Genomic DNA, 135,000 nt, shown 5'->3' with positions numbered 1-135,000 from the left:
AGTCAGACATGATTTACAGTAGACCTAGGCTAGACCTACTGTATTCACAGTGGTAATGTGGGGAGAACTCAGTGATGCAACATTGAATCCTCCTTGTTCAGTAGGCCTTGTTTAAATTGTTACTTTCACCATATTGTCCGTTTGCTAGAATTATACATTATAGGCCTACCTAATTTAGGGCCTGCAGTGCAGGTCAAGGCAAGCATAATATTAATAAACCACTTCAGCTTAACGTCATTTTACATCACACTATACTGACCATAGAGCTTGTTTGCACTTTGCAGTTTGTCTCCCTCTCCACTAGATGGTGCTTAGAACCCAGAAAATATTCCTTCACCCCCTTTCCATCCACTGCCATCGTCATCATCATCGCCCACAAAATGGATGACGGCCTTTAGAAATAAGCAGGGTGCGTCACGACTCTGAGGTGCGCATGCTGTGCCATAAATTTATGTTCCACCTGTTTTTTGATGCCTCAGCAGAGACAGAAACCGCCCAAGAGAATCTGTACTTATTACATATCTGCAATATAGGCAGACTTGCATTACAGGCTTAACTGTAATGGGTTTTCTATTTGTATACTACAGGTCAACTGCATGGGCACTAAAACAAAATGGGCTCTGGAGAGAACTGGTATGACTGAATAGAAATTGGTTATAAAATGTAGGGGTGCATGGGACACACACACACACACACAGACGTGAGCTAGAATGGCTATTTTGGAGTGCCATGATTTTTGTATTTGTTACAGTTTTTCATGCGTTTATGAGTACTTCATCAGACCCCTTGGTGTGGTTTGTTATGTTATGTGCAAACCCTTTGTATTTAGGGTTTCTTCCTGGAGGCTGAAACCTTGACAGTCAAATGTGGCAACCAAACTAATCAATTAACTACCCTGGTGAGGCTGACCAGGTGAGGAGACTTACTAATTAGGCTAAGGAACATTGGTCTCTAATACACATGCAAGGCCTAAAGGTGGCTGTAAACTCCTTGCCCCCTCCGCCCAGCTTTGTGTAGTCTCTGTGTACCACGGAAATTATTTTATTGGCTGAGCACTGAATGATAAGAGCGCCTCTCACTTCACACAAGTGATTTTGTGAGGCACTATAGCCCCATATCCTATATTCAGCTATTAGTGGATGTCCTACACAAACATTAAATTCCCATTGACAACGAAGGGAGAATTTTACGTCATAGTGTCTATTTTTACGTCATGATGATGTCTGTCTGTATGTCTGTTGATGTGTCGGTGGAAACCCTTGGCTAATGGGACCACCATTCTTGGTAAGTGATGTTTTACTCATGCAGCTCAGACCTGTCCATGATGCCAACGAGGGTGCAATATAGCATACTGTATATAGCATACTTCAGAGGGAAGTTCCAAGCTGACCATCAGGGATTCCCTCTTGTCGAGCGGCAGAGCTTTGCTTCCCATGCACGTGGGAGAGTTTGAATCCACAGGGTGTTACAGTTCAAATGACCTTTCTCCATTCAAGAGGACTTATCCTAAGCACTCACAAAATTCATTACACATTAACATGGCTGTAGTCTCGCGTAGCCAGACAATTATTCCACAATCTCCTGGTGATATAGTATATATGCTATATAGTCTTCCTCAGCTGCCATTTCAATTCACGAAAATATATTTAATTTTTGAGGGCCCAGCTTTGATTGTTTGTGTGAACACAAACATGATGATTTGATTGGCTGATCACCCCATAGCGATGATTTGATTGGCTGAGCAAAGTACAAATTGAAGATAAAAAGTGAGGGCAGAACAGTGAAGACGCCAAAAGTGATTGGCCGGAATTACATGTGATGATTTGATTCACGTCTCAAGATTTGCCATTGACCACGGTAAGAGAATTATGGTCAAATGTCCGCTAAATTTTGTCCCCGCCCGTCCCGTGTGAATGTTTTTCACATCTTTAGACACGTCACATCACATTCTACTTAAAGTATAATGAAATTTAGAACATTTTGCCAAATATTGGTTGTTGATGGTACCCCAACATTCAGCAGCTGTCAAATTACCCTAGGGTGCGTGGTTGAATGGAAACCAATGTGGGATATGTTAGTATCGGCCTAAACACCTTTACAAACACATTGGTGAAGAAAATTCTTGGTAAGAAATGTATTCCCAGATTTTATTATTATCCCCCGACTAATACAGGGCCAACCTGGTGGTGCTGGGCGGTGTCGGGGAGGTGGTGGGTGAGCCTCAACAGAGAGCACAAGTGAGACAAGGAAGGAGCTGGAGGCGTCATCATAGACATGAGCTACTCCGGTCTGTTTGGAGCAGTGGGAACCGAGATGGATGACTGTTCCTTCCACCTCTCAGTTGAACCGAGATGGATGACTGTTCCTTCCACCTCTCAGTTCAACTTTCGTCTTCAACTAATATTTCCATTTTCGCGAAGCAGCAAGCTATACAGTGTATGCTTATTTGATCTTTTATGATTTTGATTTATATAAGGATACATTTGCACGACTGTAAAGACGAATCGGAAGTGGGGAGGAGGCTTCACTTCCGCTTTATATTCTACTCATTATCAGAGCTTCCGTTCTCAAATTGTGAGAGGCAACAGTCTGGCCATGCAAGACAGGCATTTCACTCGTTTTAGATAAGCAGATATTTGGGGCTTTTTTCTTAGTTTGATTTTGCCTTAATTGACAGTTAGTGGAGAAAGATGGGGAAGGCAATGTCCAGGGTGGCTGCACTAGGAATGAGAACTTGATGGCACGCCTCCATCAGGTGTTATACTGTACAACCACACAATCAATGTTTTGCTGTTTTACAGAAAACATCAGTGATGAGGGTGGGTCAATGGGTCATGGTTTGTTTGTGGTTGTTCATCTGGGACCATCCAGGTCATCATCACCCCTCATCCTCAGGCTCTCCTCATATAGGGTTTGGGCGTGACCTTACCGACAGGTGACCAGTTCCAGGTGATACCAGTCTGTGTTAGCACATATGACCAGACAGACACGAAGAACGTGGCACCTCCAACCATCAGACTGTTTCCGTACTTAGTGTGGAAGTTGGGGCGTGCTGTGGAGCATAGCCTCACCTGGTGGTGCATGGCCTGGCCAGAAAGGTTTCTGGCCGTTTTAATAATAAAACAGTACATCTTGAAACGTTATCCCTGAACAGCGGAAGTGACAATATAACGTCTCGTTTATTTGACGATGTATTAAAGTTCACGTACAGAGCTTCTTTGGAAAGCCTTGAGTATCGGGGGTCTATGATGGCACTATATGTGGAGTTTAGGTTGAACTGACTGAAAAACTGAGAATAAACCTTTTATACCTTTTATCTGTGTTTGCTCTTGCCATCACATCACGACTCACAATGAATCATCCATGCCCAAAAATAGTAGGAGTTCTTGGTCAGCCTTGCCCAAATATGGAGTCTATAACATCAGATGTATTAATCTGAATTATTCCATATTTAAATGGAATGAAAGGGACGCATGAAAGGGACACAGCCAGACAGATCTCCATATTAAGTGTGTTACAATTACCCCCTGTTACTTTTGACCCCAGTCTCCACCAAGGTCCCAATCGTTGATCGGGTCATATGGGAAACTTCACTTCGAGATACGGGCAGCAGACTCCCTCGCCGATATACGTGTACCGAATTAGTTACGCGACAGATACATTGCACGCACACATAGTTATAGAGCCACAGTCTCAACTTTAGCATCTAATATAAAAATCGCTTTTCCGTGACTTGCCGTTTGTGGCCTTCTTAGTTGGCACATTACTCTTTCCCAGGACAGCATGCTAGTCCACTAAACACATTTTATGCTGTATTTCTCTGTTGATGCACTTTTATTGTCCCTTTGAATTAATGCTGCTTATTTCCTGGTCTTGGCCCCAGGGCATGATACACAGATAGTGTCCCTGAATTGTTGGCATCCTGGACATAATTAGATATCTACTGTCTGTTTTTGTGTATAGTATGTGTGTGTGTATGTGGTACTGTACGTACCCCTGGCCAAAGAAGTGTGCGCATTTCTGTGTCTGTTGTTTTTTGGTGCTCAAGCATGGAAGTCATGTGATTTTATGATTCAATAGAAAGTTTTTATTCAAACAGTAGAGAGATAATGTGTGTGATATTGTGTGTGTGTGATATTGTGTGCGTGCGAGTGCACATACATTTTTATGTGAGCGTGGACAGACTGGACACGTGCACATGTGTGCTTGTGTTTGTGAGTGCATGCGCATGGCCGCACCGTACGGCATACGCATAGTTGCATATGCATGTGTGTGTATTGTGTAAACACACGTGCAAAGCCCTATCAACTAGAACAAGGCACTGTCTGTTCGCCCCCAACTAAATATTGATACAGGCAGGAAGGCAGGCATGCAAGGGGACAGATATGCAAACAGAGGTTTTGTTTAGAGTAGAGAGATACAAAATAAGGTTAATGAAATTTTTAAATGAAACAGTACACTACAACAGGCAGACTATCCATTTACACTTGGGCTGACTAATGTGATGGACAAAGGCAACAGAACTCACGGCGATGGGGCAATAATGAAATACATGTACCAAATAGATGTAATGGCTACAAAGAAAAACACAAAACACTAGACTAGAATATCGCTACAAAATAAAGCAACACATCAGCTTTACAGTAAAAAACGTAATGTACTGTCAAGTTAACTTGAATAACAATCATTTTGGTACTATGGTACTATGCAGGCTATTGACAGTGAATATGAGGCTGACATGTGAAGTGCCAACCAACCAGCTTACACAGTGTGTATATAACTAATATGCAGTAGGCCTATAGTAGCCCAATAACAAATGTATAATCAATCAACAGCAACAGTGTGTACAGGCACAGGTAATATCTGTTGGCAGCAGTGAAACATTTACAGCAGTTTACCTCAGCAGGCAACCCGTGTTGATTACGTCGACTAATACTATGACAAAAATGTTCGTCGACTACCTTTTTCACTGACGTAAACTAAATGAAAACTAAGTTATGATGACTAAAACTAAATATATTGACAATTTCGTCCACAAATACATGTCATTTTACACTTGGTTGCATGCTGAAAATAGCAGATCTACAAGCTCACAATGCGTTGCAGCGTGAAGCGGTGCGAGTTTGTAAAATCCGTCATTACGACCGCATCAAGGCCCGCCAAAATACATTTTAGACGACTAAATAAACTGTAGATTTAGTCGACTAAATCTTATGATATTTAGTCGACTAAAACTAGATGACAACTATTCAAGAGACTATGACAAAAACACAAATCAAAATTTGCTGTCAAAAATCAACACTGCTATGGTGTACAGTACATTCCAGGGTGAATTGGGTTGTCTGCAATGGGATCTGGATTAAGCTCTTGACATTTTAGACTTTGCAAAATGCTAAAAAAAAGAAAAAAGGTTGAATTGTTAACCAACACTAAGATGGGATAATGGATGGTATTTTACCATCACCGTCAACACGCATGTAGTATTATATTGAATGTTACCTGCACAGAAACAAAACTGTATACATGACAAAGTTTTCAACATGACCGAGCTGGGCCAGTCTAAGCCACGGTACAGTAATTAAGTACTGTATACAATTTTTAGGTTGTTTTTTTCTTTGGATTCTACTGGATTTCCAATTTTCAGTACTTTTTTTTTTTCTATTCCACTACATCTCAGTCAGAGGCAAATATTATACTTTTACAATTATTTGAAAACTTTAGTTACTAGTTACTTTGTAGCATTTTGACCATTTGAAAATACCCAATCTACAAGCTCAGATATTTATACACTTTAATACAACTTTTGGTACCAATAGAGGGTATGCGCATGCTTAAAGTGAATGGCACATAGAGTGGCAAATCGAGTGGCAAAGCAACCTGCAAAATGAGTTTAACATTGTTTAATGCAATCAAATAGGACTTTTCTGTTCGGATGTATGGGCTGTCAAGGCCAGAAAGTAGTTTTTTGCCACTCAGTAGGCATTCCTGCCTAACTTCCGGGTTTGATGATGTCACGCGCATATATACATTTAGATATACATATATTGAATTCTGGACTCTAACTTGTAGCACAGCTACTTCGATCTACATGTGGCCATTGGTCTTGTAATGGTAGGGCTGGACTGGCAACTATTTAGTTACTTTAAACCTTGTGACACAGCAGTGAACCTTCGAACAGCTGGTGGAGACAAGAGAGAGAAAGAAAAGAGAGCAATAGAGAGAAATTCATTAGTGAATACAACGACAAGGTTGTCGGGAATCATTTTTCTTTGACATGAAGAAGAGAAAACCTGACATTAACCTGCTGCCATGACAGTGAATAGGTGAAAGGTAAAACAATGAGGCGTGCTGTGCCGTGCCCTGCCGTGCCCTGCTGTCTGTGCTGTGCTGTGCACAGTTGCTAATGTATAATATATTTTTTATCTTAAGGCCCGGGGGGAAGGGGGAGAAGCAAACATCCCTGGCAGATATTAGTCATGGAGATACCTTGCCCAGAGCATGCTAGAGTCACATATAGTCATATAGTGGGTCACTGACTATAAGGCACGTGACATGATGATCTTGCTCTTTATACTGTGTTCCAGTTAAGCGTACATTTTCGCCTATAATTTACGATTTAGGCATTTAGCAGACGTCATCAAGAATCATAAGCAATAAGGGATCTCCATATATGAATGTTGATGACATCACGTGATGTCACGAGGCATGGGGTGTGACTGATTGACTGACTGACTGACATGTGGGAAATGCATGATTTCAGAGTTAACTGCGACCTGTGGTCGCAAAAAAACAGCAAAACTAACAGATCATGTTTGTGTGTATGCGTGTGTGCGTGCGTGTGTTCTCTGGGTCAGGGACTCTGGTATGATGGCCTTTCTGTCATTTTCTGTATGTGGCTGCTGTTGAACAGGGGACACATCACCTATGTGACACCAAGGATGATGGATGTTTGAACAGCAGTGGTTTATTTATTCAACTTTAGAAGCATTTAATCTATTGTTGTATTTATGTCCTCATGGTGTCATTATGTCCTCATGTTACATGTATATAAGGTCATTGAGAATAATACTACTACTTACTATACTTTAGTTTACAATATGCTATAGATTTAAAGTTTACCGTGTATCCTAGTTTCCTTGAAATACCTTGTTTATTTTTGCACTCTATTTATGTGACTGTTGTTATGCCATTTATTATGATTTTGCTCCTGTAAGTTGTTCTTGGTAAAACATCGGCAAAATGATTGTTATTTATTTATGTATTTGTTTGTTTGTGTTAACCAGAGCTGTTGATCCTTGCCTCTCATACTGTCTGTCGATCCTTGCCTCTCATACTGTCTGTCGGTCACTCATGTGGCTCACTGTCAGTCAGTCCTTTTTGTCTGTCTGTCAGCAGCATCCACTGACCTTCAGCTCAGCTTTGTGATAATTGGATTGAAAGCTGAAACATGCAGGTGCTTTAATGAATTCAGATTGTTTTGAAAGTTAATAGCTTCCCACTCCAAAGAGCTTTGTAATGTAATAATGGCAAAGTCATCTATTCCCCTGCATCATATGGAGGGATTTGAAGTACAATCAAGATGCTGAAACCACAATTGTCTGCAAGCTCACTAGTCCATCAGGGAAAGCCATTCAAATACGGTAGGTCCTTAGTCCAATCTCCTTCCGTCTGCGACACACAATGGAGGGTAATTGCCTCTTACTGAAATGTTTAAATCAACCTTTTCAGTTTCAGAGGGAGGAATGTGGTCGTGTCGGAGATGGGGCAGCAGTTTGTTTCACTCAATGTCTTGGGTATGTGCAATTTCAAAACAGGTAATAAAAATAAATCTTAAAAAAGAAAAAAGGTTCCAGCCACCATTGCTAGGAAAGGCCAATGGCTATGCATGTGCATGTGCACTTACGTGTATATGTATGTAGATGGTTGTGTATGTATTAGGGATGTGAGAGAGACCTATAGCAAGCAGACACCAATTAACAACGATCCACAATCGTAACATTTATATTTTTAATATTACGTCATAGACGGTTTACCGGCCACCCAAAAAGGTCCAAATGCCCATATACACCTTACATGAATGTACAGTATTTAGATTAACGGTGATTATATGGTATATATAAAAATATGTAATATGAATGCTGAGTTCTCCAGCATTCAGTTATGTTAGCTCCCTTGTTTTCAAAATGTCTGCTGAACTGTTATGTATACAGAGCATGAGAAATTATGCCCCCAAAAGAGACATTAAATGATAAACCAGCAGCTGTGAGCTCACGGTATTATGTAATAATATCAGTTGTGCGCGTGTGTTTTTTCGCGTGCTGCGTGCGTGTGTACATGTGCTGATAGGTGGGCGAATGGGTGGGAGGTGGACAATATTCTTGTTGATATTGTTGGCAGCTTTCGACATTGACTTAAATGTATTATTCATAATATAGTCTCGAGGACTATAAGTGTTCCGTGCAATATTTCAAGTGTGAGAAGGGATTAAGTATATAAAGTTCACCGGCTGGCTTGTACCTCTGTGCTGTATTGTTCAGTATAAAGGGCAGTTATCCAAGTGTGTTATCGAAGCGCAAACACCATATAGAAAATAATGGAGGCTCCACAGTCACACGCACACACACGCACCCCCCCCCCCCCCCCCCCCATCATTTTACACCAAACATGACATTTCCCCAGGTGTTCCCTCAAGTAAAAGAAGACAGAAATAAGAACAGACAGGAAACAATCTGACCATAGGCGATGTGTTCAAAACGTGTGTTTACAGTGTGAAAATAGTAGGCTTTGAAAAGTGCCGTTTTAATTGCTCTCTGCCTAAAGGCTTACATACTCTAATTAATACAGTACATGTCTATCTTATTCTTACTATACTCTAATACAGTTACTCTAATACAGTACATGTCTATCTTGTGGAGAGAGGTTTCATCAATGTCCAATTTCACTGTATAGCTTTCAAATGAATGGTATTGTTGACAATCTGAGAACATTTAACATTACCAAAGGAGTTCATTGCCTCCGTAATATCACATTTTCATCTTAAACCACCTGCCACTGGGAAGCAGAATCAATAATGATTTCTTCACTGCAACAGTGACAGCCAAATCAACTAATAGAATAGTGTTTTCCTCTAAAACCCAGGCTGGCTTGGTTCTTAATAACTTGCTCTGTCACTGTGGCTAAATTCACTGCTACTCTCAGGGGTAATTCTATAGCTAATGTCTCGATAATATCAATGGTCCCTGGTGGTTCTGATTAGGACACCTGGAGCCATCATCCCTGAATAGAGGGACAGAAGAAGAGGCCAGGGTGGTGGCGTGGAAGTGGAGGAGTAAGGGGGGAAATGGAGAAGAAAATTAGCTTTTCCAACGCATCAATTAAACTTGACTCTAATCTACTTGCTTTACTTTTGTTTTCCCACTGTAGATAAAATGTACCATGCAGTGTGTCCTTCATTATGGAGGAGGGAAATTTTGCTTCGGCTAGTAGTAGTAGTATATATAAACACGGTAAAACACCATAGTTAAAAGACACCATGGAAACTGAAAAACAGGAGGTACGTAACTATCACTATCAACTATCAACTAGCTCTGACATTCCACGCTGAGTCGATCAGCAAATTATTTGAATTTGAAGTATCTTGTGTGTTGTGTGTATCTTGTGTGTGTGCATGTTTATGCTGCATATTCAAACTAGCGGTCCTATAGTCCTTTTGCGATGCATTGAAGCATCAGACAATCATATGTCGGAACGGAAGAAAAGCTCATTGTTGCTGTTAACCAGGACCCTGTGCAAATGTACGCCTATAGCCTATTTAAACATTTACGCACTGTGGTTTGAGCAACGTAGCTAGCTAACCATGCAGAACGAGAGGCAAACGCAGTGTGGTTCGGATTGGTTGGATTTATAAGGCCAGAGGTTCTGTGACAATACAGATGCTGACAAACTGAACTCTAGCCTCCTGTGCTAGGTATTTTATCCTCTGCCTTTCATCCAGACATGATAAGTGATGTGATAGACCATTGTGATCAAACTGAAAGCAAACTGTTATACCATAGCATGCCCTGTTACGAGATGAAATATAGTACTGCTGGATTATGGAAATGATAAAGGAAATAAAGGATTATGGGAATAATGAGAGTAACAAAAAGGGGGATTCCATGCTTGAATCAGAACATTATAACTGAAGAGATTTATTTAAACTAAAACCAATGGAAGTAATTTACTAGCATTGAATGCATGGATGTTTGAGTGAGAGGTTTCGTAGGTGTTGAAAAAGTGCACAAACTAAAGAGTAAGCCGAGTTGGCAAACATCCATCCATTTAATTCTATTATAGCTGCTTTTATAGTCCTCTAGTCTACCCACTCATTAGCTCATGAATCTCCTAGCACGGTAGCACCACACACTGGCCTCCTGCTGTGGCACAGGACAACCCAATCGAGTATTTTACGCTGTTGGGTGAAATCAGCCCTTAGTGCCTTCTGTCAGAAATACAGGGAGGCTCAGTGGTCCAGGCACGTTGGCTGGTAATCCAGTCTGGCAGTGTGCCGCGGGTTCGACTCCCGATCCCGACGGCCTTTACTGCATGTCTTCCCCCCATTTCCTGTCAGCCTACTGTCTGTCCCTCCATAAAAAAACAACATAATAATGGTCTAGTGACTTTCAATCCATACCTCCCGTGTTCGAATCCTACTTGTGCCACTATTTTTGTGCCAACCGCAAACAACTTTCTTTTGGCGATAAAGTAAAGTGTCAGACAGTTTCAGACACAGTCTGTGAGGTTAGGGTTAGTTGGTGATGGCAAAGCTGACACCTCAACATCCAATAACCCTCCTCCAATGTCAGAAAGATAGCGAGAGTCTAGCTCAGGGGTATTCAACTAGATTAGGCCGGGGGCCACAACTATAGAATGATTGTGTGTGGGGGGGCCACACACATTTGTGCGTTCTCAAAATGCATTTTGTGTTCAAACACAAAGATTTATGTAATACATTTGTGCACAGGGTGATATATGTCTATAAAAGTATGACTGACACACACACACACACACACACACACACACACACACACACACACACACACACACACACACACACACACACACACACACACACACACACACACACACACACACACACACACACACACACACACACACACACAATTTTGTAACCCTTTTTTCACCCGGTGCCAATGCCTAAGCTGTAATCCTGGGCGCTATACTCTCCCTCTGCCTATATCCTATCACCGATCATCCACTAATTAATTAATAATAATAATTAATAATATTTTCAGATGTTCTTCCGAACAGCTATTAAAGACAAAAGTGGTGTTTAAAAGAACCGCAGACTGTCCATGAAGGTAGTCCAGTCATCAACTACTTGCGGTCACAACAAGAAGCCACAGCTCACACGCACTCAATTGCTTTGTGCCAGATAGTGTGGTCAGTGTCATGATTATTTTATATGTATCTGTATGGTAACATGACACAATTAAGGGGATCGTCATGTCCATATCTTATGGCTGTGTTGGCAATGACCCTAGACATCACAGAGCAACAGTTGTCACTGTCTGTACGTGTATCGTGTTTGTTTACTTTCCTACTGCTGCTGTGTAATAAATCGTATTATAAAATGGGTTGGTCAAATCACTCAGCCTGATTGGTTGTTAGGTGTGGTACAATAACCATATAACATGTGGCTATGAAGTCTACCTGAGTACAGTTCTTTATTACTCCACGGCTACTATAAAAAGGCGTCAAGGTGAAAACAACAACAACAATTTAAGGTGAACCTTGATCTCTGTGGAGGCTGAACTATGGGTCAACTGGATAGAGCAATGTCCCCACTTTAAATAGATGGCAGACGGAGCTGGTGGCGCTATAACAGGCAGATTCGTGTTTTTACCTACAGTATAACTGCACCAATCTGTGTGCAAAACTTTATACGCACACTCCCTAGAAACCAAGGAAAAACCTTTGACCTGCCTTTTATAGCGCCATCAGAACATAGCACATTTTTCATATTTACTCCTTCAGATTTGACCGAAATTTCACGCAAATCGGTACACATGATCTCATGTGATCAATACGGATCTATTTTTCATATTCCATCTAATGTTTGCACGACTGGTCCGTTTTTTAGACCAAAATGCTAGCCTGGCTAATAAGCCAGACCGAATCAGCCGTTGCCAAAAACAAATTGCCTGCCGGCGGATTACGGTCTGGAGAGGCTCAATTGTACGCCCATTTCCACTCTGGTGTGGCCAATCGGGACACGGTATGCAATATGGGCGGGCTTTGGTACAGTGACGTTCAATGACAAGTTATATAACATGATATATTATATATATATATATTATAATAAATCAAAATTCAAGGTATTTTATAATATATATAATTATATAACATGACATATATATATTATAATAGAATACATCAATATTAATTATTAAACCAAAAGTTCAAACATAAATCATAAATCAAATGCTTTCAAAATAAACAAACAGTTAGCCAGTTGATCCAAGTAAATGACAACAAGCCTATATGACTCACCGAAGAGTAACCAAGGATTGTCACAGTGAACAGGAACCTGCTACTGCTGCCAAACATTTCAGCCATCTTGCATAGGTGGAAGTGGGAGTGGGGAGTGTAGGAACTGATGTCACCTTTATACTGCCTTGATTGACAGTTGACATGGGATGCCATTTGCAGGTTGCCATGTTGGCTGGGTTACACTTGAGACCTTTGACTGACAGTAGCTCTGACCAATTGCGTCAAAGAGAAAATGTTTGAAATCGCCCCCCGGGAAACAAGATCCATACACAGCATCTCCAGACTCAAATACCACACGACAGTGTGATTTGATATTAGCCAGGCTACCAAAATGCAGCAAATAACGAGTGCAGTGTACGATTGCGGTGACTGTGCACGCACATTCCCACCAGGCTGAGGAAGAAATGCCACTTGACATTTTCAAATCAGCCTCATGGTTAGCGCTATAAGAGGCCTTTATATAACTGCACCGATCTGCGTAAAAGTGACTATGCACCCTCCCTCTATCCTGACCCTGACCCGACGACCCTATTCTAATGGGGGTCTGGATAATATGTGTCAATTGGGGGGTCCTTGACAAGAACAAGTGTATGAATCACTGGTCTAGGACATGGAAGTAAAGTAAAGAGACAGACAAGAGACTGTCAGCAACCACATAATCATCCTGTGAGCCACAGCTTTAGAGCACATTATCTCACATATTCACTCTGTGATGTAATAGTCCCTCCTCCCTGCTTGCGTCGTGATAGACAGGTTAAAGATGAAAGGAGTTGTGTCCAGTCCTTTTAGTATGCATGTTTGAATGGGACATCTGTGAATGGAGACTAATCTGCATTAAAACAACAATACATGCAGACATACTAAGCCGACATCTACTCATTAATACTGCTATGGTTGCTCCCGCTTATGATGAATGAGAATTCAACAGGTCCCTAAGGTTTGGGCCATAATGCCAGATTATGACAGGATTGTATGAGACATCTGCCATGCAGGGGGCCATGTACTGCAAGTCCAGTAGGACTTCAAAGCTTCCAGAGCCGTCTATCTCAGACACTGGGGTTTTGAGTATTTTGACACGCTATATAGTGATAGAAATAAACCCCTGATATTAATTGCTGTTCAGCACATTGCGTGCTGAACAGTTTAGGAGAATTGGAACACAGGGTGCTGAAGGAGATCAGTGAAAGGAGGACCCTTTTCCAAGGCCCACAGCAAACGTTGTGTTGTAGCGAGAATCACACCGCATACCTCAAAAGAAAGCTTCATTTGTCCACTCCAATTTAAAATGTTGTTTATTTTACCATCTTCCATTCTGGAGATATTGACCTTTATGTAACACCTGCTTTTGTAGGAAAGTGCTGTTTTTGAACAGAAAGCTGAGATATTGACCATTTTATGTCACAGACATTGACAGGCAGATATAAAAAAACACAAAAAATATCCTATACGTACTATACACCGAATGAAAGTCCTGAATGTCTACTTTCAGGAGGAAAAAAGTACACGTTGATCCCATACCCGTAGTCAGTAATAGAGGGTATGCGCATGCTTAAAGTGAATGGGACATCGAGTGGCAAATAGAGTGGCAAAGTGACTTGGCAAAGTGAGTTTAATGTTGTTTAACATCGTCTAATGCAATCAGATTTGTTTTCTGTTTGGATGTATGGGCTGTCAAGGCCAAAAAGTATTTTTTTGCCACTCAGTAGGCGTTCCCGCATAACTTCCGGGTATGATGATGATGTCACACGCATACCCTCCATTGGCTTTTTAATTCAGCTTGCGCCCACCAAACATGGTGAGAGAGAGAAGACATAATGTATAAAACACGAGTTGTTCTGGTCCATAAAGAAATAAGGCCTATTAGCGACATATAAATTCTATATACCGTATGAAAGAACAGACTCTCTGCTTTCATAAGAAAAAATAATTACATTTACCCCATCTACCATTCGTCAGTATTAATTGCTGTATTTACCAATACAGCAGAAAAATCTGTAAAACACACACACTCTGACAGAAAAGTAATTTGACCCTATACTGAAACATAACTCAGACAATAGAATAGATTCTCTAATGTAGCCACCATATACAGCCTGGTTGGTTTGTTTGTCCAAACGTATCCATTAGGATCAGAAACAACTGCAGACATGGCCAAAGCATTTCCGGGGGTCCCCAGCCAAAAATGTTGAGAACCCCTGTAATAAGCAACCTACGGCTGCAATAAGCAAACCACGGCTGCAATAATCAACCCACGGCTGTAATAAACAAACAAACATAGCTTTGATACAGTCCACAAGCGAGAGTGATGATTTTGGTCATTAATTTGGTTATGGAAACCACGACAAAAAGCAAATTCATAGGGGATTTGTGATAATCTGAAGGGATTTAATGATGGCAGGATTATTTATTGTTATGCACGAGGCTTTAGGTGTCACATGTCCACGGCTGGGTAGAATGGGGTCTCACACCATGGGGCCGCCACTGTGATCCGTTTACCAACCAGGCCAGACGACTACTTTGCTTTACCAATGACACTAAATGACAAGCATTAGCAGCCCATTGGAATGTACAGACATGTAGCCTAGCCTACTGTCACTAACCTTGTGTCACCACTCACCACTCACCAGGCTTCCGACAGCACCTGCGGAAAGCCTGGTTTCTATGTGCTGCTCAGTGCTCCATCTAATTTATAGAGCCCGCCTACACACACACACACACGCGCGTGCATGCACGCACACTAACGCAAGCACGCACGCCTGTGCAAAATGCATAAAATAAATTATCCTACTATGCATTTTGCTACAATCATTTGCGTGGTAGGCCTACATAGTCGCAGATACATTCATCCTACTATAAATGGGAGGCATACTATGGTCCGACGGAGCATTGGTCCGAGGTGCGTTGGGGGTCGGGAGAGGGTTGGGCTTAGGTTTAGGTCTGCTGCCCCGGGGGAGGTTAGGGTGAGGGAGAGGGTTGGGCTTAGGTTTAGGTGTGCTGCCCCGGGGGAGGTTAGGGTGAGGGAGAGGGTTGGGCTTAGGTTTAGGTGTGCTGCCCCGTAGGTAGGTTGTCGTTCGGACCAATGCTCCGTCGGAACAAACACATGAACCCACTATAAATGCACCACGTCTCTGTCTGCGTGCGTGTGTGTAATGCACGTAACTCGAGAACCGTTTGACCCACCGACTTCACATTCGACACACGCATTCCACACCCCCACATAGTGCAGTGCCCACTGCCCAGGATAGAGTCGGTCGGACCTACGGTTCTCCAGAACCACCACAAAAGGCTCTGGTCAGGCTCTGCCAGTGGGCCTATAATGAGGCCAACTCCTTTCACCTGGGCCAGGCTCTGCCAGTGGGCCTAATGACGCCAACTCCTTTCACCTGTGCAATTTCCAGCCTCTGCCTCAGCCAATTGAGGCTCAACCAATCAGGCTCTGCCAGTGGGCCGAATTGATTGTCAAGTACACTTTTCAGGTCTATTATTGTTTGTCCGAATCCAGTGGTGAAAATACCCAGTGCGCACTGTTTACGGTCAAGAGCTTGCATACTGTATTAAATGCCATATGGTATTAAAGTTAGGATAGGATGTCCTCATGTGGAACAGACTGAACATATTATATTAGTGCACGGTCTGAGAGAAGGACGATAACACGTTCATTCATGCACTCAAACAACGTGTCCTTCTTTATCTCAGATCAAATATAATCCCACAATATTGTAATGTTGTCGTTTATAGTTTTAAGCCTTTCTATGGAAAGGGATTCATTCACAATAACTGCGTGCTGACAGACTGCCGTCTTCATTTTGTGATGATGTAATCCATACATATGGCATGAGCTGTTTATGCAATGCCATTATGTAATCACGTGTAATCATTCTCTAGACCATGTGAGTCAAAGGCCATTCATTCTTTGTACACTGGTCAGACGTGTCTATGTCAAGGTTTTTAAGTTAAAGGGGTGGCCAAGCCATGTGATCTATACATTTATAAGAAGATGCAGTGTTGAATTGAATAGTAATAGAGTAGTTAATTTCTAGCTGTAAGGCAAATTTCTCCTGTTATCAGAACCTAATTAAATGCAGTCTCATGTCCAGTGGGGTTCATTACATAGCATTGCAGTGATTACACCCAAAGCTAACATGATGCATCCACCCTAGCTCTGGTCCATAGCTCTAATGCGTGCATTAGAGCTATGTTACTATCAACGTCCGCCGCTCGCATGAATGCAGACCAGCCTCTACTCTTTAGTGTAAATAAAAAGAACGTTTTTGCTACTCACCAAAACAAAGGCGGGTTGTGTCAATAGAAAGACTACTTTCCTTAGTGGAAGCACTCTGAGCCCCCCACCACACGTATAAACTGTACTTTTTGGCCAAAAAGGGATTTTGTTTCCACCAGAAAAAAAACATTTTTAGTTACTCCGCTGCGCCCTCTACTGATATTGCCCAGAGAACTGCCTCATAGAGGATATTTTTCCTCCGGTGAAAAAATATGAACTAACTATGGGGAACAGGGGAACTGGTCCCCAAGCGGCCGATCTAGGTTGTTGAACTTGTTACACTTTGCCTAGAAGCAGGCTTTAGGCAGGCTCCAATTCCATGCCCTCCTCGCTCCACAGCAGATTAATGGACACAGCCACGAGCTCATTTATGTTTGGAAGTAGAACAGTGAAATAAACACCAGTTTACACCAGTGTTGAAAGAGAAACACAAGGCAAATCTAACCCCTTTTTGGTGAGGTGAGCAGAGGGTGCCCTGCACTCGTTTCTGAGGCTATACTCGACTACTCTCGTGCCAGTAGAGGGAAAGGTTAACCTGTCGACTCACAGAGCCTCTGAAATAGAAGCCTATAGAGAGAGTATAAATAAGAGGGGCAGAAAAGGTCACTGTACTAATAGGCACTTTATCCACAGATACTGAGATGAGACTAATCATTTTTACAGTCAGACAGCATGAATGAAAAGAAGACACAACACAACAACGGCAACCTGTTAGTGTTGTGGATTCCCAAGGGCTGAATACTAGGCCCCCCTCCTGTTTTTGTTGTATGCTAAATATCTTCGCCACATTAGTGTGGTGAAGTGTTCAAGTGGTTAAGTTACCGTACATTGAAAATGGCCTCCTATGCCGTGTTGAAGGAGATCTCACAGTCAGTCTTGATAGACTCATCATTATGTTGCCACTGACTCCATCATTATGGGGCTCAGAATGGGGCTCAGATCACAGAGCTGCAGTCCTGCAGTGCCCAGGTGAATAGGCGATAGAATGGGAAGGCTCCATCTCCATAGCTAACAAGGCCTACTGCACCTTCAATGGATGGATACATGACCCCAATCCTAATCTGTTCATTTAGCCCCTTAATAGCTGCATCCCATGTTATGATTGTGAGCTTGGTGTCTTAAGGCCACAGCATACACAGACCTTTAAGCGTGAGTTTCCCGTTATGTTAGTGTTGGAAAGCTATATTATTAAATAAATTAAAAGGTAAAACAAGAAGAGCAGAAAGGTAAAGTTCTATTTACACAATTCTGCCATTCAGCAACATAATAGCTTGGAAGGAACCGACTTGAACATGAACAACAAACTGCCAAATGCCCGCATTCAGTACGTGTCACATACACACACACCCAGACAAAATGAGGGAATAGGTCATTCAGCACCAGGCAGTGTGTGTGCGTGAGTGCGTGCGTGCGTGTGTGTGTGTGTGTGTGTGGTGTACTGTAGACAAACAAGGTGTGACAGACAGCAGAGCAGGAACACAGCCATTGCATTCTAAGCAGTGATGAACAGTAACAAAGTACAGCCTACTTAAGTACTGTTATTTACTAATATTTACTTGAGTATATCTACAGTATGCTTTACTTGAGTATTGGTATTTTTGGATACTTATGACTTTCACTCATTTCAGAGACAAATAGTGAACTTTTGGAATCCACTACATTTCTAGGAATAGAAAAAGTATGTACTGAAAATAGCGATGTACAAGCTCACAATCACACAATGTGTTGCATCGCATCATGTTGTGAGCTTGTAGATGCTATTTTCACTATTATTTATTATAATTATTATAACAATATTACACCATCTTGCCTTTATAATTATGTCTCAGTGCTATGGACATTATTCAGACCATGAAATTTGTTATTGGAATATGGATTAATGCAATGTAAATTCTGAATCTTCACAAAACTATTATATCTCTGATTGAATTATTCACTAAGATTATCTATACTTAATGAAGTTTTTGATATATTAATTTCACCCAGTTATGGAATCTTCTGATCAGTTCACATGCACCATCTTGCATATACTGATGAACACACTCATTCACAAATTCACACACATGAATCAGAGGCAGGCAAATAAATAATACATTGTGAATCATTAATTTAGTCTTATATCGTCATGTTTGTATGCATGTACTAATATACATTATGTGACCATATACGGTAGCATATAGCATTATGCTGAATGAACTGAATTGACCGCTAAATTGAATGGTTAATTTAGATATAATGTAATGTAGATCAAATATCAGAATCACCATGCATAAATACATTAATCAGCTTTTGAATGACCACATGGTGACTTTCTCTTCTGAGGTGACTTGACCTTGCATGGCTAACTAGAAAGGAGCCGCTCAGTCAAGCTGAAATTGATCTGTACGTTTAGATTAAATTTGACCACAGCGAAGCTAGAGTGAATGGGTGTGCCGTTTGGCAGAGTATTAGGTATGCTATAATAAGTTTCATTGGGCAAGGATAACGCACGCACACGATTTCCCCTTGCTTTTCACCATGCACAGTAGAGACAGAAAAAAGTAAAATTAAAAATTAAAATCCCTTCCCTCTCCCACTCAAAATTACTCTCACTCCCATTGTTTCTTTGTTAGGAAAGGCCATGGATTTAGGAAAGGCCATGGATTTTGTGTTCTTTTTTTGTTTCATGCAGTTTTAATTCAAAAGATATGGCATCAGGAACATAATTGATGTCAGCCGATTTTTAGGCATGATCGTGCGGGTCAAGAAAGCACCTGCAGACATTTTTTCATACAGGATTTGCATTGATAGCTTATTTTATTCCTTGTTGGTTTGTATATGGTATGACATGTACATCTACTATAGTTCTCATGTACTCTGTCACCCAGATCTGTCACAGCTCTCATATGAATGATATGATTCACCCCGGTATCTGGTCTAGGTAGGAGCCAGTATAGATAACTATTGTCACAGCTCTCATATGATTCACCCCGGTATCTGGTTTACGTAGGAGCCAGTATAGTACCCCGGTATCTGGTTTAGGTAGGAGCCTGTCACAGCTCTCATATGATTCACCCCGGTATCTGGTTTAGGTAGGAGCCTGTCACAGCTCTCATATGATTCACCCCGGTATCTGGTTTAGGTAGGAGCCAGTATAGATAACTATTATTTTTCACTCTTGCCCCAGAAAGTTCCCAGTCTGTGAAAAACATGTTTTCGAATACATCTGACCTTGTGTTGTCTATGCCCAGACATCCAGTCTCCATTCTAAGATACAAATGGTTTCTGATAGAACTACAACTTACTTAGAGAACTATATCACCCAACATTCATGTTTCCTGGATTTTCAGGAAGTAACATGAACCTTTGTCACGGTAGAGTTCGTCACCATGACAACGGTGTTAATCGAGATAAGAATGTAATATATACTGCCTCCATTTTGTCATACTCTGAGTCTCAGAGAGACTTTCCTGCAAATGGCTGTAATGTGAACTTCATCTTTCTCTCTCCGAATACATGGCATATGTTCTAAAAACCCACTCTCTGTCTGGACAATCCTTCATTTCTTGGACTCTACAAATGATTCATTTTGGGTTCTAAAAAGGTATTGAGTATTTTTCTAAAGTGTTTTCATCTTAAGGTTTATTATTATACATTTTTATAAAACATATTCCTGCTAGGCTAACTTCTAAACGGTACAACTAAAAGGTTTATAACTATTTTGGGTAAATGACATGGGTACAAGCTAGGCTTTGAATGCCTGGTTTTATGAGTACTTTTGAGTAATCAGATTACTTCCGAGGGGTATTCTACATTTTTGGCTTACAGCCTGGTCCTTCCTTTTCATTTGAGCTATCGAAGTTACAGTCCTAATTAATATACATTATCATACAAATAATACAAATAATAATGCACCATAAAAGCCATAACAGTAAAATAATATCTTATTTTAAAGGTTGCAACATAGGTTACAATAAAGAAAATACATTTCGCTTACTGTCTCTGCTGTACAGTAAACGCATGTCACAAATTCGAAAGGCAACAAAAGGCAATCTGTGCCAAAGCAGAGCCATGCCCTTTTGTACCAACCAAACAACCATGGGCCTTCATCAAGCTAAGGCAAACAAACTCATAATCAATGATAATCAATGAAACTACACAGCCAATATGCACTCAAATAGGCAGTTCTGTCAGGTAAAAATAAAATAAGCAAAACCAGAAATAAACATGTCTTACCTTATATGTGTCTCTTTCGACTTCCTACCTGCAAAGTCATCCACTAGTTCTTTAAAATCCAGTCGTTTCTATATGTCAGAATTGATAGCCAGCAGTTTAGTTGTTTCTGTGACATCCTCATCCTCATGCAGAAATCTCAGTGGTACGAAATGAAATGATACAGTGCATACCAGGCATGCACTGGCACTGCATCCTTATATTCACAGTAAGAGTCACAGTAGGGTGGAGGTTGGTCCTAAAGATGTGTTAGAATCAAACAAGTATAACTTTGGGTGAAAACTCAATGACGAATGAACACTTTACATTACTCAAAGCATATAGCGGACAGCCGGACACCCCTCTCCTGCCAACCGGTTGGGTTCAAACGTTACTACATAACGTTTGGCTAATGTAGCTTTTAGCGTAGGTTCAATAAGGAAGATCCTAACCATTCCATTCGGCCTTCGTCTTCAGTATCATAATAGTCTACGTCACTTCCGTTCCCACGCTGTCAAAGCTCGTTCATTCACAAAACCAAGCGAGCACTTTTCGCAGCAGCCAACCAGCGATTAGGCTCGTTCTTTAAAATGCCCTGTCTCTAACCTGTCATTCTCCTTTCAGCCAGCGACCAACCCACCTCCATCCCCAGCTCCACCTTGCTAAAATCCAGGAGCCAAAGGGGAAGTGGCCCTTGCATCTGCTCCACCACCATCAGCGTCTAGACTCCATGGGGGGGTTCTTTCCCTTCAATTTCATATACCTGCTAAAATGCTCATGGAGTCTAATCGCCAAAATAATCTTGCAATAAATGTGTTATCCTGCCCGCTCCATGCTGCCAAAAGATTCCTTTTAATAAACATTATTATATCATATTGGTGTGATCTCTCCTTTATTGAAGTTGGGAGACATGCAGTGTTCCAAGTTGGAACTTCCAACTGCACAGCACCCCTTCCTAATCAAGGGAATTGCCACCAGCAGTGCAGGAGAGACAACTAGCAAACCTAGTCCTTGCATGTTATCTATAAAAAGCTATCAGGTGTGTCTGAAGTTCTGAACCTAAGCCAATGTATATAAAGAAATGTTGGGAGAATTAAAACCAGTCAGGATTGAATCGCAAAACAGGGGCCACGTACAGAGCACAGACAACTATAGGTTTTTATACTCCTCCTACAGTAAGTGTCAGATTGTCCTTCACAGAGTAAATGGACAGATCATTAGAGTTGCAACAATGTTATTCTATTGATTATTTATTAGACTAACTAATAATCTTGAAGCGTGTTTTCTTTTGTTATGAACAAATCAACTCGGAAAATATACATAGGAAATACTCTGGAAAAATATAGGCCTAGTTGAGTTTTCATAATTGACTAAATTGATGAAGTAATCAGTATTTCATTAAGTACCACCGTATTTTCATTGTACCAACAGTCAGTGTCGTACAAAATGAGTGAAAATGGCTTATCTACAAGCTGCACGACCGTTGTGAGACAGGACAACAACCAGCTTGCTGGTGGGAAGACTGTGAGATGAGCTCTTCAGCCTAAGTGGACTTGCAGTTAGCATATTCCAAACCGAGAATGTTGCACATTCATTAACCTTCCAGTGAGGTGGTAGAATTGCTGCAACACTATTTAATTGTATTATTAGTAGGCGTAATGAGCCGAATGAATGGACTAATTAACATATTAAAACTCTAGGGGTACAATCAGCAATTCAAAGGCCCTTATCAAAACAATTCAGACTGGTGCGTTGACATTTTGTTGCACTAATGAACTTGGGTAATGGAAAACGAAATGAACATTTTAAATGATAACGCTGCATGTCAGAATATAATCATAGGTGGCTAAAATCCTTTGCTGAATTGACAGACATGTTTTAACTACAGTACATGCAGTCGTGTTTCTGGATTATAGAACACAGACTGGCACTGGACATGCTATGCTGGTGTCCAGTGCTGTGCACATCACTACTTGTTCTTGATACCCTCATACACCTATCATTATCAAGTGCAATGTAGTAGGCCTAGCAGTGGTGGCCAGATATAAAACCTATTCAATATAGGATGTTATATTGTATACAGTCATCTGCCAATATGCAACAATATGTAAAGTATATCTGATGGGTTATATTGATACAGCGGCACAAACATCATGCAAAGCTTAGCCAATCGACAAAGCAAGCTTTGCATGATGTTTGTGCCACTGTATAAATAGAAGTGGCAATGTACAGTACACAACACTGCCATTTTTTCTACAGAACAGATTTGAAGCGTCCTATCTAATCCTAATTTGTGGTAATTAAATGGCCAGCTGGGCAGTCCACTTGAAGGGACCAAAGTTAATCCATCATGCTGGTGTGGCAGTCGAGCACAGGGTGTACTCCTTTGGAGGCTTGTGTAACAATAGGACCCACAAGAACGACATTGAGGTCCATGTCTTCAACGCGGTGTCTTTGCAGTGGTTGAAGTTGCCCCCAGTGAAAGCTCCCAGTGAGGTTCCCTCTGTGCGCAGGGGCCACACAGCTGTGCTGATGGAAAATATCTACATCTGGGGAGGATTAAAGAGTAGGGGGTACTCCAATGTGCTTTATACATTTCATGTCGGGACCCACAGGTGGTTCAAGCCAAAGGTTTCTGGGACTGTTCCAGAACCGAGGCGCAACCACTCAGCTTGTGCCTTGGGGAAGGTCATGTTTATCTTCGGAGGATTCAACAAGCTGACTGCATGCACTAATGACATCTACCAGTTGGACACCACCCCAATGGTCTGGTCTGTAATTTACATCAGAGGCACTTCGCCACCTGCTTTATACCGTCACTCTTCCACCATCATTGGGACAAAGATGTTTGTATTTGGAGGCAGAGTGCCCGTGCCTCTGCCTGCAAATGCGCATGAGGTTAACTATGACAATGATATCAAGGTGTTTGACACAGAGACCAACTGCTGGCTAGTCACACCTGCACAGCTTCTTGAAGGGCAGCTTCTTCCAGAAGGACGCGAGGGTCATTCAGCATTTACCTACAATGGAGAGCTGTATATATTTGGTGGCGACAACATGCAGAGACACGACAATATCCTCAATGACCTGTGGAAATTCAACCCAGAGACCTTCTCCTGGAAGAAGGTTGAGCCCAAGGGGAAAAGCCCGGACTGTTCATGGACATCTAGGATGTGCTGTTGCATAGTGGCAGATTGTGTCATACTTTTTGGAGGATTCATATCCATTGTTCATGCAGATGATCTGTATATCTTAGATTTATGTCCTAGTCTGAAGACATTATGCAAGCTAGCATTTATTAGGCACGGTCTGACGCTTTCGGAACTCCCACATGACATCAGGTGGGAACTGGCAGCCATGACTACCAACTTCAAAAACAAAACATGGAAATTCGGCTGCCCACTTATGTAATGTAGCCAACTATGCCACCTTGGAAATTGTGCCCTAGGACAATTTCTATTCATGTTGAGTAGACAGGAAACAAGTCAGCTGTCCTATCCGCCATGCAGGCGTTCTCTGTGGTTATGACGTCGGTGTTTCTCTTGAAGTACCCACTGTAGTCGTCAGAGTGCACTTTACTGCACTACCCTAGTATTTAGAGATTAGTAGGGATCTAAAGGCATAAAAGGAACACAGACCGGTAGACACTATGACATTGCCACAAGTCGCTTCTGGACAACTGCTGGTCCTATGGAATTCACACCCGGTACCGCATGCTCCCCTGAGTCCACTGCAATATGCGTGGAGAATTCGAAGTTGATCAGCCGTCCGGTTCTCGAAATATGTGGGACGTGGGCGTGCACGCACAGAAAGATTTCTGTGCAGGGATCTCCATCTGTGGTGTTTGTGTATTTATAAAATTACAGAAGGATGGAATTTGAATGGTGGTCAGATAAGGCTGAAAATGTGCCCATAGTAGATTATCATAATTATTATGACTGATGTCATAGACTGGCCACATGAAGTCCGATATCCACATCGGAGGCAGTAGATAGACCCTGTCTTTTTGAGGGGGCATAGCCCCTCCCCCTCCTATGCCTAGTGTGTTTGTGTGTACCGAATAGCGATGACTTGATTGGCTGAGCAATGTGTGTACCCCATAGCGATGATTTATTTGATTGGCTGAGCACGGAATGTGATGTATGATGATGTATGATGATAAGAGCGCCCCTCACTTCACACGAGTTGTTCCTCCACAATATTATTTTTTTGTCATTTTGTCATTGCTTTCATCATGTAATGAAAGTGATTAATGTCACCAGCTGGTACAGAGCACAAGAAATTGAACTTTAGGCATACAATTTATATATAGTGGCATATTCCAAGTGGCATTTCTTCCTCAGCCTAGTGGGAATATGCATGCAGTTTTAACGCAATCTGCGGAAATTGCGGAATTGCGGAAATTGCGGAAATGGAAATTGCGTAAATTGGGTAAATGGAAATTGCGTAAATGGAAATTGCGTAAATTGCGGAAATGGTAATTGCGGAAATTGCGGAATTGCCGAAATTGCCGAAATTGTAATGGCGGAAATTGCGGAATTGCGGAAATGGAAATTGCGGAATTGCGGAAATTGCGGAAATTGCGAAAAAACACTCTCAAATTTTCCGCAACACTCCGCAATTTGCTAATGTTTCTCATCCTCCGCAACACTCAATTTTTCCGGTAAATAAAAAAAGACCAGTGGAAGCACTAAGCAGCTTGTGTCGTAAATCTCGAGGGCACTCGAATGATGATGATGATGATAATGAAGAAGAGTATTACAATGTTCTATAACATTGCAATGCCATGTTGGTCCTACCGTCCTAATAATAACAACATGCTAGATTACATACACAGCCTGTCACTCTGGTTGCAATGTATGTAATGTCCTTTATTATACTCCTAACCCCTAATGCCCTGTGCCTTGTCATACACAACCCTAAAACATTGTCATCACATGATCCAGACAGACAGAGGGATGGAGGGATGGAGGGCATGCCTCCTGGTGGAAAACTGCACATTTCTAATTTATGATTACAACTAGTCTTTGTTTTTCTGTCTGTCCGTCCATCCATCCATCAACACAAAAAAGGACACATACCCAGTGCTAAATGACAATATGTTATTTATTTTCTATATTTTAAAGGTTTATTATTTACAAAAAAAAAAAAATCAAAATAACTTTTTGACAAACACTGTTTGTCTGCATATTGTTGTAAGAAAGTTTACATTTATCTTTCTTTCTTCTGTATCAAGTAACCAACTGATAGTTCGATAGTTATTTTTTTCCCAAGCCATGGACTACATGAATGAGCAAGACAATGACCATGTTAGTGGGTGCCTAATTTACACTTTGTCTTACGACATGTCACTTTTTTGTTGCTGTTGAAGATCTGTCATTTTCGCCAAGCAACACAGTCATACGGCAAAGTATAAATGACGCTTTAAGAGGAGCAAGCAGCTCATCCCAGTGTCTGTCCCTCTCCACTAGACACACCATACAGCCTGATTTATACTTTGTTGTACGATGGTATATCATGTGGCAAAAATAGCAGATCTACAAGCACAGAACATTGCGATGCAATGCGCCGTGAGCTTGTCGAGCTGCACATTTTTGGCGTTGGGGACCGTTGTACGATGAAGCATAAATCAGGCATTAGTAAACATATGAAACCTGCAACTATTGTGGTCATCAAACCAAAATAAACATTTGGTTCTTCTTCTCTGGGCACTCTTCATACTTTTTGCATTTTTATTTTCTTTCCTCAAAACAAGACAACAAAGAGAAAGAAATATACAAATATTATGTGCTGGTTTGTTGAGAGTCTCCAACGTATACTGCTAATCTGTAAGCTCATTTGTTCGTGTTGTACATTACAATAATGCCCGTTACAGAATGCTAGTTGTGGTTGAAATTGTGGGGAAAAAAAGCACATAGTTGGGAAGCTCTCCCCTCGAAGGCAAGTATCAAAAACAGCACAAACCAACAGTGCTGCAATCCATCTCATCTGTGTACTAGTTCCTATACACTATGGCATATTCAAGATTAAGCGCTCTTTGTTGTAATAGAATAGCTCCCTCGTTTTAGAACCTATATAGGACCTATAGGATCAGGAGAACATATATTCTAGGGTATACGGTACCTCTCCAATGCTGACCTATTCCCATATCTATAGTCAAAAAGAATCACTATTACCTTTTATAGTAGATCAGAAAGTGCAATTTAAAACAACAGAAATTAAAACTAGAATGTTTTGCTTTGGCCAGTTTCATTTAACATTAATATTCAACCCAAACATCAGTGGCTAGCTACAAGGAAAGGTATAAAGGTGCTCCAATTGTCTACAATGTCTCATTGAGCGTGATGTTATTGCAGATCTAGAGATTGTACATTTTTGTATACTGTACATGACCTCATTAATTATATATATATATATATATATTCTTAAATGAGGATGTTAAGGGGAAAAACTGTTTCTATAGAAGTTCACATTATATTTAAATATTCCAATTGGATAAAGTGAGACATTTGGCCATCATCATTGCTTACACCTTCCTCTAAAAATATTGAAAAATAGAACACACAGAATATACTAATGAATGACTGTGCCAGTGCACCGGCTCACACTCATAACAGAGGATAGAACATGGCTATAGTTTAGGCACAAATACTTAAGAATGTCCATGTGAAAAATCCAATGCTTCCGTTTACACACAAATAACGTCTAGGCAGACAGACAATGAACGAAACGTAATCTCACAAGACATTTAACGTCAACATTTTGAGACAGTATCTTTAAGTATTTGTGACAGTGCATGCTTTCATGACATTGGTGGTTTTGACTCTGTTGGTACAATATTGACACAATCTGTATTGATGAAGACCTGTATTCTTTTAAAACTGTATCTCCAAGGGCTTAGTCACTGTGAACTGATGGGACATTTGGTACCACTAAAAGGGTCATTTATACTTAGTTGTGCAAGCGGTGTCTCCCTACAAGCTCACCACGTGTTGTGTTGCAACGCGTAGTAAGCTTGTATATCGTCCATTTCCGGTGCAAGACATCGGCATGCAACAAAGTATAAATCAGGTAAAAGATTGTGACTCTAATTAAACTTCAAGGGGGATTGTGGGGAAAATACAATACAGTGTCACTGTCACATGACCATGAAACTTGTTTAAAAATCCTACAAGACAACCTTCAGCACATGTTACAATGTATGTGCTTATACGCATATTGACTTCATTTTTGACCGAGGCATCAAACATTTTGGCAATTGTAGGATCATAATAATTGTGTAAATGCCACTTACTGTAGTTCTTATGTTGAAAAATTGATTGGTTTGATTGACATTTTCAACATAAACATGGTAGTGTCGTTTCCTACGGTAGAGTCACAATATTTTGGGTGGACCATGTGCCCATGCCACAAAATCAAGTCCAGGTCAGTTTAGAGTATCTAAGCCCAAATTATGGAATTACATGAGACAGAAACCTTAATGCAAACCAGCATATCCTTTTTTTTTCTTTTTCTATTTCAGTGGTTCACAATCATTATTTGGTAGAAATGGGCCCTACACACTTGAGTCACTGGATTCCTGACTTCAACAGTAAACCAAAGTAAAGTGTAATTGTGATAAGACAGGCGTCACAGGCCACAATACTGTCTGTAATAACCGAGAAGCATATGGGAGCGTACAACTTTACTGTGATGTCAAATAATGCATGATAAACAAATTGTGAAGCATCATTACTTGCATTTGACAATTGATTGATTTGAAACCTTTTCACAGCATGCTCAGTTTTGTCTGAACTTTAAAGAGTATTGGATCGTCCCAATGGGGGAAATTACTTTTCTGCATTCACCCATCAGACACAGGCATGCAGGGGGACACTTTGACATATACATAGGTGAGCCGAGGGTCGAGCTTGTGACCTTCTGATTACCATATGGCCTCTCTGCCCAGCTATTATCTGCCCCCTTTAACTTATGTTAACACACCAGCTCTGGGAAATGAGGCATTGGAGAGGATGGATAATCCCTTTCAATAAGATAACTTTTAAATCAAGTTATATAATTTAGGTAAATATAGCTTTTATGTTCACTTGATGTGAAATCAAAAGCTAGTCTTAGGACAAATAATATATTCTTTGCTGACTGGGGTCCCACAGGGATCTGTTCTTGGCCCCTTCCTTTTCTCTTCCCATCTTAACCATGTCTTCGCCGAGAATAGCCAATCTGCAAGCTCACAACGTGTCACAACACAGCACGCTGTGAGCTTGCCAACGTGCCAGCTCCAAATGTTCCTCTATTATGACATGCCCAGAATAGGGATGCATGGGTTCATGTGGTTAAATATCCTCTGCCCAGGCATCTCTCAGTATCAAAGTAGTGCTATAGCTATTGCATTAAGGTTTGTTTATCTCTAATGGAACATAATGCATTTTGTCACTTATTTACTTTTTTTTCTCCGCATATAGATGATATCCAGGTTCCTGACAGAAGTAAGACATTTGTTATGATTGAGAATGCACCACACAGTATCTGTAAATACTAGATCTACAAAACTATTTACAACACACATATAGGTAATCTTTATATCACAGTCTATTGCATAATGGTGATAATCTTTAGTTTATAAATATTATAAATGTACACATAGTTTTTAAGCAACGTTACATAACTTCAATCTCTGCCATTTGAAATTAGGAGTAGAAAAAAATAGCATCCATCCATCCATCCATCATCCATCCATCCATCCATCTCTCTCTTCTCTCTCTCGCTCTGTCTTTCTCTCCACACTTCGTCCTTCTTGACAAGAATCAAAGAAAGCAGCATTTCAATTGTTCTATTCCCTTTGGACCCATAACACTGTCATGGTCTATGTCAGAGCCGCAGTGAGGATGTTGGCTCAGGAGGGGTATGTATTGCTGTTGCTGAGAGCAACATAACACCTAGCTACTGTGTACGTATGTGTAGACTGAAATAAGGGTTAGGTTCCGGAAATTGGATCAGATTCATTTTGTGAGTGTGCTTTTTGACAGTATTTGTTTTGTGTTGAGTTATTCCACAGTGGTGCCTAAAGCTGCTGAATAGGAGAAGATATCCTTCCTCTTCCCGTTGATTAAAAAAAACACAGAAAATTGTCATTGTCAGGATCCACAATGCATTCCAGTTACAAAACAAAAAAGGAAACAAACAAACTAAAAAAGAACAAGAAAGAAAATCCTTCATACATTGTATTATGTTTCTTTATATTTTTCAGAAAGGAAGACTCATGTTTATACTAGAGCTCTTAAACCGCCATTGCCAAATATTCTAGTTGGATTTACACATATATATATATTTATATATATATTTATTTATATATTTATTTGTTTAATATACATTCTTACGTTTAGGGAGACAATGTGTCTAAAATATAATACAAGGGCTGTCTGTACAGGAAATCTATGAGGTTATCTTTTCAGAATAAAATTGGAGCGAAACAAAAATACTGAAGTTCCTCATATTTCTCTTTTGTTGAATCTCCATTTTTAAAAAGTAATCGAAACACATAAGTAAAAAAAAAAGGAAAAATATGGGATCATAAATTTGATGCAAAGCGCATTTTGTCTTGTTCGGTCTCTGTACTACTCAAGACTGAATCTCTCCTAGATCCCGGGGAATCCCTGTGCTGGGATGTGGTTGATGCCGCCACAGCGGCTGCTGCTGCCGCCGCCGCCGCCGAACGCACCGGGGGCAAAGCTCCCGACGACATCTGGCGGAATAAGTTGACCCGCTGGGGCACTGTGGTGCGGATACCGGTTTGCAGACCCATTCCTTGGATCGCGGTGGCCGCTGCCGCCACAGGTGGCGCGATGGAGGCCAGAGAGTCTCCCGAGGCCGGATGCACTCTGGGCCCTAGGGACGTGTCATGTGGCAAGGAAGGTTGGGAGGCTGACAAGTGTCGCACGTCTCGACTCAAGCTCCCCGACTGGAGAGCCTGTGTGCTCTTGTGGATGTCTCCCCTCTGAGGTGAGGGGACCTGCTGCTGCTGAGGTGACTGTTGCTGCTGCTGTGCTGCCGAAGTTGCAGCTGAAGTTGACACAGCGGGCGTCTGCTGCAGCTGTTGCTGCGTTGGAGGGAGGGGTTGCTGGGGCATGGGCTGCTGGATCAGCGACAGCTGGGAGGCAGTGGGCGAGCCGTACTGGAAACTCCGGCCAGCCAGAGGGGTCTGCACTGGTGGGCTGCACATGGCAGCTGTGAAAGAGCAGGGGGACATGATTGCCCCCTGCTGTTGGATCGGGGTCTGGGGGTTTGTGGCGGAAGAATTGAGGTTGCCGTGGGAAACACTAGGGGCAGGGTAGAGTACCTGCGCAGCAGCCGCAGCGGCGGCTGGCAGGATGCGGTTGCTGGAGGCATTGGCGATAGCCGAAGCACTGTAGGTCAATGGTACAGAGGACTGTTGGAATTGGTTGTTGCCTATGGAACTTGAGTAGGGTGGCTGGGCTGGTGAGTTAATGATGGAGTTTCCAGACATCGGTGTTGAGTTCATCCCGGTGACTGACTGCTTGCGGTCTACCATCATCACCATCTCCCTGTCCTGACGAATGATCTGCTTCAAGATCTCGTTCTCCTGGGTGTTGAACACGCCGGCGTTCAAGTCCTTCTGAAACTTCTGCAGCAGCAGCGAGTTCTTCTTCCCTGTTGAAGTGAAATCGACAGAAGTAAGTACATGGCCGTGGTGCACACATTATACAGGAGAGCATCATTAAAGATGCAGTTTTATGAAGGTGTTCTCTAAGGTGCACACTTGCTTATGTACTTGAATACAGTTTCTACAAAAATCTGCAACCTCAAGCTATGTAATTATCATAGTGTCCCTACAACGGTTTTGTATTTCAGCATGCAAGGTTTATGTCTCTCTGGCCTGGAATGATTTTAAATGCATTTCAGGTCATTTGTGCCATGTGCATTTTCCCAGAGGAGGTTCATTCCCCAGTGCCTCTCAATTCATGACAAAGATTCTCACATTGATTTGAGTGTTTTTGCAATTCTGCAAATTGCATCTTTAAGCCAAGCAAGGGTGGTGATAGACAATATAAAGAACATTGAATGACAGTGATTATGATGATAACAAGTATGACATCTGAGAAGAGTGAGAGGTTTGTTAACACACATCACTAATGTGGACTAGTGTGACATGAGAGCACAGATCGGCCAGGTATCAATGTAATGTAATTATGATGAGACAATAATATACGGTATAAAACCTATGTATTGGTGCGTTTGCCTGAGTGCGTGCGCAAGTGTGTGATGTGTGTGTGTGTGTGATGTGTGTGCGCGCGCGTGTGCACGTGCGTGCATGTGTGCACAGAAATTCCATGTTCAAGGACAGAATACAGATTCTGTTAACTATAGGACAGTTCACTTAAGACACATCACAGGGATACTTACAGAAAGCACTATTCATAAACACATCAACAAAACCACAAACTAGTTCTATAACATGATACCAATATTAGACACAGATTATTATTAATACTATTCCATAAATATTATTGGACTGCTATTCACCTGAACATCAGACACGATGGAAAAGTAAGAATAATGAAGTGAATCACTGCAGGTCATCATCTACCGTATTTGTATGAATTAGGATAAAATATTGACCTGTGTTGGTATGGGAAACACAGGTAATCAGAAGAAGTACTGGTATATTCCGTTTATGCAACAATGAAAGCTCTCCTAGCCTATAAACCAGTAACAATTAAATGGTTATTAATATACATTTAACACTTTTGTGGTTTTATGTGCCAAACTATGGTTAGATTAGATGGATTAAATGTCATGTAGTAAAAGGATGATCACTTTGAATTTGTTATTAGGCAAAAGGCAATATTTACAAAATAGAACAATCTGTCTAGGTTTAATTTATTTTGCATGCTGCCAATAGGCCAAGGAAGTAATTCACTTCTTAAAGTTTTTATTTTATTTTTTATATACATTAAACTTTTTAGAACCTTCATTTTACACAGGAAAGCAACGAAAATGAATATGGGCTGAAACATTGCTCAAATATGGAGTCTAGAGATAACCGATGTCATATACTGGCCACATGACGCCCGAAATCCACATGGAAGCCATGCCGTTATTAGAACCAACCTATATCTTGGTTGCATTATAATTTGAATGGTCCATTATCTCAATTCTGCTGTGACCTCTTAATTGATGGAGAGGTATTTGAACTTTATTCATGTGGGTATTTCTTTTTGGCTGTTGACCTTTTCATGTGGAACAGCAATCTTCTTTGTTGTAAGCATGACAGAGTGGGGTTTTAGTGCGCTGAAGGCTCCAGCCACGGACCATTAATCACTAAGCCTTGAGAACCTAGCATGCTGTACGGTTAATAATGTTACGTTGATGTCAGGTGAAAACCTTGCATGTCCAAAATCGTCCCTTTTTTATTATTATATTAAAAAAACATTTAAAAATAGTCAAAATAGCTGATCTACAATTTCACAATGCGATGTACTGTATGTATTTGTAATGCTTGTAGGTCTGCTATTTTCACTGCTTTTGTGTGACGCTTGTGTGTGATGAAGTTGAGCATTCATTTACAAAAACATGAAAAGTTTAAATATGGAGATAATAGGTTTCTACCTGACAGCAACTGCTTTTTCCTTTCAAGGGCATTACGCAGTTGGCTGTCACAGCGGACTTTTAGAACAAACTCTCCCAGTTGAAGCACAATGTTATTTTATTGTTGCCTAAGTGGGAACAGAGTCATCGTCTGGCAATAAATCCATCACAAACTCAATGCAAGCTTGAAACTAACTGCAATGCAAAGATAATAAAATCACAGTTGGGACTTTTCACCAGTGCTGATTTTGGCAGCAAATTTTGATTTGAGTTTTAGTCATCTTGAATAGTTTTAATTTAGTTTTAGTCACATTTTAGTCACCTACCATGTCTTAGTGTTAGTCGACTAAAATGGATTTTGGTGGGCCTTGATGCCGGCGTAATGTCTGATTTAACACTTGCTGAAAATAGCACATCTACAAGCTCACAACGCGTCTGCAGGCTTGTAGATCTGCTATTTTGAGCATGCAGCAAATGCGTAAAATGACTTATACTGGATCTCTTGTCCACTAGTCGCTTCCTAACATTTTAGTCTAGTTTTTATTTGTTGACGAAATTGTCAATATATTTAGGCTTAGATTTAGTCATCATATTCATAGCTTAGTTTTCATTTAGTTTCCATTTAGATTTCGTCAGTGAAAAATGGTAGTGGACGGACATTTTTTGTCATAGTATCAGTCAACGAAATCAACACTGCTTTTCACCCCAGAAATACTGTATCCTACTAAATCTGTCACCATCCCAGGAAATCCAGTTCTTCGTTTGAGGTCAGTGTGTGGTGGCCATAGTATCATCATCTACCACAGGCTTGGGTGACTAATAACTAATTCTAACACCAGGACGTTAGACTATTGTTAACTTACAACAAGTATTCAGTGATGGCATTTTTAAAGGCGACAGGGTTAAATTCTGTTGATGGGAAGGACATAATCATGTTATTTTTTTTACAAACATTTGCAAAAATTTGCTTCCAAAGCAAATTGACTAAAGACGAGTGTCTTTTTAATAAAATAAATTTGAATTCATTGTCTCTCTCATATATATAAATAAAATATTGATGCATTCATCAAGCAGCTCAATACAATTCAAATGCTCTATTAATATATTTCTTCAATATGTGAAATATTATATCATTGTGAACAAAATTAACATACTGGTAGGAAAAACCTTGAAATAATGACAAAAATAAATAAAATAAAATTAGTTTTGACATAATAAAAATGGAAAACATTTGTGGTGTGTGTGTGTGTGTTTGCCTGCGCCTCAAGCTAAGCTAAGATGAATACGTAATCGTATCATATTATATTCAAGTATTATACAGTATATCTGTATACAAGGGCTGTAGCGATGAACCGATACGAACCGGGACGAAGAGGTTTGTTTGAATCTTTACATTTGTACACTGATACGTGAACCCTTGGATCAATCTAAACGTGTGTGTGTGTGTGTGTGTGTGTGTGTGTGTGTGTGTGTGTGTGTGTGTGCAATTGCGATTCAGATTATAACTAATTAAACAAAGCATCAATATGCACCTTGGATGGCGCGCTTGTCAACGCAAAAGGCCTTGACCTCTCGGCACTCACCACACTCATACTGCTTTACCACAATAATCATAACAGACTGATAAGGTCAATGATCCTAATAGTTCAATTGCTGGACTCACTCCGTCTTTTCCTTTTGGCTAGGTGTATTATAATTCTATTATAATTTCTTACATAGTTGTAATACATTATAATAATGTATAACATGTGAAGTGAGGACGCTGGCGTCGACTGTTCGCCGCTTCACCTCCCAATGTATGAATGAATGAACCATTGTAAAGCGCTTTGAGCACTTGGAAAAGCGCTATAAAAATGCAATTCATTAACATCCGTGTTATGTCACTATAATTGGTCATTGGGTAATATAAGTAAAATGAAAGACCAACACGAAACATTTCTGCTTACTCCACCTCTGACAATGACATTACTTTACTTAAAGCACCCGATGAATGTCTAGTGAATCACACTATAATGCATTATAACAATGATTGTAATGCATATTTTATAAAGTATTAAATTATGAGAATTATAATACACTATGTGAGTGTCCAGCAATTGAGTAGTATCATTGACTTTATAAGTTACTATGAAATGCTTCATGTGTTATGATTGTTATAAAGCATTATGAATATGTATGAATGCTTAATTTAACTACAATAATACAATGTTATAAGCACATCATAAAGCATTCTAAGTATCTAATAAAAATCATTAAAAACATGGGCTTCATAGAAATCGCTCCCGCTGCTCATGGCTCTGTGCACGTGCCTTTACACTTTACAGAATGTGTGCGCATACACAGGTGCATAGGTGTGTGCATGCATGTGTACACAGATACAGTATGCTGATGAGTCTTGACTGCATGTGATAATGCATGGACAGTGGTGGTAAAAGTACTCAAGATATTTTACTTAAGTAAACGTATTGATACTGGTATGTAGATTACCAGTTACCAGATTACCGTTACAAGTAGAAGTCTCGTATAAAAAATGTACTCTCAAGTTAAGTACAAAAGTATCGGCAACAAAATGTACTCAAAAGTACTAAAAGCAAAAGTACTCATATTGCAGAATGTCCCATTTCACAAGTCCAAAAATGTGTATACAATCTTTTGAAAATAGACGATCTACAGCAGATCTGCTATTTTCAAATGGCTGAAATGTATATAGGGTTGAAGTGGTTAATGTATGTTTTCTAATCTCCAAAGTAACTAACTAAAGTTTTCAAATGAATGTAGTGGAGTAAAAGTACAATAATTGGATCTGAGATGTAGTGGAGTACAATTAAGTAAAAGCAGTGAAAATACTCAAGGAAAGTACAAATACCTCAAAATTGTACTCAAGTACAGTGCTTAAGTAAATGTACTTAGTTACTTCCCACCACTGTGAATGGATACAGTGTAATGTGTAATGGCGGGTGCAGGCAACACTCGCACCTCACCAGGTGGTCGACATGACGTCAGTGCAGTCTCTACAAATAAAGCAGCTTAGAGCGTGCTTCTGACTCTTTAATGAGGACCTTTTTTTAAAAAAATACATTTTTGTGTTTTTCTCTTGAAAATCCAGTAGTCAAATCATATGTAACACAATTCAACATAATCTTTTTTTTGCACAGATGAAAACATGAAAAACTGGAAAGTGAAATGGAATTTCTTGCATGAAACAAAAAACAAGTATGGTATTGCATTCGTAAAGATCTGGACTCTTAATCGAAACACATGATTTACTATGTGAACACAGTTAAAATAAATTGGTGAAATAGATATCAACAGAGAAAAACTATGCATGTTCTCATATTCTACAATACTTTATAATCTTTATATTATTCAAAGTCAGTCAAGGTCATTATGGCATGTAATATTGAATCAGATACTACTTGTTTCCTTGATTGCTTATATCTTACGTTTCACTTCCTGTTTAAATTGATATGTTCATTAATCCATCAATGCTAGTGTACAGTAAGTAAGTTGATTTATGTATCACTGAGGGAGGAATTCAGCTGTTCATATACTGTAACCTTGTAGGCCAAGCTCTTCGATAAATGAATTTGAAAGTGCTTCCATTTTAGCATGCCTCTAGGTCATTTTTCCCTTGTGCGAATATAATTGGAATGAAGTGTTTACCTGATGCCTACTCGTCGGCCAGGACACTCTTGAAAACGAGATGAGCTCGTCTCAAGACGGACTCCTGGTCAAATAATTTTTAGATAAATAGAAAACGTCAAATGTGCAACATATTATCGGCGTCAATGCATGTCACTTCTTTCTTTTCTTTTCTTTTTTTTTGGAACGAGACAAGCACTTAACCAAATGACGTTCATATCAATAAACGATACAACCAGCACGGATCATGACATTGTATTTTCCCTTGTATGAGACAAAACCCCCTTTAAGATTAGCCCAATAAACACTTCTGGATTAAGGGGAAGTGTTATTCAAAGGGCTGCTCTTATGTGTCAGTGTTGAACGACATTGTTGGCATGTAAAAAGCCAGCATACCTTTAGTTCCTACATGAAAAGGGCAAATGTAGATTAATACCGCTTTGGTCAAAGGGCATGTGTTTTGAAGGGCACAATTTAGAACGTTTGTACAGTTGTCTACCCTAAAGATTCTATATACTAATTTACACCAAAAATTATCTTCTTCTCAACAGTGAGACATACTGTACAGTACTGTACTAGATCCCTGGAGAATTTAAATGGTCTTATGACCATAATTGATGCTGACTGTTTGTCACAATAGTATTTCAATGTTGAGTCAATACTATGACTGGAAAGTAATTCAACAGAAACAAACCCATAGCATGGTGAAACTGTAGGCCTATACGTCTAACAGAAAATACAGGCTCTGAGATTTGTGCAATATTGTCATTAGAATTTAAAGCAATAGGAGTAAAGGTTTGTGTTGTGTAGTTACCTTGCCATGATGTAACTCCAAAGGGGGGCAAGATATTTAAAAAATAATTGATCCACCAGCTCTCAAAGTCACAATTTTACCACATACAGTATTGAACACAAACTAAACTGATTCTGCCAATATATAGCATCATAAAACTCGGTTCTGCACTCATTTTATCCTGTTGATTTAGCTAGTTTTTATTGGGAAGAAACTGCAGATCCATATCTGGATTGTAAAATCAACAAAAAGAAGATTTCTTTTTTTTAATAGAAAATAAAAATAAAGGAATGCAAAACTGGGTTTGTGATTAGTTATACTGTATATCGGCAGAATTGGCTTTATTTGCTTTTGTTTGTGTGTTGAAAGACTGACTTTGGGAGCTGTCTCCGGTTGCACTGTAAGTAAGCATATTTTGACATTTCTAGTCAATGAAGAAACTATTTTTGATATCTCTCACACCTTTGGAGTTACATAATGCTAAGGTAACTACGGCACACAGCCCAAATCTCTACCGAAGTGTCCTATATTGCTTTAACCTAAACACAAAATGATACACACCTTTTTAACCATTTTGAACCTGGCATCCCTATTTAGGGGGAGTCATTATAGTGTAGGTGAAAACAAAATTCAACATTTCAACATTTTCTAAAATAGAAAAAAAAAAGCAGATCTGCAAGCTCACAGCGCATCATATCACGACATGTTGTGATGTAGTAGATCTGCTATTTTTGCTATTCATTGTATGATGAAGTATATGGCTTAAGTGGTTAACCTTGTTGCAAATAATATTAAAAAGCAAAGGATGAGAGTAATAACTAACTATATGAATCAATAAAAAATGCTGTGAGAATAATGAATCTTTGTATTTGCCTCTTTTAAGTTGAGAAGAATGAGGGGAACCTTTTTAAGGGTATGCTGTTGAAATTTAAACTTGAAAAGGTTTAAATTATGCAGCAAGATGCTACAGTATGACATGATCAAAAATAAACCCCATTTGCAAAAATAAGACTCTAGATAAGACTGAATGCATACAGTATATTTTTTTTAAAGCTTAAGAGCTACCCGACTTCATTATACACTCACTTTAAATTCAATACAGTCCAATTTATTCATGAATGTGATCTTCAAATGCAGCTTAGCAGAATCTGAAATGTTTTACATACAATGTTCCGATTGTCCTGTTCGGGTGCTACGAAGTCCATTATTTAAGCCCAAATTATTATACAGAATGTTACAAAGATAGGGCCCTATTTTCGCCAGTGCATTACCCCTTATCCAGTTATCCCCCAACTTCTTTGCCCTTTTTTTTTTTACGATTTTGAAAAACATAAAAAAAAATATTCAACTAGCTGATCTACATCGACACGTTGTGAGCTTGTAGATTGGCTATTTGAACTATTCAATAATGTTTTTGAAAATAATAATAAAAAAGGCAAAGAGGCTTAGCGATAAGGGGTAAGGCACTGGCAAAAATAGGGCCCATAATGTATACCGGTAGGCTGAAAATGCATAATAAAGCATGCAACGTTATATAAATGTAAAGTTTACAACAAAATTGCCAAATGTGGGCTATGACTAATCATTGCCCTGGTTGTATACACGTATACATGTGCCCCTTTTTTAACAGTAGTAAATGTGTTTAACCCAACCAAACGAATTAAAGCACAATCAATTATGGCCAAGTTCCACAAAAAAATTTCCTCTATCACACATTGAAAAAGAAAAGGGAAGGATTATTATTTTTCTTTTTTTCAAATGACCGTTCGGGAGACACAGCACCAATTCTGTGTGAAACCTGCTAATGAGGCGGGACAGGTGATGTCACCATGCCCAGCTCATGGCCCCATTATAATCTGTGGTTGAGTTGGGGTGGTTGGGGTGCTGCTCATACCCAGGTGTGCGGATGAGTGGAAGGCGGAGGCGGAGGCACATGCATGTGAGGTTAGCTTCCGTCCACTCGCTGGGATTCCAGTCGGGGGTCAACACCAAACCAATGAAGGGATAACCTGACTCCCTCCCGGACAGCGACATGCACTGCCTTCCAGTTAATCCATCCACAAAATGCTACTTTGCCACTTTCGAATGATCAGTGCTTATTACAAAGGAGTCTTTAAAAAAAACATTACTTTAGACAAACAAAGAGGAGAAATTTGAAATGAGTAGAGCATACATATCATGCAGCACAAGATGACAGACACGGTGCTGTGGTGAAAAAAGAAGGAGGCAAACACTGATGGAGACAAGACAAGGCACAATGGCAGGCAAAAGATCTGCAACCAATCGGACGAAGGAATTAGAATTAGTAGCGCGCAGGTCTTACCGATGCGGTCCAATCTGTCTATGGCGACAGTCTCAAAGGCCCGTCGCATCATGGGGTACTCCTCCAGCACCTCGTTGAAGTGGTCAACAGAGAGGGAGAAGAGACGGCAGTAGGTATCGGCCCGCACGCTGGCTGTTCGGCGGCCTTTGGTCAGCAGGCAGATCTCTGTTCAGGAGGAAGGGAGTTGGAGAAATAGGGGGGGGGGGGGGGGGATGAAAGAGAAAGAGATGAGGGTTTAAGGAGTTTGAGATAAACATGAAGACATGCGATGGGGGCAGAGAGGGTCAGGAGAGACAGACAGAACAGCAGAGGTTGAAGACATAAGAAATCATCAGTGAATAAAGAAATTCTTTGAACATTATTGTCTACCCTGGATGTAGGGCCTCAAACATGCAATGAGAATTCCACATTAATTTAGTTTAACTAAAATGACAAGCTCCGCAGCATTGCTGTCACTGCTTCCGTACAAAGTAAATTCATCATCCTGCTGAGAGGTTATGTGTAATTAAACTAATTACACTGTAATGTGGTTAGCTTCACATCATGCATCAGTGGAACACACAGTTGCCACTGAAACCTGTAGAGATGAATGAGAACACCATCCAACATTTTGGTTGATATCATATTAATAATATTGCCAGTAGCATCATAATACTGCCACCAGTGCTGTTTTGTAGGCTACAGAGAACAAGAACATGTCTGATTTCTATAGGGGAGTCTACATTCTCAGATCAGTTTGGTTTCGAGATGATAATTAATAAGATGGCCAAGGACATTATGAGCAAAAAATCTAAGAGAAGATTGAGAGAAATAGGAAGATTAATAGTGTTTTGGGAAAAGTGACTGACTTCATATAAAACCAATTCCTTTCTGTCACAACATCATGGAATGTGCATGCCATAGATGTGAAATAGGAAGCGTCAATTTCTGCCGCCTAGTGCCTAGGGCGGCAGTTAGAAGAGCTGGCACAAACGTAGCCTCTGTACCAAGGCTTTTTTCGTTTGAGGAGCTGGACTTATTGATTAAGATAGCCTAATAATGTATGGATCTATATGTTATGGACATCATTGCTGGTTCATTTTGTGTTCCGTTCTGTGATAAGACAATTGCGCGAGTCGGGAAGGGCGGCCCTGTGGGATACGGCCTAGGGCGCTAATTCCCTAAGGGCTTCCTTGCATTCAGACATATCAGTATAGGCAGAGATCTCTAATTGTCTGGCAACGCTTCACCAGTAAAGGCCTATTCATATTCCAGTTTTAAGTGATATGGTGACCACCAAAACAGTGGACGGTGGCATTAGAAAAAACAAGTCATGTGTTTGGGTGAGCGGTGAATCGTTTACCACCGCGGCGTGACGTCATGTTGTAGTTTGAGGTTTGGCACCTTATCACCTAAAACGAAAAGGCCTTAACAGTATACAGACTGAGATCATGAGACCAGTCCTAGTTCACTCGATCTACCAACCAATATAGCACATTTGTTGACCAAGGTGACCTCAGCAATTAAATAAAACATTGTTTTCATAGCACAGGGAATAGATGATTAAGTAGTTAACTTATGGACATTTGGTGTCCTGTGCTACCAGATGGTGTGTTAACCACTGGGCCAGGATGTATAATGGAAGCTTAATTACCTCATCATGGTGCCCGCACTTTTTTGACTTGAGAACTGCTTTTAAAATGACCAGCTCAACAATATAACAACCACAATTAATGATCCTGAAAATAATAAAATGTACCGGAGAGACTTTTCTTTTTAGGAGCAGGGCACACAGTATACTGCTTTTGTAATCTACTGTTACATATGCCTTTGTGATCTACTGGTAGATCTCAATCTACTTATGGCAACCCCTTCCATATAGTATAGAAACAAGAAGGTGCACTCTAAGTAGAACATTGTGTAGTAGGTTGTTGTTGTACGTATATTATGAACAGGGCTGACTGAAGAAATAATGCACTCATTCATTCATGCACGCAACCACTGGCACTGAGTACGTCAATTATAATATAAAGGTCATTTCACCCATCGGTTTCTGCCCGCTAGGACTATAGTATTACAGTATGCACAGATTGATAATAAAAATGTCATGGAATAATGTAATCGGATATGTTCTCTTACAGTATGTTCATGGGCTCTTTCAACCATTCATATCAGAACCACTTACTGTATGAATGCACATACGCAGAATATTGTCATAATAAATCAGACTGCACTATATGGTAGAGCAGGTGTGATCTGTCCGTTCTCATTTATTTTCAATAAAGGAATGAAGACGGAAGTTTGTGCCTGATTTCCTGAGGGACAAGATAAAGCTGCATGGCTTTTGTATTGCAAGTTGTTTGAAAATAACTGGGTGTGAATGCAGTGTTAGAGATGTTCTGATGGAAAAAGCTCCTCTGCAGAGGGAGAGAGTGAGAGAGTGAGAGAGAGAGAGAGAGAGAGAGAGAGAGAGAGAGAGAGAGAGAGAAAGAAGAAAGTGTTCTATCACACTCTCAGAACAGGGAACTGACTGCATGGTCATATGGGTATACTGTAAGTCCTGTCAAGTCTGCCCCTGACATTTACAAAGATACTGAATGTTCCAGGGGCAACCAACTTTTGTGCAATTTGGACGTTCAACATACAGTATAGTAGGCTACGGTACAGTGAGAATTCAATTTAAGCAAGCACTCATTTTACATGTTTGTATATGATACAAACTGACACATCATCATTAATAAACCTTGATGATTCAGTTCTATAATAGTTTTTTTTTTTACAACAGAAATCAGCTGTTTTAAAAGTTGCCTTTTGTCGTTTGTCATTGTTATATCATCCTCTCCTGGGCCCAGAGACTGACTTCCATGCAGAGGTGCCAGGAGTGGGGTCTGATTTAGGAAACAAGTTCAGATGACCACTGTTTCTGTTGACAATACTTGTCGCTGTGCTGTCCGTGTGTAAGCGAGTCCAGTTTGCATTTTTGGTTGACTCAACGTGACAACGTCCCTGAATATGTGCATTTGTTTTTCAACAAATGCATGACTCTAAAACAAGGCAGGAGCATCTGGCAGTGTGGAGCCTTGAGGCTTGTTAGGCGAGCCAATGCCAACGCCATGCGTGACAACAAGCACAGTGTCCAAGTTGGCCGGACAGGTTATCACACTAACCAAACGTGCACTCCCTCTGCACATCGACGAACAGCGGCTATTTTGTGGACAACTGGTTTATATGCGTGTACCGTGGCGCTCTTATTAGTCAGGCGGGAAATTGACATGATAGTTCAGTTGGTGATACAAGCATGGAATTTGATACAGATGACCTTCATATATGACCCTAATTTGATAATCAACCTCCGGCCAAGGAGAATTCCTACATTTTCAAAATGGCTGCGTTTTGGACTAGGCCTACATTACGTTGATGGGACTGTAAATCTTTGCTCTCACTGTCATTTTGGTATAAGAGAATTATGTTAGAGATATTTCTACCATAAAGAACAAAAATAACATTAGGTTCCAATATAGCTTGCAGAAATGTACATCTGCAAGACGGCCGGCAGTTTTTTATTTGGCTGCAACTGAAAATCTTTTTTTTAAAGAAGAAAATCCATCTTAATAATGTAGGAATTTTGCATGGTTGGAGGTTGATTATCAGTAGGGCCAAATTCCATGCTTGTATGACCAACTGAACTATCATGTATCAGCAATTTCCCGCCTGACTATAGATCTCCTGCTAATGGCCTTGTGTGACTAATATTCTCCCCCCCCCTCTCTCTCTCTCTCTCTCTCTCTCTCTCTCTCTCTCTGTCCTTTGCTGCCCGCATTTGCTTCTCCTCTACCCCTCTTTCTCGTTCTAGCCACAGTTGGGTCGTAGTAGCCTGGTTGTTGAATTGAATGTGATTCACACCAGAGAGAAAGAAAAGAGTGAGGTGTCTGACACACAGCCAGCTGCTCCCCAGTCAGAGCCCATCTCCTAATGCTGTACTCATGCATATGGGAAAAGTACCAGCTGGGCAGAAGGCAAGAGCAGGTGGCTGAGAACCAGCAGAACACAGCCAAATGAGTGCTGTAGCGTTTATGCCTTGGAAAGCAGCAGATAAATTAACAAAATGGGAAAACCAGTGCTTAGTTTGATATTAATTCAAGCATTTTCCCTCACGTGGTCATTTAGTTTAAATATAAACTCATTATAAAGCCCAAACCACAGGGCAAAGGATCGCGTTGGGACAAAACGTTTTAAGGTAAACCACACCAATGCAACTCATTGATTTGCAAAAAGACTTTGGAATAGTTCTGCAATGCAGTTTACATTTCCAATTTGTTTCCACACAAATGTCACCAGATGCGTTAGGAGGCGGAGATCTGTGATCTTCTGGCTACGTGGGACTACAGTATGTTTTGCTTTCTCTCATCACCACTCTCCAAGTACAGTGCAAATAAAATCAGTGCATTGTAAAAAACAAATGAAAGGAATTCACTCTTAATCTAGTCTCTCTTGCTTGAAACAGACAGATGCTTGCCTATTTAGCGAACCCAACAGATCACCTAACCTTCGACATGAAGCTGAGATAGGATAATCCAAAAATCCAAAAAGATACAACTCTCGTGAATTAACTTTTTCCCCCTTTCTCTCATCACTCACAGTCACAGTACAGTATGCTGTTGCCCAGGGTCAGTTTGCCTGGTTATAGGCTGCACGCACGCACACGCACACACACACACACACACACACACACACACACACACACACACACACACACACACACACACACACACACACACACACACACACACACACACACACACACACACACACACACACACACACACACACACAACACAGTTGTTATGAGAGAAGCTTAAATGTTAAATGTCTTTCTGAAGATCTTTACTGGGTGATTAGTACTGTAAGTAAAACAGAATGATCATATCCACCGCTGCAGTATTAGCTCCCCTTTTACTTAGAGGTGACAAGGACTCATCAGATTGTTAATGACTATTGACCGCCGCCATTAAACGTAGTTATAGTTGTCATTACAAATCGAGTCCCCTAACAGCAAACCACAGTCAGCTACACGCCTTTGCTGTGTCTCTTTCTTTCTGTTGGTCTCAAAGAGTGTGATTGATCTCCTGCTAGTATCACACGTTTAATTTGTCAGGGCCTTAATGGCCAACAGTTTGTTTCTGACATTTATGTTTGTGTAATTCAGAGTCCACTTATTCTGTGCCACGATGCTTCATCCTTTGGACCAAACTCAATCCTGTGTTGTACAGTAGGCTATACGAGAAGATTCATCACTGCTTTGCATAATAATAATAAGGGACTTGTGGACAAGAGATCCAGTATAAGTCATTTTACACTTGGTTGCATGCTGGAAATAGCAGATCTACAAGCTACGCGTTGCGATGCGACGCGTTGTGAGTTTGCAGATTGGCTATTTTCAGCAAGTGTAAAATCAGTCATTACGCCGGCATCAAAGCCCGCCAAAATCCATTTTAGTCGACTAAATCTTACGATATTTAGTCGACTAAAACTAGACTAACACTAAAACATTCCAGGTGACTAAAATGTGACTAAAACTAAATGAAAACTATTCAAAAGACTATCAAAAGTTGCTGTCAAACTCAACACTGATTTACACCAGTAGATGAAAGCCACCAGGTTCTGCATGGCGAACTATATATAAAGCTTAATGTTTTCTTGACAAAAGCCCCTTATAAATAAAGTAAAATTACTGATGTGGAAATTAAAACAAAGTGGTGGACGGTGGCATTCTTAGAACTGTAGTCCGTTAGCGTTTTAGTGGTGCTGGGAGAAAATATGCACAATCCTCAAAACTGAGAAACGTTGCCTGTGCAAAGACACGGTTTTGTCAAAATGAACAACCTACATTCAAATTTGATGTTTAAATAATTGATATGTAATGTAATGTGCTACAGGACGAGGCTAGGACGAGGCTAGGAATAAAACTGTATATGAATCATATATATATAGATTAGAGAGAGAAAAAGACAAAGTCAGAGGACAATAAACAAAGAGAGCATGCAGCAGAGAGTGAAATTACTCTGTCAATCACGCAAAAGGAACATCAAGTAGTAGTGCAGAAAGAGTAGACTACAGTGTGTGTGTGTGTGTGTGTGTGTGTGTGTGTGTGTGTGTGTGTGTGTGTGTGTGTGTGTGTGTGTGTGTGTGTGTGCGCGCGTGCAAGAGAGAGAGAGAAGAGTGAGAGAGAGAAAGAGAGAGAGAGAGAGAGAGAGAGAGAGAGAGAGAGAGAGAGAGAGAGAGAGAGAGAGAGAGGGGCAGGCAGAAACCTCATGTGTCCTAAGGGATGCCTGATCCCTGCGTTGGCCCATTCCACCAGCCAGATGAGGAGTTATATAACAGCGGATGCCAAACACCATCCAACACTGTTTAATGAGGATCAACATCTACAATAACCTAACTTCAAATAGCTTCCAATGCATAACCCTAGGCTACGCTCACGCATCCGTCACTGCTTGTGCAATGCGTGTGTGTGTGTGTGTGGGTGGAGGGTAGGCGGGTCAATGCGTGGGTGTGTTGGTGCACGTGTGAATACCTGAAAACGTTGTGTTTCTACTTTCTATTTGGGAGAATGAATGTGATGTGATGTGATGTAATGTGTGGAAATATGTGCACATCTGAATGTATAAGATTAGTCTGAAACTCTGAATACAAAAGCAATTTCACTTGATCTCCTTACAGTTTTCAATCAGCATTTGTAGGTGTATAGTTATCACAACTGGAATATATTAAAAATATAGGCTACTGTATATAGAGCATTATATATGCTCACCTCCAAAGTAGGACCCATCTGTGAGCTTCATCTCCTTGTTGAACTTAGTGATGACACTCGCAACACCATGTTGTATGAAATACATCTTCTTGCCCACTGTGCCTTCACGGATGATGTAATCATTGGGTTGAAAGACCTCAAACTTCAGCTTGCTCAGCATGCCTGTCACAAAGTTTGGATCCGCATTGGCAAATAGAGGCATGGTGGCCACTAGTTTACGACAATTGAAGTTGACAATCTCCTGAAGTAGGACAAAAAAAAAGAAAAGAAAGAAGGGTTGGGGGAAAGAAATGGGAATTAGGTGCTGTGGCATCAAAACTATTCAAATAAACGTTCACTTCCCCACCTGAAACATGAAACATCCATAGCAGTTAGTTGCTTTAACAGTTTGACACACAAAATAACATCATAAATCTTTGGCACAAAAATGTAATCACAGATTTCATCTGTGCACATAATTGAACATGACACATATTGGTGTTTTGTCCCTGCTGCCACTAAAGCATCAATCCTGAGAGAAACATTGTGGCACGCCAATCAGTTGCAGATGAGTTTGCCCCTGAGTGACCGTGGCAAGACATTTCCCCTCACACCCAGACATTAGATGTATAGGCTTGGGCAATTAAATTAACCGAAAATACAACAAAACCAATATTTAGAACGAACTAGGGCGGTGCCCGTTGGGCACCAGCCTAAGTAGGAATGATGTAGGCCTACAGTAAGTGCAGGGAACAAAGTGATGCAAGTTGGAAATTCATCCACCACCCAACTCACAACGAGTCACATCGCAATGTGTTGTACGCTTTGCAGACTTTCACTATTTTATAATCATTCATTCATAATCATTAATCGTAATCGAGGCATGCTTTTGAAATAATAATATTGCCAGGCAAAATTATTAGAGGCTTGTTTACTTCTTACTATTCTGTTGGCCTTGCAAACGGGGAGGAGGGGCTCAAAACCCGGCTGATGAGCGATGACTCTCCTTCAATGACAACAGGACATCGAGAGAGATAACCAATCTGTGGGATTGCTTGCTATAGCTAGACAAGAGGCCGAGGTGCAGTCGTTAGCTCAGTCTGAGGCACTACTGTCACCTAAAGCCAGGGGGCTCTGACCCCAATCATGCACAAGGAATAATGAATTAGATAGCTGGCAGTTTCCGAGCCCAGCCAAGAGTCCTCTCTCTCGAGGACACAATCTTTAGGCTTTTTCTATTTAAAGCAGAGGTATCACATGGCAGAGAAAGAGAGGGAGCGATATACTGAGAGACAGAGAGGGATAGACTAAGGGAGAGAGAGGGGGAGAGAGATAGACTAAGAGAGAGAGGGAGAGTGTCGTTTTTAAGGTAAGACAGGCACTTTTGAAGGGGAGATGTTCAGGGTTCTTTCAGCCCCGCCTTTTACAGGTTAGCATCATATCAGAGATTCGTTTTCGGAGGGGCTGAACGATGGCAGGCTGGACTGATTAAGTTAAGCGATTTGAAAAGATCTAGGTTGGTAAGTAGTCACGCACTTTTAAGTCCTGTGCCAGAACATGTGATAAGCAGCACATGAGAGCATAATCGCTGGTGGTTTCATATATAATATTTGATAACTCTACATTGAAGTAGACCTCCTGCTGTGCTGTGAGACGATGTGTATACCATCACTCTACGGATTAATTACTTTGAAATTTGCCCCAGCGAAACGTTATAGGGTTGCAACTGCAAATATGCAGAGTGATGCTATTGGACAAAACATAGGCCTACCGTACTTTCATGCAATATTTGCACAGTACAATGCCAGCAAGGTGCTACCTATAGGTGCAACTTCCCATAGACAGCCCATTCATCCAAAAGGAAAGTCCTATTTAATTGTATTAAATAACGGCAAACTCACCAACATTGCAGCTGTACCAAAAGCTTGAATTATCGTCTTACTATCTGCAAAGTGTTTGTTACATAAAAATCCACGTAGACATGTTATGAGCTACTTCCTGTCAAGAAATTCCTTGCAGATGAATATGTTGTGTCAGAGTTTGGAAGCACTCGTTATCAGTAAAGCAACCTCCTGCTGCCTCCTGCATTATGTGCAAATTCAAAACAGATGGTACACATGGGCTGTTGAGTGATAGTCATAGTGAGTAGCTCATAACATGTCTACAGTGGATTTTTATTAAACAAACACATTGCAGATAGAAAGAGGATAATTCAAGCTTTCCGTACAGCTGCAATGTTGGTGAGTGTGACGTTATTTAATAGAATTAGATAGGACTGTTCTGTTTGGATGAATGGGCTGTCTATGGGAAGTTGCACCTAGGTAGCACCTTGCTGGCAAGACGGCATATCATCAATAAAGTGCTCTGTGCTCAAAGTGAGGTTAGCACAGAGCACTTCATTATAAAATCAAAATAAATAATATTTTCTTAAGACTTTGTCTAAGGAGTCGATCTCCTTAACTATTTACGTTTTTGAGACCACCACACCTGCAGTCAATCCGCAACAAAGGACAAAGAAGGGCGCAACGGTTTCCCCTGTACTTTAGATTCATATATTATACATACTCTGTCATATTATATTCTATTTCCAGCTTGAATACATACGGTACAAGACTGCGCAAACGCAAAACACAAAGTAATTTATCTTTACCTCACTTGTGAATACATTCTCACTGTTCCCCTGCACTCTTGTAGCTGTGTATGTGGCTACGGTTAACATCTTAATGACCCTGAATGTGTTCATAATCTAAATCAAAGGGCTCTGAATATCAGGTTGTGTTGTACAGAGAGAGTGATCTCTGTGCTAAATGTATTGTTTGATATGTTGATTGACACTGGTTGGTTTCATCTAGCATGTTGAGGAGGATCCATCTAGTCAGTTCTTCTCCCCTTTGAAAGATGTGATGAAAGGTGTATTAAGAGGAAGCAACCATCTTAGTTAATCTACAGCACGATGAGAATGTGTCTCAAGGGATCTCTGAGCATGTTTAAGTTGCCAGATGAAAATATACTCCTCATCTCGAAACTCCAGACAGGATGTGATTCATGTTCCAAAAATAAAATCCCACCTGCCATTCCAAGAGCCCTATATATATTTTTGATGTTTTTACTACTTTGATCCAAAAATATAGCTATAAAGCCTTCAAAGGTAAATCAAAAATACTATCCACGTTTCGATTAGACTGTCAGGAAGCTGATAAACATGTTGGCGAACTGAGGCGAGTTGTACAGTATAGAGAGGGGGCTTGTGATACATCTGAATCAGTGGTTCTCAAAGTGGGGTCCAGGGACCCCCTGGGGTCCTCCAGGGGGTTCCACAGGGTCCCCAGCTAAATGTGTTAACACTTCTGATGCGTAGGCTGATGCCTGAATCTACGCTGCATCCGCGCTGATTGATCATAACGTGGATGTTTTGGACTCATGTCTGACTTCATGGTGCATCGCGGTTACAATATTAATGCTTCTAAAGAGAGATCAGACTTACTACTATAAAAATCAGCTTGGTTACAATATTAATGCTTCTAAAGAGAGATCAGACTTACTACTATCAAAAGCTTAACTACTTGAACCGTATTTGGCTATTTGAAAATAGCCGATTTAGAAGCTCCCATGTCGCATCACAACGTGTTGTGAGCTTGTAGCTGGGCTTTTTTATCTCAATTTTTTTAAACATTTGGGAATGTTTCATGTATGGCACCTTTTTTTTTAGTGGTGCAAACACTCCAAGGATGTCCGTGTTGGTTAACCTATGTGACTATGAGTACCAGTAGGGGCGCTGTTGTGCCAGAAACAGAGAGAGAGAGAGAGAGAGAGTGCTGCACTGTTGCCTGCTAATGAGAGAGAGAGAGAGGGGGGAGGGGGGTTGCACCACTCAGTTCACACGGGTGTGATTTTTTTTTAAAGATGTGAGATTACAGCCAAATACAGTACAAATTAATTTGGGGGTCCTTATATATTTGAGAACCACTGATCTGAATCAATCAATCAATCAATCATTATATTTAGCTTTCGATCCATGCAGAGCGTTTTGACTCACCTCCTTTAGCGGGTCATTCAGCTCACTAAGGATGTTGTCCTCATCAAAGATCTTGCCTTGATAGCGATGCTCGTAGTAGTCATGGATCTTCTGCCGCATGTCTGCAGGAAGCTTGTGGAAGGACATGTATTGCTCCACTTGTTTGTACTGAGAAGACAAAGAAGGACAATGGATTTTAATTCAGTAGGAAATACATCAGGGGGAGGACGGGGTATGTGGTTCCTTAGACCCAATACAAAGTCAGATCAAAATGCTGTCAATCAGTTTTCTAATGTTTTTGAACCTCCCCTTCTGAGTCATCACAACTGCAAACTCCATGATATTACTTATTTTCCTGATTAGCTCTTAAATAAGCAGGAAGAAAAGAAAAATCCTCTCCGCTAATATTCAACTATAGTGACTTGTGAGCTAGAGAACAGTCACAATATACAGTAAAGTATAATTTACCTGTAAACTATAAAGTAATGTATACTTGTCATTATCTAAAAGCAAGAGCTACATTATCTTTTAAAAGAACACGTTGTCATGCGGGTAGGTTGTGCCTACTGTAGGTCCAGGAACAACAGGGGTTCGGTTGTGCCTCTCAGACATAAAGTGACAGGGAAATGCACAGTTGGCCACCGGCCTACTTGAGAACGATACCAGGCACTGCACTCGATACCGCGGGCACTGCACTCCCTGCGGGGGTGTGGAACGCGTGTGTCGAATTTGAAGTCGATTAAAAACAAGAGCGGGCCTAATGATGGTGTGGCTTCCCTGTGGAGGTCTGACATGTTAACGGAATCATATTGATGCATACTGGCTGCCAGTGCCTACTGCACAAGAAAGCATGCACAAGAAAGATGGCGCTGATCGGTTGTGTTTGTCTGGTTGAATTGTCTGTAAAAAATACATTTTGTCTTTATGTGTATTTTGTAATTTGCGGGACCCCCTTGCAAACGAGATGGTTCATCTCAAGGGGTTACTCCTAATAAAGAATTGCAGATGATTAACCAGCAGACAGATCGACTCACAGACGAGACGCAATTCTGTATTGTTCACCCCCCTGCAGAGCGAGGCCGTAAAAATAGAAAAAGCTGATGTTGTCGACATTATCTCTGTGAACATATGAACGTGCTGTGCGTGCGTGTGTGTGTGTGTGTGTGTGTGTGTGTCCGTCCATATGGAGGACAAGCCGTGCTCTGCTCTCAGAGTCATGGTGCCATGTCCTGGTTGTGCTCTCTGAGTGCCGAGGAGGGAGACATGCGATGAGGGAGACAGGTGGTGAAAGGAAGTAGGAACAAGTACAGGCCTGAGGCCATGTCAGAGCAGGGTAGCAGCTCTGATGAGCTATTTACACCGTGCAGGAAAGCCCAGAACTAACGTACAAGCCATGATCTCATGTGAAACATCAATGTATATGATATTCTACAGAGAGATTTAGGGTTTGCAGGGAAATATACTGGCCCTCCCAAGTAGATAATACTGTAGCCAATTTCGGGGAGGATATTTAGTGTCGAGCGAAAACAGGAGGGTCCCGATTATAGAGCTGTGGCGAACTCCAATCAGCTTTAGTCAACCCAAAGTTTAGTGGTTAAAAGTGGTTGCTTTCATAAATGATGCATAGCCTGCATGTGAGCCAATTCAGGCAGTACTATACACTAGAGAGGTTACACACATGTGCAGCTCTGTGTGAGAGATCTACTGTATGTGACGTGTCAAGCAGCTGATCAATTGGAGGTCTACTTAAGCTCACCTGATTCATTGCTCTTCCGCCTGTTCTATTGTCAGTGTTGCCACTGATGTAGTAGTGCTTTGTTTGCTCCCACTGCTGCCAGCCCAGTACCATAGGCTTCCATAACAGTACGTTTTAACAGCAGGCGACAGCCAGACACATTTTCCGGAAGTGCATTATTTGTCTATGGGACTCGCCGACCCGCGATCGAAAAGTGGGCGGAGCAACGTCGCCCGACAAGATAAAAATAGTTCATCTTTTCGGGCGATAACGGGCGATGTGTCGCTTCCCCGCTGTTAAAACGCACTGTAAGGGTTCTGTTTCCCCGGGGGAGGGGGGTTGTTACTTGTTATAGATACAGTATCTCCCTGCTCTTAAATGGTTCTCTGCTAATGTGCTGAGCAGGGAGTCGTGTATATAACATGTTATGAATAAAATGTTGTCAAGCTATTATTGGTCTCAGATTCAATTTATCTTGAGTTATCCGACTGCATTAGAGTAACGTGAGTTAATAATTGTATGTTTTCTGGATGTTGTTTAAAGTTACGTGCTTGTTTTTATGTTGTTTCAAATTCTGTATTAATGGGCAGGGCTTGACAGGGCTCCCTCATGAAATAGATCTTGTATCTCAATAGGATTTAGCTGGATTAATAAAAGTCTTAGCAGCACTAGCAGATAATTGCCCCCCCCCCCCCCCCCCCCCGAGGGAATTTCAGATTTGAAACCAATTATTTGCCCAAATGATTCTGTAGTAGTGTGATGGGATTTCATACATCATCGTAATGATATTGACTGGATCAAACTCAAAGTCTCCATCACAAATATTAAACATGACTTAATGAGAGCAAGATGACCAGGATGCATATATTTTTATGATTTGTACTTTATGAATATAAATAATGCATCAAGGCAAGGTATTTCCCCCTGTCCATAATTTCACAGAGATTGAGAAGATCTGGCAATAAAAAATGATCCTACTGTAAGTGTCTTATTTCTGCTATAGGACATGAGGACGCGATGTAATATGCAGTGTCATTTGATCAGCACATGCAGCCTCAGTAGTAATATTAACATCTGCTATTCGCCTTTCTTGCTTTATAGTCTATAGCTTTTACTGTGCATATAATTGGCCTTAACAACACAATTCTTCTGAAAGCTGAGCAGGCTGATGATGGGTTGTCTAATGCAGTGATTCTCAATGTGACATCATGTATCTTTTGACATCAGATCAACCAGTCAACTAACTGGGGGAAAAATGGATGAGGACAGAATGACAGACCATTTTCGTCATGTTATAGTAGTATATATAGTGTAGGATAATGTATACATGTGTACGTTGAACTGTGTTAATTGCTGTAGGGAATTCTGCTGAGGGTTGGCCTGGTCATGTGGTCTGCTGTTGTAGTACAACGTGCTACTGAGCTCCTGCCAAAATGCTACTGTGCATCTGAATTATAATGATGAAATGGGGTGGAAGAGAGTGTGAATAAAACATTCCAACCCACATCTCCTTAAGGAGGTGGCAGATTAGAAGAAGAGTTTCTGAAGGCTTAGAATCTGCACAGTCAGCTAAAATGTAAAATTTAACTCTTTGCCCTCATTACATATTTATGCAAGGACAGTGGGTTCTGATTTCCAAAATGTCTAATAGAGCGAGTGACAAAGGTAAGACGGCCATCGTCTCACTCGCAATAAGATAGTTATACGCAAGATAAGATTTAAAAAACCGAGACCAGATACACCTTTATTTCAGGTGTCATAGCAGCAACAACAGTGAGAATGAAACACATGAGATAAGGTAACTATAAGATAAGGTAACATGAGAGTTATGAGGTAAAAGGCAAGAACCAGATAAAAGAAATACTGAAAATGCTGAGCTGCTGGCCCTATAGGTATCTGCACTGGATCTCTAAATGAGTGAACATGTAACATAAATGTAAAGTGAAGATGTGTACATTAATTGAACATTAATATAGGTGCTCTGGAACCTAAATGCAAATAATTTGAGAAACATAGAAAGAGAGAAAGGGCAGCATGGGTCATCCATTTTAACCCAAGACTGGGAAAAAACTATAATACCTTTAAAACCAGGAAATCATGTTGCTATGTATATACTGTAGCAATAGGAAGTTTCTTAATTTTTTTGAATACAAAATACAAGATTTTACATCTAAGATTTACAAGCGGCGCTTTAAAAATCGGCCTCAGGTCGAAATGGGTTAAATCATCCATTTTAAATTTAACCAAAAGTCATATTATAGATCAGAATCTTGCCATTGTGCCAACGTGGCCCCCTGAAAATAAACACTGTGTCTCACTCGCTTTCTCACTCGGTCTCTGGTAATCAGAGAAGAGCAATTGGTCAGAGACGGTAGCCACCGCGAGGTCACTGGCCCATGCCGCGGCACGCTGCGATGACACGGCAACACCACTGAGAAAAAGACACTCGCGCTGCACCGCCGGTATGATTGATTTCTCTCGCGGCTGGACTGAGCTGATAAGATGCTGGGTTTTGTTTGGGGCAGAGATTGATGCATTCTGAGCACATTGAAGAAGTTGTAGCGCGTCACACATAGTTTGAAATGAGGGTTAGGTGTCGGTCATGTCAGAATATATAGAACTAATGATAATCAGCAACTGTGTGTTGATTAGATCTTTCATTGGAAGTTTTACATTGTGGCTTCAGGTCCATTCACATGCATTTACCATCCTCTTTGTGTAAAAAGAATAGGCCTATATATATTATTTAAAATGTTATTATTAGTTTTGTACTAACATTTTATTGTGGTCCTGTAATTAGGTTTTACTTACTATAGCGCTCTGGTATTACTTTTACTTCGTTGCAATGTTCTGGTGTGTTTCCTAATTTCCTTTGTAGCTGTTACTGTACCACTTGTCTTGACTCTCTTTGCTAATTGTAAATCTCTGTAGTCATAATTATTGTTAACCTGTACCTTGTTAGCCTATGTGTCTTTAAAATCCCTGTTCTCTGGTGCTCTTTGTCAGATCTTTGTTTGTATTCATGTAGCCTGTTTCTGTAAACCCAAGACGCCTGTAACCTGATTTATTATTCAGTCATATTTTGTCTGTACCGGTTCCTGTTACCCAAGTGTTTATTCTGTCTGGCTGGAGGAATAAAACTAGGTTTTCCCACCGAATACTGTCTACATTATTCCCCAAGATTTGGGTCCTGCTTAAAAACCCTTGACCTCTGATATTAGAGACAGGAAACTGAGGGAATGCATATGCAATGCAGGTCCCCAGTCAAACTCGTACCAGGATCGTTTTCAATTATGCAGTTGACACGATATCCTGTGACCCTGGTATTATTATAATTGAGTTGTAATTCTCCTTTGTGTATATATTATGTACTACTACTGTTAGAGTATACCAGCTGACCACTCAAATGGAAGACTTTACATGACAAAACAAGGTCTACTGGAGACTCCTACTGTATGCCCTCTCCCCACACACCCTCCTACAAATAACCCAGTGCTTGTCAGTCCCACTCACATTGGGATGTGCCTCTGGCAAAGAATTAACCCAGATCTGTGCTTGGCAGTGGCACGGTCAGCGTTACTGCTGATATATTCTACATGATCCTGGGGCTGTATGCTGTCTTAAACGATAACATCTGTGGCATGTTGAAAACCATTGTTTACTAATATGCACGTGTAAAATATATACAGTATGTGTCGAGTGAAGGTATGATAAAGCAGACTAAAACATACACGTGTCTCTCTCTCTCTATGCTCGTGCACACACACACACACACACACACACACACACACACACACACACACACACACACACACACAGTGTATGTACAATGATGCAGTAGAACCGTGTGGCAGTTGCTCGTATCGTATGTTGAAGACTCCTACACCTTCTGACCACAATCTCACCTCCTCCTACACCCGACTGCATCATAGTAGGACTCACTCTCTCTTCTTTAACCAACACGTAGTGTTGCAACATATCATGAACTTGTAGATGGGCTATCTTTTCTGTAAAGATATTTACTGTAGAGGGGGTCTCATATAGATCCCCGAAGGACTCAGGTCAATGAAGTATGTAGGGTTTAAGTGGTTAAACCCTTGTGAATTACAACCTCCTTTCTCCTCTCCCCTTCGTTGCGCCCTGAAGCATTCTGGGTAACCATTAAGACTGAGGGATATCGACCAAAAGTTGTTACAGGTCATTAGTGGACATAGTGACCGTAAATTAAATAAGACTGCTGCCTCCTTCTCCCTTTCTCATCCTCCGACCTCCACACCTCATTGTGTCTCCCATCTCTCCAGGTTCCATTTGCTCTATTCTTAGCCGACGTCACACCTCACTATCCCCGCATCCACGATTCATCCACATGCCCTCCTCAATCCTTCAATCCTGCTGTGGTAGTGGTGGACGGCATGACCCCTCCCTGTTGCTCCTCTGATCTGCACAGCCATGCGGCAAATCAGCCCTAGCTGGATTCAGCTACACACACACACACACAAGAACGTGACACTCACAGCCTTTACGTTGTCATAGAACTCCCTGGAGGGACATCAAAAGGATGCGCTGGGCTGTGGATTAAACACGTTTGCCATGAAGCATATGCGTACACTATATCAAGTACTATAGGAGGAGACTTGTCTGTCCATCACTCAAACAGCGACTTCTACGGGTGACTTGCTGTCATTTATTTCCAGTGGAATGTGCTGCGTCGAGGATTCATCTGACCACTCTGTCAGATATTATGCCCACTTCTTTTAAAATCACCCGCGGGTAAGAATAACAGCTCTGTAAGCAAACAATTGTTGCTTGATAAAAACCTGTGGATACATTCTACTGTAGTGTAATGTGACTCTGTATACAAGGTGCTGTCTGCATGTATACAAGGTGCCGCTGCTTTTTCTTTAAAGCAAATACATCCCTCAAAAGCTTTGCAAATGTCTGTCATATACGCATGTTGGATGCTTTCAACTAGTTCCAACCACACATTGTGATTGGCTGAGAGACATACAGAACCATGCCAACAACCACAATATACAAATGGGCAAATTAAATTTGCCTCATCACTATTTAAATTATCATCTCTGCCACTGATTAGAATGTCAAGTCAAGGCTATTATTATAGCTGTTACATTACACAGTCAAATCCAGTGAAATCCGCAGTGGATTTTACTGTGCACTAGAAGCTCCTCTCAGTCTGGCATCCTGATCCTCCATCAGCTGTGCTGGTGAGTCAGTGACACAGCACTAAAAAAAACATGTGAATTTTGCAGGTGCAGTAGCTCAATTTGTCTGCGAAAAAAGTCTGCAAAATGTTGCAGACTATAATAATAAGTGGTAGGCCATTCTGAAAATAATCAGAGGATAAAGCAGATGTGACGCGCTTCCCTGCTTCCGTTTCATCATTAGATTCACGCAGATTTGTCCTATAAATAAATAATAAACAATCGAAGCATATATAGCTTGCTGCTTATTAGAAATAGAAATTCGAACATAACATGTAAAGATATTTTAAAATATATTTTCGTGAACGGAAATGACAACAGATGACAGCTTCCATTCTCTAGTCACTAGTTCATGCAGGATAAAAGCGTCATATACCCCAGCTGTAATCAGCCTGATTACCTCCATTTCTAATTAGCCAGGCATTTCTATGCATGAATCACAGCCCATTCTCACAACAAAGCGGTCCCTCCTATAGTATACTGATCTCTGCTACATCAATGCTGCCTCACAAACTGCTGCTGGCAAAGCTTTTCCTCCACCACCTCACCTTCATCTTTCTACTTTCTAGTACGCTATACCACCCCATGCAGCCTCCATCTTTCTAGCTGACTCCACCAAGAGTATATATTTAGCATTGCTGAAATGTTCAACCTGACAAGTGGCGGTGTGCGGGTGTCCCTCCTTTCTTTTCTCCTACGTGAAATGTTCAACTGAAATGCATTGAATCCTATGGTACCGCTCTCATAAAAGTTCAGGAACGAAGAAGCCTCTGTCCTCGAAAAACAACATAACTGCATGACTGCAGTTTTCTAAACAAACACTCATTCAAATTGAAATATGTCAATAGCCCTTGCCAGTAAAAATATGTCCCTGTCTTGTTTCGCATCTCTCTCCTCTTTCTCTGCCTGTGGTGTTCTGTAAGGCTGAATAAAATTGTTATCAGTTTTATAATGTTATGTGCTAAAAGCAGACTGCCCTATCCAACCCAATCTCTCCATGTTCTCTCATCATTGTGGAGTCCATTGATTTATTCTAATCTGGTATCAAAGCACTGAGGCGGCCATGATAACACCTAAAACAATGGCTAGATAGATGCTGGTGAATCTGTCACAGGACAGTGACGTAGAAAGATTATCACTTATGAATCCTACAGAAGATGTCTTCCATACATAGCTTGTGATCTTAGTTGTCCTGATAACCAGAGGTGTTATTTCAGAAAGAAATAGGGGATGTCCCTAACCCTAACCACACATGGAAGCCACATAGTCAGCTCTGGCCCTGAACCGAGGGGGGGAGGGGGGGGATGTTTGCCTGTGGGGCCTTTCTGTCTGGAGTTTGCATATATAATAATATAAATCATACTCGTGTGAAGTGAGGGCCGCTCTTATCATCATATATCAGCATACATTCCGTGCTTAGCCAATCAAATAATTTCCATGGTACACGCATACACACAAAGCTGGGCAAAAAAAGAAAGAAAATAAACATATGTTGATGGATGGGAGTGAGTCAGTGTTGATCTCAGAAGAGTCAGTATTGATCTCAGAATTTAGATTAAAAAAATCTTGAGTTGGGGGAAAATGCATAAAAGTTTGAGCTTAAATGTGAACACTAGGGGGTGGCAATTGCCCTCCCTTGAGACCCCAAGTGGAACTCCTTATCAGTGAAGGACAAAGTACTCAACCTCAGTACTTGAGTCAAAGTATAGATACTCCTGGCCAAATATCACAGCGCTATACTATAGTTAAAGTAATAAAGTTCAGATTACAAAGTGTATTTTCCTTTTATTAGCAATGCAGCTGTATTAAGATTAAGATACTATCAGTAATAGTCAAAATAGCAGATTTACGGTGCATTGTGAGATTGTAGATCTGCTATTTTCACTACATGTGAAATAGGGCTTGAAGTTCAGATTTTTGGACTTGGACTTGATTTTTGGACTTGGAAATACTTCCCATTAATATACGGTAGTGGGAGTTCTGGTCTGGTTTTGGTGAATATTAAGTAGTTCCGTTCATTAATTTTGGTGAGGGTCACTGGGGGCCACTCATTAAAAATAAATTAGTCCATAAAACTAGCGTAATTGTTATTGTTGACTATTTCTACCATATACTGTAGTGCAGCTTTGACCCTCGCCCTCTGTCACATAGAACTATGTTTTTGTGCTGCTGCTGGCATAGTGATACTGGACACAAAAAATAGCTCCATGTGACAGAGGGGTCAAAGTTCAAAAAAGTTGTGGTACAAATAGATCAGCAATAGTTTTGAGAGACAAAACTAGCGTTTTGAGTCAAAATTACAAATTTGTCTTTGAAATATTAATGTAGTGGAGTGAAAGTCATAAGTATCCAAAAATACAAATACTCGATACAAGGTACAGTAGTAAGCTAAGTGGTCATGAATGGGTGGGCCGTGCATTTGCCTTTTCAGAGCATGTTTATTTTAATGATCAATCAATCGATTGTATTCCAGCTTGGAACAGTATAGTATAGGCCTACTGTTTATTGTTATCACAATTAAAACTCATGTTTTGACATTGTGCAGTTGCTTTTTTGTTTTTTGTTTAGTGTTTGTGCTGCCATGTGGGTGTATGGGGAAAAATATATGTGAATAATTGCAATTTATGTTGTAAAGAAAAATCAATAAACATATGTTTAAAAAAAACCCAACTCATGTTTCAAGGTTTAAAGAAAAAAATTACCAGGCCCTGTTTTAATATTGATGTTATATTGATGCCCACAGGTGGAGAATCGCTGGTGTAGAACAAAGGGGAGAGAGGGGCGTTTTGCTGAGACGCATTGACCACAGGACGGACTGGCAAGGTCGCAAGCATCATATTAGAAGGAAACGATAACAGCAAATGCAGTTAGACACAGGGTGTAAATTAATAAACTGTTTAGCCCATTTGGGCACGCCTTCGCATAGTCACAGTCAAGGTGACCCTAATGATGCTGTACTGTATGTCCTACCGTGATAAGACTTCTGCCAAGTACCTCTCACAAGGTGATTGATGTGTGTCTGTGTCAGTCCTGTCTTCGGCTGTGCTTGTACGTGTGTGTGTGTGTGTGTGTGTGTGTGTGTGTGTGTGTGTGTGTGTGTGTGTGTGTGTGTGTGTGTGTGTGTGTGTGTGTGTGTGTGTGTGTGTGTGTGTGTGTGTGTGCGTGCGCATGCGTGCGTCATTCACGTGTGCTCATATATCAGCTCATCTAGTATTCACATGTCATCGGTATGATTAAGGACCTGTAAAACTTGAATGACAGTAAGGATTTTTTGTTATTAATGTGAAAATCAAAAAGCCATTCTCTGCAGTCTTACAGTATGCAGGTAACTTATGCGTCCGTGTGTGCTACCACAATGCAAGTGTGGCAGATTGCATCTCTGGTCGGTAACTCTACGGTGAATCTGTTTCCTTTCCTTTTTGTATGTTTGATTGTGAAGCACATTGAGTTCAAGTTGACTCTGTATTCATATCAGCTGCTATATTTATATAGCAGCTACCGGTATATGAATACAAATGACTTTATGAGTCATCTGTTTATCTCAGTCATGCTAATTTATCTGTACAGTATCAGATAACAAATTTCTGCCATGCTCCAAAGTGGCTTAAGACATCACAGATGATTATAACACCCAGCACCAGAGCAGTGAGTCCATAAACATATTTAAAAAACTGGGGCATGGTGGCATAGTCGGTAGTGCTGTCGCCTCACAGCTAGAAGGTGCTGGGTTCGATTCCCGCTGGGGGCGCTGGGGGCGTGCTCTCTCCTCCGCGTCATCAGTGCCCATACCCGAGGCGGGGTTGGTGAAAGGACCTTTCTGTGTGGAATTTGCATGTTCTCCCCATGTCCCTGAGGGTAGGTATACCTTCACAAAACACTAAACTACCTCCCCCTGGCCAGCCGGGGCGCCTGATGGGAAAGGAACTGGTCGGAATAACGTGTTCCTTCCAAGCGTTACGACTGGCCGGGGAAACTCTCCCCCGTCAGGTGAAAAGAAGCAGCTTGGACTCCTCATGCATACTGTAGAAGGAAGCATGAGGTCAGTTGCCCCCCCCCCCCCCCCCCAGGTTGGCAGAGGAAGTGTAGCACCCAGGATTACATTAGATAATTTATACTGGGTGGAAAAAAATGGGTTGCAAAATTGTGGGATAAAAATGTAAGAAAAAAGATCAATCTTTATTGATCCCTGGAGGTATACGTAATACAATAGGGAGAATTGGGAGTTAAACTTGGATTTGTGAAAAAAGAATGAGCCAGTACATGCCCATGTGTACAGGGAATTCAAGATCACAGATGGTGGCTGGGCTGAATCGCTGGATAATCACCCTACACAAAAAAGGTGATGTAATAGGGGATAAAGTCGAGAGAGAGGAACAAAGTCTGTGAAACGTATTCACAGGCAGAACCCAAGCAATAAAGGTTTGGTTCTGTCTGTGAACCCCCCATGCCCTAACGTCTGATCTGCTTGGAGGCAAAATCCTTTCCCTATCAGAATACAATCTGTGGAAACTTTGGCCTCATTAAGGCTAAAGAAGAAGGCCAAGGGGAAAATCTACTGAAAGCACATTTCAAGAAGTATCTTTTTCACTGCAGTGTAAGAATGATAAAACACAACAACAAGCAAGTACTAATATCAGCATGGCTTCCCTGTCCGTCTCTGATATCACGTTGATGACATCAACGTGAAAAGCATCTGTGCAGAACCGCATTCTACCATCTCAAAAACATCTCCAAACTCCGTCCCCTTCTAACCCAGTCAGATGCAGAGAAGATCCATGCCTTTATCTCCTCTAGACTGGACTACTGCAACACCCTCTTCATTGGGATTCCTGGCAAAAATGTACAGAAGCTGCAGTACATTCAGAACAGCGCTGCCAGGGTCCTGAGAGTCCGCAAACATGACCATATAACACCCATCCTCTTCACACTGCACTGGCTCCCCGTTACAGCCATGCAGGATCGACTACAAGGTCCTGCTGATCACTTAACAACTGCATAAACGGACACGCCCCTCCCTACCTACAGACACTAATCAACCCTCCAAAAACAACCTCCACGCGCACCCTCAGATCTGCAAACAAACTCCTACTCCAGGTTCTTGACACCAAACTGCGCACCATGGGGGACCTGGCCTTTTGCTCGGCAGCACCACGCCTATGGAACAGCCTCCCCATGGACCTGACAGTGCCGCAGACTGTGGAATGCTTTAAAACAGGCCTGAAAACCTTCCTGTTTCGGAAAGCCTTTTTGTGTTGAACTGTCGCTTTGCACTGTTTTCTTTCTTTTTGTTAACCCTGTTTTTTAACCTTCTATGATAGATTATATGTTTTTAACCATGTAGCACTCTGGGATTCCTTGTGAATGAAAAGTGCAATATAAATCAAATTCATTATTATTATTATTATCATATTGATGACTTTAGTCTTGGGGGACAGCAGTACGGTAGATCTGAGACCCTTAAAAACTATTCTCAAACACACAAAAAATCACTATGTGAAAGATATTCAGGAATTTACTTCCTTGGCCTACTGGCAGCTACAAGACATTTGGTGCCGATTGGCCCAGTGGTTTGCTAGATTTCCTACTATGCCACACCTAATTAAACAACATTTAATGATGACATGTCAGATCATGCATAATCCTCTTAATAGCTTTAGATAAGGCCTTTACTTTGCAATGCTACACAATTATTTAACAAATGTCATCCATGATTACACTAACCCAGACAGTGTCTTAGTAAAGTTCTCAACAGGCCTCAAAATTAAGGCCTGGCCCTAATTGGGCCGGCCCGAACAGGCCCGGCCCAAACAATTACCATAACAATTACCCGTAAATCCGGAAAAGTGTTATTATGCGCTTAATGTTCTCAAAGCCACGTATCTCCATCAAACTTTGAACTGAGCAGATTGGACCTTACGTTCCACAGATAATAGGAAAACATCTTGAAAATGGCCACTTTTGCTGAGTTTTGGCTATTTTCGGCAGTTTTTTTATAACACGGGCTAGGAAGGTCGGATGGCGACAAACTAGATATCTTAGTAAATTCACTTTGAGCTGCATTGAACACATCTGCCACAACAACATTTGGTGAAATCTCACAACTTATTTTGACACGTTGAAAGCTTGTACTGTAGGTCTATTTTCGATGTATACATATAAAGGAACTGGCCTATGAGAGCCTGGGGAACCCCGATCAACTATGCATATAGTATAGGGATACGGTGGTTGATTTCAAGGTAGGCCTGCCACCTGTATCCTGCTGTGAAACATCATAATAATGTGGGCGGCTGCTGAGAGCTTACCTTCTCTTGGTACTGTCTGCGCGATGAGTCCAGTGACTGGATTAGAGCTGTGGCGTGGCCCACGAACATAGCGTAGCAGGTGGCTCCAACTATCATGCTCAGCATGGTGATCCACAGGTCGGACATGCTGACGGGCGCCCGTGCACCATACCCAATGCACAGCATGTGGCTCATGGCTTTGAAGAGAGCGTAGGAATACTGCTTTCCCCAGGAGTCATTCTAGAGGGAGGGACAGACAGACACACAGACAAAGAGTGGAGGGTTACTGCAATGTGAGAGGAGAGGGAAGGCTCTCCTCCAGCAGGCAGGCTCTTCTTTGATGGATCACTGAACCTCCACAGAGTCTCCTGCCAACATCTCCTTCATGCTTCACAGCCTCTAATGCTCATACTGAGTGACTAAACGCTATACCCTTCCTCTCCCCCCCCCCCCCCCTCTCTCTCTTTCACTCCGTTTTCAGGCTTATCACACTTCCCTTTGGCTTCCTATTTGCCGCTGGGTGTCAAGCGACTGATGGCTGTGAGATCCAATCACAATCAATTGCTTGTACTGCTTACTTGTTTTACTCTTAGATGTCTGATTTACACAGTAGTTTGTCAATAGGTCATTTTAAGCACTTGAACCCTATAGCGTAGCATCTCTATTGTGTTGGTAACGTTTGGAGAATATACTGTAGCAGACCTACAAGCTCACGATACATTGCAATGTGACACGTTGTGAGCTTGTAGATCGGCCATTTTTTGGGTCAAGAAAGTTGGTGCAAAGGGGGGGAAAAGTAGGTGTAGGGGGACTCCAGCCAATGGGTTTAAACGTTAAAGTGGTAAAATGCTGTGAATTCAGTTATGTGAACAAAACTTCACCCCAAAATTGTGTACACTTTTGAGCTCATGTCAATATGGAGGAAGTAGTTTTGTCTGTTTTTGTCAATTCTTCTGCATTACTGCATATTACTTGGACTTCTGCATGGAGAAAAGTGTAGACACTTGAGAGACATCACACCGATTGTATGGGTGCAGTACGTGTGTTGAATTAAAAAATACTTAAATAAGATAATTGCATGAGATTCATTGCAGGTTGAAGGTGGTTAACCCATGGGGACATGAAGGCAAGCAAGGAACCCCATGTCACTCTAGGGGTCCTATACAACGAAACTGTCCACATACTGTAGCAACAAGGGGTGGGACTGTTCAGAACATGTAATGTTCCCCAGAGATCTTAAGTCCTCAGCTGCTGTGAAGCAACTGAGCTAGCATCACCTGCCGACATCTGTGAAAGCCAAGATCCATCCTGGGGACAAATGTGACAGCTCTCCAGTATACCCTTGTAGTGGGAACAGCCAAGTTGCTGACTCCAATAGTTTCCCCTCTCTGAACAGAAAGTGCTGAGAGGGGAATCTTTTTCTTCCACAGAATACCTTGTCTCCCCAAAAACAGAATATAGCTTATGAAAGAAATACAAATTCACTAGGAAATACAGTTAATCACTGTCGCTCCCACCTGCTGACATAGTTAATCTTGCTATGCCGTTATTCAACTCGGAATTTCTCACTGTCCGCACCCTGGTGTCTCTGAGGTTTTTAAGCAGCCGTTCTTGCCAAAGCCTCTTAAACTACTTTCAACTTGGCACCCCTATTTGGGGCATTTCATTACAGGTGAAATTGTTCTATCCACATGGGAACAGCGTGGCTCTGATATTCTCAGATTCCATGTGGCCAGCCTGTGACATCTGCCATTGAAGCAGATTTGGCGGATTTGACAGATCTGACATTGCAAAAAGAATTGCCCTCACAACTGGCACCTCTCAGTTGTGATTGGATTTCACTCCCTCCGAAGTAGTATGGGACCAATCAGGGCCCAGTGTGCAAATATGGTTTATCACCAAAGGCATTCGTTTTTTGAGCGGTGCCTAACCGCTCCAACACACAGGTATAATAGTCCGTCCGTCCATCCATCCCCATGTATGCATGTCCATCCGTGAGTACGGACAGATGCGCTAGGCTAGATGACCTGGGGTGGCACTGTTTGTTGGGCGGCGTGTGCATGTGAACCTACAGAGTATGAATAGTACAGTACAGTACGCTAAAGTACGAGTAGTACATTAGAGTATGAGTAGTGCTACAGTACAGTACGTATAGTTGCACCGCAGGTTTCACACAGAGATTCTAGACTAATTGACGCAGTGATATTAGTCTGGCTACGCCAGGCTAGTGAGTAGTGACATAGTTTTCTTTTATGTCAATCACATACATATCTATGGCTCTCATGACTCAAGGTCAAGGTTTCAGCCTGATCAGACCCCTTTGACTTCTCTTATCAAATTAAAAGTGAAGGTACATACTCAGGGCTTAAAGCCAAAAAGAATCCCAAGACTGAAAATTACTTTTTGCAAATCTGCACTGATCTCCTTAAATAACCCCTATGAAATCCTCAAGACTGAAATCCGTCCCCAGGACTAAGAACTTTAAGCCCTGCATACTGTACTTCTTTGGCCTACTGGCAGTGTGCATACAAAGTTTGCAGATGTACAAACACGTACGTACACACAACCATACAGTGTGTGCTTGTAGAGCCGCTATTTTAGCAATTTGTTGTGACAAAGTGGAAATGAAGTGGTTAAAACCAAAGTGCACATCAACTGGGATTCAATAGCTGAGCTGAATGATCATCTCTTGCTGACTCATCTATAGATACAATTAGGTCTCCATTAGTTCTTTCTTTCACACACTGATGAGAAGATTATCTGATAATTACACTTGTCAGCTCCAATAATGAAAATAATTTAGATTGCGCCACTCCAGCAGCTCGCCCTGGTGGAGTGAGGAGTCGAGATTAATCTAAACTAAATCAAGTAAATAGCCAGAAATTTGTTCTGTGCAGAGGAAATGACAGAATAGAAGTTTTAAGGTGAAACTTGCGGCACACATCCAGCATACTCACACACACCCGCATGCACGTGCATGCATATATGCAGCCATGCACACATCCATGCACGCACGCAGAGATAGTCATTGCAGTTCACATGAGGGCTGGCCATATACTGGATGGGTTTTCTATATCCCCTTTAGGATAGAGGGAGAGCAGGGAGAAAAATAAAACTGTTACAGAGCTCACACGAAAACAGCCTTCTCCCTCCACAGCACGCTCACTACTTGATTCAATAAGATCGATATTTCAAATTCATTTGATGAGACATGCCCCCCATATAACCCCATTCAACTTCAAACTCCACGTTAAACATGCATCTAACATGCATTCACTCATTGAAAACAGAAGTTCCTGGTTCTTGTGAATGATATTGTCACTTCTAATGCATAATATATATATTTTTTATATAACTTAAATGAATAAATCAAAACTTGTAGATTGTGGGGCACAGATGGCCTAGTGGTTAAAATGAAAACACATAATGGCTCCTGACAGACAGTCAAGGGTTTGATTCCCAAGCCTGACGGCCACATGCGAGTCTATCCCCGTTTCCGTTACTATTAAATAAAATAACTTTTAGACTGTTCACATAATACTAAGTACGGGTACATCATTCCAATGTACTTCTAGGTTGCAGATATTTCACAGATTATATTAACTGTGTTTTCATCAAACAGAAGGCCGCAATTTCATTAATGTGTTCTCCCATGTATCACAGTGAAACTCTCAGAAAAAGCGAACCATTAGTTGATGTTTTTAATTACTCAATCATGTAGCTTCCTAAAAACCCCAGCAAGCTGTCTCTCGCATGCGATGCACCATTTTTGTATTTATCAATTACATAATCAAACCACAAGCTGTTCTCACCGAGAGCAAACAAAGGACACCGCGGCGTTTCCACAGCACCGTCAGGAGCAATGGGACCAACATGCCGTGCTGTTTATCAAACTATAAATCAGCATGATAAGCCTAACAAGCAGGAGTCACAGCAGTCTATCTGGACTCGCAAAATATAAACTGTTAATGGTATTTGACAGATCATGAAGGTGGCAGAACCCATTAAAGGTATATTCAGTGATTTCACTTCATTCAAATATCACTTGTGATTGGAATATCACTTGTGATAATCCTCCCCACTATAGAGTGTGCTGAGTGCTGACCATATAAGGAGTTCCTCCCTGTCCCCAGTTAACCCCTGGGGGTCAAAAAACCCTCGTCTTTGGCTATAGGTGGCCCAGCCTTCATCCAATCAGGATAGAGAGGGGCCTTTCCAAATCACCCAAATCAATGAATGCTCCTTTAAGTTCTGAAAAACGTATTTTTCTATGTCAGTGATTCTCAAACTATTTATCAAGGACCCCAAAAAATTTATGTAATTGGCCGCCGACCCCCATCTGAAAATATGCTGTTCCAGAGACCCTCCAGAAGTAAACAATTTGAGTTTGTTGTGCTTTAGGGATATATGTACCCTTATTGGCCTATAATAACAGGAGGAATAGCATTGTGAAAGAGCACAAAGTATATTTTTTTATTTGAATAGCACATTCCATGTAGGCCTACATGCAATGCTTCACAAACACACTAATAGATGCAATTTATTCTACAGAATTTGTATTATCTAAATGATTTCATATACCAATACTGTGTGTATGTATGTACAGAAGTCACATAACTAAGCCCTGTCATGTCCTGAGGGCCATAGGCAGGAGCCTATCTGCTTTTTTTTATATCCCACAATTTTGTAACCCATTTTTTCCCACCCAGTGTCAATTACCAGTGTAATCCTGGGCACTACACTTCCTCTGACAACCTGGGGGGGAGCCAGCGGACTGACCTCATGCTTCCTTCTATGCATGAGGAGTCCAAGCTGCTTCTTTTCACCTGACAGGGGAGAGTTTCCCCGGCCGGACGTAGCGCGTGGAAGGAACACGTTACGTTAACACCAGGATGCTGTTTTTTGTTTTTGTGAGGGTACCTGCCCTAGGGCAGGAGTTCTCAACCTTTGTGGCTGGGTACCCCCGGAAATGCTGTGGCCATGTCTCGCGACCCCCGCCCCCCTCCCCACCACCAACATGAACGGACTGCAAAAATAACCTTAATAATAGAGAAAATATATCATAAATGAATACTGAAACCAGATATAATCATTAAGGATTTTTTTTTTTAATATATATACATAATATGGGGACCACCCAAAATAATTTGGCGGCCCCCCTGCCCTATAGGGGACACGGTGAGAACATGCAAACTCCACACAGAAAAGCCCTTTCGTCAACCCCACCTATAGGGTATGGGCACTGCTGACGCGGAGAAGGGAACACGCCCCCAGCGCCCACAGCACAGAACCCAGGAACTTCTAGCTGTGAGGCAGCACAACCGACTGTGCCACCGTGACCCCTGAATGCTATTTCCTTAGCATGAGGCTGCTTCATGTACTGTACAAATACATTTTGATACATAAACTCAAGCTGGATTTTTTTTATAGAATACACTAATTAACAATTGCATGAGTGTGGTTAATGGCCGCTATTATCAACAAGAAGGGGGGGGTAAACAGCACAACATGCAATTTCCAAGGAACTAAGCAAATCCTGTACTTCACCAAGCTCATCGGGAACCGAACATACCATGACTGAAGCCAGATGTGAGAGGGGAGAACGTCTGACTAATTTATAAACTGAACCGAGGCAGTCTATTGGATGTGACTCATACAGAGATGGATGGGCCAAAATGGTGGCAGGTCCAAGGACAAAAGAGGCCGGTGGATGTGACTGATGCCCTGGCCTGGATGGTTATGCTCTATGCTCCCCCGGCCATCGCCACCACACCCTCCCTTCTTTCTCCACCCCATTTCTCTCTCTCTCTCTCTCACATGCGTACACACGCGCGCACACACTTACTCTGCACTCCAATGTTCTGTCTGTATCTCTCTCTCTTTCTGTCTCTTATACTCTGCCAGCTCCCTCTCTCTCCTGTGTCTGTCTGTCTGTCTGTCTGTCTGTCTGTCTGTCTGTCTGTCTGTGCTTTATCTGTGCGGTTGTGCGCACCCTCTCTCTGTCTCTCTGTCTCTCTGTCTCTCTGTCTCTCTCTCTCTCAGGCATTAATTCTGCCAACATGTCCTGGATTACTGTGCAGCTATCAAAATTCAAATGAGCCTTGCCGTGTACACCCACTCTCACACTAAACATGCACAGAGACACATAGACCTGCACGCACCCTGACCTGTACTCATTGTAACTCATTTTTCAATCAATCCTATAGACAGAACCTATAGGCCCATGTATGCAGAAATGCATAAAACCTCAATTCACAGTTCCCACAGCGTCCATGTTTTGTCTTACATAATCGTCACCAACAGGGTGGGGTTTTTCCATGCCACGAAAATCAATAGCTCATTTAGTATCTACAGACACGATGCAGGAATTCCGGCTACCATACATCAATGACAAGAAACTGACAAAGACATTGAGCACAGACAAACAGACCAGCCGACTGATACACAGCACACAGACAGCCGCACTGAGGCATGCAAGTGCGCAGTCACAAACACACACACACACACGCGCGTGCGCATGCACGGCCCAGGGAGCACACACACACACACACACACACACACACACACACACACACACACACACACACACACACACACACACACACACACACACACACACACAACTGTTCCCTGCAGGTGCCATATAAAGGGCAGACTGCTCCTACTACTTATGATATGCTAAATGCAGAGGCCAAATCCAATGTGCTGTACGTATGTGCAAATGCACTGTGACAAAATACACACACGCACGCACACACGCACACGCACACACACACACACACACACACACTCGCGCAAACATGCCAACGGCCCAGATCTCAGTCTCACCCCGCCCACCTCGACAGCAGCAACATTATCTCGCCTGTTGATTAAGTAAATGCAACTTCCAAAGAGGAAGACGCTACTGTCAGGCCATTAGTCAAGTAGATAACAACCATAACCACCGTACTACAGCAGCACTCAAAAATATCTGCAATCCTCTTTGGCTCCTCTCTTGTCCTTACAGCTGGAGGAAGGAACGAGTGACGAGACAAAAGAACGTGATGCAACATGCTCCATCTGGAGGTTAAACCTCCAGCAACCAAAGCAGCTGAGGACAATGGAAACCTATGGGACTGAGAATATCTCACTTGGCAGTCATTCCCCTGACAGGGGAGACAGTGAAATTAAGTATTTATATACCTCGACGGCAGTTCTTTGATATTCTCTGCCACCCTGAAATGTGCATGAGACCTGCACTGGGAGTGGGGACGAGAGGAGAGGAGATTTAATTCCTACTTATTATGATCTCAGGCATTTATTTGTCAGTATAGAGTATACTGCATACTATTGTATACCTGAGAGTGAAGGAAATGAAATAATTGTGTTTTTGCCTTTAGGATCCAACTTCTGAATCTTTCTGCCCTCCTTTGATGTACACACTAACCTCTTTTGGTGCTATATATTGCACGCACAGCATGCAATATCTTCAAAGGTTTGGAATGTGTTGAGATGGAGATGCATGTATGATGATAGTCAGGCAGGCACGTCTCCTATCGGTGTCCTCCTGGGGGGGCTTTACTTGGGGCCATAAATGTCAAAATCCACTGTTAATGTGTTAGGCTGTACACTTTCTATTCTTTCCCCAACTATGCTATAAGCTGAAAAACCAGTAGAACATCTAAAGAGCCACGCAGGGGCTTAACAGGTTCAATAGTATTGTATGACAGCACCTCAACCACCCTATAAAGAACTGCTGAAGAAATGTTGAAGAGCATGACATGCTCTTCAATATTTTTTTCCTGAGGCCATAGAAAAGGGAGTTACAGTAAGCTAAGTGAGATGAGATAAATGCATGAATGGCCATTTCAAGGTCTGGGGTTGACAGGAAGGACTTACTTTTGGCAATATTCCCCAACTGGAAGTAACAAGATTAAACAACTCTTGTAACTTGTTTGTTGGGGGGCATATATATGTACTCTATATTTATAACAAATATATGTTTTATTATACATTAAAATATTGTTAAATATTTGAATCTCTATCTCTATTTGTTCTCTTTGGGGCCCATGGAAACAAGAACCGCAAGCTCTTTCTTTGGTGCTATGCTTTTGGACCAATATGTCTGACTGTACCCTGTACTGCATTTTTTTATTGTTTGATAAAATAATCAATCAAAAAACATACAGATTGGTTAAAGTAAGTTTGTATTCATTCCAGGTTCCTGGTTGCAGCTGTAAGGCACCTGACAGCCTTGTAGTGTGCATGATTAATAGCAAACATTCATAATCTTAAATTGCTTTAGGATTTCACCGATAGAGTGGCTATTATGCCACATCTTTTGTAAAAGGATCTTGGTAAAAAGATTAATTATGGCAGTTATGCAGGAAATTACTGCAAAGGATTTTTGATATATAGATGGGGATGTGGGCAACGTTTGCTGGGGTAAATAACACAGGTTAGTCACATCATGTGACCTACTGTAACACATGTGTTATAACATAGTGAATAATTCAGTTAATAACATGAGCCAGTGCCTTAGACTTAGAGCATGCAGTCAGTGAGGTCTGCCTGGGCAGGGGGACAATTGAAGAGACAAGTATTTACAATCAGCATTACCCAGGAGACCCATCCACTCTCAGACCCTCTGAGAGGAGAACCATGGGCTGTTTGACCCCAACTCAGAGAGGGAATGATAGAGAAGGAGGGAGAGAGCCGACAGAGAGCCAAATAATATCGATGAATGCAAGAACGGGGATTGAGGAAAAGAGATCATTCAAAGTGTGTGTGTGTGTGTGTGTGTGTGTGTGTGTGTGTGTGTGTGTGTGTGTGTGTGTGTGTGTGTGGGGGGGGGGGGGCGGGGGGGTTGTTGGCGATCTACAATCGTCTGGCTTGGCTGAAAGTTGTCTGGCTCAGAGCCATCTCAAGGGGTCTGGCTGAGTCAACAGGGACTAGTTCATGTCTGTATTTACAAGGAGAGAAATACAACACTCACAAAACATGTTTTATCTTATATCAAATTGGTCCACAATATGAATATATTGTTATATTGTGTTGGTAACTGTTGTATAAAAGCCAAAATGGCAATAAAATGCTCAAGGTCGTGCTATATTGTGGTTATTGGCATGGCTGTGCAGGACAATGGCACTGCGCTTCATGTTGTGCCTATGCCGAATGTAATGGATTTGACACTAGCTCAAGTACTTTTCTGCATTTACCCTGCCAGATGGCTGCTCAGATGGCTGAACGCGCAGGGGGTTGTTGTTATAGGCGTTACATCTTGCCGTCTCGCTCTGGGACTCTTTGACGTGTAGACTGGGTTTAATGTGCTACTTTACTAGTGGTAAATCCACTATAGATTATGCATTACATTCACCAATTCATACACCGATGGAGGAGGAAACCATGCAAGGCACCAACCTGCTCATCGGGAGCAATTATGGGTTCAGCGTCTTGCTCAAGGACTCTTCGACACAGACTCTGGGGGAGCCCGGGATCGAACTGGGCAACTTACGGCTGCCATCCGGCCATTCTACCGGCCACTCTACCCCTGAGCCACGGCCTACCCTGTACTCTGACTGCCTCTGTACTCACTCAGAAACAGCCGCTCTGAGTTGCAAATATTACTAATCAAGTTGTCTGTGTACACTATACAATGTCAAAATTCACATTTTTACAATGACTTAATGGCATGAACCCTAGCATCCCTATTCTGGCAGCGAACATTCTGCAAAAAAAGGATCAAACATGTCTAGGTGTAGATTTTCTATTTTCGGTGAAGGTTTGAAGTAGCGGCAAAAAGTGAGCAGACCAATTATAGAGGCCTACAGTAAAAGTCCCTGGTCAACAAAATAATAAAATATATAAGTATTTACTTATTTATTAACACACTGCATTCAGACTAGACACAAACTGGTTGGAATAACGTGTTCCTTCCACGTGCTACGTCCAACCGGGGAAACTCCCCCCCCTGTCAGGCTTCAACTCCTCATTCAATTGAAGGAAAGGAAAATAAATATACACACACTCACAACAAAGTCAAAGTGTGATTGGCAATAGGTGGCAATAGGGCCGAAAATAGATCAGGCCTACTTTTACATCAGACTTCAGTACAGTCAAGTCTAGTTGTTTGGGGTGAGAATTGTATGTATGTAAATATGATGTGAGTGTAAGCCAAATAATAACCATATACTTTGAAATCTCAGCACTGAAACACTTCATGTACCGTTCTAAAAACAAAACAGTTGCATAACTGTATGTTTAGCTTCTCTCCCTCTGTTACCTAATGTAATGTCTGCGAAAGGACAACAAGAAACATGAAGCATATTTATTTGTCACAATCCAGGCAAAAGAGGCAAGTGCCCTTTTTTAACTAGGACACATTTTAGAGAGTCATTTTCTTCAATAATACTAGCAACCATAAACCACTTGAACCCCATCATCAGCTCAAGACCCACTTCTACAACATTGCTTTTAATTGATCTTTTATTTTTTATTTTTGTTATTCATGTCCTCACTGTATTGCATTACTGCTTGTTCTTAATGTTGTTGCCTTGCTTTTCTTTTATTCTCCATTTTTCTGTAAAGCACTTTGAGCTGCATTTCATGTCATGAAGTATAGGTGCTATACAAATAAAGTTTTATTTTTTATTATTATTATCCATATTCTGGTGAAGCATTAGCCAAAAATACAGATCTACCAGCTCACAACATGTTGTGGGCTTGTACATCTGTAATTTTGGTAAAGATCGAGATCTAGAGGGGTTTAATTGGTTAAAGGACTTATCTTCGTATAACTGGTCCTCATGATAATGATAAAATACCTTTATAATTGTGTTCTACTCGCTCTGTGTCTCATAGAAGAGCTGTGGGCAGTTCAGAAACCCATCCACATCATCGTTAGGGAGATTTTTTTTAAACAAGATTTAAAATAATAATTATATTTAGTTTTGTATTATTGTGAGAACGGGTTTCTGAACTTTAACTTTAACCAACATGCTGTAGATCTGTATTTTTGGCTAATATTCCACCAGGATATGGATGATGGGGTTCAAGTGGTTTATGGTTGCTAGTATTATTGAAGAAAAGTACTCTCTAAAATGTGAGTTGAAAACAATGGTGACATTTTATCATGAGCATTGATTTATTTCACTGTTCATTAATAGGACAAAATAACAAACAAAGGTGAAGAAAAAGCAATACTTACAACCATACCGTTTAGCGACACCCAGCAATCGGGAGGGAAGTCTTGTAGTAGCGGCACCAGGAACTGTAAACATCCATCCCAGTGACACAGGAGCAGCATCATGCCTATCAAATTAAATATCCTTACCACAGCACTAGCCAGGTCATAGGTCATATGGAAGATCTGCAAGAGGGAAACAACAGAGAACAGAGAGAGAGAGGTTAGTAATGAAAGAGATTTGTGACATTCAGTAACAATCCTTCAGCATTCTATAATGTATATAACATGCTAGTAAGTTAGTAAACGACAAGAGACCTGTTGTGTGGTGCAACAGCTTAAATTTTAGTAATGCATAAGTCTTGACGTAAAGGCCATTTACGCAATTACTAGGCTACGTTTGAAGTGCGAGGTGGTGCAACCACCTCCTGTTCATTAGTTACTCGCGCAAGCAGAGTGCACAAGTACTGTAATCGGCTGCGTATGTCGGCGGTGTCGCTCAGCCAATCAGACCAAGTATGTATTGGTGGCGTCGCTCGGCCAATCAGGGACCAAGTATGCATGCATGGCGGTACATTCCACCAGCCAATGAGAAACCACTGATCTCGATGACGTAACTAAAGTATATTTCAAAATTGGTATAAGGTCAATATGGGGGTATGTATCGGCTGGGTATGTCTGTATGTCAGAGCAGCAGTCGTACCAGCAGTGGTGAGTGCACCTCATGGCGTGCTCTGCTTGCGCACAAGTAGGCCATACATGGCGTACTTGTGTGCAATGCGCAAGTTGGCATCTCTAGTTTGTTTTGCTATTACTTTCACCCTGGCGTCCTTATTTTGGGCATCTTATTTTTCAAATATTATTTCTTTCCACCAACTGTTTCAACTATAGCAAAAGTAGCAAATCTGCAAGCTCACAAGTTTGTGAACTTGTAGACTGGCTAATCTTTCTCGCTTCTTAAGTGGTTTGTGATTTTTGGCACTCCTAAAATCGCTCACATTATGCTAAACCTGTACAAAAGGTGGCAGTGACTCATAAATAGGCTTCTATATAGAATCCTTGACATTCTTTCAGTATATGCTATATGAAGGTAACAAAAATGAAAAGCTGGGCTGCTGGTGATATAGAAGTCCGCCTGAGGAAAGAGAAATTAGTCACTCACAATAACAAACAACTAACTAGGCCAGTCAATCTGTGAGTCGCAGCTAGAGAGATCAGAACTAGTGTATTAGTGGGCTGAACAGAGATGATGTGTGGGTGTTGGTTTTAGACTGACAGTTAAAATGATGTGGCTAATACACTGCTTTGAAGAAGTTATCTTAAGATCAAGTTATATATATACGTGGCAATTTTTCATGATTTCATGAGTGTCTGTATTTTTGATGGTATTGAAAATCATACCGTCGGGATTTCAAAATACCCTGATTTACCGTAATACCTTCATACGGCCCAAACGTATACTCACAGCAGAAGATAAGTCGTCTCTGTTTGGCTACCATGATAATTTGGCTTCCTGCCATGCAATGTATCTGTGAATACCTACAGTATATACACACATACACACAGAAGCTGAGCTATACATAATTCAGCATGGCATCTGTCACAAACAAACTGGCCAGAGTCAGGTAAAGACAGGTACAGCAACGGACACACTATAGCAACTTTTGCTCCCCAGAGTGAATGGAGCAGCTACGTAGGCACTGCAGCAGACAGCGGTGAAATGACATGAGTCAAGTGCTACTGAGATAATGACTGTTTATTCAGAGCAGGAAGGATCTAGAATAGAAAGTCATCAGTGGAGTGAGCAGGCATGCAATGAAAAGAGCTTTCTCCGACATTAGGTCTGAACTGAGTCAATCTGCTCACGCCTGGATGGCTATATTGCTAATTCAGAGCCCATCATTAATGGGAGAAATCCATTACTTCTCCTCTGGTGGGTTATTCCATCATCCTTTTTTTGCCAAAAGCAATAAAAGCAATATGGGGGAAATGGTCAGTGATGACTGGGATTCGCATGATAAATCTGACCTATTGGCCATTTTGTTGAAACCCACTGTATTGTTAAAGGTTTCCTCAAATGAAAGACATTAGTGGATTCAGATAATTGTAATCTATTTTTAAGTTGATGGCACTATTCTCCCCATAACGTCCTCTATTACTAATGTGTGAATTTCAGGATTTTAATAGACCTCTGAATGATGCATTCTTTTTAATAGACTGTTATGGTATGGTGCACAGCACAGCTACTATCATGACAGGTTAATAGTACGTTTTCTTAACCTAACCAAATTAATTGCCAGTAAGGAATGATAACTTTTGTTATTGGTAGGACTTTCTTTTTAGCCTATTCATTATTATTATCATCATCATCATCCAACGTTTGTAGTGTCAAATAAATAACGGGGCCCCTTACCAAGCATTGTACACCTCTGTACAGTTGTTTTATAATCAGCCATCATCATTATGCTAATCAGTATGCATAAACGTGCTGGCACTGTAATTATGCCATCACACAATGAATAATTTCCAGAGTCTATTGCAGATTAACCATATGCCACTTAAGTGATAAATAGCAAAGATCTCTGATCTTTGCTATTATCTATTTTCACTAACTATATATTTAGTTAATTTTGAAAACACATTTTATAAGAGCTCAGGACAGATGAAGAATGCTAGCCTCGTAGTGGCCAGACGCCAATCTGCCTCCGACATATCCACGACCAGGACAGTGTAATACGAGTCTGGCCAAAAGCCAGGCTAGAAGGATGCCTCTACTCAAAAAATGACTAGTTTTACAGACAAAACATGTGTGAAGAACAACACTACTAGCACAATATGCTGTGGACCGACTCGTTAATGGTAGAGCTGACTTGCCACAATGCAATATGTCACATTTAGTGGAACACACTCTGGCCACATACCATTAATAAAGAATGATGGCGGCTTTATGCTTTGGGGTTGCATTACTACAGTGGCTGAGCCTGAACAGCTTGTCAGTACAAAGTCAACTACTGTAATATGAAGCTGAATCAGTCAGCATTAACATGGCTGAACATAAAAGTATTGAAGCGGTTCTTTAGTTTAAGCAATTCTGTAGCAAGTCGATGAAAGACTGCAAGACAATTATTACTAGAGTATAGGAATTTCATGTAGGCCTGCATGACCACCATTGCCCCTCAGTTTGGCCTTATGCCCCTCAAAAACATTATGGTCCACCTGCCCTGCCGGCTGCCGCTGATTTCACTGTTTTCTCCTCCGCCTCTTTCCTGCATGTCAATGTGGTTTTGAGATACCAGTGATTGAAGAATCATCAATCCCGCTGACATCCCATCCCCATGTTCAAAATAATGAGTCCAGGGACTCTGATTAGAGAGGGCTGAGCCTATTACAGTATGACTCTAATTCTAAATACCAGAACAGAATATTTTGTGAAATAAACATATTATTTATTGTCTCCACCAGGCCGAAGGCATGGGGAGAGAGTATGTTTTGCACTCCGTCCGTGTGTGTGTGTGTCCTTCCTGGATGCCAACGACGAACCTCTGCCCCAAATATTCCTCAACGGCCTGTTATAGCGCCACCATGAGGCCGATTTAGGCAAAACACATTTCTGTAGATAACTCGTACACATTTTATCCATACATCACACAATTCGGTATACACTATCTCCATAGTCATGTGATCAACACAGATCTGCACAATTTCCCATCTTCCATCCTGATTGGCTAAGATTGGCTTCCAAAGCTCACATGATTGGTCCGTTTCGAACAAAATGCCACAAATCACAAACAGTGTCCAATTTCCATACACGCACATTTGGCAGAGGACGACATGCCACAATCTTTCCCCCAAATCAGCCTCACGGTGGCGCTATAACAGGCCAATTCCTGTTTTTACGTACAACTTATGTATGCACACTCCCTAGAGGTATGGAAAAACATTTTCCCTGCATCCCTCCACATCTGCCGGTTATAGCGCCACCATGAGGCCGATTTCTGCAAAACACATTGTTTATGTTAGTCGCACAGATTTCATCCAAATCTCACGCAAATCGGTACACATGATCTCTGTAGTCATGTGATCAAGACGAGCCTGTTGGATTTCTCAGATTCTACACTGATTAGCTAAGATTGCCTTCCAAAGTTTTGTACAAATGTCCTGCTCATCCAGAATTCTATCCTCAGAGATGCTATGAGTGATCTGGGTCTGCATTTCCTCAACGAAATGAAGAAAATTGTTGCAAGCAAACAAAAAAACATGTTTATATTACCCCTAAACATTTTGCCAAACATCACACACACTCATATCCTCCAGGTGAAGACCTGTGCCCAGAAAGGCACTTTTTCTAGTTTATTCATGAATTTATTCATGAATTTAGTACTGATAATACTATATATTAAAGATAAAATCATCCCTACCCTAACCCTGAAAAACTAAATATAAAATATTTGACATCCTTGCTGCTGGCATTTGGTATTCATGCCCTCAAACAAACAATGTCAAGTGGCCTTGCCCGTAATCAAAATGAAATTCCAGGCCGGATAGTAAGTACTGCATAAATAATTTCTGGGGACTACAGCACCAGCAGGTGAAAGGTGTGTGTGTGTGTGTGTGTGTGTGTGTGTGTGTGTGTGTGTGTGCATCTGCACAGCTGCGCAACTGCAGGTCCTCCTGATTGACGCACGGCACACACACACACACACACACACACACACACACACACACACACACACACACACACACACACACACACACACACACACACACACACACACACATGCCCTCTTTTAGACGCTAGCGTATTGCAGAGCCATGCTCATAAAAAGGAGAAGTGAGAACTAACTGAAGAATATCTTGCAGAAGCACTTTAACAACAGTGTTGTTACACTTTTGACCGTGTTCAATATTATCATCAAACAAAGTGACAAAGGCTATATGACTCCTTGCAAGCAAATATAAGAACCTGGGCAAGTTCTGTTGAGATGTTCTATCGAGGTGGTTTAACATACCGGTATAGGTAGTCCACGATTAATGTGTATGGACCTGCAGGGCTTACATCTTAATCTTAACTAGAACTCCACTCTGTCAAGTGCCTACTTGCTTGTTGCACCCAAGTAGGCCATAAATGCACCGCCATGCGACTTCTCAGCCTCGGCGGAGTCTGTGCTGTCCTGGGTCGGGCCTCTGTCCAGAGCTTCCCCCTCATCTTCTCTCAAAGTAGGGAAGGCTTGCCTGGTGGCGGTGACGCTACCGGGCTTCTCTCTGGGGAAGGGTACTGCATCACTCTCTCCACATGAGTCAGCCTGTGACAGGGTAGGCTCTGGGCATCTGGCCATTCTGTGAATGTTGTCGATGAGACTCTTGCTATATTCCCTGTGGTCCAATTTCGATTACTCTCGTATTATATGTCTTTATCTCATCTCTGATCTTAAAGACATGAATAAAATATCCTGGAAAGCCAATCCAACGCCGTCAATCTTTCTCAGATGTTTCAGTGACCTTCTCTTCCGATCCAGAAGAACTTCAACTATTTTTATTTTTATTGTATTCTATTTTTGCCCTGTGAAGCACTTTGCGCTACATTTATGTATGAAAGGTGCTATACAAATAAAGTTTATTATTATTATTATTATTATTATTATTTCCTGGGAGCATGACACCACTTTCCCCCCACGAGTTTGCTATATTGAGTCTATATTCAAACTAATATCTTCTACATTTCTCACAGCGGTAATTTCCTTCTTTAATGTCAACAATCTTATCCTTGCAGTCCTCATGGGGACATTCCTGGTATATGAACTTTTCCTTACGAATGTCCATGATTGTTGCCACGCCTCTAGACTCACTGCACTGTTTGAATGTCCTGTACACTGTATGTCATTGAAGGCCATCTTCAATTAAGCAATATTACACGAGAGGGTGTGGGTTAACGTGATTATTGCCACGACAGGGATGCGGTCAGGAACGACACGAAGTCGAGTTCCGCAAGCATCACTGAATTGTAATTTGTAAGTTGATTAGCGGTATTTGATGCGTATCTGCCGTAGCAGCATATAATCCACCCGACACTGAAACATATCATCATTACGTCACCATCGAAAACCAATTATACCCTGGCATTGGTACATATCTTCATCACGTCATATGCTGGTATGGGACATACGCATCGTAGCATGACGAAAAACATTACTTGCACGGTCTCGTGGCAGCGTATGACGTAATGATTACTTGTGCTTGATATGGCAGTGGTGTCAGATTACATACATAGGGGCATTACCTTTAATCCACCCGACACTGAAACATATCATTACATCACCATCGATAACCAATTATACCCTGGCATTGGTACATATCTTCATCACGTCATATGCTCATATGCTGCTTCGGGATATACGCATCGTAGAACCTGATGAAAAACATCGCCCGCTCTGCTTGCGCAAGTAATAAACCACCACAACCAGCGGGCAGATACTCTACTGAATTATCGGGTCGAGGCCTATACAAATACTTGAAATACAAGCCCTTAACACCACCCCATTTACAGTACAACATAAATGATACGTAACAAACAGACAACTAATAGGGTCGGCCCACCAAGGCATATGCCTGGTACGTCCTGTGGCCAGTCCAGTCCACCCCTGCGAACGGGTATGGGCTAGTATTCTATAATTGGACCTCACAGAACATCATTAGACATTAGCTTACGATAGAATAGACCTTTGTCATGGCAGCTTTTACCACAAACAAACTGTACAAGTAAAGGGTTCCCCCAGTGTGTGTGATTTCTCACATCAGATATTGACAAGCTTTTGCTACAAAGCTGTACAACTAAAGGTTTTCACAAATATTGACATGTACTGAAAGGTGTTCCATTCAGGTTGAACAGAGTCAGGTTGCTGCTATTGTGCTTGTCAGCTCACTGAAAAGAGCTTACCCTACTATTATATTTCATTTTGAAGTGAAAAAGGGTATGTTATAAAAATGCATGTTATTGCACAGTATATATACTGTAGGTGTATTGATTTCCTGAGTGGGTTCCACTTCCAATGAATCAGAACAACTGTACAAAGTTGGAAAGAGAGAGAGAGAGAGAGAGAGAGAGAGAGAGAGAGAGAGAGAGAGGGAGGGAAAGAGGGAGGGACAGACAGACAGACAGACAGACAGACAGACAGACAGACAGACAGACAGACAGACAGACAGACAGACAGACAGACAGACAGACAGACAGACAGACAGACAGACAGACAGACAGACAGACAGACAGACAGAGAGACAGAGAGAGAGAGAAACAGACAGAGAGACAGAGAGAGAGAGGGAGAGAGATAAAGAAAGAAAGAAAGAAAGAAAGAAAGAAAGAAAGAAAGAAAGAAAGAAAGAAAGAAAGAAAGAAAGAAAGAAAGAAAGAAAGAAAGAAAGAAAGAAAGACAGAAAGAAAGAAAGACAGAGACAGAGATAGAGACACACAGATAGAGAGAGAAAGAGAGAGAGATAGAGAGAGACATACACATACAGTATAGGCTATTCCTGGATGTGTTGTTCTGGCTTAATAATTTATGTGTTTACCAGCCAACATTTTTTTTGGCAAAGTCCCTTGAAACTCTGGACATGTCATTATAGCCTGTGACAATCGTATAACCTCTGTGCACCAGTGACGCTGGCCGGCCACACAAAGAGCAGAGCAGAGGACAAGAAGCTGTGCTGATGCTCAGATATGATTCAGCTCATCCACAGGGAGATGCAGTGCACGGCCCTGGAAGGCTAAAATTAGCCACAACTAAGCATACAGGATGGCTGTCGCAAAGCAGGCTAGTAGGTACCCATCCTGCTGCATACATCTTTATTCTTGTTTTAGCAGTGATATGTATGCACGCACACACGTTGGGGGAACAAGAGAAACAAGACAGCAAAACATGTATACTCTAAGAAGCTACAGAATTCCAGGATAATGGGACAACGCTGAAACACAGGAAGTGGCACTTTAGCCCTATTTGAATTGCAAATATTTCACACGAGACAGAAATAGAGGGTCGGGGGAAGAGAGCTCGTCTTCACTCTCTAGAAAACACCACAAAAGAGACGTCAAAAGAGAGAAGGAGGAAAGTAAAACAACGCTGATGAGGCTTACTCTCAACTGTTGACTGAGCTTCAGCTTTGATTACAGTATGTCTGCAGAGGCCCTGTCAAGTTCCCTCCCAGGGACCATTTCACGTCACCTGGATTTAAAAAAAAACCTTCTTGGCCATGCTGTCTCATTGGGAGAGGAGACAGACGCTGTGGAAAGTAGGACTGTTTTACATATTTCAGTATTTTTGTCTGAAGGTTCAGACTGTTTCATCACCAGTAAGAAGAGGTAGTGGCAACATTTTGGGCCGGTTTTTGAGGGGCGATGATGTACGATGATTAGAGCGCTCCTCACTTCACAAGGGTGTGATATTTTATTATAGGAACGTACCCTGTAAAAATGTCACTGATTAAAGATATGACCAAAACGCTCATTTCGAAAATAGACCATGAGATTTGGGAAAATCTGATTTGGCTTTGGGTCTGTTCTAAACACAATGGTTCACAGTTCACACTGCACTCTGTGAGGTCTGTCTCCACAACAAAGCTGTCATTATCAAACAATTCCCTGTGTTCCTCAAACTAAGTACTGTAGATTCTAATGAGAGATGGCAAGATTACTGGGAATAATACGACTGTACATACAATGACAATAACAACATCACTCCATCTGCATTGATACAAAGAGACTAATGCATCCACACTCGTCTCTGCGTGATATGCCAAACAGAATTGTACATGTACAACCTCCCCATAATCCCTATAATTAAGGCGGTTATCTCACACTGAACCCCGTGTGGGAGCGAACAAGGAGAGAAAAAAGTGAGAGTGAATGAGAAGAAACAGACAGAGGCAAACACAGGAGGAGGAGCTCGAGTTCCTCAGCGATGATGTTACAGTACGTTGACAGATCATGACATAAGCACAGGTCCCCCTGTCAGGCTATGAACACATGGGGGATAGGTGTTAGATGGATGCAGAGGAGCATTGCTACAGTATAGATAGAGCACCGATGTCTGACGTCAATATCGGTAGAGGGCGTTCCAGTCCACGGAACTTTTACTTTTTATTGTCTCCACCAGGCCGAAGGCATGGGGAGAGAGTATGTTTTATTGTCTCCACCAGGCCGAAGGCATGGGGACAGAGTATGTTTTATTGTCTCCACCAGGCCGAAGGCATGGGGACAGAGTATGTTTTGCACTCTGTCCGTGCGTGTGTCCGTCTGTCCGTCCGTCCGCCCATCTGTCCGTCTGTGTACAGCTAATCTCCGGCACCATTAACCCAGTCTGTGCCAAATTTTGCACACACACTCCCTGGATGCCAACGATGAACCTCTGCCCTCTGTCTTTTGAAAAACATTTTTTTTGCTATTACTCCACCCTCCACACCCCATAGGGGGATTTTAGATTTTAGCCTCATATAAGAACTGTGATTGAAAAATAGGCAAATCATCCCGGCAGTTTCACTCATATATGGATAATATGAAGAATCAACTGACTGTGAGAAAACGCTAATGTTACTGCTGCTGAATTAGTTATATTTCCACTAGAAACAGACTCAAATATGAGTGACTGACTGTCATAAACGATACAGAGACACCTCCCGACAATATCGCCGGGGCAGTTTGTTTATTTTTGGACCCCAATGCTTATAATGAGACGATTTTAAGATGACCCCATGTTATTCTCCATAGAGAAAGACTTCCATGAACCAGGGGTTGAGCGACACTCTATACTGCTGCATGCCTGTCCCCCGAGTTTTACATAGTTACCTGACCGCAAATTGCAATTATTTTTTGCCTTATCGTTAGAATTGTTAATAATCGTTAGAATTGTTAAAAGAATCCGGATGCACTGAACAGAAATCATTATTTCCACTTTGTTGGCCATAGTAGATTATTTATTTTCGATTGTTGCTACTGATGTCAGTCATTTTCTTGTATATTTCAGTAATAGGCTTTTATAAGCTACTTATCGGCCCTGTGCAATTCGTGTTTACAAAGCCTAAAATGCAAACAGAAATGTAATTCTTATTTTATAGTTCCAATTTTCATTGCTAAAAAACACAATTTAATCATTCATCGCAATTATTTGACAATTAATCATCAAATACAATTACATGATAGTGAGTGACAGACAGAGAGACAGCTCTAAAAGTTGTATAAGCCTGCGTTCACTGAAAGGGTTAGAATGCATCGTCGTCACTGTGCTCTCCCACTAAGCTCTCATAACAGCATGACAGTAGGCACTAGGTAGTATTGACACAAAGCCAAAAGCCCCATCAATGCTCTCAACCAGCAATGGCACAATGCTAGCTTAAAATTAAGTCCATCAAGCTTAAAATTGACCTTATGGGTCAAAAGTCGGCACAACCTTCTAATACGGAAGTGTTTAATGGCCGAGACGAGACGTGACAGTGTTGCAAGGTTATGCATTGGTCTTGTTCAGCCAGCAGTGCACTGATTAACATTTTGATTCTCCGCATCTATCCATTTAGCAGTACTGTACAAGAGTATTCTTAACCTTTTGAAATGGATTACACCGTCAGACACCCATTTGATACCTTTTTTTAAGCCAAACTAAATGGTAACATCCTGACCCGTAAGGCTCCATTTTGAACCCCTAGTGGTCGATGGACCTGACATTAAGAATCAATGCCGTATATAGTATGATATGTAACCATAGGAAATTAGCATACTGTATGGCAAGACATGTCAGTTCATGATGCATTGACCCTGACAGGAATGTCAGGTCGCGGCAAACATTCAATCATTGCAAGGTCATAAAGGGATTACATGATACAATGTAATTTATAGTTTTATATGCGGCAGAGGGATTACTACTAACACCAATAGTAATACAACATTCAAGAAATATAGTAAGTTCATCAACAACTACTGTAATGAATATTGCAAATGTTTTACTGTTGATTGATCACATAATTCCTTATTTTATCCACTGTTTGACTGCTCATATTTCCCCATACAACTGTTCACACATTGACCACGTTTATTGGATTAATCCTGCTATGTTACAATTACAAGACTATGCAAATCTGGTCCATCCAAGTGCAAAAACGCAGGCAAAACGTAAAGCTTTTGCAGCTCTTTAGTGAACTGAAAATACATTTTGTGGGAGACAGACTTCATCGATTTTGCCAATTTATTTTATTTCTTTATTTCATTTATCAGCTCAAATTCCATTATTCAATTTTATTATTTATTATTTATTATTTTTATTATTATTATTCATCACTTTCAATTTCACTTGTTTATGTTGTATAGGTTCTCTCTCACCTTGCCAATATGGCCTGTATAGTGATTAATCCCAATATACTTCCTTAATATGATACAGATAATTAATAATTAATCAACTCATCATACAATAAGTGTAAAAGAAAAACCTAAAAACAGAAATGATTGGATGAAATTGGTATCCCGATCTGAAAATGTGTTTTCTGTTTACTAAAGAGCTGGAGAGACGGGGAGACCCCCATTACGGAACAAACTATCTATAGCAAAGACTGGTCGGTCTAGTGTCCCTATTCTGGTAAGTATCAGATCTACATGCTCACATTGTGTGTCCTGTTCTTGTACAATAGATCGGCTATTTTCAGCAAAATGTATTTAGTGTAGAGGGACTAGCGGACATAATAGTTCCCTGGGGTACCCTGCATGGTCAACTATTTAAAAAGTATATACTGTTCAAAGTGATTCATGCATATATAGGTTTTAATATTCAAGTCTATATGTCACTGAATCATACCAGGAGAAAGTCTGTTTGACACCCTTTGACTGCCATCATATAGGAATATATGATTGCCAATATATAATCATCAAGCTGCGCAGTGCAGAGCGCACCCCTGTTTTCATCTTCACATTAGCCAGTGTGTGACCTCGATCTGTCTAACATAACCACTTCCCTATTTTGGTACATGTTGTTCTAATTACGTTTGATAAAAAAAATATGATATGCTGTTTTCAAATACGTATACAATAGGGTTTACGTGGTTATAGGCTATCCAGGATTAACAAGGCTCTAATTTGAAGGGATTAAAGCCCCACCGGTGGCTATTACATAGAATGATGACAAAACTGCTTCCAGGAAAATCTGGAATTCTCCGGGTTAAAGGGATTTTCAATATAGAATATAGATATGAAAGATATATATATATCACGGCCCCCTCATGCATCAGAATGTGAGAGAGTTCTTGTAAAGGGTGAGGGGGCTGTGATTTTTCCATTACCGTACTTTTTTCATTAATTTATATATACTAGACCTTACCCGTTCTGAATATATGAACACCAAATTATTATACAGAGTGGGTAATGCGATGTAATAGATCACATTAGTGATTGGGAGGGAGTTGTCCTGGCTCGCTATAGCGCACGCCGCACGTAGGCTACGCCATCGCAAACATAGCGGAGTTATGCCCAGAAAAGTGTTTTTGCAATAAACGTTTTTAAATTCTGCATTTGCGGTGCCCCCTATGGATGAAAATGGAATTGCTTTGGGCTCTCCATTGATTAAACCACCCTCGACATGTGGATTGGACATTCAGTTTGTGATTTGTGTAATTTTTTGTTAAACAGGCCCCTCCCACTAACTTTGGAAGTGGATTACAGCTGAACGATATGGAGTATGAAAATTCTGAGTGGAAGAGCCAAAAGTGTGTTTTGAATAAATGGCAGGAAATCTATCCCGACACAAATGGGCGTGGCCAATATGAGAGATGCATTACGACCCAAGGAATCCAGGGAAAGTGAATTTAGATTTTGGGACCTACGGTTCCAGTTATAAGGCGAGATGTAAAGTGGGCTGTTATAGCGCCACCATGAGGCCGAACGATGTATTTATGTATTACATTAATTGTAATAATTATTATGAACCTCCCCTCCAAGTTTTGAATTAATTATTAATTAATAATTTGTTAAATATTCTATATATATATATTTAATATATTTAAGTGAATTATCCCTTTAATGTCATCTTGTAAATGTGCATGTGTATCTCTCAAAATTACAGTTGAACTGAGATTTAAAAAGGGGATTGTCCATAAATAATTTAAGAATTGATAAAGGAAAAGACAATGTTTCATAATATGAATTTGCCACTTAAAACATGTCATATTTTGTCATACAAAAGCTGTTCTACAACCTCAAAACCACGCATATATATATATATATATATATATAGTCAATTCTTACAATTTGTTAAAGCTTTTTGAGAATGTTTTTGAAACAATGTTGAAACCCCATGAACTCTAGCATCCTTATTCTTGTGAAGCATTGTGATCTCGTAGAGCAGCTATTTTCTGTAAATAGATAAAAGGAGGGGACCCTGTACAGTAGGGTTTAAGCGATTAAAGCAGAATTGAATAGTTATTCATTTGGTGATGAAATTGTTTTGTAATCAACAATATATTTCTGAAAAGCCATCAAATGATAATGTTGTGTGCAGTGGAATAAGACTAAGCGATGTGTGTTCGGTCAGTGAAGTGACAGAAATTATACGTTCTCACAATCACTGTAACGTTGAACACTTACAAGCTCTTCTCCTTTCACTCGGCTCTAAAGCAGAGCGTTTTAGTTAATGGGAGCGCACAGTAATTTGTAGTCAGAGACTTAATTAAAAGCCAGCAAACGATCGATAGGACCTTATAGTGTGGGGAGAAAACATGGAGCGATCCATTAAGAACACACAGCAGGGTTCGTTTTGGACGGAAAACCATTATGTCGTCACTGCATGTTTTCACTAAGTGATATGAATTATCTGTGATTAGAGAGTGAGACAGAGAATTACACCAAAGTAGCTAGGCTACTGTAATTCATCACATAAGAAATGAAAGAAATAACAGAAATGTCACATTTGGAATTGACTCAGTTTAGGAACCAGTGTGTTGTTGTTATTTGTGTTTATCATAAACACAGTTTATGTAAGGATTCAATCCTATATTAAAATTGGACCAGCTGACCGACCTCTGGCGTCACTCAGACATAACCATGAATAAGCCCCATATGTCCATACTGTAAACTGTATATAGGCAGAACCAAGGCCTAGGAACAAATTGACGTAATGTTCTTTACCCTGCAATTCCAGCTGGCAGATTCGTCACACTCGGCCTCAAACTGCAGCTGGATTGGAGTCAATGGAGCTGAGTTGACAAGCATATGAACACACTATTTCTGAATGATTGAGACCATTGTTGTAAAATACTCGCTTCTGGAAAATTAAAGAAGACATATAACACATCATTGCCTGCTGTGTTGCTTTTCGATGTGTACATTGTGTCATTTTATAGAGGTATCTAAAGAGCACGTACGTTTACGCACCGTTTCCCGTCTGGCAAATATCGTGATACCTGCTGCTGTTTAGATACCTCAATAAAATAATGTGCTGTGCACATCGAAAGTAAAGTTATTAGAAAACAACCTGTTATCACAGGTTGTTTCACTGATATGTTTTCTTTTATTTTCCTGAACCGAATATATGAGAAAGGTTGCAATCGTTCATAAATAGACTATAGTGTTCATAAACTGGTCCAGCCGGCTCTATCCACATGGGCCGCGGACCTTATGGGCCGTGAGACTGAACAAAAAAACAAAAACTAAGTGTGGAAAAAGCCTCAAACGAGGCAGCCCCAGTCCTTTGAGCGTCAACAAAAGACATGCCAGTCTTCCACAGTGGAGCCGGCTTGCTGAAGTTGTCTGTCTGCAGCAAGCCCCCAGTGAGGCTCTCCAACGTTAAGGCGCTCGGCCCTAGTGGTAAGAGCGGGAACTCTAGACGGACCCGTGGAGTTATGACGAGGAAACCATGTGAAGGGGTTTAACATTGAGCGCTTGTTTGCACTTGAAGTAGACGGTTCTTCCGGGTGCTTCAAAACGCCACTGAGCAACTTCCACTGAAATTAATAGTGGGGGGGCTGGGCAGTCACTCCGGTTCAGTCTCTATCCTTGTAATACTCTATGGTCTGCAGTCAACCGGCTTAAAAACGGCCGGGCCCCCCCCACCCACCTCCTCACCCTCCCCACCCTCGCTGTGTGTTCTGCATTTGTTGTGGTGGAATCCCCATGTGTTTGTTGTGGTGGATGCACGTGAACAACAGAGAGAGGAGAGCAACAATGCTTGGATTTCTAAACTTTCTACGAGTAGTGCACACACCACGCGCACGGAGCCGCTGAAGAATCGTCCCCCCTGGGTTGTAAGCCAGAGATACGTCACTGCCAGCAGTGGCCCCTGCAGCTATATATATATATACCCCATGTGCACATATAAACATCAAAGGGGGCTTCAGCCCTTGCCCTTTTATCCGTCTGTAAACAACTGCCCTTTCCAGACCACGAATGCAGCATTTACTACAGTATGGTGAAAGAAATGCAAATGCCACACTCCTTTCCATGCCATGCCGGAAGGCAGCATTCAGGAGAATTGCTTTTTTCCGAAGTCTCCTGAACGTGAACAGAGTATTTTGCGCTGAACTAATTTGTTTAGAAATCCATGTCGTACACCGCATCTCCACTAGCTTGCACCCGAAAATAGATGATCTACGCGTTGTGAGCTTGTAGATCTGCTATTTTCGCTATTTTTGCCCTCTTAACGGGATTTCAGCCCCTGCCCCTCCGCACGTCCCTGCTCTCATTGATAAACAGAGTTCACATTCAAGGCAATATCACCTTTTAACTTCACTTAGTTTTAGCTGTGTATAAATATCATCAATTGTGCCGATTAGTGATTTGTTATAGTTATAGTCCGAGCAGCAGTATTATTGACTTAGGAATGGAACAAAAAGGGCAGGTATTCCCTCCTGTATTTTAACATCAGTTATTATGGTGGTACTTGGAGAGCCAAATATTTTCTTAGGTGGTTTCTTAAGCGCTCACAATAAAGGGCTCTGTGTCTGTCTGTCTGTCTGTCTGCCTGCCTGTTTGGAGCACAGAATGGTTTGTAGCATGACCTATTGACCCCTGCAGATCATTGGGGTCATTCACACTGAACAGTCAGCTAATGGGGCCGCATTGAGGTCAAACACACACACACACACACACACACACGCATGCACACGCGCACACTGCACCGCTCAAGTTCACACGAGTGATATATATATATATATATATATTTTTTTTTCCTTGGGTTTTTAAAGGCATACATTCAAGTTATTATTATTATGGGCAGATGCTTCAAATATTCTTCAAAGACACAGTGGTGATTTCAATGCTATAAACCTCCAAACTGCTTGTACACCACACACACACCAACAACCCCCCCCCCCCTCACACACACACACACACACACACACACACACACACAGTCTGATCGTACTGTTGAGCACATCACATTGGAGCGTTTGCCTCACTATAGTGCCTCTGCTCTCTCTCTCTGCCGTGCATCTATTTTGGTCGTGTGAGCGTGATAACCTCAACACTTCTGCTCAGCCATGATCTGTGCACTTGGGAGCAGCAGCATCAACCAGGCTCCACAAGATCCACATGCTTTTATACTTGGGACTACTGTGGACCTTAAACCAGTTATTCTCAAATATGTTTTATTTTAAGGACCTCCAGTTTGCCACAGGCCACCATTTGAAAAAAATTGCTATCTCTGGGACTCCGATCTACACTGTGGGATGGCATGTTTAAAACCTCACCGAATTTAGTGTTTCGGAGCCACTTGGAATTGCTGAACTCGATTCACTTCAGAGGGCCATTTCAAGCCACACCTCAGATTTAACTAGAAATATACAGCAACATACCATTTGCATCGGTGTCTGTCCAGACTCATAAGGTCAGTTCATCTTTGAATTAGTCATGAAATTCCCTCAAGGGCAAGGCAAGGTATAAAAAGGTGTGTTGAGATAGAGTTGGAAACGTAGAAATGTACTTCAAGTGGTACAGTGTGATTTGTTTATGTCAGGTGAAGGGTGCCAGTCTCCAGGCATTCATTTTACATATAGGAGTCTAATGCGACGCATTGGTAGGGAGAAATGCATCAATGCGAATGATTTCAATCTGACCAATCCTTTCCAGGATCATGCATAGAAGCAGAAATATATTCCATATAGGGGCATTAGGAGGAATAAACTAAATTTATGTATGTGCTAGGAAAAGGTTGAATAAGCATGCTCTATCGATTTGTGCATGTAATCTGAGACATGGTAACAAAATAATAACATCAGCTAAAAAGAAAACATGTACGCAACAAGCTTGTCGTCTCTGGATGCATCATAATCACTGTACAGTGCAACATTCATTTAGCAAGCTGTTATAGTACTCGTGTTTCACAGTCAGACAATGAAGCTTATTGAACCTGCTAGTTGCTGGCACAATCAAAAGTAACCTAATCGTTTTTGAAGGTTCAAGGATACATTTAAAATGGTGTTGTTGGCTCAATATTCCAAATTCAAATGCCCATACAGTACTTCTCACTAACCCTTTTCTGTTACAGTAAAAACAAAATCCCACTTGTGTTTTGCAAGAACATTATTAAGCATCACACATATGCTGTCATACGACAAATGTGAAAATAGCCAATATACAGTATATGCCTGTGAGCTTGTAGATTAGTTTTTTTAAAGCTCATGAAATGTAGAAGACCTAGTCATACATGAGTCATACTGAGGACCTAGTCAGGCACGTGCAGAGGGGGGGCTATGGGGGCTTGAGCACCTGCCCTTTTGCAGAAAGTGCCCTTTCTCAAACAAAAAAGGGGGGGCAAATAAGGGCTTATGTGAGGGCCAAAAAGGGCTTGTGTGGGGGGGCAATAAGGGCTTATGTGTGGGGGCAAATAAGGGCTTGTGTGGGGGGCAATAAGGGCTTATGTGGGGGCCAATAAGGGCTTGTGTGGGGGACCAATAAGTGCCATTGGCCCTTCAAGACGAACATTTGAGAAGTCATGATAAATTCCACTATCATAATGAATTATCTTTTAATCTGCCATCAGTCAGTTTTAGTTTCAGACTAATGAGAACATTGCTTATTTTACTGTCCAATGACATGAAATGGCACAAGGGAAGGAATCCTTTTCTGGAGTTTGAGCCCCTGCTCCCCCAGTGCTCTCTGCACGGGCCTGGACCTAGTCCTGATTGGCTGCCACACTCGCTGCTGTCATGTATTGGTTACTCAGGTCACCAGGAAACAGGTAACAGGAAGCAGGTAAAATAAATCTTTAGAGACACCCAATGTTATGTAACGTAATGTTATGATTGAGACCGGCCGGTTGAGAGGAGCGTTCGTTACTAAATAAACAAACCAGTGCTTCTTCTTCTACCTGACAAATATCACCATGTGATCATTTCTTGTTTATTGACAATTTTCTTCTTCAATTTTCTCTGCTGTTATGACATGCCCAAAATAGGGATACCCACATTGATTTAACCACTTTCAACATCCTGGGGGTTGAGGCCAAGACACAGACGTGGAGATAACTGAGGGAAGGGGTGGGGGGCAGATCTAAAGCACGCTATAACATCTACCCCAGGCACAGCTGCATGCCACCACAACCCAGAAACAGGCCCCAGAATCCATTCTACCATGCTAATTATAGCAGAGAAAAAATTACCACATGTAAAATATTTATAGGAAGAGAGAAAGCCATGACATCTCGTGGATTTGTAGGCTGGGCTATCAGCCAACACTCAGCATGCCAATCATTCTTATTCTGTTTGGTTGCAAACAATGCAGGTAGTGAGTGAGTGATTCCATTTCTGGACATAAATATGTTCTTTTGAAAGGTTCTATAGAATGTATCAGTGATGCATCAAATATATTTTATAACCTTTGTTTCTTGGATTGTTTGACTATCCTCATGTTAAGTATTGTATTTTGTGGGTCATGGCTGGCTCTTGCAACGACAAATAATGGGGAGCGGAGACCTATGTAAAAGTAGTATAACAAGCTTTATTTAATAATACTCATTCAAGACTCAACTAATTAAGCCTAAGGCATGTACTAAAAGTAGTAACATAACAAAAACCTAAAGATCCAAAGAGGTGCAGAGTTAGTACATCAGCAGTAGTGTGGATGGAAAGTATAAATGAAGACTTAAAGTAACAAAAGACATGGAGAACTGAATGAGGCTGTGGAAGACAACAGGAGTGTCTTCCCTGGATCTGGTGTAAACAGACCATATTTACATGCCGGCCATCTTGCCATTAAGTTAATGGCAGGGTGGCAACTAGCCGCAATTTGCAATTGACAGCCCATACATCCAGACAGAAAAGTCCTATCTGATTGTATTAAATGTCAAACTCACCAACATTGCAGCTGTACGAAAAGCTTAATTTATTCTCTGTCTATCTGCAAAGTGTTCGTTTCATAAAATTCCACCGTAGACATGTTAGGAGCGACTTTCTGTCAAATTCCTTGCAGGTGATTATTTTTGATTAGTGTTGGAGTTTGGAAGCGCTCGCTTTCCTGCATGGAGGCAGTGGCCCAGGTGCTCTCCAATGAGCCATCAAGTCGGAATGCAGGGCTGCCACACCCTGCTCACCTAGGTGATTAGTAGCACAGGCAATAGAGCGTCGCAGTCCCGCCTCCTTTCAGAACAATGAGGGTACGGGAAGAGAATTTCCCATACATTTTACCATAGACGTTTCAGAAAGTATTTACTGCCTCGGACAAAGTCGAATCGGCTCCTGACAAATCATAACAATAAACCATTTTTTTGGGGCCAAACAAATAATTAGAAAGGAGAAAAAAAGTGCAGGGTACAACACTGACGGGGGGTAGGACCAAGTCTCATGGGATTTGGGATTTGTTTATAAACATTTTGGTATTTGTTTATAAACATTTGTGATTTGTTTATAAACATTTTTGATTTGTTTATAAACATCTGTGATTTGTTTATAAACATTTTGGGATTTGTTTATAAACATTTGGGATTTGTTTTCAAACATTTGGGATTTGTTTATAAACATTTGGGATTTGTAAGTCTCATGGGGGGGGTAGGACCACTTCCAGTTGACCTGTAGTAAGTCTCATGGTCGGGGGGGTAGGACCAAGTCTCATGGGATTTGTGATTTGTTTATAAACATTTTGGTATTTGTTTATAAACATTTGTGATTTGTTTATAAACATTTGTGATTTGTTTATAAACTTCTGTGATTTGTTTATAAACATTTTGGGATTTGTTTATAAACATTTGTGATTTGTTTACAAACATTTGGGATTTGTTTACAAACATTTGGGATTTGTAAGTCTCATGGGGGGGGTAGGACCACTTCCAGTTGACCTGTAGTAAGTCTCATGGTCGGGGGGGTAGGACCAAGTCTCATGGGATTTGGGATTTGTTTATAAACATTTTGGTATTTGTTTATAAACATTTGTGATTTGTTTATAAACATTTGTGATTTGTTTATAAACATTTGGGATTTGTTTACAAACATTTGGGATTTGTTTATAAACATTTGGGATTTGTAAGTCTCATGGGGGGGGTAGGACCACAGTACACTTTTAAATAAATACTTTCTGAAAAAAAGTGATTGAAATTCTCTTCAGGTGCCCTTGTCATTCTGAAAGGGGGCGGGACTGCAACGCACTATCCCTTCCCAATGCCCTCTCCAGTCTCCATATAAGCAAGTGGGGCATCGCATGTGATAAGAGAAGAAGGTGGGGTTGGATAGGCCTCACGCTCCGGAAGCCCAATACCAGCATCACGAGACAAGCCCTTAAATGGAACCCACAAGCCACAAGGCACAAGAAAGCGGGGAAGACCAAAGAACACAAAGGACCTTGTCCTTGAGACTGACATCAAGCAGTGTGGAGTTGTGGACTGACATGGAAAAAGACGGCCCAGTATAGAGGACTCTGGTGGACTGTAGCCATTAGCCAACGGCCTATATGCTCATTAAAAAGAGCGATAGGCATAAGTAAACATCACATGTGTGAGTTAGTGATACTACATTTAATAAGAGGACATGGTTGAGGCTATTATGATGTACAAACAGTAGGCTATAGGCTGAAAGGAGGAATGCATATAACTCCTATTGCGGTACAGTACTTGGTGAAGCTTTCATGCAGAGTAAACATGGATTCTAAAGCCAGCTAATTTGATTTCCCAAACAAGCTTAGCTTAGCTAGTAATTGTTTTGGAACAGGTGAGAGCTAGTTAAGCTCATTGAAGATTGAATGAATTATGAAGAGCTCTCCTCCAATTAACTGCAATCTACCCTGCCGTCAAGATGGAGCACAAACTGGATTTGGATTAGGAATTGATAAAGAGGAAAGCTGATTGATGGAGATGGGCTTTAAGACAAGGTGTGTGTGTGTGTGTGTGTGTGTGTGTGTGTGTGTGTGTGTGTACAGTGTACATTATGTGTACAGTGTCCTATACCATCGCCAGAGTCTACATTTCTCAATGGAATGAGTAGATGACTCCAACCACTGCAGATGTACTAGTTATATTGTATACAGAGTGGTTAAAACATGTCATTCTGTAAAATAATTTACAGGTTGCAGCTTTAAATTAAATGATTAAGCTGCAGTGATCAAATTTGGGTGATGAGATGAGATGAAGGATCTTTAAGCTCTCCATTTTCATATTTTCCTGTATTGTTAAGAGATTGTAAACCCGAAGTCCGATTATACCAGGTTGTATTTGTAAAATTGCAATTTTTCTTGAAACTAAATTGTTCTCGAAATGAAAGTGAAAGCTACCATTTAACACGTGAGACAATAGTATGTGTTAGAACAGTTCAGGCAACAACTAGATTTATACTTCCGTGCAGCGGACATAGCAGACCTAAAAGCTCACACACGACGTTCGTTGTGAGCTTGTAGATCTACTACTCCTGGCATGTGACACCGTCCTACGAGGGAGTATAAATGAAGCCTGAGACAGATAGTGTTGGTATAGGGTTCAAGAGATACGAAGAGAGACAAAGACACACAGAGATAGCAACAGATTGCTGGCGAGCGAGCAGCGGAGGGGAGCGAGAACTAGAAGAAGGGGGGCTTGTTATTTGCTGAGGAGACAGTCGGGGAGGATTAGTTCTCATGTGAGGGAAAGAAGAGCGGTTTGAGTGGATTGCACAGCATAACCTACTGCATTCCTGTAAACACTGGCAAGATTAACTCTACTACCTAATACCAGCAAATACAGTAAGAAAAAGTAGTGGCATGCACCTTCATAGAGAGTGCTATGATTAATGAACATCGCACTAAACTTCTTTGGCTCATAATCACAGTGCTTATAGCCCCAAACTCTCTCATGTCAAGGACCACCAAATGAATATGCATTTGGCTGTGGACCCCCATCTGAAATAAATAAATCAAGTTCAGAAGGGTCTGAATGTCTTTGGGGAAGACTGGTCTGTCTGTGTATTTATTTATTTCTCCCTAACAAACAAACAAAATAAAAATGCGTCCTGACGGGGCCACAGCTCAACTCTTTGGCGATTGGTTCATACTGGAATATCCCGATTGGTAAGACTTTCAACCGAGAAAACACAGCATGTCTATAGCATCACCAGACCCTGAATGCCAGGCTAGCGATTCAGGGGCTGGAGCCAGGCTAGGAAAGCATATGCATTCATTCATTTTAACCACTTTGACTGAAGCCCTATTTTATACTTTGCTGTATGACAGTGTTATGCGAAAATATTCCATCTAAAAGCTTCGGCCTATACCTACTTATTGCATCGCAATACGAGCTTGCAGATCAGCTATTTCTGCAATTATTGATTGATTGATTGATTTTTTAAGTTTCGTTTTTAAAATTAAAGAATATTTTGGAATACTATTTATAATTCTTTGTAAATAGGGACGCCTGGTTGTCAGTAGTTATGTCACTACAGTGGGTGCGGCCTCATGTACGTAATAGCAGTGCAGAGAGCTTATATCATTCAACCCTTATTCATCTCCCAGAACATTAAACTCTGGAAATGAGACTTAATGCTTCACTAGTTGCTTTAGTAATTAATTAACTGATGCACGGCATCATTACAATATCTCTGTTCAAGCGTCCCAACCTAATTTAACAAACAAGGCCTCATCATGTGCCTTAATATGGAGATTCAGAGTCAATCTGAGGTACTAGGGAGAGGTTCCTGTTGGGAGCTGTATGTCTTCACCGGCGTCTACCAGGGATTCCAATCTTTAGCAGTCTTTGTAGCTCACAAATACAAATATAGCTACACATTAAACATACGTGCACACACAGGCACACATTATACCAAGGAACAGAAATAACCCAGATTAGCCTAATCTCTGCACTTTAGCCTTCCCCAGGTCTATATCTGTCCTCCTATGTCTGGTTACTGTACCATACACACCATCCATCAGAGGAATAGTAATCACTGGGGGACTCCCAAGAGATGGACAACAATCCGCAGTTAATAATTTCACTCACAATTTCCTTTTTTTGTGTAGGGGTAAAGCAATTCAAAATATTCTATTACTGTAGGTGATAAATTGTGCTGAAAATATCTTCCACAGTTCACTGCACTGTACCCTTTATCGATTTGTTTTTTAACACAGGGGTGCTGGAACAGCGATGCTGCATCAGTGCCAAAGTTTATCTCCCATTGTGCTAGGTAAAATAAATGTAGAGGCAGAACCCAGACATGTAGTGCTCTTAAAATATATATATTTTTTTAGTGCTCTTAAAATATATATATTTTTAGTGCTCTTAAAATATATATATTTTTAGAGCACAATGCACTTTGTTGTGAAACGTTTGTGCTGTTTACATCCATGTGGATGTTCGTTGGGTGCCACGAGCTTGATTTGAGTGAGTGTCATTATCATGCCAATTAATCCTGGTCACACATTTCTGCACTGCCACTGCTGTATTACCCTACCAGGGCTCACCTGCCAGTGAGGAGCCCCCAACGGGAGGTACCTGACGTCTCCGTCCTACTCCACCCGTTCAACACCCCCCCATACACAGCCGCCGCCTCAAGTTAGTATAGGGGTCACTAGCACAGTGACACCCCCCACCCGACTTCCCTCCCCTTAACATGGACAATTCGTATTGACACTGGATTCAATTTGAATCCCTAAGACTCCTTCTGATGAGCCCACGAATATCCACATGGATCAAAAGTTTAGGAATGAAACAAATCCTAGAAAAATCCTAGAAACAGTCCTAGAAAGGCTGTGTGTGTGCGTGTGTGTGTGTGTGTGTGTGTGTGTGTGTGTGTGTGTGTGTGTGTGTGTGTGTGTGTGTGTGTCAGTAAGTACATCCAGACAGTCGAGTCTCGAAGATGCCAGTTGCCAAAAGTGGAAGGAGTCTCTTCCTGGTTTTTAAACAGCTGGTAGATGGAATCAAAGCTCCACCCATTGCTATTAATCCTACATATGTCACGCAAATCGGTACACTCATCTCATGTGATCAACACGCATCTCTGCCCTGAATTTTTCACATTTGCTTTTTATAGCTCCACCAGGAGGAAAATCGGTACATAGTATCTCTATAGTCATGTGATCACGACGGATCTGTCTGATATTTCATATTCCATCCTAATTGGCTAACATTGGCTTCCAAAGTTGTCAGTATTGGTCCATTTTGAACAAAATGCCTCAAATCATGAATGCAGAGTACTAGAAAGGCCGAAGAAGACGACATGGCTTGGCCACGGAAAGGTGCCCTGCCTGGGTGCAGCCATTACTGAGGTGTACCATTAAGCTCAACTTTACACATCAGCACTGATTAGCAACACCTGGCCTACAGGGCACTGCTCCATGGATTTATCTATAGAGCCCCGGAGGCCGGAGCAACCCCGTCTATGGGTCAAGTATGGGTTTAAGTGGTTAAGACATAAGCTTATTTTTATGACACATGAGTAGCCCTGTTGTAGATGGCTCGGCCAAAGGTTTACAATACAGCTGTCACAACATTACAGGTAAAGTAGTGAAATTCTTTCTTGTACACATTAATCTTAAGATTCCTCAACGTTGTGGACAGGGAAAGAAATTGTACAGTATACTGTATGTCCCCTCAAAAGTTCTTCCCTCTACACCAAATCCCTTCACGGAAAATAGCTGATCTACAAGCTCACAATGTGGCGCGTGGGTGGAACATTTTCAGCAAATGTTCCACAGTCTATGCTCACAATTCTTGGGTATCTCAGTGCTCTGATGGAACTCTGAGATAACACTGCACTTGGTTGTTATTGGCCGAATGCTCCAACTAGTGTGTGTGTGCGTGTGCGTGTGTGTGTGTGAGTAAGTACATCCAGACAGTCGAGTCATGAAGATGCCAGTTGCCAAAAGTGGAAGGAGTCTCTTCCTGGTTTTTAAACAGCTGGTAGATGGAAATGAAGCTCCACCCATTGCTATTAATCCTACAAATGTCACGCAAATCTCATGTGATCAACACGCATCTCCGCCATGCATTTTTCACATTTGATTTTTATAGCTCCACCAGGAGGAAAATCGGTACATAGTATCTCTATAGTCATGTGATCACGACGGATCTGTCTGATATTTCATATTCCATCCTAATTGGCTAAATTGGCTTCCAAAGTTGGCAGTATTGGTCCGTTTTGAACAAAATGCCTCAAATCATAAACGCAGCGTGCGATACCGTGATATTTTGCACATACTGTACATTCCCTAATGTCCCCTCTTCCCATTGGCTTGTTATAGCGCCACCAGCAGGCCAATTTTTTCTAAACACATTTTTGGAACAAAATGCCTCAAATCATAAATGCAGAGTCCTAGAAAGGCCTAATAAGATGACATGGCTTGGCAACCTTTTCACATTGACCTATTATAGCGACACCGGGAGACCACAATAACCTATACCTGACCGGGCCGCGCGGAGACCTGTGCACCTTGATTAGGTGTTAGGTTCGTTTCTTCTGATTTGATTAGGCACATTACATTTAGTTCGTTTTATGTTTAGTTTCCCTTTGTTAGTTTCTTTGGCTGTTAGCCCATCCTGAAGATCCAGGGTTTTAATAAAACCCTTAAAGGGCTATATTATTTGTTGCTGGTGAATCATGGGAGCTAGATAGATAGAGGGTAGTCTATAATCCTGTTGTGGCTGCATGGTTTCGCCTTAGTCCAACTTAATCCTGTTGTGGCATGGTTTCCCCTAGGTGCAACACTGAGCACAATTTAAAAAAGGTTATTGCATTCTCACTACCGGTACTTAATTTCAGATTAATCAGATCTAATGGAAAACTTTGTTTTCTTCCAATCTATTCTGTAGATTAATTGAAAGCTAGTCTAGTTTCTACCTAACCTGACTACGCCAGATTGCGGCAGTATTGAGTTCACCAGTTCCCTCCTCCTGCCTGCATCTGGGATCTCTCAAGCAGAAACGATGAACCCGGAAGCAGCGGGACAAACATTTGATATCTCCATAATAATTTCGAGTTGTAGTCTGGTTAGGTTGTGTTTACATTTGCGCTGTGGCAGCGCTTCAATATGTCATAAGTCTCACGTTGATACCGCCTCTAGTGGCCTCATACAGCCGCATATCTCTCCGGACAGAATTGGACCGGAGTACATCATCTCTGCCTGAGAGTTCCCGGACTCTCCCTGGTGGCAGAATGCAAATGTTGACCACCAGGCTAGTTTCTACCTTCTCTTCAAACAGCTTAGCACACTTCGTTAATGCATTATTAATTGATTTCATGAACAGTGTTAGTCTGCTCTTTCACATGGCCACAGGTGGATTGGCTTTTTTTCAGTCAATACGTATATCCTATATAGGGAAGAGAACTACTATATAATGATGACCAGATCAACAAGATTCAGATCCATTGCATCTGATGGATATACTACTAGCGCTTCATTTCTGCTCCTCATCCGCCTCTCGTTCAAAATATGAACTCTTTTTGGATAATATAAATTAAAACAATATAAGCTAGCAAAGGTTTTTCCCGGATTGTTTCCGGGGGGTGGGTTTCAGAGTAAAAGCGGCCATGTCTTTCCGACACCCCAGAGCTTCTATTTTGAAGGAATATTTTTTGTACTCTATATAAAGTTTGTGCGACAAACAAATAAAGGACAAACAAACAAATAAAGGACACAGTTCAGTTATAGATACTAGTTTCTTTGTGTGATACTGACAGAGACATGCAAAGAGTATTCCCACATAGAGCATAATAACTAAGTAAGTCCAACATTATACAGACAAAACAAATTAATGCATGCGGTGAGCCAGAGATGCATAATTGCAGCAATAACAACGATCCAGTGTTAGATTTCCTAGCCGGGGGTTAATATCTGACTGGAGATAAGAGAGTGATTCAGCAGTTCTATTAGCATCCATGACACCTGTCCCACACGGGTCCCATCAGCAGGACCTCACTCCTAATTGACTCCATCGTTAAAACAATGCAGTCAGCCAAAGTGAACAAGCCGTTTCCTGATTCAGTTGTCAAGTAGCTGGTGAGCCACACACCCAAACAGAGAGTGAACATGTAATCATTGTTGATGTCACTTTTAGTAATTTTTTAAACTGCCAATAGGCTAAAGTATAAAGTACAATTGTTGCGGCGCATTGTGAGCTATATCGGCTATTATTGGCAAAGATATTTGGTGTAGAGGGAAATACTAGCGTACTACCAACTCCCAAGTAAGTATATAGAGCCCTAGGGGACTCCAGTCCACTAAGCATATTGTGTTTTAAGTGGTTAAATAAATTAATGTACACGAGTGAATTAGAGACGTTTAGAGAAAACATGACAATGTTAGCACACAGACAACTGCATATCCACACTATGGGTCCACAAATGCTACTGTATCTAAAAATCGTGTCACCCAACAGTATATAAATAAATAGTGACAGATCCAGAAAAGGCACTGATGGGCACCGCAGATTCCCCAGTTGACAAACCACCACAGTGACATGTGCAGTAGAACTCTCCCGAGGGACATCCAAGAAACAAGTAACAAGATCTACAGCACTGGAACTGATCAGTATCAGCTTCTGTCTTCTGAAAGAAAATATCCTCACTGTCCCTCTCTCTCTCTATGTCCCCCCGCTCTCTATGTTCCCCCCAACTCACCTTTCCCTTTGACAAGACACTTAATACACTTTGTTCCTTGGTCAGTCAGTGATTTTCAACCTTTTAAATGTCAAAGACCACAATTTGATATGGCCACAGATCCCCATTTGATATGATTTTATATATATATATATATATATATATATATATATAACTCTGGGAGTGTTCACTCTCAATGTTCATTTGGGGGGTCCATTTGGTTCCTAACTATCAAACATTTAGCTGGGGTTCATCTGGACACCCTGGAGGCCTGGACCCTACATTGAGAGCCAGTAGCCTTCATCATAGACCCCACAATTTCTTATTATGAAACCATTATTGTCATATAAATTGTTCACCTAGCTTCAATTACGATATGAATTATGATTTGACACAGGAACACAAAACTGCTGAAGACGGCCCTCGTGTTTTTGTGAATACATTGTGTCAGACTTTGCATTCCCACTGCAGTGGCTAATTTGTAATATATTTGTAATGTTGTATCACTGATAAAAACAAATGTGTCACACAGCAAGGGGCTAAGGAAGTAGGTTGACCGCCTCAGAATCGGAATGTTCTCGATTTGCGTGTCAAAGAGTCCTTGAGTAAAGGCTCATACATAGTCTGGATTTTCGGTGGTGGTGTGACCACCGAACTACAACATGACATCACGAGCCGCCACCGCTCCAGCCCTTCTCTCTGTTTTTACTCACCACCGCTCAACGTTATTTCAGTGGTCACCTCACCACCGAAAATCCAGACTTAGAATAGGCCTTTAGCCACTGAATCACTGCTCCCAATGAGCTGGTAACAGGTTGGTTGCTGCATTGCATAGTTTCCACTGTGTGAATGGGCGAATGTGAAATGTATGTGAAATGTGTTAAGCGCTGTGGAGAAAGGTGCTACGTAAATGCAATCCATTTACATTATCAGTTTACACAATCGCTTGAAGAAAACGCTACAAGTCTTTTGGCACACCAGGCGAGACTTTGCTCTCATTGTGGATTTGGCATTCCAAGTGTTTGCTACACAAAATGGCCTGACAATTAAATCTGCTTTCTAAACCAATAAACCGTTTATTGGTTTACTTTAGACAGAGCAGATTTAATTGTCGGGCCATTTTGTAAACCATATGGCCACACATTTCCCCATTTCCTGCTGCATTTAACAAGACCAATATAACTAACAGAAGGACAGCCATGAGGATTTGCAAAGAAAATGGGTTAAATCTGTTGACGATGAAAGAGATGAACTCTGCTCGTTCTGAAGTCAGCAGAGTGTGAGGGAGCTGAGCCCCCCCACCCCACTGCCGTCCCTAAGGGCCGAGAGTGGGTGAACACCCCCCCCCCCCCCCCCCGGTGAACTTAACTAGACCACGGTTCCAGGCACAATGTGTTCTCCCTCCCTCAGAAGCACAACAACATAGAACGAAAAAGACGAGATCTTCAAACAATCAAGATTAAGTGTGTGTGTGTGTGTGTGTGTGTGTGTGTGTGTGTGTGTGTGTGTGTGTGTGTGTGTGTGTGTGTGTGTGTGTGTGTGTGTGTGTGTGTGTGTGTGTGTGTGTGTGTGTGTGTGCACTCGCGTGCCCGCCCGCACACACACACAGAGACAGAGAGAGAATATCCTTTGGAGAAAATGAATGGCTCAATGTCTGTAGCAAAAGAAGAACTACCCTCCCAAAATAAGTTGAGCTGCTATTTTGCAAAAATCTAATTAAAACACCACATTCATATCCGGGTGACAAATATAAGTGTTTTAATTCACTTCACATATTTAATGAAGTGAAATCTAAATCCAGCATATAACTCAAGTCCAGAACCAGTGTTACTGTCTGTAATGATACACTGTATAAGGTGCATACTGTAAATGCAGACTATACAGGAGAATATTCAATTTAACATGGCATGAACATGTATGTATGTGATGTATGTTCTTTACCACTTGAGTCCAATAGTGTCCCTATTCTAAGAAAAATAGCCGATGTACAAGAGATTTCGGTCTAGAGAGCGAAATACTATAGCGGACCTAATATACTGTATAGAGCCTTGGGGGATCCCAGTGAACTAAGTAGAGGTACTAGAGTTTAAGCAGTTGAACTATTTGTGCATTTATTATTTACAAAATAACGCCATGAAACCTCAGCTGCAAGTTGAGGACGCTAAAGAGTTCCTCTAGATATATGTCAAGACCGGGCAGAGTCACGCTGAGGCATGTGACAGAGGTCTTTAGCCTCCTGCAGCCTGCAAGTCACTTACATATTACAAGACAGATCTTTGCCCTGTACAGCATGCCTGCGTGAGTGCGTGCGCGCAAAGCCCAGGGCTGTGCATTCGCTTTTCCCTGCGCGTGCGTGCCCGTTTCCCACACACACAGCGCAATGGCTTCCAACTTTGCTGCATAATTTAGCATTTCAGGGATTGCTTTAATAAACTTCCACAATCCTTTTCAAATTAAGCGTATATTTAACAGTTTGAAATATTATATATATATATATAGCACGCACGCACGCACACGTGCACGTGCACACACACACACACACACACACACACACACACGATGGCGAGCTACAGCCTGATGACTATACCCACGCCAACACAAGCCCATAGTTATGGCATCTACATACAAACGATTTCTCTCTCTCTCTCTCTCATTTAAACTGAGTTTGAATTAGGTTTACACGAAAACATCACCTTGATACTTTAATCTTTGTCCTCATATTGGAATCACTCAGTCTGTTGTGTCCTCAAGTTCTAATTATACAGAAGATGTAAACCGAAAGGCATTCATCAGGGGACTCCATAGGAAATGCTATATTGCTAAAGTAAAGTGTAACAAAGACTCACTCACTCACTTCACTCACTCACTCTCCAGGTGGAGCTACAGTAATCTCCACTTTGGCACTGAAGCTTGTCTCAGATGGTCTGGTAAACACAGTGACCTGAACATGCCCCCTGTGTTGCTCACTGCGTCTAAACCCTCCATCTGACTGTAATGTACTGCATGCGTCCTCGTCATTACTGTCACTAAATACACATTTTTCATTTTAAAATAGTACAGTATCTCTTTGTGCTTAAACTTGTGCAAAAAAACCCAACATCTAAATTGGTTGAAAAGTGGTTAATAGGGTATTCCATCATACAGATTCTTGTTTGAATAAAGTAACTGCACATAATAGAATACAATATGTTGTGGGTTATATTTACAATGTTGTTCGATTGCTTCTAAGTTCCAAGTCGTTCAAGTTCTACAGCCAAGCCCCCATGCATTCTGTTGTGGTCTTGGTTTAATGACTCCTACTTGACCTGGCACATTTGCACATGGATCTGTTCACGAACAGATGCCTATAGGATAACTGCTGCTTTGAGCTTCAGCTTTTTATAGCTCATTATATTCACTGTTGAGTGACTGTACTGTATATACAATACCCACTGTGTAGGCGGCTGACACTGGACTGTATACAGAGTGTATAGTTATATTTATTAACAGTCAGTTACATTATGCTGAAATATATTGCTCAATTTAAAATATATTTATTTAATTTTTAACCGTAGTTGTATCTCTCTAGTCATGACACCTGAATTTCCCCATGAGGATGCCTGTCTGTCTGTCTGTCTGTCTGTCTGTCTGTCTGTCTGTCTGTCTGTCTGCCTGTCTGTCTGTCTGCCTGCCTGCCTGCCTGCCTGCCTGCCTGCCTGCCTGCCTGCCTACTTACTTTTCTATCCATCCATCCATCCATCCATGAATCATGTTCTCGGCTTAAACGATTGCCAACAGGCGTTTAATTTGCAGAGCCTGCAGATGCCTTTAATTTGGTGCATCCATTTTGATGTTGAGCAAAATAACCTTGACCAGTGTGAAGGAGGACGATCAATGGAGAGAGACAATTCACACGCCTGTAGCGTCAAATTAGCACAGAAGACACACACAATCACGCACACAGCCTGCAGCGTCACACAAGCACAGAAGACACACAGTCGAGTAGACAATTCACGCAGACAGAAGACGTAGACAACATGTCACGCAGACAGCCTTAACCGTATCTGATCACTTGTTTGAACCGACTACAAAATGGGGTTGCTGTCAGAATTAAAACACGGAGGCGTCACAGACCAGATACCGTATACCTTAATGTGCTGCGGTTAAACTCTCCTCTTCTGTTCTTACCCAGTGAACTGATAGCCAGGTCAGTTGGCTCACATTTTCCCCCTTAAAGATCAATTTACCTGCCCAGTCATGAATCAGTCCATTGTGGCTTAACCACTGGAACAATCCTTAAAATCCACTTATTACACGCTAATGAAATGGATCAATTGCCTTTAATCCATTATTGACATTATATTGTACTGCTAGCTACTGACCTAGAAAAAATATATAACTCAAAAGCACTATATAGTTCTATGCCCGTTTTCTTTTGTATGCGTTGATGTTATTGTGTGTGTGTGCATGTGTGCGTGCGTGTGTGTGTGTGTGTGTGTGTGTGTGTGTGTGTGTGTGTGTGGGGGGGGGGGGGAGGGGGGGTTATTATATATTTTTAAGTCTATTCAATGATTTTACTTGGGTGGGACTAATTCAATAGGCTAGAAATCATCACACATAATGATCACAATCATTGCTGCATTAATGTAAGATTTCTCGCACAACAATTGGTATAGTAATGATTAATGTAGGATTTCTCGCACAATAATTGGTATAGCAATGATTAATGTATAGGATTTCTCGCACAATAATTGGTATAGTAATGATTAATGTAGGATTTCTCGCACAATAATTGGTATAGTAATGATTAATGTATAGGATTTCTCGCACAATAATTGGTATAGTGATGATTAATGTAGGATTTCTCGCACAATAATTGGTATAGTGATGATTAATGTAGGATTTATCGCACAATAATTGGTATAGTAATGATTAATGTATAGGATTTCTCACACAATAATTGGTATAGTGATGATTCAGAAGAATGCACATAGAGTGCACAGAGACTATGCAATACGAACTATATTTTTAGGCAACGTTTCGGTCAAAGACCTTCTTCAGTTCAGTTCGTATTGCAAGTGCAGACGGTGTGCGGGTCTTTGTGCACTTCTACTGTATGTGCATTTTTCTGAATACATTGAGCCCTGCCTACGCACCCACCTCAGAGCATACAGGTGAATACATTGAGCCCTGCCTACACACCCACCTCAGAGCATACAGGTGAATACATTGAGCCCTGCCTACGCACCCACCTCAGAGCATACAGGTGAATACATTGAGCCCTGCCTACACACCCCCCTCAGAGCATACAGGTGAATACATTGAGCCCTGCCTACGCACCCACCTCAGAGCATACAGGTGAATACATTGAGTCCTGCCTACACAGTACACACCCACCTCAGAGCATACAGGTGGCCTACACACCCACCTCAGAGCATACAGGTGGCCTACACACCCACCTCAGAGCATACAGTTGTGCATAACATCTATAATCTGACATCAGGTGCAGCCCGATATACTACAGCTGACAAAAGAAATGGGCCGTGCCATCTCTGAGGCTGCCTGCGACCTGACCTGGCTGGTGGCAGAGGTCCAACATGAGGCTGGGCTACAGAACCTGGCTGGTGGCAGAGGTCCAACATGAGGCTGGGCTACAGAACCTGGCTGGTGGCAGAGGTCCAACATGAGGCTGGGCTACAGAACCTGGCAGGAGGGCTGATGAAGGCCGTGGTGAAGCAGCCTGTACTGTATGTGAGCCATGAGGATTCTCCAGCCTAACTGTTGTCGCTCTATGAATATAAAATACCAGTGGTGGAAAATAACTAAGTAAATTTACTCAAGTACTGTACTTAAGTACAAATTTTAGGTATTTCTACTTTCTACCAATTTCCAGTACTTTTACTTCTACTCCACTACATCTCAGAGGCAAATATTGTACTTATTGTTTTGGTGAAACCTACAGTATAGTTATTAGTTACTTTGTAGATTTGATTATTACAATTTTAACCACTTCAGCGCTATACATTTCAGCCATTTAAAAATAGCCAACTCACAATGTGTCACGATGTTTGTGACACATTGTGAGCTTGTAGATCTGCTAATTTAAAATTATTTACTCAAGTACATTTTGCATTCCAGATTTAGTATTGATACTTTTTCCTAAAGTGCAAGACCACTTTGGGTTGTGTAGTTACCTTGCCATGATGTAACTCCAAATGTGGTCAAGAAATCCAAAATAAAAAGTTGATTCAGACTACCGGTATATAGAATATCACCAAAACGTAATTGTACCGTTTATTTTTTTTATAAAAAATGTTAACTTCCTCTTGATTTTACAATTTGAAGATCTGGATCCAGATCCACGGATCCAGTCCGGGTTTTCTTCCTAATAATAATAATAATAATAATAATAGGATTAGACATTGTGTAGAATCTGGTCTCAGATCTTACAGTAATGGGTTAGAGTTAGATGGATGGTTGCCGTGTCACAACAGGCGGCAACAAATTGTACAAACGTATAGGCTGCTGGATGAGTTTTAGCGTCGGCGGCAAATCGCCAAAGAAAAAAGAAGAGAGTAATATTTCTTTGATGCGCGTGTCGTTATTTTTATGCAAAAGCATAAATCAAGCTTTAGTGTGACTGTGATTGTCTGTCTGTCTGTCTGTCTGTCTGTCTGTCTGTCTGTCTGTCTGTCTGACTGACTGACTGACTGACTGACTGACTGACTGACTGACTGACTTAAGGCTGAAACACAGTAATGACAGCACTGCTTCTTGCCGTTATGACAGACGGGGCCTGCATTTCCCCCTCCATTACTGTGCTAATCCTACAGCCTAACGTTCTGTGACAGCTTGGAGATTTGTTTTTCATTGTGTGCCCTTTTCCCTTTCCCTCCCACACCTTATCTCTGATGTGAATCAATCTGATTTCCTGCATTATTCAGCACATCTTTATATGGCGCACACACACACACACACACACACACACACACACACACACACACACACACACACACACACACACACACACACACACACACACACACACACACACACACACACACACACACACACACACACACACACACACACACACACACACACACACACACACACACACACAGGCAGTAAGAGAGAGAGAGAGAGAGCTGCATGCCTTAAGGCAGTGATTCTTAACCTTTGTCATTTCAAGGACCCCCAGTTTGATATGCATTAGGTCCCATTTTGATCGCATATTTTATCTCACTCTGAGAGTGTATAACAAATGGAAACGAGTCCATTTTCGGAGTGACGGATCCATTTGGTTCCTTAAAGAGCCACCTCACCCCATTTGCAACCAGAGCTTATTTTAATGATGAAACACTTTCCTGGGGTTTTTTTGCATCACAAATGGCTGAAATGTATAGGGCTGAAGTGGTTACTGTATGTTTTCTAATCCAAATTTAAATCTCCAAAGTACGTAACTAGTAGCCTAACAAAAGTGTTCAAATAAATGTAGTGGAGTAAAAGTACACATTGTTTGACCTGAAATGTTGTGTTAAAAGTATTGGAAATACCTCAAACTTGAACTTAAGTACAGTACTTAAGTAAATGTACTTAGTTATTTTCCACGACTGGAAACAGTGCGCCTCCCTGCCTGCCTGCCTCCCTGCCTGCCTGCCTGCCTGCCTGCCTGCCTGCCTGCCTGCCTGCCTCCCTGCCTGCCTGCCTGCCTGCCTGCCTGTCTGTCTGCCACGTATTTCCAGTAACATCGTTTTTCACCGGCTCCATGCCATCATCATCTCATCCCTCCCACCACCACCACCACAGCTGGGCAAGATTTACCACCTCATGTGTGAAATGTACTGTACAATCAACTCTCCACATGCACATGTCAAGACAAAGCCACCAAGGAAATTATGGTCTATATACAGTATATAGTTTAAAGATGGAGTGCTGTGATTTTTGTATTTTATCCAGTTTTTCATGTGTTTATGAGGTGACAGCACTTCATTAGACCCCTTGGTGTGGTTGTTATGTGCAATGATGTGACGTCTTCCCTATATGTATTTAGGGTTTCTTCCTGTAGGCTGAAACCTTGACAGTCAAACGTGCCAATGAAAAAACAGTGATGACATCACACTATCATCCCCTCCACTAACCCCTCCCCCTTTATCATACAACAACAGCTGTGGGTGCGGCTTCAGTTCATTTCATTAACACAAGTAGATTCAGATCGAAAGTCGAAAGTAAAAAAATAATAAAAGTATTATTGTCACGGACAGAAGTCATTCCTTCTCTTTGCATACCGCACCGGAGCGCACTCGCCTATTAGTTTGCATTGCATTCAGAACACGCCCTTAATTAAGAACCTAACTGCAGCTGTGCGTGGCTCTCAGCGGTGTCCCACTATTGACTGGCTGAATTTGAACTGCGTGTCAGAGAAGTAACAGATAGAAGCGCGCAAACTTTATCCTTAAACTATACCCCCCCCCCCACCTCCGTGCTTTACGCATGGGACGCATGAATCTCTCCGTTTCCGGTCAGTGCGGGTTGTTGTTTATTTGCATGGCTCAGAAAATAACATGAGAACGTTATCGAGTTGTTGGAGGAGGAGGAGGAGGAGGAGAAGGTCGTGAACGTGGAAGGTAATAGCAGATGTGCCAAACTGCTGCTGGCTGCTGTAGACCTATGTCTTCTTCTGCTGTACTGCCACTAGTGTTAATGTTATATTTTGTCCTGTTGTGTTCTCTTTTCTGGTCTCTGTACAAGTATGCAACGCACACTTGCGTGTGTGCCTGCACTGTTTAATATTTACTATTACATTTTTATGTTTTGATAGTCAGCGCTTTGCCATATAGATGATACATACACTGTGTCATATTGGAGAGGCCACTGTTTGCACAGTGCTTTGTTTGACATGCTCCGTATTTGAGCGTGCGCACCTCCCCCCACGCCGTCATAAAACGATGCATCGACTCAACCTCGACTTTACTTTACTGTCTGTTGACTTGGAAAAATCTCAACTAGTTAATGCCCTACCACCAGGTAGGCAAACCAGGCATACTTAATGAACTGGTGGGCCTGTCCACATAAAAACTACATTTTAACAAATACTGTACACTTTTTTGAAAAAGAATCTTCCTTCTTATATAATAATACCTGATGATCATGTTTTAGGGTGGAAAAAAAATCATGGCACTCCAACTTTACGCTTTAAGGTTCAGATCATCCCTTTACACTACAGCATGTGTGTACTACGTGTGCATGCATGCGTGCGTGCATGTGTGCGTACACTCGTGCACGCGTAAATACGTGTGCCCTTGCAAGTAAGTAAACAAATACAGTGCAAAGAGATGTCGTGCAAAGAGATGTCCTGCAAGCGCTGCAGCCTGTGAGCCCTGACAACAACCAATGAAACAAAGCCGTAGATCTCACAACGGGAAAGGGAGGGGCTGGAATGGAGCCAGAGGACGTAGAACAGGCAGGCAGGTGGGAGGACACCGTTTCAACAGTCAAAGTAAAAGTTTTTTCAATCAATCCAGCAAATGTCCAATATACATCAGCCACTAAGACAAGCAGTTGATTGCATATTTTTTGGCCTGAGTGAGTAAATATTAATTTGAATAAGACAAACAAGCAAAACAATATAGTTAAGTGCACAATTATCAAAAGAAGATAACCACTACACTATAACCTAATCAGGTGAGACTGAGATAGAATGTTTGCTTATTTGGCATAAATGTTTGCAGGCATGCAGGTCAAATAGTCATGTTGTTTTCTGTTTTTTACATAATTTCTGGCTAAAGATTTTAATTTAGCATCTGACCTTTGTAATGCACAAGCCCTGTCACGCACATTTAATGATTTCAAGTGATTGCATGTTTCCTTTGAACGATTATGGATTAAAATAAAACAATTCTCTCACAGTGTGAGGCATTGTGTGATCATTATGAGCCATAATGTAACGGAAATGCTAGAGGGAAACAGAAGCCAAACTGCAGTCAGGTTAAGTGGTGTGACTCAGGGAGGAGGATGATGAATCATTCTGAGCTGTGTTCAGCGAGCCATAACTTCTTTGTTGTATATAGCCACACAAAGATGAAGCATCCAACAGATCTACCCCAGTCTGAATAAAGGCTCCCCAGAAGAATATATAATTCTTCTCGATATCATTCCTTTCCATTTCATTTTGTGTTATGTTTCCAGTTGACATATTATTCAGAATTACTCATTTACTTTACTGAAGAATTTAGAAGAACAAGAAAATTATTGTGGATTGGAGGTGTATTCAAGAAAGAAAAAGGAATTTCAGCCATTCAGCTCATTGACAGTTCCTGTTCGTTGTTATTCTACCAAGGCACGATATGACATTTTCAAGGTTAAATCTCTGCTCGACTGTAAACATGCAAACACACAAACTCCACCCAACAGAGAGATATCTCTCTCTCTCTCTCATATGCACAAACTCCCTCTCTACACCCATAAGTACTGTATATATACAACCTCCGTCTACACCCATATTCACTGTATATATACAACCTCCGTCTACACCGATATGCACATAGTTATACATACCTCCTCCCACTGATGTATGTATCTGATGAGTCGGGAGAGTCTCAACAGACGCAGAAGACTGAGGATCTTGGTGAAGCGCACGATGCGCAGCGCACGGGCCGTCTTGTACACCTCCGAGTCGAAGCCTTTCTCCACTATTAGAAAGATATAATCCACCGGAATGGAGGAGAGGAAGTCCACGACGAACCAGCTCTTCAGGTAGTTCATCTTGATGACCTTGGGGTCGAGGATGATCTCGGAGCTCTCCTCGTTCACGATGCCCGTCCTGAAGTTCATGACCAGGTCCACCAGGAAGATGGTGTCCGAGGCCACGTTGAAGATCAGCCAGGTGGTGGTGGTCTGCTCCGAGAAGAAGGTTATTCCCACAGGAATGATGATTAGATTCCCCATCATCATGACGAGCATTACCAAGTCCCAGTAGAACCTGCAGAGCAATTACATACATCAATATATAAATATACAAACAATGTAAGCAACCAAACGTAATCAGCATGCAACGGTGTGTAGGATTCAGAGAATATAATTATTACACTTTCTCATCGTATCCTATCCTGTCCTATACTAAATTGCCCACGTTCAAGTCATGTGTATAATTAGTTTTGTTTATTTCGATCATCATCAACAACATAAGTCATTACAAATGTTACATCCCACAATTCATTTTTTGGATGATCAAAAAGGCATATACGGGACTAACCGGACCGACTTCAAACTCGGCCCCCGAGCAGTGGCATGGACTAACCCTAACCCCGAGCAGTGGCATGGACTAACCCTAACTCCGAGCAGTGGCATGGACTAACCCTAACCCCGAGCAGTGGCATGGACTAACCCTAACCCCGAGCAGTGGCATGGACTAATCCTAACTCCGAGCAGTGGCATGGACTAACCCTAACCCCGAGCAGTGGCATGGACTAACCCTAACTCCGAGCAGTGGCATGGATTAACCCTAACCCCGAGCAGTGGCATGGACTCGAGGGAGCGCGGTGCCCGTCGAGGACTAATTTCAGATATTCAGTTGTTCAGAATCGCCAAGCTAACCAATTTGTAAAAAGAGTAGTGATGTAGTGGGTGAGTAGTGATGATACTGGTAACTTAATTAAGGAACTGTCCTAACCCCTACTTTGAGTAGATATTGAACAATATTTACTTATTATTGAATTATATTTTGGTATAGAGCCCTGGAAGGCACCTGGAAAGGAGCCAGCTTATAGGTGGTTCGGGCATCTGGTTAGGATTAGGATGCCTCTCGAGCGTCTCCCTAGGGAGGTCCTCGATGCACATCCAACTGGGAGGAGACCCCGGGGCAGACCAAGGACCAGATGGAGGGATTACAACGCCACACTGGCCTTGGAACGCCTCGGGATCCCCCAGGAGGAAGTTATACTAATGTTGCTCTGGAGAGGGAAGTCCGGGGCTCGCTGGTGGAGCTGTTGCCCCCCGCGACCAGACTACGGATAAGCGGTTGAAGATGGATGGATGGTAGAGCCCTATCCCCTTGGGTCCGCCCCCAAATAATACAGTTTTTCAAAAGAATCACCAGCAGCACTGCTGTGAGTACTGTATCACTCTATAGGCTATTGGAGGGTAGGCAGTGGTGGAAAAAGTATCCATACTGCAATATACTGTAGAAGTACTCTATTAAAAGTAAAAGTCAGATATTCAAAATTTACTTGAGTAAAAGTACAAAAGTATTGACATTAAAATGTATTTAAGGTACCAAAAGTAAAAGTACTCATTATGCTGAATGTCCCATTTTCGAATTTAGAAAAATATTTTGAAAATAGCAGATCTACAAGCTCACAATTCAATAGCCAAAATGTATATATATAAGGTTTAAGTGCGGTTAATTTTTTTGTAATAATAATCAGAATTCAACAAAGTAATAAATGTAGTGGAGTAAAAGTACAATATTTTCCTCTGAAATGTAGTGAAGTAAAAGTATTGGAAATACTCAAGTAAAGTACAAATACCTCACAACTGTACTCAAGTACAGTACTTAAGGAAATGTACTTAATACTTTCCACCAATGAGGGCAGGCAATGATGTCCGATTTAAGCAGCCACACCTGCCCTGGTGGCTGATCGAGTCAAACTAATTGGACTCAGAGGTAGGTGTGAGTGAGGATTAGCTCAGGCTAGTGCTCACAGGATAAATCAGCCATCCCCACACACACATTCAGAGATGACAAGTCTTGTATCTTCTTATTTCCACGTAGCTAACTATGGTACGATTTCAACATACAAATTGACACTGTCCTGCTGTTGAACCTGTGACACCTCACACCAGTATAAAACACTCTGAAAACCAATAAATAAACGTACATATGTTCTCCAAAGTCACTATACATTTAACTAAACAGACTTGAACATATTTACTTACAAACTTTGCTTCTCAAGGGCACACAGAAGTGGACATCAAACTGAAGCTGCCTTCTTTCACTGTGGCTGAACTAACTGCAAAGCTGCCAGTGGTAATAATCACTTGATTGCTGAAAAGCTACACCTGGAGCTACCTGGATCATTCAAGGTGGAACTTTATGCAAAGTAACAAACCATGTGCAACCCAGATTCGGCACTAACAAGGGACTAAATGGGGAGGGGGGGGGGGCAGAACAAGTTCACTAAACACCCTAAATAATTAAAATATAAATGATCCCTTTATGGACAGTACTTATTTACTGTATCACATTAGGAGTGTGCTAGCCTCAGTACCAGGCTTTCATTTTTGTCAGAGCAAAGAATGAAAGCCTGGAGGAACGCATTGGTCACTCTGGTCTAAAAGTGGGAGTCAACCCTTCCGCGATCGATATCGCGATATATCACAATACTTCCTCCCGCGATATATTGTATCGTCCAGGTCCTCCCAATATTGTGATATTGATTAGTTAGTACTGTGCTACCCATTGTTGTGGACAGACAAGTTGTGGACAAGTTGCAGTACATCAGTGTTTTACTGTTTGGAGGAGACAAGATTCATGTACTTATTGGCCAGTTTGTGATACAAAAAACCTTGTTAGATTTAGGAATAATTCCAGATTTTTGCCTTTTATGGTTATATTTTTCAGTTACAGATATTGTGATAGATTGCTGATGAAATCTCTTGCAATATATTGAATATCGCAAGATACACAATTATATATCAAATATTGTGACATTATCATTATCGAGGGCCTAATATTACCACAGATATCGTATTGTGAGGTTAGAGGTACCCATATCGTCCCACCCCTATATCACATGTGTACATGCATGTGCATGTGTGTTAATATACAGTAACTTACTGTAAGTGTGCACACCTTTTATGTGAAATCAAAATGAAATGTTCTAACTTTTTTTGTCACTTTGCAAACACATTGATGTGATTTCAAGAGACAATTCCGATTTCAGAGTGAAGAAGTCATATTTTGTTCCATACAGACTCCTCTCCCATGGCAAAGAGAGTGACACACTGACTGTGCTACTCAAGTCTGATGGCTTTGAAGCACCGACGTGTGTGTCACGACAGTTCCATGCCATTTTAAAAGGGTCTTTCAACCTATTTTGAGCATGAGAAAATTGTCAAAAGACTGTCAGAAACAGTGACAATAGCAGATCTAAAAGCTATTTTCCTATTCAATGTACAAAGAAGTATGCAGGCAGGGCATAAGTGGTTAATAATAAGTGGAAAATGTTTACAACAATTATCCATCTATAGTGTGTTTGAAAAATAGGGTGGATATTTCTGGTCTTTATATTTTAGAAATAATTGTTGTTATGTTCATGATTTGATTACTGTACAGTATCTTACTAGATAAGATTAAATAATTACCACAGTCCTCTTCAACTGCTCTGCTATTGTTCAATGGTGCTTCATTTATCTCTTGTGCTACATCAGACGCCATTATCCTGCTATAAATAATCCAATTTCTTATAAATGTTCCCTGTCATTCGATTTAGCAGAAACACAATTGAATAATTGAAATTGACTTTGTTAGCCTGGTATGGCAGACTAATATCACTGCATAGATATTAGTCTGGAACTTTGGTGTGGAAGATTTATTTCCAAGGGGCGGTTACAAACAGATTCCAACGTCATAGCAAAAAAGACTCACTCTGAATAATGGTCTCTGATTGGTCACCCTCTGGGGTGAGCGAAATGTACTTCAAACTGAGGAGTGACAGACCAATCTCCACAGGGATTTATTTTCCTGTGGCAGATCCGTCTGGTTTCCAGGCTAGAACCTTGTGAGGTGGGGTGGGTTCACAATGCTTAAGGCTCAACGTGGGGCGTGGACAGAAGTGATGTATGATTCAAAGAGAGAAATATTACAGTGTTACCACTCACTTGATTTATTTTTTAAGACTCATTTATACTAGGCTGTAAAAAATAACTGCTTTTTGGCAAGACACACTGCCATAAGATGAAGTAAAGCTTTTGGTATGAGGTTTGTTGTCATGCGAGGGGCTTTGGTCCTACATGATCCCTCACTTGCCTACGAGGGCGGGGTGGCTTTCTCTGTCATAAGCCTAATGCCCTGCATGGTGTTCAATATGGTTCTCAACAAAACATCCTTTTTGTATGACACCTTTTTTGTCAAAGCATACATTACATGTTTGTGTCAGTGCCCTCTGTCTTGGAATGATGAACAGAGCCAAAAGTGATTCACGGACACCCCTCTCTTTTCACAAAGTGTCCTGGCAACTGATAAGGGCCGTGGCATCCATGAATGAAAATAGATGCTTTCAAGAATCCTATCTCATGCTGAAAACTCTCCACTGACGCCATCCCTGCTGCCTGCCTCTACACTGCCTGGCTGTCTGTCTGCTGCTATGGCTGCAGAGACTGAAGTGGAATGGCTGACTGGCTGCCTCTCTGCCTAGCAGACTGGCCACCTGGTAATGGATCCGTTTGAATAAATGAAGCAGGGGCCTTGGCTTTATAAATATCCAAAGATCATGTGTCAGATAATTGTCTGCACTTCAGCTAAACGACGGTCATCTTGCTGGTTAAGAATATCTACCATAGGTATTTTTACACCATCAGACATCGGAGGGCACTATTATATGCGTTTCTGATATGCCCCGTAACGACTTTGTGTAAATCGCTGAATGTTATATAAAAGTATAAAACACACTACACCTCATAATATTTTTATATACCCACTCTTAATAATAAAATATTTATGGGGTACTGAATAAAACCATGTTCTCAGCTCATATAATTTACTATCGAGCAGCAAATCCCATGTGTGACATCTGCCTCACTCAAGTCCGATGGGTATTGTGCTTCACACCGTTGCCAATTGTGTGACAGTTTGCACATGTGGCACTTTTAAGGATCCTTTTGCCTCTTCTCTTGGCCAAGACTTTAGTCTCAATTTGGTTTTTACTGGTTAAATAAAATATTGAAAACTGTACTAAAATGGAACTAATTAAATAACTACTTACTGTATGTACTGTATGAAGAAAGTACAAGTCTACCTCCAATAGAGAAACCAGATCATATTCGAGCTAGATCTTATCATGAACCCACTGCCAGCACTGCAAAGTCCAGGTCCATGTCTAGCTCCATATCTACTGTGTATTATTAGGTACAAGAACAGTACACTACATCCAAGTTCAGATCCAAAACTTGAAAATTATAATTCTAATATGAGCACTATCTTCTTGGTCAACCTCAACATGATGCCACCAAAAGTGATTACAACATGAAATACAAACATCAACAGATATTTCCCTCCAAATGCAGTGTTACAAGGTTATTGTATTCTGCAACAGATATTTCTCTAACAGACTTTAGACATGCAGTCCAGATTGACACTTTCATTCTGTGGTTTTACATAGACCTACAGTATAATAACTAGATAGTCTCTGTAGCAGTTTACAGTTTAGCGCAGCAAGGTGTGCTTATTACCAACAATAAGGTTGCAAGAACTGAAAGGCCATCCTCTAGTCTAAAGTAACTCATATCTATCTTATGAATATAATTGTATTAGTTTATTGTATTATTAAACAGGTTTGGGGGTGTCCCTTTGGATCACAGAAAAAGAGCACATATGGCTATAAACCTGTAGGCCTCTAGTCTAGATCCTGGTTCAAATTCAACTGGCACTTTGCTTGTCAACTCATCCCCCATCTTTCTCATAGCAATTCAGTCTCTCTGTTCACTGTGCCTAAAAAAGCATAAAACCATAACCATGCCATAATAAAGAAAAAAATAAAATAAATTGGGTTAATATGCTAAAAGTGCATATTAACCCAATTTCCCTTTCTTTTTTTAATGACTAAAACCCACTCCAGCAAGTAGTAGTTTATCGTCTAAACTCTACAGTATGTAAAAACTCAATTCCACAACACACAGGTGGTGCCAGCAAAGATAGAGGAAGTACCACTTCATTCCATCATCTTGATCATCTTGGTGTACATTTTAACCTATTTTTTTCTCCTTCTTTTTTGCAAGAATTATATAGTGAAGTTTGAAGTATTAACACTTATTAACACAAACAGTTAAAAAAAAAATGTAAATATCAAATAGTAGATACATTTTATTTTAAAGCTCCTTTGTTTCTGTGTCAAAATTGGTAACATTTGAATGGGTCATTAATATAATTAAACGTACAATATTTCAGGACCAATCTATGCTGTAGTTCAGTGATTCTCAACCTGTGGTACGCGTATACCTTCTCGGGTATGAGACAAGTTAGGAAACCCCTCTCTCTAGTGGTACGAGAAATCTTCCCGAAAATGAAGTTGTGTTGTTGGCTTGGTGCCAAGCACTGCCGACGATGCATTCACGGATGACAACAAACTAAACGATGGCAACGCAAGATACTAATAAACAGCGCAGTTAAAATGGTGCAATCGTAGCTTAAATCAAAATTGTGGAATATTTTGACCAGCAGCAGCTGCACGTAGAAACTCAAGTGGTGGATGTCTCGGAGTCGGACGGACCTACAGCACTATTGCTCCAGTTGTTGTGGTCCCAGCACAAATGGGTGCTGTTCAAAAACAAAACAAAAAACACCAGTTAATAATAATTATGGCGCGAAAACTGGGGTTGAACACAGTCTCCGAGGCTAGCAGAGAAGTAGACTACAGACAGTGTGGTACAGTAATGATCTGTACTCTAGCCTAGGGTTTCTGTGATACTGGCTTAGCAATGACCATATCTTAGTCACAGTCAGATAAACTATAGTTTGTGACATAACCAATGAGGCATTTTATCCTTCATCATCATTTGACACCTGGCAATAGCCTGCAGGACCCAACCATGTCATTCCTATGATAGCCTGACAAAAGAAAACCACAATGAAAGACTTTTGCACTAAGACCAAAGCTTCTTCTTAACAAACAAACAAAATAAAAACATCACCCCCATGTGAAGTGAGGGGCGCTAATATATTAAAGTCTAACTCATGTTGATTAGGTGATGTAATGCTGATGTAAAACAAATGGTGCCAACAGAAACATTAAATGCCATTAACAATAAAGAGACAATATGACGTAATGAGGGACAATATGACGTAAATTCTCCCTTCATTGTCAATGGCGTTTTTAAAACAAACTAAAAAGTAAAACATAAGCCATGACAGTCCGTGCTTGCAGTGGGGCCTTTTTGAAATATCTATGAATAATGCATATTACTAACCTGTCATGAATCTTTAAGTAGCCACTGTTTACAAAGAATATATTGGCTATTGAGTTTCAAACGCTCATACAAAGCACACGTGGATGGTGGTGTCATTCATGGACTGATGTTACATAAGGACAGGTTGTTCATTATGAGATCAGATAGCCTGCACGGTTGGTTTGGTACAGAAACCATCGGTGGAAGCAATTGCCTCAACCGAGGAAAAAGGTATACTGAACACAAATTAATGTTTTATAATGATACAACAGTGAAGCAGCGGTGCTGAAATTCTTTACAAACACTACAAAGAGTCCTACCCTTCAGAAGAAGAACACGACTCATTGCAAAATAAAGGGAACCACCATGTACCCTCCCTGCCTATATTGTTACGCGAGTAGTATAGCCTATACTACTCACGTAACAATATAAATTGCATGCTTAAGCCTGGGTTAAGACATGGGTATGTATCACTCTCTAGCCACAAGCCTATCACTGCAGGTCGAGCACATGGGTTCCTCCCTGTATAGAGCAGGGGACGAGGGATTCCTCTGGAATGTGTTGTGTGATGGGTTGTCTTGGCACACTGAACAGAGGCCTGGCTACTGCCAGCTCAGTGTGATTAGTGATGGTGAAACAACTTAACATTTTGTATGAAAGGAATATCGACGGTCTGATTTCCTAAAGAACTTAACCCATGTAGGACTGAGTCCAGATTCTACAAAATGTCTTCTAAATCATGACAGTTTTCTGAAAAACCTATGTTTCTATATATCAGTGGTTTTCAAACTATTTCATGTCAACTGTCAAGGACGCTCAGAATTATATATAATTGGTCCCTGACCCCAATCTCAAAATATGTTGTTCCAGGGACCCCCACAGAAGCAAAGATTTGAGTTAAAAGCGTTCACTGGGAAAGAATATATATTCAAAGATTTGCACGCATTTTCACGATTTAAACAAAATAGCAGATCTACAAGCTCGTAGCGCAGCACTCGGTGCCACACTACGAGCTTGTAGATCTATAACATAATCCTTAAAACACCAAAAGGGGTTCCGGTCCTGAAAAACAAGATTTTAAATACCCTTGGAGGTCTGTGTCCAACATCATTACTCAACAGCGTTTCTTCTGTATTCTCACAGGTCTTTCATCCTGTCTCTCACTTATTAGTCCAGCAGAATTTCAGAAACATTTGGGATTCATATATAACTCTTTCCCGACAGATTGGCGGGGATCTGTTCTTTTGCTGTATCTTGTAGAAGTGGTCTAACTGCTTACACAACCGTTTTCAGGGATTGCTAAGCTTATTGACTGTTCTGTACTACTACTTTGTGTGTATGTTTAAAAATAAATCTTATTTTCTTATTCAGCCTACAGCCTTGCATTGGTTGCATGGATATATAGCCTAATTGTTTTGTTATTGATTGGCTATCACAAATCAAATAGCCCAGGGGAACATTGCCCAGGGGATCATTGGTGTTTATCAATTAGACATAGTTTCTGAATGGGAGATTGGATTTTGAAGACGTGGCGCACACACACACACACACACACACACACACACACACACACACACACACACACACACACACACACACACACACACACACACACACACACACACACACACACACACACACACACACACACACACACACACACACACACACACACACACACACACACACACACACACACACACACACACACACACACACACACACACACACACACACACACACACACACACACACACACACACACACAAAAATGCTCTATATCTCCAATATATGGCTATAGGTTTAGTTGGGTCCATTTGTACACTTAACATTGAGTATTTCACATTGCAGTTCAAGTTAGGATCCAGCTGGCATTACCAGTGGTCCTCAAAGTGGGGTCCAGGGACCACCAGGGTTCCTTGAGGGGGTTGCAAATGGACCCGTTACAGGTCTGTTCCTCTGAGAGTTATGGGGGTCTTTGGAATGGAAAAGTTTGAGAACCACAAGTCTAGCTGCAGGGAGACACACATGCAGATATACTGTACTGTACTGTATCAGGCTGGATAGAGGTTCAGCACCATGGACAGCGCCGTGTTAAGGCAACGTGTAGCATGGTGATGGGAGATCAAACGGAAAACGGGGAGTTGATTGCCGGTTGCCACAGTCAAGCTGCGTGTCAGGGGACTCCGGTGGAACCAGACAGCACCAGCTGAGACGCTTAATTGGTGAATTGGTGAACTGTAAACAGGCAGCTTGTGGAGAACCGGCCTCGCCTATACACAACACAGCCTACAAGTCCTTCATGTTGTTCATTTCTCTGTGCGTGCATGCCCATAGAAGTAATACTCTCGGAGTTGTCAATGAATGAACACTGAGGATGTTTAGACTACCCGTTTCAGTTCCTTAGCTCCTTTAGTACGATTTGGACGATGCGCATTAGGCTAAGCACGTTTTTGCGCACGGTGAAATAATGACAGACAGACCAACTAAAAACAAACAGATGTCATGTCGCATTCCAATTTCAGACGACTCTATATTGGCTACAGATATTCTTCTATGCGGTCCATTTGAAACGCATTCCATCACATTTCCACAGCAGTTATAGGTTGTATGGCTTTCCGAAATACAATTTTTTATGTTTCATTTTGGCCAATAGATTAGATCAGTGGGCCTTAAATTATTATGTGGTAGCCTTTTTTCACTCGTTCTTTCCGGAAAACGATGGCCAAATTCATATATATATAGTTGATCATTTATGTCTCGCATTTACCGCATTATATCAGTTTCGCACCAATGCTTGCCGTCTCATCCACGCCTACAGTAGGCTATAACGAAGTGTTTACATCCGTGATGCTATATAATGGTAATGCATGTGGTCATGTTATTCGCACAGCCATGGCAGGTGTCGCCTCTCGGAAACCGCATATGTCGCAATGACGACCATGACACAGGATAATTGCTGTTATGGTGGAACAATTGTGTGTGTGTGTGTGTGTGTGTGTGTGTGTGTGTGTGTGGCGCGTGCGCGCAAGGCATGACATTCACCATCCCTTTTCCAAGGGCACCTCAGTGCAGCACCGTAACAGCATGCTCCTCCCTAATATTATAAAATACACTGCAATTAAAAACATTGCACTCAAATGCTGCTGATATAGTGATGCCATTGCCATCAGCCCCGCGGTAATTGCCTATATATGCAAGGCGAGATTAGCATATGCGCTTGGGGGCAGGCATTGCGTGCGCCCTGCGAGCGCGTCTATGTGGGTGTGTGCGAATGTGCGTGATGTGTGTGTGTGTGTGTGTGTGTGTGTGTGTGTGTGTGTGTGTGTGTGTGTGTGTGTCGTGCGTGCGTTGTGCCTTGCAGATCTGAGTGTGACGGGAGGGGAGAAGGGGAAGGAAAATAACATGACTTCCAATCCCTCTTACCTAAAATCGCTATATGGATGAATAATCCAGTATCCTGCTGTTTGAACCCTCTCCTGTTCTTTCTCCACGGCTTTCTGGCTGCCGAACATTCGCAAGGAGAACTTATTGACTCCAGGCTGCATCATGGCTCCAAATTGCCGCTGCATAAAGGTTCGGTTGGCCCCGTCCAGGTCGTCAAACCCCACCATGGCTTCTTCTCGCTCCCCCTTTAAGCCCACAGAATTGCCGTGGTCCTTGTTGATGCTCTGGCTCCCCATGTTATTCTTCTGTATAGAGTCTTGCCTCTGAAACACATTATTCCCGTCCGCCTTTTCCTCCTTGTTGCTGGAGAACGAATTGGATTTGGCTTCCATGGTTTTTTTGATTTATTTTCCCTTTTGTTTTGTTGTTTTTATGAAAACGTGCTGTCTCCTGGTCGGGAGGACAGGCTACGCGCAAAACTCAGGAGGAGGACCCGACGCGAGCGCTCCTGTTTCATTTGGTGTCCTTCAAACTGGCCCAGCTCCTTTGCCTTCAGTGCGAATGCTGCAAACTGAGAACACGGTGCTTGTGAACCTGCTGCTGGATCGGGTTGCTGGGGTTACCGCCATCTACCGACCGACCCGATTTACCGTCCAAACCCGCCCGCCCGCTGCCTGCCAGTACCAACCATGCCTCATCCCGCTCGCACGGCACTGCGGTTTAACTGGCACATGCTCGTGCACCTTATTTCCATAATGTGGCTCATGATAGCCCCCTTCCTCCTCGCGTCATAACTCGTCTCTTCTCTCCTCTGTCATCACACTTTCTCACATGACAGGAAGAGACAAATGTTGTGTTGTGTATAGTTGATTGAATGCCATTCAGTGCCACAATTATAATAAATTAATAGTGGCTATATAGCCTATATTTCGGTCTAAAGGAAAATGTCTCACAATGTTCTTCTTATAATTATACTTATATATAATATAATATATATAATATACGTATTACTCACATTTTGGTTGCATAATTTGTGCTAATTGTTCATCAGATTTATTTGGGGTATATTCTTTTAGCCCATGCTAAAATACTTAAAATGTCAGTGTAGTTTCCTGCAAAGGCTTATATACAAGAAGGGATAGGGATTATTTTTCTTTTAAAGATTTGTTTTGGGCTTTGATTGATAGTATCAAGTGAATATGGACAGGAAAGAGGAAGAGAGAGAAGGGGAGAGACATGCAGCAAAGGTCGTCATGAACTGGACTCAAACATGCAACATGCTGCCAATTGCCAAAACCTATTATGTGGCATGCGCCTGGACCACTTGGCCAGCGGACGCCATAGGGAACATTATTGTAGCTGTGATATGAGTTTATAGGATGCACTAGGATCACAGATATGCTATACTGTATAGCGTATGTAGCCTTTTAACAGAAATCTTGAATATAAATCATGTTGAATTTAATCCCTGTGTTATAGAGGTGGTTTTAACATGAACTATCCATTACTCTGTGTATACCAAGTCTGTGACTCTTGTGATCAAACCCACATATTGACACATCAACTAAAACTGTTTCAAGATAGAGAAGGATCTATAGACAACTTGGTTTGAAGAAGATGAGAAATAGAGAATGACACAAAGAATAATGATGTGATGAGTAATGTAATGCAATGTAAAAAAAAAAAAAAAAAGGATGGAGGAGAGATATAAAGGGAGGGTGTTATGAAGAGGACAAATGAACAAGTACAGTATGGAGAGTAAGGTGGAAAACAGTATGTACTTGGGGGCTGTCACTGGACAAAGGCTGGAGAGAGAGAGGGGGGGGGGAATGAGAGAGCGAGAGAGAGAGAGAGAGAGAGAGAGAGAGAGAGTGAGAGAAGATCCTGACTCATCCTTAGGGACACCCCAGCTCAGGCTTGCCCTATGGCAGTGATTCCATCGCTGCACGACACGACACACCACCACACCACAGTATAGAACACAACACAACAAAATAGGCTACTGTACAAACCCTGTGTGCCCGTGGGAAATCAGGACATTAACACACAGATGCTAAACTCCCTATAGAATAGAAAACAAGAACTTGGTACCGTATGGCTGGAACATGTACAGTATGAGTATGAAACATGGGGGCTTTATATACTGTCATTTGAAACGCAAGTGCAGGAAGCAGTATCACTCAGCCGATGCAACTTCACCCTGTGATGTTTGGTTGTACCAGTTCATTAGAACGTCCAGGCTAAATGGAACCAAAGGCCATGGATACTGTGCTTGTCGGCCATGTCTGTGCAAGTAGTGCCAGGGCTGGTGTCCTCTCTGTTTGATTGGCTGCTGAGCACACCAGTGGTGGAAGCATAATAGTGAGGCTGCACAAGTTCACCCAAACTCATCAAATCATAATATGAGAGTTAACAGGACATGCAACGGTCTTTAAAATCAAATTAGTTATTAAATCTACAACAGAACCAGCGGGATTGCTCAGGCAACATTGTGACGTCAGTTAATAACATAAATTGTAAAGGACAGAGACTTCTAAAATTAGATCCAATAAATACTCTGGTCAAGAAGGAGGGAAGGCATGAAACCAGAATAAATCATTACCATCAGCTATGGTAGTATTATAAGTTAACACAAATTATCTGATCTCAGTTGGAGAAACAGAACCATATGGAGATATCCAGAAAATGGTTAGGCGAATATCCTGCTTCCTGCAAGGTAAAATCTGTTTTTTATTTGCCTGAATCTTTCATTGGCCTGCTGAAATTGCAGTGTGTCTATAAGATTACATCCAGTCATCTCTGCTTACAGTCAATACCTCATCTAGACATGAAATATTACATGCCTCCCAATGCCAGCCATCGCTAATGCCACAAATAGCATCAGCCAGCTTCAGCATGGCATATTGTGTTACAATGCCCCCCTTTGCCTCTTGTCATTTTCTGCAAGTCATTCAATGTATAGCCAGCCACTAGCCAGACTATAGTTCAGTCTCAGAAAGACAGGAATTGTTCCCAATGACAATCTTGGGAAGTGTTCACTTTGCAAAGGCTTATGTAGTATTTCAGTCCATTATGAGATACAGCAGGCATTTTAGATGTGTCTTTCAAATTAAATAATATAAACTTGAATTCCTAAGTTGTCCCCATTACCGCTTTTGATTGCTTATATCTGTAGTTACTTAGTTGACTGGATTCCCAAGGGCTCTATCCTACACTAACAATCAGAACCATAAAATTGTATGTCTGACTGCTATTGACCACCATTTATGTCTGTGTGTTGGTGAGTTGAACCAATGGAAAGTATTAAAAAGCGCTTAGAAAAAACCTCCTCACTCCATATGTACTGTAGCTGTCAGACAGAAACTTGAAAATAGCAGTCACAATGTTACAAGTTATATACAACTTGTATACTGTAAGCTGCTTTTGACAATAATAGTGTTCCATTTGAAAAAAATGGTTCAAACCTGTGTAGTGGTGTGGAATCTTTTTCATCTTCTCATGATATAACGATGTTCAGAGCTCTTCGATATAATTGTTTGTCAAGCAACAGGGCAGTGTTGTGACTATACGCTTTTTCACTGACAAAAATTAAGCTATGATGACTAAAACTAAGACTAATATAAAGACAATTTCGTCAACAAATATAATCTAAACTAAATGTTAGGGAGGGACTATAACTGATACAATTAAAATATCTAAATATTCAATCAAGCAACATAAAAACTTTCTGGGTTGCACACGAAACAACAACAGTACATTTTAACATAACCCCAAACCAAAGGTGTTCTAAAGTGAAATAATAACTACCGGTACTCTAGTACTTCAGTCATTTTTTGACTGAGCAACTTTCACTAGCAGTCGAGTATTGTGTGACCAAAAGTACCTACAGTATCTCTGACAGTATCTACAGTACGTTGACCACCACTGACAACGGTTCCATTGTTGTGAAGGAAATTGGAGCCAGCGTGTGCAAATTGGGTGTCTATGGATACTTGGTTGGTCTACTGTATTTCATCTCAACAACTCTGCTTGAATAACAAGCCACTGTTATTTGAGTTGAGTCACTTGTATGTAGTTACAACTCAACCCCCAGTGCATGTCAACCAGATGCTCAATGAAATTAACATGCAAAATGCCGTAGTGATGTTTATGAGAGGATGATCGCAAAAGCATTAGTGTCAGTTATTATGTGCATCTGTGTAATCACTGGAGTCTGCCTTTCGACACAACTCATAGTGGAATGGTTTAAAGCATGTGGGCCCTATTTTTGCTGGTGCTTTACCCCTTATCCACTGAGGAAAATAGGGTCCTGTGTGCACAAGGCTGTGAGGTTGTAAACTGCTAGGGCGACTAAAAGACTTCCCACACTGGTCACCTTCATATGGTTTTTCTCCTGAACAACAAATCTGGTGTTCTTGTAAGCTGCATAAAATAGTGAAGCTTTTTCCACATTGATCACAATAAAAAGGTATATGTGAAATATCTGGTGGACATTCAGGTGGTCATTGGTAATGAAACTTTGGCCATAAAGTTCACACTGGTGTGTGATGCACTTTGAGAGCAACCTTTGAACAAAACCTGTCCCACATAAATCACAACAGAAGGGTTTATCTCCTGTGTGAATTCTCTGGTGTATTTTAAGCAGACGTCCTCCTGAATGAAGATTTGTCCACAATGGTGACAATTATAGGGTTTCTCTCCATTGTGAACGCACCATCGGAATTATGAGTGGATCCCAGCAGGAATTATGTATTGAAGCGAGCCGTCTGTTTTTGTAACCCCAGTAATATAGCCTACAAAATCGGACGACCGGGCTACATTTCTTTACACTGAAGTAAAATTAACACTGCATTGGAGGTGTCCCTGTTTGTATGTAGCAACATAGCAATGTCGACAAGTAAAATAACCTGCATTGATTGTTTTATGCTACATTTCATTTGTACAGCACTATAGTAGCCCAAACACATGTACAATCATCACCTACTGTAAATCAGTTGATTTTTTTTAATTTTTTGTTAAAGCAGATCTCTAAGGTGGTGGTGATGATGATAAAATAAAGTCTTGTTAACACATCATCCCCATACTAGCATGAAGCCACGAAGATCAGCACGGCTTGGATTAACGTTTTTAAGGTAAATACATATTTTTTAATAATGTTTAATCAAATCTTGTGTTTCTCGTGGACCTTTCCACGAGAGATCTCGAGGTTAGCACGGATTGGGTAACACAATTCCTGCTACTATATATCATTTGTGAGTAATGCTGAGCATTAAAATTAGTAATAGTAATAGCTGATTTTACAGTTGGGTGAAAATAGCCGATTAAATGACTTGTCCACTAGTCCCTTCCTAACATTTTAGTCTAGTTTTTATTTGTTGATGAAAATGTCAATAAATGTAGTCTTAGTTTTAGTCATCATAGCTTAGTTTTCATTTAGTTTGTCAGTGAAAGTCGTAGATTATTCGTCTTAGTATTAGGGGACAAAATCAACACTGCCGCTAATTTCATCCAATGCTCCTGTACAGTATATGCAGACTGTCTCAGCTGGACAGACCAAGACACCTAATATATTATGTTACATTACTCCTGTCCTTTCAGCCCCAGTCATGGTTAAATTAAAGTACTCAGTCATGGGATGAGCCCAGACAGTCTCTCAGCTCTTGAAAGCATTGCATATTACTGTACTTGAGGTGTAGGGAGAACCGTCAATAGTTCCCTGGAGCTTTTATCTCAACACATTAACCACATACTGTAAGGCCGTACGTGTGTATACTTGATTGACCGTATTCCCAGAGGAGTGTATAGGCTAATTGGAATCGTCTTATTTTTTTTCCCTCTACACCACAATGTCTTTGCTGTGGGGAGAAATGCTGATTTACAGCCTTGTGCGCATGTAGATCGGCTTTTTCCACTGAACGTTCATGGTTCACCTACGACAACCCTAGAATAGGCAGGGACAATATGGTGACATTGAGTAACGATGCAACTCACACCGTATGCTAAAAACCACAAAATACATGCAGTTTTATTGTTGCAATAGTTTGTTGTAGTAATAGTAGTTGCCACAATGTTAACAATCAATGCGAACACAAATCAGAGAATGACAACAGCCTGTGTGTCATATTTCAAACTTAAAACTTTATTTGCAGTTGACCTTACAGGTAATTTGAGACTGAGCGCATGTACTGTAGTACAGTATGGGACTAGTGCAGTACAAAAATGGTGAGCGGCCGGGGCATCGGCTATACAATACCCATTGTACTCATTTTTAGAGTTTTTAGTGCAGTACCCATTATCATAGTACTATGACATCATATTGATGACTTCATACTGATCTGAATAATGGGTATAAAAGGGACACAGACACACACAGAGAGCTCCATACATATATGCCCATATATGGACTAAATAGTTTGATCGGTGGCTCTGGATATCCTCCGTGAACAGAGGAGAGTCTGGCTCCACCTCGGGTTCCCAGTCGTGACTGTTTGGGTAATTGAGACCTTGGGTATTTAATGGATCTGAGTGTTTGTTTGAGTTGCCTGTTTGTTTGACGATGTTTTCCTGGGAGTTTGTTAGTGTTTTCTTAGTTAGTGTGGGCCTGTGGGGTACATACTAGTTTTGATCCCTCTTTAGAGGTGGCTAAGGTGCTTTCCGCCACACACATGTAGGTGTATAGTGTATACCTTGCATTCATGCATGCTGCACTGATGTTCTAGTGACGTATGTCATACATCATGTATATGTCATTAATCACTGCAACAGTGTAGTCATATATTCTGACGGTTTGCATTGTTAGCACATTTTGTTCATGCGAGCAGACCAGGCGGGTTAACAGAGTAAGATAGTTTTCTAAGGATAAGTATCAGTGCAACCAATATAGGGCAGGTGTGCTGTGAAGAAGTAGCATAATTCAAGAACTGTAACCGAAAGAGATCAAGACTGAATAGCGGGAAAAGCCTGACCTTTAAAACACAAATTGATTTATACAGAGGGGCCAAAAATAAAGTCATACAATGTCCTTGACGCCCCGCATGGTGTATTTTGATGAGACATGGAACAAGCTACTACCGACAATCAAGGCAGTGTTGAAGCTCGACTTTGTGGACAGAGCTACATGGAATGACTGCTTCTCTGCCATTTATGCCTTGTGTATTGCAAAACCAGAAAGTCTGGCTGAGAAGTTGTACACAGAGACCAAGGTGTTTCTGGAGAATCATGTCAAGCAGTTGTGCGAGGAGACAAAGGAGTCAAATGAGATTCTACTGATGTACCACGGATACTGGGAAGTATATAGCAAGGGCACTGACGACATGAACTGCTTATATAGCTATCTCAACAATTACCGCAACACCCTTTTTGCCAGCAAAGAAGAAGAGAGACAAATGGAGGGGGACCTGCAGAACAGCATGGACAATACCGACCCACCCCTGGAGATTAGAGAGCTGGCCATGGAGATTTGGAGGGAGGCGATGATTGAGCCGCTCATGGACAAGCTAATCCCAATGATGTTCAACGAAATAGAAAATGACCAGAAAGGCATTCACAGGGCCAGCAACCCCTTTCTTCATATTGACCTGTGCAAGAAGGCACCGCTGAAGTTTTACCAGGGAATCTCAGAGCGTTTTAAGTATTACAAAAATGAAGCCTCCAACCTAATTCAAGAGTATCTTCACAGTATGTGGAAAAGGTGAGATTGAAAGACAAAGAACAGACAAATTGAGGCATACAGGACCACACAAGGAGCTGTAGGACTGCACCCAGATGTATGAGATGGGGCTACAAAATACCATTGAGCCCTGTTAGACAATGACTCAACCATGACTAACTAAGACATAGAGGGAAAGTCAGATTTTTTGTTAAATATGGGCTTCACCAGTAAAAGGAAAAAGTTAATTAAAAGAAGAATTAAATGTCAAGGTGCTCATCTCAATAAATTCAGCTCTTGTTTTGAGTTAGCAGCCCGTCAGAGGTCTAGTCCTTTCCCCTTTTCACCTCCTTATTCAATCCCTTCATCTGTCAATTCATTCAGATTACATTTTGGCCCCCATTTTATATTCGCCCGATTGCATTGACCATGAAAAAGCTATATTTGTGTTTTGGTTTGAAGGATCTTTCCATTTCAAAAAGCCAGAGAGTGGTCCTGGACAGTCAGATGTCCTTAAAAGAACACACTGCTGCAATCACCCGTTACTGTAGGTTTACATTTTACAGCAGCCAAAGGATCAGACCTTAACTCTTCAAGGCTTCTACCTAGCTCCAAGTCATAGTCATCTCCAGGCTTTACATTCCATTTTCTGGCTTACATTTTTTCCTTCTCCCAGCACAAAAATCTGGTGATTGCCTACAAGTCAAGACAAGGCAGCCACGGGCATGGCACACTCGTACCTTCAGCACATGCTATATCTCCACATCCCATCCCACTCACTTAGATCAGCAAACACGGGAAGTCTGGTTGTCCCTTCCCCAAAACACCCTGGCCAACACACCACGTACACACATCCTAGACTCTTCTTTCTCCTGGTTCCTAAGATGTGGCATAAACTCCCCCTTTTGATAGATGCTAGTTATATCAAGGCATTTATCCAATGGCTGCAGCCCAGGTGCTTGGCCACCAGGGGGATCAGCAGGAATTAAATTGAGAGAAAGTGCAAAGTATTTTTTGTTGAGCTTTGGTACATTGATGCCAACTGTGATTGAGTAATTGCATGTGCGTGTGTATGTACCTGTTGTCCTTCGCGTATCTCGAGAACCATAAGGCATGAGGGTGTCCCTTGCCGAACATTACTGATCAATACTTCATGCAACGTGTTGATATCGATTCTTTTTTGTAAGTGACACCGTCATACGATAGAGTACAGTATGTACAAATGATAGAACTGGCTAACTTTTATGGCCATTGAATATGAGCTGTTGCGTCAATTAACTTTACTGACTTCATAATGAACACTTAGTATAAGCATTGTTATTCAAGTAGGCGTTAATGTCTTAGTGTCATTTATATTTGCATAGCTAGATAGATGTACTTGTGTTTGAATTGAATGTGGCTTTACTGGTTTGAGCAGCTTGACAGCTGACACCTTGACCACTTATACACTCTTAGATTGTTGTCACCGTGACCACTTCCAGTCTCTAATTGTCTTTGCATGTTTTATTTGTTACAACCACTTTAACGACTTTAAGGCCTGGTTTTTGGTGAGTTGGTGTCACTGTCTGAACCATGGGGACAGTGGTCCTTGGTCGGCCGGTATGTGCGTGTACAGTTATGTATAGATAAATATGGTGTGTGATGCCCACAAAGATTAGCCTTGGACCCTATATGTTATTTTATTCAGATTTTTTGTTGCTTGACCACAAATGCTCAGAATGTTATTTAGACTAGACTGACAGGTTTGATGTACATGCTGGTTTCTTTGAAGCACTAAATAATTTTCATTGCACTTATACTTACTCTCTTTGCTTTCTACGACCATTTATCCTCGTATACTCGCTTTGGATAAGCACATCTGCTAAATGCCAAAATTGTTGTAAATTGTGTGTTGTGTGCTGCATGGCAGCCTGTGTATGCTTGTAAAGGGGTCTGTGTGTATAATGTCATGTGTGCATACATGTGTCTGAATCTGATCCGTCATCTTTTTCATGTGTCTGGTGATACTGTACCTGTTTTAACCCATTTTGTGCGGGAACCCCTTTTGGTGTTAGCATTACATTATGCTTTAGCCATTGAAAAATAGCAGATCTACAAGCTCATAGCGCGCCACTCGGTGGCGTTCTATGAGCTTGTAGATCTGCTATTTTCTTTAAATCGAACGACTGACATAGAAACATAGCTTTATAAGAAAACTGTCAGGACGTAGAAGACATTTTTAGAATTCGATCTCAGGTCAGAATAGGTTAAGTTGAG

At 41.3% G+C, this 135,000-nt stretch overlaps 2 protein-coding genes across 2 annotated transcripts; one reads left to right on the top strand and one right to left on the bottom strand.

Annotated features, from left to right (window-relative positions):
* Positions 1-23,329: 23,329 nt before the first annotated feature.
* Positions 23,330-24,585, top strand: LOC308309724 (kelch domain-containing protein 3-like; the record flags this gene model as incomplete). Its single annotated transcript, XM_080755641.1, has 2 exons — positions 23,330-24,223; positions 24,499-24,585. 2 exons carry the CDS (start codon positions 23,330-23,332, stop codon positions 24,583-24,585), a joined length of 981 nt encoding a protein of 326 aa, XP_080611767.1.
* Positions 24,586-30,593: 6,008 nt separating this feature from the next.
* hcn1 (hyperpolarization activated cyclic nucleotide-gated potassium channel 1) lies at positions 30,594-125,488 on the bottom strand (the record flags this gene model as incomplete). The annotated part of the gene is made up of 8 exons (XM_080756815.1): positions 30,594-31,693; positions 40,390-40,554; positions 47,180-47,420; positions 51,195-51,341; positions 64,433-64,651; positions 75,597-75,758; positions 114,105-114,528; positions 125,136-125,488. The coding sequence occupies 8 exons, from the start codon at positions 125,486-125,488 to the stop codon at positions 30,594-30,596; spliced, it is 2,811 nt and encodes a 936-aa protein (XP_080612941.1).
* Between the last annotated feature and the right edge of the window lie 9,512 nt (positions 125,489-135,000).

Source organism: Protomyctophum bolini (assembly GCF_963924005.1).
Source record: "Protomyctophum bolini genome assembly, chromosome: 22".
NCBI classification, from domain to species: domain Eukaryota; kingdom Metazoa; phylum Chordata; class Actinopteri; order Myctophiformes; family Myctophidae; genus Protomyctophum; species Protomyctophum bolini.
This window is presented reverse-complemented; position numbering and strand designations above follow the sequence as displayed.